Source organism: Sylvia atricapilla, chromosome Z (assembly GCF_009819655.1).
Source record: "Sylvia atricapilla isolate bSylAtr1 chromosome Z, bSylAtr1.pri, whole genome shotgun sequence".
NCBI classification, from domain to species: Eukaryota; Metazoa; Chordata; class Aves; order Passeriformes; family Sylviidae; genus Sylvia; species Sylvia atricapilla.
This window is the reverse complement of record NC_089174.1, coordinates 63,180,083-63,324,261: the sequence shown is the minus strand read 5'-3', so window position 1 is coordinate 63,324,261 and position 144,179 is coordinate 63,180,083. Positions and strand designations below refer to the sequence as shown.

The 144,179-nt window shown below is 38.4% G+C and overlaps 1 protein-coding gene and 1 long non-coding RNA gene across 6 annotated transcripts; one reads left to right on the top strand and one right to left on the bottom strand.

Moving 5' to 3' along the window:
- Nucleotides 1-31,444: 31,444 nt before the first annotated feature.
- LOC136373596 (uncharacterized) lies at nt 31,445-64,162 on the bottom strand. The gene is made up of 3 exons (XR_010745678.1): nt 64,019-64,162; nt 33,280-33,361; nt 31,445-31,521 (listed from the first exon to the last, which is right to left on the bottom strand). It is a non-coding gene; the product is annotated as an uncharacterized lncRNA (long non-coding RNA).
- Nucleotides 64,163-64,269: 107 nt separating this feature from the next.
- PIK3C3 (phosphatidylinositol 3-kinase catalytic subunit type 3) lies at nt 64,270-131,276 on the top strand. Of its 5 annotated transcripts, none has more exons than XM_066339380.1 (26): nt 64,270-64,384; nt 66,476-66,664; nt 67,173-67,316; nt 69,683-69,812; nt 71,608-71,694; nt 73,653-73,748; nt 79,631-79,702; nt 80,118-80,207; nt 80,767-80,871; nt 81,338-81,430; nt 81,617-81,802; nt 83,108-83,262; nt 84,483-84,570; nt 85,875-85,942; nt 88,974-89,079; nt 89,967-90,083; nt 91,640-91,771; nt 94,159-94,287; nt 94,652-94,721; nt 95,318-95,382; nt 98,084-98,168; nt 99,245-99,319; nt 108,146-108,314; nt 113,780-113,870; nt 126,602-126,727; nt 130,560-131,276. In XM_066339380.1, exons 1-26 carry the CDS (start codon nt 64,317-64,319, stop codon nt 130,572-130,574), a joined length of 2,751 nt encoding a protein of 916 aa, XP_066195477.1. In that variant the 5' UTR covers nt 64,270-64,316; the 3' UTR covers nt 130,575-131,276. The 5 variants fall into 5 exon arrangements, with proteins under 5 accessions (XP_066195477.1, XP_066195479.1, XP_066195478.1 ...); XM_066339383.1 differs by lacking the exon at nt 64,270-64,384 and adding an exon at nt 65,113-65,243; XM_066339384.1 differs by lacking the exon at nt 64,270-64,384 and adding an exon at nt 65,140-65,342.
- Nucleotides 131,277-144,179: the final 12,903 nt, after the last annotated feature.

The following is a 144,179-nucleotide window of genomic DNA, read 5'->3' as shown; positions in this document are numbered from 1 at the left end:
AGTAGTTGTTTCTGCTTGGGCTTGTACATTTTTGTAACACTTGCAAAATGCTGACTTATGCACGCAGTTACATTCAAAACACAATTACTCATATATAAATCTGCATTTGTGTTTAAATATCACTGGTAACAAGAACGCTTCTAGTAACAAATTTGTTTATCAAATATACATCAGAAAATGGCACATTAAATAAGAAAATGTTCAATAAAAGATATTCTCAGCATTTTTACACACAGTCTGTGCCTCGTCCAACAAACCCTGATGTAAAAAGAAATGCTATCATTAATGTCTAAGGATCTGGATTAAAACCCATAATGGGAAATTCTCAAATTCTTGCTTTCTTTACACTTTTCAAGTGCAGCTTTTCACTCCAGGATCTGACTGTACGCCTCTAAGTACTGAGATCACAGATTGAGGGCAGGAGGACTTATGTGCATTACAAGGGAGAAAGAAGAGTCTTCTGTTCAAAAACTGATAGCACTGCTGTCACTGTTTTTTTTTTCCTAAGAGGCCTCTGAAATTTACTGTTGTATTTAGATTTCATGGGGCTTATTAGTTTGATAGCAAGGAATGTTCAAGGATGACAAGGATGATCAAATTTGTGAAACGACTCATATTAAAGAACAGCAAAGAAGACTGGAGGTCAGCCGAGGAAATAGAAAAATTAAGTGATATATGCTTCCAGTCCTAAAACCAGGGCTGATGACCTGGCAAAGGTAAGCAGAGACAGATTTCTTTTTTTCTTTTTAAGGCTAGAATTGAGAAGTAGCAGGTGAGGCTACAAAATGGCTGGTAGAAAGTAAATAATAGTAGGGAAGAGTAAACCAGTTTTGGAGAAGCTTCTGTCTGTCCCCTAAGTGAAAAGGGAATCCAAATTCTGAATGCAGTTACTAAAGAAAGGTAATAACATTTGAAAAGCACTGTGACATCCATATGGAACCATACACACAAGACCTATAGAAGAGTAGTACCTCTCTGAACTGGCAGTGGAGGATGGAGGAGGACCCTGGAGCATTCCCAGTGATGCAGGAATTGGGCCCAAAGCTTTATGTGCTATAGTTTCTCTTGGTCTCGTAGAAAACCCAGGTGTGAATACCTTTGCACTCTTTCCCATGTCTGTGTGGCAAATCACTGTCCTTGAGTTGAGTCCCTTATTGAGGTACCCATTAAACCATTCTTTAATACTGGTAAGAAAAATAGGAAACAACAGGTGGATGCAGGGAATTTGGCAGCATGCAAAATCAGCACGTCTAGGAGATGATTTTACCTCTGTTTATAGCGCTGGTGAGATTGATATCAGAACACATTTGAAAAGATACTGAAAAATTGTCAAGGATGCAGTGAAGAACTAGCAAAAATATTAGAGTTCAGAGAAATGCCTTGCAGTGAGAGATTTAAGCAGCTCATTCTGTCTAGCATATCAAAGATGTATTTTAGTGTAACCTGAAAGTCAAAACTGAATGATTCAAAATGGTAAAGTCAAAAAGCAGCAGCTTTTCTAGGAGGCCTAACCCTCTGTCTTGATGTGGCAATGCATCTTAATACAATTACAATGATTTATTTGTAGTCTGGGACAAAGTTACATGGCCCTTTCCTAAATTTGAAGAGGTATACTTATATATTTATACATATGTGATGCCTAAGGAATTATAAACATGTAGTACTAGGTCGAAAGGAATAATTATTATTTTATAAAATGCTCAATTTAATGAGTTGTTAGGGTTGTTGTTTAACCCTAGCCAACAACCAAGCACCACACAGCTGCTTGCTCTCTTCCCTATGTCCCCAGTGGGATGTGGAGGAGAATTAGGAAAAGGTAAAACTCATGGATTGAGATAAGAACAGCCTAATTCTTGACATAAAATAAAACACAATAAATAATAACAACAACACTAACAGTAAAAATAACAATAATAATAATAATAATAATAAATAAGATGAAGAAAAGAGGGCAGAAAGTGAGAGAAATAAAACCCAAAAGAAACAAATGATGTACAAGAAAATTCCTCACAACTCGCTGACCAATGCCCAATCAGTGACCAGCCAACTTCCCCCACATTATATACAGGGCATTAGTTCTGTGATATGGAATATCCCTTTGTCCAGCTCTCCTGGCCATGCTGACCTTTGGCTTCATGTGTGCCTATCCATGGGTAGAGCTTTGGACACTGAAAAGTCCTTGATTGTGCACTGCTGAGCAGCAGCTAAAACATCAGAGTGTGATCAACATTATTCTCAGACTAGATCCAAAACACAGTGCTGTATAAGGAACTGAGGAGAAAATTAACTCTACCCCAGCCAAATCTAGAATAAAGGGATTTAACATAAATTCAAAGGCAATTTCTATTTCTTCACACAGAGAGAAAAAGAAAACAAAATCACATATTTGTTAAGGGATGTTGGTAAATTATTTTTCCTACAATCTTATAGACAGATAATGTATAGAATTTGGTTTCTGAGACCACAGGAACTGCCAGGGTTTTCTTCTCTCACCTGTATCTCTCCTTATGAAATTCACAAGGATAACAATTGTAAAAATTCTTTAAAAGCTCTACCAGTGTTATTTAAACTGATTCAAAATATTGAAAAGCTTTAATGTAACAGTAAGGAAAATATAGATAATTGTCTTTCTCTATTGCTCTCTGAGCCTTGCTCCTCCACAGCACCCCTGCAGTAGTTTAGTGCCTCTCTGGCTCATCCTCATCATCTGCTCATTATTCATTTATCAGCTGCATCTCCAGAGGCGGGGACCAGCAGCAAGAGCTGCCTGGTATGAATGGATCTCACAATATGTGAATCTGTCACTCCTCATTCTAAGATAGCACTGATGGGAGAGGGAGCCTCCAGCCACTTTGCCACCACAAACTCACATTGCAGCTTTTCGCCTTTTTGTAGAAAATGAAATTAAAACTACACCCACTGACTGTCTTCAAATGACTTGATACGAACCAGGCTCTGGCCTGGACAAGCACTACAGCCATGATAAAACAGTCTTTCCCAATCCATGAGCTCCTAGCAGATGATAGTGCTCAGTTCCACATGAAACACCGTCTGTCCAGCTTATTGAAATGAGTTTGTGTCTTCTTGCACCTAGATGCATAATAAATTTATTTGCTTATTTGGAAGTGTGTTGTACTTAAATGCAAGCTTCAAATAACCAACACACAATGTAGCTGGTATATAAATAGGAAGGTGGTTTGCACACAAATATAGCAGAACTATTAGAGGTGATCATTAGTTACTAACATAAGCAGTTATTTGAACATTAGCATACTGTTATTCATAGCAGAATTCATGATGCATTTAATAAGTAAGTAATAGCTTCTTTAATAAACTTACGAGCATAAATTTCCCTGTTCTATAGACTGTCAAAGATGGACAACATTAGTGATATTAAGATCTGAAATTTTTCAAGAGATTTTTCAAGAAATTTTTCAATCTGAAATTATTCATATATAGATTAAAAAAAAGAGGTATTTTTGATCTATTTTAAATAGATTTTTCCATTCATATTAAAAACTGTTGAAATTAAATAGAAAAGAAAATCAAAAGAATGGAAGAAATCATTAAAACTCTAAAGAAATGTTAACTATGTCCTCCCAAAGAGCAAAAGTAATTAATTTCCTATTACATATGCCTTAAAGGATTATATATTCATAAACTGACAATTCAGAAAGGACTATCCCATCAAGTTGGCAAACAAATCAACTATGTCAGAAATGTATATTTAAATCCCCCTTTACCCAAAACCAAGTGTGTGGCTCCACCAGTGAAAGTGGGCAAGGGGAGACTGTAAACCTTTCTGATTGCAGCCAACCTCAAAGCTTACTTCCATCTTTCCAGTGTCATGATATCTTCCTGTTCAATATTTCTCATCTCTGACTTTGTCAACACTTGTAAAAAAGAGCAAGCAGATGAGGTAGCTTGACAAAGCAGCAAGCAAAAGAATACCTTCTTGCCTAATGTTCCTTCCCAGACAATACCAAGGGCAGTTTTGCTCTTCAGTCACAGCTCTGTGTGATCCATATCATTGTGAATTAAATAGGGTTGGACACCAGTTAGACACTTCCAGGGATACAGCTGTGGGATCACTAAATTAGACATGGATCACTAAAGCTATATGAGATGCTGAAAGCCCAGGCCAAACTGGAGTCTCTTGAGAGGAGACAAATCTTTTTAGAGGTAATTTGCCGACACATAAACAAAACACATGGTATGTTCAACCATAGCCCAAGCCACCAACTTCATGGGCATTAGGAAATGTCAGCAAAAATAATTTGAAACTGTTTTAAGAAAACTCTCCTATGTGATTGTAAATATTGTTTAATTTATCTTCAATGTTTCCAATTAGATTCCAAATGATTTCAAGTATGGCAGCTAAAAAGAAAACAAGCTTGTTTGGGTTAATGCTGACAAATAATGAAGTTTAATTGTGATTTAAGATTCCTAATGTTCATTGATTAGTTAATTCAAAATACTCCTTGAATAACCTCTTTTAAATTACAGAGTTTAAGTAGTTTTCTTTCCTTTTCTAAGACGGCACTTAGGTCAGTCACCTCCAATAATTTCTATTGGTTTCTGGTTTTCTTTATCTACATTTTTATAAGATTCTTGCTCATCTATAAATCATCTTGGTTACACAAAATCCACTGAAACCAGAGCAAACTGGAGGGCAACATCAGACCACAGAATACAAAAGAACACCTGTAGGGATTTACAAAGTGTCAAGCCTCCTGGGCAGGGAGGATCACTAAAAAGGCCAATCAGTAAATCAGTAATATTGTGTCACCAAGAAAAGCTTGATTGTGCAGGAAAGTGAATCCAGGTAAAACATGAAGTTGGAGGTCAATAGTGACTTCTAAGTAGTTCCCTATCTTCTTAAGTATATGGTTCTATTTGATCCTATTAAAAATATAGGATCTAATAAATAGCACTAAAAACATATCCCAACCAAGAAAAAAAATCTCCCCAGCATAGATACACAAGAAGAAACCTTTGCAAAGGGAAAATTTAGTTAGTTGTTTGTTCTCTGGATTTTTGTTTTTTCTTGGGGGTTTCAGGGGGTGTGTTTGTTTTGGTTTGGGTTTTTTTTATTTGTTTTTGGTTTTATTTTGGTTTTGGGGGGTTTTTCTTGTTTGTTGGTTGGTTGGTTTTGTTTGGTTTTCTTGGTTGTTTTTGTCATTGTTTTGGGGTGTTATGGGGGAGTTTTGTTGGTTTGGTTTCTTTTTGGTTTTGGTTTCGTTTTGGGTTTAGTTTCTTTTTTGTTTGTTTATTTTTCATTTAGCTTTTCATTATCTTTCCTTAAATAAAAATTCAGTTCTCATTGTGAATTCCAGGCATCCAGTAATTCTCCTGCATTCCTTCCTTGCATCTTCCTGAAGACATATCGAAGGACACCATATACACAACACAGGGGAAATCATGCTTGAACAGCCTTTGTAGAAACAAGTTTGGGCCCCACCATCTTTTGTCACTTTAAAATCTCTGCTTTACAAATCATGAAGACAAGATTACTTGGCACTCCAGAGCTTTCTCCTATTACATTGCTAAAATGAAATGTTTCAATATTCTTGCAATGAAACATTCTGACATTATCAAAATGCAAGGAGAAGATTGAAATTATTCATTTGGACTTACTCCCATAAAAAATGTCACTGAAATCAGCACATTTTCACAACAAGATTTGATTTGGGCAAAGCAGCATATACTTTTTTTTTTGCCTTGGAAAATGTTTTAATTAAAAACAAATGACCAGCTTTAATTACAACTCACTGAGTTTTTGCTCCAAAAGTCAAAGCTATTAAAACAGAGCTTAGTCTGTATGTACAGGGAAACAGATTCCGTCTTACAAGTCACTATGAAAAATATCTCACTCCCCCTCAGAAGGGCTAGTATTTGATGTCCCCAGGACTGCGAACCAAATTTGTGTCTTGCCTTTAAGTGGCGTCCACAATTTGTAAGAAAAAATTCAAGAATTTAATAAACAGCCCAAAGGCATAAGGTAAAGGGTGCATCCCAGCCCTTTGAAGAAAATTACCATTGACTTTTGAGTTTAGTTCTGGAAATGGAAAGCAGGATCTACGAAGCTGTGTCTGCACAGCACTGGAGCCTGAGCAGAAATCTGAGACAGGACCAATTGAGTCATCTTCCGAGCCAGAGTCAATACAGCCATGGCAGAGCAGCACTCTGTCCAAACTGATTAGGCTACTGAAAAGCTGATTTTGTGACTTTGTCCAAGCTATTAAATTAAATGTGCCTTAGCCCATGGCATGGCACCAAGACCAGCTGGCATGCAACATCTCACATCAGTATTGAACCCTTTGTTGCCTTGCAGTGGGTGGTTGCAACCTGATTGCCCCTTGGGAAGGACCCCTGGCCAAAAAATTAACACCTAAAAGAAGTTCAGACATGGTTTGTGGGAATGTCTGCTTCCCTGAGATGAAAATGCACCAGCAATTTTCTTGCTACAATTGATTCATAGAGCTGTATTGCCCAATACTGCTTAATGTAGTAATAGAAACATGGCAAATTAATGTACCCATGTGACTGATTGTACCTTTAAATGAGTGAGCCCAGCCAGTCCAGGGTGAGGCACAAGGCGTCATTGCTGGGCCTGTGGCCCAAGAGAGACCTGTCTAATACTCATCTGAGTCTTCACCTTGTTACTGGGCTCCAGCATCAGACCTTGTTCCCAACCATCCTGCTGCAGCTCCAGGGACAAATGCTGACACACATTTCTCATACACCCTGGGCTGTGAGGGATTTATATTGTTTTCAAAATAGGTTTTCACTACATCATTGGCCCTTCAGAGGACTTCCTTTCTTTGGCAAGATTTGATGATGTCCTTGGTTGACAAGGACCATGAGTCCTAAGTTTTGGGGCAACCTCTGTCTGTGGGTCAGAGACAGAGATAATGTTAAGCTTAACTGGACTCTGCTTGGCTCATGCTCTCTCTCCTTCCCCATATTCTTCCCAGCATAGCAAATGCAGCCAGGGAGAGCAGGCACTAATCACCTCACAAGCTCCAGAGACGCACACCTGTAAATCAGTAATATTGTGTCACCAAGCAGAGCTTTGAATAAGACTCTAATTGTTGCATTTCTGTGGAAGAACCACTAAATGTGTAGCTGGGATGTTAAATAAAGTGGAGGTGATCAACATTAGGAAGTGCTTCTGGATAGGCGGGTTGAGGAGCATGTCTGGGTGAGTGAAAGGGAAAAAGCTGGAAAAGTAGTTGATAAAAGAAAAGTTGGTACGATACTAAGGAAAATTCTATGAGAAATTAAAGCCCACTCAAGGACGAAGATGAGTAAAGAGCTCCAGACATTCAGCAATGCTTCAGTTGGGCGTCTGGAGTCTTTGACAGGAGATGTGATTCATCAGCTCCCACACACACCATTTTTTAAATATGCATGCTCATTTCAACAAATGTAAAATTTCCAGGAAAAGCAAGAGCACAGCACACCCCCACAGCCCTGAACAGTCTGGCGTGGGCACACTGGTGCCATGACAGGGACACCAGCCAAGCGTGGCACAATCACCATGTCCTCTTCCCAAGGGGTGGGCAAGAGGGAACATTTCCCTCTTCTTCCCTCCTTTCCACTGCTTCCCTTGGGAAAGAGCAGGGTTGTCTCTTGTCTGGGTTGGGTGATTCATGTCTTGCAAGTATATGAGGGAAAAGAATTTAAAAATATATATCTATCTCCTGTGGGACAGCTAAGATATGAAGTTTGGTGAATAGATCAGTATGCCTGGAGATCCAGAAGGCCTTTGAAAACTCTCTGGGGAGTATTGAGAGCCTGCCACAATGCTGCAAAGTTGTCCTCTGCTATCCACAGTTTGTTTTTACACAAAAAACCAAAAACACACAAAATGTTTCAGAACTCATAACCAGGGGGGAAGAAACAGTCATGCAAAAACCTGATATGAAAAACATGTAGGATCAAATATAGTAACAGCTGCCTGAATTTTCAACAATCTCATACATCAGCTTCAGCAGGTGTGAATTTGGCACATCCATGATGACAGCTCAAAAAGCTAGCAACATCAGAAATATAAGTGTTAAAGTTTTTCTCTTTCAGAATATTTGACCAACATTGATATGATCACTGAACCCTCTCCTTCCTGTCACACCACTCAAAGTGTCATGATCCCTTAGAAAATACCAATTTCTCTATCTGTGTCCCTCATAAGGGACACTGGACCAGTATTTTAAATAAAACAAAAAACAAACCTTCTTATACTTAATAAGATAAGTAAATATAGTTAAATACTCAGTCACTTTTATACTGCTTTATTCATGTTTGTATAAATAATATAATAAAACTACTTTCAAAAATAACTGAATCCTCTCCAGAGTTTTCATCTTCTTGAACCTCATGCAAAATTTAGGGATCTTTGACTCAGAATTTATGTCTGGGTTGCCACTGGGTACCATCACCTCTGTTGGGGAGAACAGCCTGAGTTATCACTCTGGCTATGAATTGGACTACATGACCTCATAGGTCTTTTCCATCCTTGGTTCCTGAAACCCTATTAAAGGTCGCTGTCAAAATCCCACCTCAATGTAGATTGCTACGAGGGGAGCAGGCATTTCAGTTTGCTAACTGAATGGCAAAAAACGGAATATGTAAAATTAAATTTCTATCCTTCTTCCTATACCAGCTGATAGGGGTATGGACATAGATCAGAAAGAGAAAAAGTAATATTCTTGAAAATGCTCAAAATAACTTGGTGACTTAGACCCATTTTTTTTCAAAGAAAATGAGGTAGAGAGAAAAGTCAGAGGTTTTTTCCCGTCTGTTGCCAATCTGGTTTACACTGAGAGACTGAAAGCTGGATTATTATGTAGAAATACTTTCTTTCAATAAGAAAAATATATAAATTAGAAGAGATAATTGGTTTAAGTATCTATGTTGTAAACTCAGTATACTCACTGTGTACAAATTGTGTTGAGTGTGGCTGAGAGTTTGAAAGCTATGGACATGAGTAAGCTCACCCTAATTTCTGCCTCTTGGGATGGAGCACAAAGTCAATACTGCTTTTTTTATAAATCTGACAGGATTAAATGTCCTAAATACATACCTACAGTCAGACCAGTACTGGGTAATATTATCAGTATAATATACTAATATATGTAGGCAGCTATTTTTTCATGGAATCACAGAATCATAGAATGGCTTGTGTTGGAAGAGACCTTAGGGAACATCCAATCCCCGTCCCATGTCAGGGACACCTACATGAAAAATAAGAAGGCGAGAGGGAGGGAGGAAGGGAGGAAGGGAGGGAGGGAGGGAGGAAGGGAGGAAGGGAGGGAGGGAGGGAGGAAGGAAGGAAGGAAGGAAGGAAGGAAGGAAGGAAGGAAGGAAGGAAGGAAGGAAGGAAGGAAGGAAGGAAGGAAGGAAGGAAGGAAGGAAGGAAGGAAGGAAGGAAGGAAGGAAGGAAGGAAGGAAGGAAGGAAGGAAGGAAGGAAGGAAGGAAGGAAGGAAGGGAGGGAGGGAGGGAGGGAGGGAGGATACTCCTTGTGCTTTTTGAAATCAGAACACATAGTACTTTAAAAAATTGAGCAGGTGTTCCCACATGCCTTATAGACATCTGATGATTTATATCTGGAAACCTCCAACAAGACAGCAGCCAATGTACACTCATATTTCTGGGGATTTTACCAGTCAAAGCTATACAAGAATTAAACATTGCTGTGCATTATTTTAAGTTGCCTTGAAAAATGTCCAGGAAAAAATATAGGACAATGTGTTGCAAAAATAAACACTTAAAAAATATCTAAATGAAACTGAGAAACAATCCCATGTACATGATTACCATTTCAAACAGGGAAAGACTGACCCATTGGATACTCCTGAGAATGCTCCCCCATGGAAAGGTATTTATATTCATATATATCAGCATTTGTGAGATCCAGCACAACACTGGGGTCATTTTGTCTAAAATATACTGTGAACTCAGTAGGATATATCTGCTTTATCTTAGTCTTGTAGAAATACTATAAAGGGCTTTGGGGGGCCTTTTGTTTTTTTCTGTTTTTACTTGGTGGATAATTGGGATAAAACTGAACTTGTGTAAAAAAGAAAACAACTCATAGTAGAAATACGTTAGTATACTAAGAAGCCAAAAAGGAAATAGAAGTCTGAAAATTAATTAGGTAGTTTTAAGGAAATATTTACTAAAGTATCTCATGATATTTCAATATTCCTATTATCATTTTATTGCAGTACAGTGGGATTTTTTCTATTCTGGGAACATGAAAATTTATCTTTTGATACTTAATACAACCATGGCTCAGGTTCCAGATCAACTGATTGCCTAATGGGACTGAGTCAAGTCTGCTCACCTTGTACTGTCATTAAAACATGTACAAAGCTAGGGACTGGTTTAAACTGATCTGATTTGTGGCATCTTTCCTGCAATTTGTCATTCTCCTTGCACAGATGCAAATGACAGAGGAAGGGAGAATCAGGCCCTCTGTGCTGACAAAGGGCTCTTATCTTCAGTGTTTTGCTAGCTGATCTTACTGTTTCCTTGTCCTTTCATTTAAGGGTCATCAAGATAAAAGTGTTTGTTTGAATTCTTTTTTTCTATTTCTTGCTCCCAAGTCCTGTTATACATAATGTTCCTACTAAGGTTGTACTTTTGATCTCTAAATATGCTTCTGCATGGCTTCATGGGCTGCTCTGCTTTTATGGCTTTGCTTAATAAACAAATATTGTTAGGTCTCAAATAGAAAATAAAGTATGACAAGTATCTTAACCTCCATTCTCTCTTAACTCCTCCTTCAGCATCTTTCAAACCGATATAATTTGGGGGGATGTCCCCTTCTTTTACACCCTGTCCTCAGGTCCCCAGCCACAGCTCTGCTTTGAGACAGAGAAGGAAGTATTTATCTGAATAGGGTATTAAAGCCTCAGCATCAGCATCTCATACAACCTGAGATGAGGAGCTGCTACAGTCATCTGTTTACTTTCTTTCTCAAATAAAACAAGAGGGGGAAAATGTTCAAATGACATAGCTCCTGCTTATGTGAGCAATTCATGGGGAATAAAAATAAAAATCTATTTATCTTCAACACTTGCAATGAATTATGAATACAGAGGTGTTGCAAATTTGCATGGAGCATGTACACACAGCCCATTCTTGCTTAATCCTTTTGCTTGAGCTTTTTTTTTTTTTTTTTTTTTTTTATTATTATTATTAATTCAGGCACAGAAGGCAATTTCAGCACCTGAACTATTTAGAGAGGAGACTGATTGTGTTATTACGGAGAAAACTGTTTTTTTATCCATTTACTTGGCAAATTCAGGCTCAGACATTCTCCAGTTCCCTGGTCTCCCATTTTGGTTACTGTGACATCCCGCTCAACTTACTTTGATTCATATTTCCATAGCATCAGCCATTCAAAGCACAAGCAGCAAAGCACAAAAAGGAGCAATCATTAGTTTACCAGCAAGATTTCAGTTTCTGTTCCTTGCTTCTTTAAAACTGCTTCTGTTTGTACCCAAGACAACATTGACGCTGAGGAAAAGATGGGTTCAATGGAATGACATGCATCTCCTTCTGAGGGCAGAGATTATTTCAAGAGTCTCTCAAGTTAAGAAGGTTGGCAAAAAAAGTATTACTGAGGTTCCAAAGCTTCTTTGTAGAGAAATTGAAGGTTTCATCTTTGCATGTTTAGAGAGGAGTAGGCTGGGAGTGACCTCTCTGTTTGATCATCCCTGGTTCACTGGATTCATGACCTGAACTTTAGCTGGATACCATTGCCTTTGACTGCAGTGATGGCATACACATGTAACACAAGGATGCAGAAGAGAGAAGAGCTTAAAAATAAAACCCCAAAGCAACAGCAAAACCACCAAAAACACAGTATATGAAAACACAAGGGAAAAAATGGGAGCAGAAGAAATACAGATGGAGAATGGCCTGGAAAGTAGAGGGAAACAGCAAAAGTCAGGGATGGTGGGAACTGTCACTCGAATGAGGCCAAGAGAAGAGATGAGGAGGTGAAAAGAGACTGCAAGGTGCCAAACTATGAGCAGAAGAATTAGGAGTAAGATCCATAAAATGATACATATTGATCTACAATAAAATAAATCAATACATCAATACAACAGAAGCAGAGAAGGACTACATAGATGAAGAAAGCAAGAGAGATCAAGAAAATTGAGACCAGAGAAATCACTTTTTGATTTAGCTCAGGGCAGGAGGTCACTAATGGCTTTGGCCAGTTGGCTTTCAGCAGAGGGGAGGAATTGTAAGCCAGCACAGAGATGTTCAAAGCATATAGCAGGAGGAGCAGAACTTAAGGTAAAATGAGGCATGCTCTGGCATTTTGGAGAACAGGGAGGGAGGGACAGGAAAGTGGTGTGGGAGCTTAAGAGGCAAATGGAAGGTGCAGTGCATCAGGGCAGCACTGAGTGATGCTGGTGCAGAGCCATCCTGAGGCATTGCTGCCTGGGAACAGTTTTCTGTTCCTTTGTTTCTTTTCACATGCCCAAGACTTACCCTCATCAAGAAAAAAAGAAAAAAAGAAAAAAAAAAAAAAAAGAAAAAAAAAATGTCAAAAAAAGAGAAATTATAACTGGAAAATTAACGGCATCAAGCAGGAAAATTAATGGCATCAAGCACAGAAAAGCACTGTCATGGCCCAGAGCTCCATCCTGTAACAAGTGAGTGGCCCAGATGTCAAAAGGGTTAGGCATTCCCTGCTGACACAGACAGGCTCCTGAGAGGGAAAAACGTTTTGCCCTCATTTACAGCATGCTGGAATAGGAAAGGGGGAAAAGGAAACGAGGTGGAAGATAACTGAGAAGAAAATTGATTTACATTTTAATGTTATGTTTTTATTACTATTTTTCCCAGTCCACATGAAATCTCATCCTTTAAACTATACAAACCAGGGTAAACTATTTTTTATAGTATGAAAAAAAAATGATTGACATTCTAGGGTAATACTTTTTAAATTCCTCCAATTAAACAAAGGGAATTTAATTTTAAGTTTAATTAAAAGAAAATTTAATTAGAAAGAAGATTAAATTTTAATTAAATTTCTCCAAAATCCTTATCCTTGCCTTTACTGCTAATATTTCTCTCGGAACCAAATCCCTTTTTAATATTCTTAAATTCTATTCTAGTAAACTTCCTCTTTATATTAAAATTATATCTGCCTGGATGTACTTGCTACCAGGGGAAAAAAAAATCATTGCCCCTTTTAAAATACTTGAAGAGTACACCTGAGACACAGAGTAACTCAAGAGCGACCAGTGGAACATTTGGGTATGCTCTAAGTGCAACACCACTAAATTAACCTGCCTGCTGCTGAACACTCTGCAGGCAAGGAAGCATCTGTGTATCACCAGACGCTCCTTTCCTGCATGCAGCCCTCTGCTGCCCAGCACACCCATGATGTCTGTACTGCTCAGCATTTTCTGTGCTCTGCTTGTACATTCAGTTTTTTTCTGTTTTGCTGAGAGTTTTTTGGGTGGTTTTCATGCTTGTTTGGTTTTTTTGTTACATTATATTTGGGGTTTTTTCATAGAATGGTTTGGGTTAGAAGGGTCATTAATGATAATCCAGTTCCAATCCCCTCTGCCATAGGTGGGAACATCTTCCACTGTTTCAGGTTGCTTCAAGAGCCATCCAACCTTGGAGACTCCCAGGGATGGGGCAGCCACAGTTTCTCTGGGCAACCTGAGTCAGGGCCTCATCACCCTCACAGACAAGAATTTTCCCCAGTATCCCATATCTCCCTGCCATCTTTCAGTTTGGAGCTGTTCCACTATGTCCTGTCACTGAGGACGCTTATCAAAACTCTCTCTCCAGGTAACTTGAAGCCTCCTTCGACACTTGAAGGGGCTCTAAGGTCTCCCTTGAGCCTTCTATTCTTCAGGCTGAACAGCTCTCTCATCTGCTCTCTTTTGCATCTGCTCTAGGCTGCTGGAGAGGTTTGCCTCAGTCACAGCATCCATGATGGACTGAGTTGAAACTGTCTTTTCCTTACCTCACATTCCTGTGATATCAACTCCAGTCTCCATACAAGACAAACCTGTCTGGTGCCATAAGTGCTTCTGTAAAGACTTGCAAAGCTCTGCTTGCAGGAGGCAGTTAAAGCACCAATGAATCCACTTTGCCATCAGACTGATCCCCTGAATCTTTTAGGATGCCTCTCCTGTGCACAACCCCACTGCTCTTCAAGAGCAGGACTGGACACTGTCCAGCAGATGCAGACTGGAGGCAGCCATAATAGGGCAATGCTTGTCCTGAGCCATGCTTTCTCACTTCCAATTTTGCTGTTTTTCCAGCAAAGGCAACCATGTCCCATTGCAACAAACAGGTGAAAGGTGAGCTGGATATGCTGGGAAGTGGACAGGCAGGATGGCACTTAATGTGACTTTCCAGAGCATCCCTGTCAATCATCCCCTGATACCTAAGTGAGGCAAGCTGTCACAGCCTCTGTCCACCCCCACGATCCCACAGCCCAGCAGTCTGGTGGGTCCAGCTCAGGGTCACAGTGTGGAAAGTTGCTGTGAAACTCCATCAGCCTGAGCTTTGTGCTGGAGGCCAGCAGGTGGGAGGATGAGGAGGATGTCAGCCAGCACTGGCCCTTGAACTGTAATTAGCGTTTCTGTCCCTAGGACCTTCCACACTCATAACAAGTATGTGACCAATTGTCCCTGAAAACAGCCCATGTTTATTTTAGCACATTGCCATGATGACTAGTCTTGCCAATGGATAGTGACTTGCAAAGCATCATTATTTTTGTAGTTGCTCTTACAGGCAAAATCTCACCTGCTGGACTTGTATGCTGACTGCCCCAGCATCCATTCTTTAACATGAAGCAGGATCAAGCATTTTAGAAAGTCCCTAAGATTTCATTTACAAAACCCATAGCTATAGATGAGGCTTTGTCTACACAGAAAACTAGAAAGTCACAGGCTCACTTAAAAAAAAATACTGCAAATACCTATGCCCATAAAACTCAATTTTTTTTTTTTGTTTTTGTTTTTATTTTTGTTTTTGAAACAACAATCTGCATGAAATGCCGAGTGGTGCTGCAGAGTATTTACCAAACTTTTGAAGTTCCAGTCACAGAGAACATTTTGCAGGATTCCTAGAGCTCCAATTACTTTTCAAGGGAATCCAAATAAAATGCAACTTCCCTTCTGAAATTAAATCAGTTATACATTGCAATGTCATCCAAATAAGATGCAACATCCCTGCTGATATTCAAGAGGAGTTCCCAGGAGATGCTGTGTGTGCAAGGCCAGTCCCACTTGCCTCACTTGGATCAGAGATACCACACATACCACACTCCACATCTTTAAAAATACTCTAATGACTACCTGCCTACTTTGGCCACTCTTCTTCTCATAGTTAGCATTTCTATGGTCAGTCAGGTTGTTCCTGAACAGCAGTCTTGGGGTTTTTTGGGGGTATTTTTTTATTAAATAATCTTTCTATGTTCCCTTACTTTAAAGTAATCTATTTTGTCTGTGAGGGCATTGTACTCACCTACTGATCTTCATGCTCTCCATGTCTCTCCTGCACACTGCAAAAGTCAGCAGGAGCTGACCTTTCTCCTCACCAGCTGTCAGACCTGGCTGGGGTTTCTGAACAGAGGAATTATTGCCTTGTGGGGCTTTTCATTTTTTCTTCCCCATCTATCTTACAAATAAACATGGACCAAATGACAAAAATTCATACACTACTAGTCTGTGCTGCAGGCAGTTACACAGTTACAGTGATTGGAAACCACTGGGATTGATTAAAATATGGTGGGCCAATGGCATTATGCATCTTATCTCTTTCACAGATGTAATCCTAAAAGTATTCTTGAACAGGCTTGAGAACATGGTGATAATCTTTTATTTATAGTGATTGTTAACAGGAAAAAAAAAATTTATATTCTTGTTTCTGTGTGGTATTGCTCATTTCCAAATATCTCTTTTGGTTGGGAGATATTTTTATTGTTAGCTTCACTTACAATAGGATCAACACAGATGAAGTCTAATATGCAATGCTAAGATATAATAGGAATGGAAACAGGCAAATAAAATAACATTACCAAATTTTTAAGTGAGAACCTGAGGTAGAGAGAAATCAGCTGTGGGTACCAACTACCTGAAAATGTTCTCTGCAGTTATTTTAAAGAGTTACACAAAATTCCCCTGCAAAATATGCTGCAAAACAGTGAATTCAATCTTGATTTTCAGAGTCCTAGATTGCTACATCTAGAAAAAATAATTCAAAATTTTTAAAAGCATTCAAAAATTAAGAGATAAGGACATTTTTAGTGCCAATAGAAATACTTCTATAAATATGATATCATATAATGATGAAATATGACACTGTCTAGATATGTTGGATAAAATCATGACACTATGATTCAAAAATGCAGCAGAAAAAGAGAGCAAATGCTTATGCTTGTCACCTGATTGGATGTTGTTTCTGACATATGCTCTAGGACATGTTTTTAGCCAGGGGGTTTGTGACACTGAGCTGGAAACTCTTCACATGTTGGTGCTGTCATGGTAAGCTGTGCCTCATGATGGCTTGCAGTTTGTGAAGGTAAGACTGAAACAAATCACAAAACCAGACATGAAACTGAAAATAAAAACCCAAGAGCATAGTACCATCTCCATTTAGTGGAGTTGGACTTTTCCAGGTGATATACCCAACTTGCAGATCAGAATTTGCCTGCAGAGGAGAAGAGATACAAGCAGTGCTGGACTGCATGAAGTCAGTGGTCAATCTTACTCAGTATGTCACCTGACAGAGATCAAGAAGGCATCAGAAGAAGGTTCAAGGCATTTCTTTCATGAGAGAATTTTTCTGCTTTCCCACAGAAGGTTAAGGTCTTCTCAGTCCTGGCTGTACAAGGATTTATTTCCTTTCTCTTGCTCCTGTTGAAAGAAAACTGTTCTTTACCGTTTAGAGTATTCTGCAGACTATCTGGTGAATAAGGAGCTTTCATCACATAGACACAAAAATAGAGAGAGTTTTATGGGGTGTGTTTCATTCCCATTGGGTGCCCACCAGCCATGACTACTGCCCTTTGGGCCACACAATCAACCTCCTCACTCATGAAGATAAATGTCGTATCAGCCCTGCAGTAAGCCATCATCTATTCTTGAGAAACAAAGAGAGTATATAGCATGACCTTCCTTGAAATATTGGATCTATTTACACGGGTTTGCGTGGACCACATTACTTATGAGTCACCAAGGGGAAACTGAGCTCCTTGTAGATAAAGCGATCAGTGCAAACCACTGTAAATAAATCTGAAATTTCGATGAAGGTCGCACTGTGCCTGATTTATACTTCAGCACCCCATGAAATACTGTTGACCAGGTAAGTGGTTTTCAATTATTTTTTTTTTATTCACATAAGAAAAGGAAAAGAAATAATAATTTTAAAAATCTACCTTTTTTGTAGGATAAATGACGGCTCTATTTTAAAGTGCATCTGGTTAGAGATATGACACATGCCCAGGAAGTAAGTTCTTGTCTGGCATAAGGCTAAATGTTCCTAGACCTGATTCTGCCACCCTAACTAACCAGGATGACTATGCCAGAATGGGCATACAGGGTGGAGAAACCCAGCAGCAGATGATTCTTAGACAGTTTGAAGCTCTGTTTTCCTGATTAATTTGTTTTCATTATTAACCCTAGAATAGGTCAAGCCTGAGTGAAACTTTTGCATCATTAAAGTAGGAGCTATCATAAGCATAGGCTTTTGGTCTTGCAAGGTAAGAAAAGCTCCAGTGGCCATATTATCAGAGTGAAAGTCAGGAATATTGCTTCTATCATTAATCTGCTTTGTGACCAGCTTCACTTTCCCTTCCAGCTTTCTGACCTGCTTCTATCATTAATCTGCTTTCTGACCAGCAATAATATGAGGACTCCATTTTAGGTTCAGAGATATTGATAGGTTTTCTACTTGTTGTCCATAATATCAGTGGAAGGTAAAAATGGTATCTAGTAAGTGAACTTAATCCCCTTGTATATCCTTCTGAGGCCCAAAATGTACATTTTAGTGTTCTAAAGAGGGTGAAATAAAAATTATTTTAGAGCACCTAGACTTAGCACAGGAGGAAAAATATTTTGAGAATTACAACAGGTTGAACTTGCCTGGACTATTACTCATTCCCACAGAAATAAGTTTTACTTAACACAGTAGAAAGTCAATATTCAGGAAGACTGAGAGGGTCTTCAGAGATGCTAAGCAGCCTCAGTGATCACAGCAGATGAACTTCAAATCTGGTAAGGACAATGATGCTCTCTGGAAAAAGAGAAAAGTTGGAGTCACTTCATGACTCTTACATAATCTTAGGGAAACATACCTTCTTTAAAATTTCCGGGAAGATATGCCCAGTGCTCAAACTTCAGCCAAGTTTATAAAGTTCTTAATAAAATGGTCTGAGTTAGAAGCTGATCTGAACAACAGCCTTTTAGGGAGTCTGGCTAAATAAGGTTTTTCTAAACCAGACTGAGATTTTAAAAACAAATTGTTTAATTTAAACCTGACTGGGACCAGCCTTTTTCCAGCCTCAGCAGTTCTGCCACACCTCAGAACCTTTTATCAAATCTATGCTTCAGCAAATTTAAATGCTATTTTAACTGCTCTTGTTAGTTAAATGACAGTTAATTACATCCTTGCAGCTCAGATTAATCGCTTTAGCATATGAGTAGTTTACACACTGGACAGTAAATGTATCTGAAATGTCTCTGGGAAAGCTGAGTCAGAGCAGCAGATTCCCTTTCACTGTGAAATTATCTTTCTGCCCCACCAAGGGCAAACCTGAGCACTCACCAGCCCTCCAGTGCCATCCTCATGGACAGGAGGTGTCAGCTGGGCTGGTCACTGCCTTCTCAGGGAAACGACTGAGAACAGCCTTAGGCCACACTGGACTGGCAAAAGCAGGTTCCTTGAAGAGGTGGCGGATGGCACATCCCTTGAAATGTTCAAGGTTATGTTGGATGGGACTCCGAACAGCCTGATCTAGATGAAGATGTCCCTGATCATTGAAGAGGTGTCGGACTAGATAACCTCTCAAGGTTTCTTCCAACCCAAACAATGCTATGATTCTATAGGGTTGAAGACTAGAAAATTGTTAAAGTAGAACCACCACGTTATACAAGTGGGGTATTTTGCTCCTATTATTAGCACCATTATGATTGTGTCAGTTTTTCTCACAAGTACAGGAAGAAACCCCAAGTTGTCCCAGACCCTGTGCAAACTCCAATCCACATCTTAGAAAACTGCCACTTAAACTCTACAGTTAAATTACATCAAGTGATTGCTTTTTAATTTGAGTGTAATGGCTTTAGAGTAATTGCAGTGCAAAACCATCTATGAAAAATATTAAATCATATTTTTATTTATTTCAAGTGGCAGTTGTTTTTGCTGCCTTCTCTTCACCCAGTTTTATCAGTAGTCTGGCGACCCTCAAAGACCATTTAAGAAGTGATACAGCCTTGGCAAGAGCTAAATCCTAGTAGAAGACTCTGAGAAACTCAGTAGAAGACTCTGATAAACTCACTGTACAGGTCTCCCATTCTGTTGCTCCACAGACCCTGCTTCACCATCTGCCTTGTGAATTAGATTTTTTTGTTGCTGTATTTCACAGATTTAAAAATATGGCTATTATGATCCATAAACCAGCTTTCACAGAGATTATTAATTAAGTCCCAAATATTGTACCGACGTGCTTCATGAAATATATCTCCAACGTCAGAGCACTGCTGCTGTTATGACCCATCTGCATAATATTATCTCAGGGTGCTTAAAGGCCCCAAGTTTTACTGCAGAGGATGGGGGGGAGCTTTGTTTTGTTATCCCTCATAGCAGTTCAAGAGGTAAAACCTGGAGTCTTAAAGTCAGGTGGGTGAGATAAATTGAAACGGATCTTATTGCTCCCAAACACTCTCCTGGAAACAATGGCATCTTGACATTTTATCAGTCACTCATGCGGTCATTCTCAGCGGTATCAGCCAGAGCTTGAAGGATAGAGCCGTAAAGAAAGGATTGTCAGCCATAAACATTCCTCAAAACCATGAAAGCCACAAATGAAAGCTTAAGTAATGGAGGACGGAATACCCTTGATATTTCAACAATTACCTGCAACAACAGGCTTTGTTCAGAGCCCAGGAGATTTTTTTAAAAGAGCCTTTAGTTGTCACAGCCAGAATAGGATAGAGGGGGTGGGGTGGGGTGGTATGGAACTGGAAAAAGAAAAAGAAAGAATAAGAAGGAGAAAAAGAGAAGGATCAAAAGTTCTGCTGTAAAAAGATAATCTTGAGTGGCTGCATATATGAGGAAGTTTATGGAAAATTTTCATTTTTAAAAAAAGTCAAGATTTATTACCAGATATTAGAATTATTAGTCTAGAAACTAGATTTTTTTTCTTTTTCTCTGAGAGACCATTAGAAAGATATTCATGCTGCTGAGCTGTTACCTGTCTGGTCATTTCTGATGTCAAATTACAGAAGAAAAAGATTACCCTTGTAACCTCATGGCAGTTTGAAGGAACTTGAGTAACAGGCAGAAGAAAGCAAGTGGAAAAACAAAAGTGAATTCAACTTCACTACACTTTAGCAAAAACACTGTATTTATGTGCAGGATTAAAAAAAAAAAAAGGAACAAAAAAAAAGGGGGAAAAAATGAATCTAGTTTTAAGTAGTCTTTGTGTCAATATCTTAGCAATTTAGAGCTCATAGAAACAAAGTAAAATGTAGTGCTTGGTATCCAAGTCAACCTGAACTCTGGAGGCAGCAAACATGAAAGGTTAAATGCTCTAGAAATTGCATTTGTACAGTTTCTCAACTTAGGAGATTAATAGTTACTCAAAGGAATGGATAAATATTAGTAAAGAACCATTAGCAGGGAAAAACACATCAGTGAATCAGAGCTCTCCAGCTTATCAGATCAATTTTAAACAGGTTTATCTTGGAGTTTTCCAGCACCTTAATGAGGAACAAATTGGTTTTTTACCCCTTTTTGTTTCCTGAGATTTCGTTGATTTTTTGCTGTTTGGTATATCCAGCCATTAATACAAATGGGTCAGTGGTATAAGAGTGTTAATTCCCTCTCCTTGCAGGATACCTTGCAGGATACCTTCCTGAATACCACAATTTTATGAAAGTTCCCTTTTATTTTTCTGCTCATGGTCACCAAAAATTTAAAAACAAATGACTTACTATTGTTTAATATTTCCTACAAAGGAAGAAGAGACCAAGTAATGAATGTAAACAAACCCAGAAACACAAGACTAGCTTTTTTTGCCTTTTATGTCTATATACATGTATATACACAGACAACATTAGAAACACCTAAGCTGGAGCTTGTACTCTAGCATGAGTAAGCCTGTGGCTGGAAAAAAAAAAGAATCATACCCTCTGTTTGCAAGCAAATATTGAATGAGGCAATTGAATAGGAAGGTTCTGTTTTAGCTTTTAGATCTCTGGGAGGTTTTACAAAAAACAAAACAAAATTAAACCAAACCAAACAAACAGAAAACCACAAAAAGAAAAAAAGATAAAGAGAGTGATGCAGAGTGATATTTAAAATACAGTCCTTGCTAAAGCAACAGAATGCACTCATTATACTTTATTAATGGTAGAGCAGAGAGCACAGCAGGCGCTCTCTGTTTTAACTGCTCACTTGCTCATGTAGAAACCTAAGTTCAATCAAAACACTCCAGGACATGGCCACGGCCCCTCACTGTCATTCCAAAAAACTGCAGGTCCCCATAAATCCTAGACAATTTCTGACATGGTGATGTGGATCTCTTAAACACCCAAGATTGTCTCAGATGAATCAAAACACCCAGGAGAAAGAAAGTGGAATTCTGTTGGAGAGCTAAACCATCTAAGACATGAAGACATCTGCCTCTGGGCCAGGCATCTCGTTGACTATTGACTTCTGTGGGTTTCAAATGACATTTGGCACCCAAACACTTCTGCAGAGCTGACTACAGGATCTTTTTCCCTGAAGTACCTCTGTCTGGAGTTCATAACATTGCTCTGCAACCTAGGGGCTGGGTTTTGCTCCTGACCAGTTGAGTAAATCTTGATGATGCATTACCCACCTTTGCTTTCATTTGGTATTGTATGAGTTTGGTGTATTTAAATCGCTGCCTGAATTTCTCAATGCCACGGTAAACTGAGCCCAGATTCCTTTGCATACTGTCAAAGGCAGAGGTAACAGATTAGTTTCCCCAGCCTTTGAATAGTTTGTCAATTTCAAAGGATGCTGGAAGCTGTTTATGCCCTGAAGTGTCTGTGAGATGGAAAGTAGTTACCTTGTGGACCTGTAAAATCTCATGGGAGAAACTTGCCCTCACCTGCATCAGCACTTGTATGTCTCCCAGAGGAGGAACATCATGCAATCCCCTTCCATCCATGGACTTCACACAAGAAGGTAGGGATACCTTCTTGTTCTACTTGATCCTGCAAAAGTCTTAGTTTACATAAAACATAACTTTTCACCAAAAAATCCTAACACGCTCTGACATCAGCAGTTTGTTTTATACATTATTTTGACATAGAAGATCTAACAGGATAATTCAGGAATCTTTTTATACCAACTGCAGCTGACAAGCAGATGAAGCTGCTCTTATACTTTTTTTTTTTTATAATCAGCATTGTTCAGGTTCTGCAAAGAATGGTGTTAGGAAGTTTAGAATTTTTCTTAGAATATTTCTATCAGATTCATATATTCATCCCATTTTCATGACAAAAAAAAAAAAAAAAAGAAAAAGAAAAAAAAAGTTATTTTTGTGTGAATACTTCCTGTTTCTGTAGAAGAAAAACCAGAGTTACCATGAGGTTAAATGTTGCAGTAGAGGTCTGAGCAAGTTGAAATACAAAGCAACACTTCTACTTCCTCCAATGAAATATGCATTTCATCTTCCATGAAGACTTGTTTCTTGCTAGTCTCTGTCAGCAGGATCCATCAACATAACAGACTTTTGCTGACCTGTGAAAGAGCTTCTGGTAACCACTACTCAAGAGCTCCATTAGGATGGAATCATTTAAGCTGATTCTGTAACAATGTGAAACTTTTGTAAAATGAGGTTAGGAGGTTGATGCATTTTATATAACCAAATGCAACCATTTTGGGCCTGAACTTGTGAGCTGCTGAACAGTCTCGTCTTCCATTAATGTCACAGATATGCTCAGCATTTTATGAGATCAGTATCAATGAAATCTAAAATTTTAAGATAATGTTTTAGTTACAGTAATAGCAGTGAAAGTGCACAGGAATTTGAAGATATTTCCAAAATAAAAGAAACAAAATTCATGGCATGTTTACTTGTTATTGATCACAGTTTCTAGTTAAACCTTTGCTTTGTTTTGCCTTGCCCTGCCTTACCTTCCTTTCTCTGTAATCTGGACTACCTCCTAGAATACATAGTAAAGCTAATCCAATTCATGATTTAACATATTCTTGACACTGTTCCTTAACCAATCACCAAGTATATTAATTTGTCAATAATTACTTGGGCAGTTCTCGTTTTTAGTGAATACAGCCCACTAAAAGTAAAGGAAAGGGCCAGTAACTAATGTAGAGGGATCAGATCAGAAGCCTAGCCTGAAAAGAATCAAGTCCAGTTCCTGGGGTTTTGTCAGGAAAGTTTATAATTTAGTCACACATATAAATGTACTAAACACTGTTATTAACTCTGTTTAGTTCAGCTGCCTCTAACTGGAAGCAAGTTCCACAGCTGTATTCCTCTAACATATACAAATTTTATCACCTTTTTCAGGCTAAATATATTGATGTCTGGCTTATCCCGATTAAAAAGATTGCAGTCGTACCATTAATGCCTATCACACCTGAAGCCATAGAGGTTTTAAGATTTCTGGAAGATGTTCAAGATTGTCCGTTCCCACTGACTGCAGCAGGCCTAAACGGATCTCTGATCCAGGAAGATCAGAGCTAAGATATTTCCGAAAACTCCATCAGTGCAAGTAGAAACAGCACTGCTAAGAAGCAAGTAAAATTATAGTTTGTGAGAAGTTGTAAACCATTTCCCAAAAATATCCTTTCATCTTGAAACTTCTAGTACTTGAACACAGAGATCCCTTCTCCTTCTCAGACTATTTATCGTTTTTAGAGGATATAAATTATACACAACAAGCATCAATTTTATACACCAACAACCATAACAATGCAGTTCCAAAACAGAATACTCTGAAGGGTATGTTCCCCTTTCAAAAAGGATAAGGAAAAATAATAATCCAATGCCTAGGTCTGCAGCAACATTTTCTGTTCAAGGATCTCAAACTGTTTGTTATAAGGGAGCTAGTAATCTCATTAAACACCTCTGAGACAGGAATCTAGCCATTATCTTCACTGCTTTCCACAAGGAGGAAGAATGGGGAGAATATCCTAACATTTGTGCACCTTAAGGGTAAGTTTTACAAATGGTTTCCACTCTTGCTATGACTGTTTCAACTCCATCAGTTTTAAGCAAATTCAGGAGCAATATATTGATTGTTCTGAGCCAAGACAGATTACATGATATATAACATGCTGACAACAATGCTGGATAGATCAGGCTCCTAACACTAACCGACTGATTGTTGTTAGTATTGACATTAAGTTAATTCATTGGGAGGAAAAGTTGTACTACAAAAATCAAAAGTGCACATCACCACCTTCTCTCAAACCAGGGATTAACTGATGGAGTTTAGGATCTCCCATTGCCTGGAAAAGAGCATGATTGTCTCTTAGGACAGCTTGCCACAAACTGGAAGTAGGGAGTCACTTCAACCCCCTGCCAAGGGAGACATCCTGAGTGAAGAGGGCTGAGCAGCAAAGCCAGGCTGGCAGGATGCTGCACCTCTTTTCCTCCTAGATTGCTCTTAGCAGTTGCCATTTGGCTGAGTTCTGGATCACAGATCAGAGCTAAGCTCCCTCTAGTCACTGAAGAGTGACCATGGCCTGGGAAAGATCTAGGCTTTCACTCTTGTCTATCTGGAGAAGCCTAGAGCTGAGCTTGGCAGCCTGAGCTTTTATTATATTCAGCAGCAATTCAGTCAGCAGCATATGGAGCACCATTCAACCCACCCAAAAGTGGGTATTGCAGTCTGAATGTAGAGCTGAATCACATTCTGTTTTACATTGCTGCTGTCAGGCATCCATTTTTTCAGATACTGAGATGCCAGAGCTGGCTGTCTCAGTCTTTTCTCTGTGTATTTATAGTATGTGTGACATTTTGACTCCAGCTTTTGCTTTATTAACAGTATTTTTACAGAGTTTCCTTGAAAAACAGGCCTAGAGAGGCTCAGCTGCTGCCTTGGCATCATCAGCACAGAAACAGAATCGAAATAATTTGTATCTTCCACCCTCAGATCGCCAGGCATCACCTCCACATATGGAAAAGGTGTTTTCCACCAAGAGTTAGCTTATTTTCCAGAAAAAGTCTTATCTGAAATGTCTCCATGGTTGTCACCAGAGTCACATGGTCTCCATTGGAAAATCACTCAGCTCCATTCTGACACAGCTACTGCCACAGGGAGGTCTGCTATATTGCTGTATTGCTTATCTTACAACTTTGCCGCCTTTTCTCTTTTTAGTATTACATCTAGATTCTTAGAAGATTTCAGATGTTATATATTCACATAGAAATACATAAACTAATAAGACATTTCTTAGATGCCTGAACAACTAAGAAATTTCAAACAGTACTCAGAAGGAAATGCCCAATTTTTGCTTTGCTTCTTAACAATTATGAAGGTCAATCTTTTTTCACCCTTGTTACCAAGTATATTTCATGAAAAATGCCAAAATTGCAGCTTATGCAAGATGTCTTTTATTTTACTTTTTTCACCAGTTTTAGTTTGATAGACGAGGTAAGTATATTTAGGGAGTTTGAGGTTGAGGGATGTGAGACATCCCCAAACTCCAGCACAGACACTGTGGTAAGTGCTGAACATGCCATGAGTCAGAGCATCCCTGAAGTGCTGAACAGGCAAGTGAGACAAAAGATGACTAAGGAAATGTCCACAGAGGCACCAGGCCAAAGTCATGGGGGAGGTCAAGGGGAGAATGAAACATGGATCACAAAGATCTTGTCTTCTACTAAGTGCTCTTTCCCACAAGGTGAAAAAGACTTGTTAATTTACCCATTCTGTTTCAGCACCTGTCACCACATGATACTTTCCTATCTGTTTTCCAGACTAATTATATAGGTTTAAAATTGAGGTTTCATCTGGACTCTCAGAAATCAGAGTGAGATGCAAAACAAAACAAGTTATGAGAAGGAAAATCCAATTGCTTTACCCTGTCTGCACTGATGTTCACAGGAAACACATGCGTTATCTGATGATTTTCTGGGGAAGGCTAAATCGCCATTTTGTACTGTACTCTTAAACAAAAATCCTTCTCTCCTTCCCACCCTCAGAAGTGTGTAGTCTTATCTCTTTGTAAATATGCCTACCTGGAATATGAATTCAAGTTTGAGCATGTGCTTTGCTTGATCTGGAACTCACTTTGCCAAGAGGATGCAAACATTTACATATAAGTGCTGACAGTTCTCCAATGCCATTTCCAGAAATCCTCCTCCAGGGACAGTTAAATAATGAAACGACTGAATGGGAAACAACACTAAAGCATCTCAGCCTACAGAACCACAGGATATGCACCAGACACACTTGGGTGAATGCTGAAATGCTGAGAACATTTAGTAACACAGATAGGACTTTGGGAATCCTCATGCTTGTCTAGTCTAATTGAATCTGGAGTAAATGGAGCAACAGTGATGCAAAATGTCATAATAGATTGAGGAGAAGATTCAGAGATTCTACCATCTACCTACATAATAGGAAAAATCTTTGTCATCAAGGCATATTTATTGATATTTTTCTTGTGAATGCCTACTCTGCTGTTTCAGTGGTACAAAAATGGAAAATATTCACCTTACATTTCCCACAGCTGACTCCCATTCTGTTAATTCAGTTATGCAACGCTTGACCCAAATGATCCCTCTCTTGTTTGTTTGGGTTATCTTATTACCTTGCTGATATTGGTAGGCAGTCTTTATGTCCAAGGCTGTCAGTGAACTGAGTTTGATCAGGCAAATTTTTACTCCAAAGACCGTGCTGCTGAATTAGAACAGTAGAGTGTACTCTCTGTTAAGTGCATTAAGCAAAACAGCATAACAGCATGCAGCATTTTAAACTTGTAGCCTACAATTTCCCCTCCTGCCCATATGAGGGAGATCTATTATCCTGCAAGCAAAAGATTTTTCCATTCAGTGACCACTTTCTTTCCTATCCATTGCTACATGCTATTAATCATTTCAGCCACTGCTAGGAATTGAGATGATGTTTGCAGAGGTATCTAAAATGATTCAAAGACAGTCTTCCTGATACTGTTAAATATTTCCTAAACTTCTTTGTGGAATAGTGTGGGTTTTCCCTTATTTAGCAGGTAGATTTAGATCCCTCTAACTATAAGGGGACCATATAGCACTAGGAATCCATATATTAACTCTGGGACTTCTCAGACACATCAGGGTCTCCAAGCCTGAGAAATTAATGTTTCTAATTGAAAAGACCTACTTCAGCTTTCTCTGAGCAAAAGACAACTGAAGGACCTACAGTCTTGTGCTGCAGTCATTAGGCTGTGTCATCCTCCTCTCCCCACTTAAAAGCCCCTTGGTGTCTCCTCTCTTCTCAGCCAGAAAGGTGCTCTAATTCAAGACAATTACATCAGTGGCCCAATTTTCTACTGTGGGCTTTAGATATAACACATTTCTTTTAGTAACCCAGTTCTATCTTTTTGCTATCCAGCAAGCCAAAGTATTCTTTCTAATATGATACACATTCTATGGGAGGTTTTCTGATTTTACAAGAGACTGCCGACTTGGACCCACCTTTATCAAAACAAGAGGCAGGAGAGTGTATGGAGACTCTTAAAACCAACTTAAAAGTGAAATGCTTTTCATACAGCAGTTCTTCAGTTTTAAAATGGGTTTTGCTCATTTTGCTTTGGTCCTATTGATGCTGAATGCTCTCTTGCTATACCTCAGTGTGATATAGTAGAAGGAACACCATGTGGTAGTCTGCAGAAAAGTCGATTAAACTAGCAGACATAAAACTGCAAACAGCTTTTACGCGTCACTAATGGACTGGGACTGCTTGGCTTTCATGATAGCTCAGAAAACCTCACACACCTGAGGTGCTGTAAAAATGAGTAACAGTTAAAAACAGGAAGAAATGTAAAGGACAAGGTGCAAAGATAGAAGGCTTTTGGCATGAGCTGTTCAACAGTGTCAGACCATGGTCTGTTTACAGGTACAAACAAAATGAGCTCTTCTTCTCACAGGAGACCTGCCGTTATCCCAAACATACCCTGGAAACTTGGTGATCAAAAATTTGACTATTAGCAGAATCCCTTTCCATCTGTTAAAAAGAGGCAATGGCTTTGGTCAACAGGGACATTTAAATTGTGCATTCAGAGTTTGGCTAACTAAGGATGAGACTTGGGAGTTCTCTCAGATTTAGCAGAAACACTGGTAATAAAGTATTTCCCCACATCATGTTTGCCTCTGGCCAGTGTTGCCTGTCTTTCACTTTCAGACCCTCAAGGCTTTTTGCCTTGCCACCCTGCTGCCGCATGTAATGTCTACATGGTGCTGTCTCTCCTTTCAGGTCTTGGGACTTAGAAGGACAGAAGTTCTGCAAAATCCTTTTCTCCTCTCCTCAGCTGGCAGACACATGGGCTAATTCTCCAAGACAAACTTAACAAAGCAGTATCAGAGAAATGACAAATTTCTATAAACAATGCCGAATACTGCAAATGATATGCCTGAAAAATCATTTGATCATTAAACAAGAGAAGATGCCTTCTGTAAAATAAATAAACCATGAAAAGAGAAGGCAAACTGGCAATTTAATATTCACAAGGTCTGAACTGCTCAGGAAGATCTTGGCCAAATGTGAAGACACTCCATGTGTCATGCACTTTTGACAGATGCTGTCCCCAAAGAAAAGCTGAAGCCAAGTCTGACACCTGACTCATACCAAGAGGGAAGACAGAGAAATCTCCAATGCTGGCTCAACTAGGCAGGAGACAGCAGGGTTTTTTATGGCAAAATCTTTTGACTGTCATAAATTTTCATGCTCTGCACCTCAACATCATGATGAAATGCGATGGATTAGATCCATTTGTCATTATTAAGACCGTTGTTCATAGTTGGAGGAAAAAAGTTAACTTGCAGACAGTATAGCTCAATTAAGTGGAAACCACACATCCTAAAGAAAACCAACCCTAATTGTAGAGCTTTGACCTAAAATGAATCAAGTTTGGTCTTAACTGAGCAACGAAATGTATATTCTATTATTTTTTATCTTGCTGTGGTAATTAATGTGAGAAATGTTTCATGCCAAGTTAACTTTGCCTGTAATGTCCACAGATTAAAGAAATTGGAAATAGCATCTCTTTCAGAGTGGTTGCACAGTGTTCTCATCCCCTGAAGGAAACCAAAGGTCTGCTGATTAAAAAGACTTCAACGTTTGATCATGAGTTATTGGATATTGACCTATCATTCAGTCAGGGCTGCAGATTGACTGTCCTGAACTGAAAGGCTTGGAATCAGATCATATCCAAGGGGAACAGCTCTCCAAGCAAAACTTCTTTTTTATCTAAATCAAGTCTACAAATAGCAACTCACGTTTGTCAGACATTCATCAAATGTGGCATGCTCCATGTACCCAGGCCACAAAAACACAGGAACCTGTCATAATAGCCTCATGCAAGACAGTAGATGGTTCTGATGCTGCATGACATGCCAGGGAGTAGATATCATGCTTCCTGAGCAGGTGAAAGTAAAACTCAATCTTGTAGAAAGAGAAATTGTCACTCATAAATGCAGGGGGGCGTGGGGGGAGGGGGACAGGGGCAGGAAGACACTATCTGATCCAATTAATGTGTATATTGATTACAGTCAGGTTGCAGAACTGCTGACACACAAGGATTGATCCTGTTTGAAAATGGTGCATGAAGCAGCAAATCCCAAAACTGGGGGCTATTGGTCTTTCCAAACACACAAGAAGTAGCTGCTAAACCCAGGCACAAAAGTACTCCAGAGTTGGGTATCTCAGCCTATCTCTTAAAAACACAACTGGTTTGGGCAATGATTATCACTATTTTTGTCACTATTCAGTACAGAATGCTGCAATTTAGATTATCCTGCAGCAAAGAGCTGCCTGCAAGTCTCTAGGTTATGCAAGAAACACCAAAAGACAGCAGACAAGATATGATGAGAAAGACCAATCAGTGTCTGACCAAGCTAGCTTCAACAGGGAGCAGGACTGCATCAGGAAGTATCACGAGAGGAATATTTTGAAATATACCTGAAATCAACAATGCAAGAAAGTAAAGTAAAACAAAAAAAACTTCAAAAAAAGAGAGAAGCTTTTAACACAACTGCCTCCTTTTCAAAATTTGGGAGTGAGAGAAAGTAGGTTTAGATTGAAAGAAATTTCTGCATTGAGGGTGGTGAGGCCATGGCACAGGCTGCCCAGAGAAGCTGTGATTGTTCCATTCCTGAAGTCCACGGCCAGGTTGGATGGAGCTTGGAGCAACCTGGGATAGTGGAACTTCCATGGCAGGGGGTTGGAACAAGATGAGATTTAACATTCATTCCAAGCCATTTTGTGATTCTATGAAAACTCTTTTGACCCCTAATGATTTGTTCCTTCTGAAAATGTTCCCTTTTTAGGAGGACATTTTCTCCCGTCATCATTCTTATTTTATATATATCTTTCTATTTTCAACCTTCTACTATCCCATTTTTCCATAATGAAAGCAGAGCTAAAATTAGGAAAATAAAATTAGGGATTAACACTTTCAACAAAATTTTCACAATTAATATCTCAAATAAGCAAATATTAATCTGTTTTGGAAGGATAAATTAAAATTTTAAAAATCTTACTTAAACAGATTTACTGGGAAAATGCTATAGCCAGTAACAAATTCATTTATTTTCTTGTCCTAAAAGAAAAGAAAGATGGATAGGTTTGGTTCACCCAGTGAGTGGTTCAAGGGCCCATCGTATACAGTTGTGTCTCATCCAGACATATCCACAACACTCCCATGTGGATGTTTCAGTGCCAGAGACAGTATAAAATGATACCTACATTTATACTAGTAAAAATGTACCCTCTTAGGTTAAATTATATCAATTTTCCTTGTGTCAGTTTATTCGCTGTTATTAATTGTTAGAAGCCAATTCAAAATAAAAAGAATTTATTCAGCAATTTTTCCAAAATCGAAATTGAAAGGCCACAATAAAATTGGACAACATCAATCGAATGCTGGGTGGGCAGAGTAGCAAAGGTACCATCCAACAGTAGCAAAGGTACCATCCAACCTTGACAACATACACTGGGTCTTGGCATACAGTTTTTATACAGTTTATTTATCCTGAGGTTAAGTCCATTGAAAGTCCAAATATTCATGTATTCCTTTATTTCCAAGTGAGGGTTTGAAAGGGGTTCCTGTAAGTATGAAAAGATGATTCAGGAGTCTTCCCGAATTTCTCCTTTGAGGTGTTGATTTGATCATCCTCCGGATTCCCTACCAAGATTGATATCAGATGTCGGGCAGGCATGAAGTGGAGGCCCATCCTTGATGAATGGGGTATCTCCAGTCCGGCCATGTCATTTCTGTTGCAAATGTTTCACAGCTTGCACAACAGACCTTGGACTCTTGGAGATACCCTTGAGTAGCTTTTAATAGACCAAGCTTTTGATACAATATTATATACACGAATTTATCCATTACGTTTACCACATTCACCTTCAAAAAAGGAAATCATATGTCTTGTGAACACTTAAAAAATTCTATTTAATCCATTGACAAAATTATAGACAGAAAATATTAAAACACATGGACCTATCTATCTAATGTATTGATACATTTTTGATTAGTAGATGAAGTGATGCTCTACACCAGACAAATACTCCAGTTGAGTGCCTAGAAGAAACACAAAACTCAGTCTTCCCATGGAAGAAATCAGGACTGCTGAACTTCGACTTAAGTCCTTTAGAAAAATAGGTAATTGCTGAAGTAGGCAATAGCATATAGCTGATTTTCATGTAAAATAATAGTTTGCAGATAGAAATTCTTTCCCTTTTAATGGTCAAGTTCTAAATTACTGTGACAGACATTTCATTGACAGCCTGTGATGGTCAGAGCTGGGTAACTGCCCATCCAGTTTATGTAATGGATGTTGCTGTCTGTGAGTTTGAATTTACAAAAACCTCTCAAAACTGCAAGGCACCTTGGAGAAATCTGGAGAACTTCACACAGGCACAAGACTTAGAGATCTTTTATACTATGACAAATGATAAAAAACGCTCCCCTAGATGAGAGCTGAGAATTTGCAGCTGGAATGAGGTGCTTCATGATGAATGCCCTGTGAAGAGGATTCTATAAACAAAACACTATTTTGTATTGCAAATAAATGGGTCTGCTAAGTGCTGTCTAAATCCCCTCAGGTACCAGTGGTCAACAGCTCTGAGAAAAACGCATTTGCGGAGCACTAAGTGTCAAGAAAGCCAATCTCTTGGTGCCAAAGGGTTAAGAGTCTCTCCAAATCAGAGGATAAACTCATTAAAATGGGCCATTACTGGTGAAAGAAGCCCCAAGATTCCTTCCCCTCTTCTGTGCCAGGTTAGCAGGAGGAACCAAAGAGCATAATACAGGTTTGAATGCACATAAAACAATAGTAAGCTCCATAAGGAATGAAGATTCCAAAGTAAATAGAATAGTGAAAGTCAGCAGCAGCAAAAGTTAACCTAATATAGAACACTTGACTCTCAGGTAAGGCATTAGGATGCTGTTTTGGCAGCCAGAACTAATAGTAGGCTTGCTGAAAGGATATTGGCTTCAGAAAGAGGACAAATACAATCCTAATCCCTTTTTCCTGCCACACACTGGAGATGAGTGAAACCCAAGGGAGAAATTCTTATTACAGCAAATAGGTGCAAGTCCACAGGAAAAATTGAGTCAACTTGACAATTTACAAATTTCCTTTCAAGAGTGAAAGGTGGATGAAAACAGAAGGTTATTTTTAAATCCAAACCACAGTATTTTACATCTGTTAATATCATTGCTGAAGAATAAGGGACATAGGAAAAGAGTCCATAATGAACACAAGCTTCATTTCACTGGCACAAAGCCAGGACAAAATAACTTTAGTAAGACAAGTAGAATTAGAAAGTCAAATACCAGGAAGAGACATTTTTCCTTACCATCAGGGCAGTGAGACCTGGCAGTTCATCCACAGCTTTTCAGGTGAAGATGCAAACTAAGGTAAAATCTGCTTATCCCTGACTTTGCTGGTTAAGGAATATACAGCACAATATTCCTCAGTTATAAATAAATAGATAAATAAATAAATAAGTCCTTTACTGTGTGCTTCATGTTCCTTGTGATTTATTCCCCTGCAGACAAAAGAGGATTAGGAATAATCAAAGTTTGCCATCAGCATACCTGTTCCATTCCACAAATGACTGACCTTGAGCTTTGTGGAAAATACCCATACTGTTAGCTGAGCATCTGCTTAATTCTTACGGACCTTTAACATGTGTTTTGAAATGCTCAGGCATGCCAGGACCTAGCAGTATTAAATCTTGCTTTTGTAGGTGGAAAAAATTGCAATCCGTGCTCTGTTACAGTGAATTGACCGTACAGATCAAATTATATCCTACCCACTACATGGAGACAGATATGCTTCTGAATCTTGGGCTAAAATGCTCCAAACTCCCCTCTGGCATCCAGCATGCTGCACTTCCACTGTTCATTTTGGGGATGGAAAATAGATATCTCCTTCTCCAAATGCACTGTGGTTTGGGTGTACAGCAACACAGGCATGACAGAGTCAGTGAAGATTGTACCTGGGGCAAAAATAACTAGTTTGGGGCTGAAATGCTAAATGTTAAAATCACATCTTTCTTTGATGTTCCAAAAAGTGGTTTCTCGGCTTTTTTTTTTTTCCCCACTGTAGATCCAGATGTCACTTTCCTGTTGAACAAGGAAATCAAAGCAGACTACTCTGTCCAAATTGCTGTATGAGCTCCAAGACATGTGGCTGCTACAAAAACATGCTTGACAAGAAAAAAGGATCTGAGGAGTAGACAGATACTGGGGGAAAAGAAACTGCATCTCAGACACTTTTAGACCATAGAGAAGTCAAAGGGATGTGGCAGATGAGATGAGATGAGATAATCGATTTGGAAATTTCCTCTGTTGCTTCTCAAGAGGTCACATGGGTGGAGAAGTATGTCCAGTCCTAGGAGCAGTCTGTGAACTTAAGGCTGAAGCTGTGTAGAGATAATTCCCTGGAGAAAAGAACATCAATTAAAATTCTGAAATGGAGTACATCACACAATTCCATAAACAGACAATATTTAAATGTCGCTGTCAGCAGATACTCTGGATTATCACATGCTACCTCAAATAGCAACAGAATTTACAGCAAATAGATACAACAAAAATGCCCCATCACAACAAAATGTTAATTCTTTTTGTAATCCTGGTCTTTGACAGTACCTAATTAGAAGATTGTTTGCTGAGAGATCTATATGATTATCTGTATGCATATGTAAATATTCATATAAATAAACATATAAGTATCTATAAATGACTATATAAATATTTTTACATGGACACATTTAAGACAACATCAATATACATATTCTTTCCAGCAGTGTCAACAAACAAGATGCGGACTTCTGAAATTTCAGTTGGTTTGGATTTTAAGATTTTTTTGGTATAGATTCAATCCTCATTAATTTTATCTATTTGGTTATTTGCTGTAAGTTAGGTCTTGGTAACCCTTGTATTTCTCTAAAGTTGAAAGAGAGAAGGAAATTAAGATCTTCTTTGAGAAGGTGACTCTGCTCTTTTTCGGGTTGAATCACCTTCTGGAGGTGCCTATTTCATCCCTGCCTAAGCAGTCAATATAGGATTACTTCTTACTTAGCAAGCTGACGTAAAAATTTGAAACTGAATTTGGTGCCTAGTTCCAAATTCCTTGATCAGCCAAATAAAACATTTCCCCTTATTAGGGGCAGATGAGTAGAAAAGTGTTTGAAGACAATGAATTAAGCCTGGTTTGTTCAGTGGTTAACCTCATCTTGGGATAGGGATCTGGAACTGGTGATATCAATTCCAGAGGTGTCAGCCCAGCATGACTGACTGCACATGGTTATGTTAAAACTTTTTCATAGCTGAAGTCACATGAGGTGCTCCTCTTGTTCTTCTTTCTATAAATATAAGCATGTTTCTTCTCATCTAGGTGAATCTCAGATTTCCTTGAAAAATCATCTCTTAAAAGTCAAGCACAGCAAGGATGAACATAGTTTTTGGCTGGTTTTTTTTTCTCATACATCTCGTACAAGACTGTACCTATTATTTAGGATAGAAAATTATTTAAGTCTGAGCTAGACACCTGGGCTCCATCACAGATAATATAGAAAGAGGCAAACATGTTCAGAGGGCAATTAATGCCTAGGATTGGTCTTGATTTTGGTAAAGTGAAAGTCATTTTGGGGTGGGTATGAGAGGTAGGAGTGTCTTGCAACAGTGATAAATAAAAGGAGAGGTGTTATGAGGCAAGAAGTAGGTGAGTTATGGTGAGACGGTGTTTGAGACAAGAGAGGTGTTATGAGACAAGACAAGGCAACAGTACAGCTGCTAAACATCTGAGCTAGAGGTGTACATGGAATTCATCTCATCCAACTTCATCCACTTGAAAGACTAGTGTCAAAGTTAATTTAGGCTCTTTTCTAGTTGATGGAGGGAGCATGACCAGAGGGCCCATGTGGTATCTCCAATATTGGCAGCTGAAACACCCATGGCATGTGCCAGCGCTGGTCATCAACTTCAGCAAAACCTTGATAACAAGTTGCTGAGTAGCTTACTTTAAGTCAACTTCAATGAGGTGAGATGGATTCCATACCATATGGAGGATATCATACCTTTCTACGGAGGCAAAATCACTTTATTTATATGCTGAGACGAGAACAGGACAGAGTCCTCTGAAAAGTCTTCTGTGCTACTGGCTCCGGAAGTGTAAAGCCTGGAAGAAGAGTATTAGCTCACTTAGTCTAACCACTTGGATATTATCAGCTATTTACTTCCACAAAATTATAACTAAGCTCAGTGCTTTTGCTTAAACTTAATCTGTACTTGGCTACATTTACTTTTCGGTGTTAGACTGAAGACATCAAAAGCAGGAGAATTTCCCTCAGCCTTGTAGTTTGTTCAGAGAGTTCTCCACCTCAAATGTGCACCTTTTTTCCCCATTTGAATTTGTCTGGCTTCTAGCCACTGACTCTTGTTAAGACTTTATCTTCAAGATTCAAGATCCTTTTACAACCCAACATATTTCCCTTAGGAGCCAGCGTATGCACGGTCACAGAGGAAATATATAACAGAGCAAAGAATCAAACCTTACACTCTGAAATCTCAGGATAATGCTGAGATCATCAGCTCATCCATGCTGCTGACAGCACTTTGGAGAATGGGGATGGATAATGGTTATTAATGCAGCAGCCAGAAAGAGTTTTTACTGGTGAGACTGTGAGAAAGGACAGTGTTACCTCTGTCTTGTCCAGTGATACACATTGCATGTGGCAGCTGGGGCACCACAGAAGAGACCTGGTTATACAGTACAATAATGTCTCAGGAACTCAGCAATCTATGGCTCTGGCTTCTCATGAGACAGACTGTTTCCCACATTTCTGCTTCAACCGGTTTCTTACTTAATAGCAAATGTCTGTCTTGACTGTACTTTGACTTTCATGAACCAGACAATGCTCTCTGCAACGTTGCAACTATCAGGTGCCCCTGAGCCTGACATCCCTGATCCTCTTCCTCCAGCTTCTCCTCCTGGCACCCTGAGGTTATTCTGGCCAAGAAACATGAAAGGGCACAGAAGTTTTATGGGAAGTGGCAAAATTCATATATGAGAAAGCACCTTCTCCCTCCCTGGAGCTTCACCTTGCCATTTTGACTGAAGCTCTGCTTTCTGTCTGCTGCAGCCACACATAAAAAGAAAATTGTTTCTCATAAATTACTTCAGAAATGCACATTGCATGTTAATTGTAAAATAAACAGTTTAAATTCATTTCTTTGAGCACAACCAGAAAGAAAATGAGCCAACTGCAGTAGATTATTTTTGTTGGATAGGTTTCACTCATCTTTACTGATGCCCTTCATTCTTCTCCTGATTACCACCACTAAAAATCCCCATAGCAAATTTCATCTGAGTATCTAAAAATAGAGGTATTTATAACTTAGCTGGTTTTGTGTCACAGTTCTCCTCCCCATTTCTTCCTTGCATTTCTGATCAGATTTATTTCAGAAATATGTAAAACATCCATGCAATGACTATGTACAGAGAGGAATCTGGGGACATCAGCACCTTCTGTTTTATCTGTACCATAGCTAGCCAAAGGGGTAAGTTCAGCTTATTCCCATTTGCCCTGCCCAGTGTTGTCCTGTGAGACTTTTTTTTCTCAGTTGCTTATATGAACAGTGCCTGTTGACATTCAGATCCAGACAGGTTAGCAAAGAGTTCTTAATTAAACTGGTTAAACCGACCTAGTTTGCTTTCGCAAAAAAAAAAAAAAAAAAAAAAAAAAGAAAAAAAAAAAAAAAAGACAAAAATAGTCCATCCCACAGGCCAGCAGGAGCAAAAGGGAATAAATGGGGCAAGACAGAGAGCAGCATCTTCTTTAGCAAGTTACACTACATCTAGGAGATAAGTGATCAAGGCAAAAGTGCAAATTCTCATTTTGAATGAAAGACCCATTGCTCTATTTAGCTCACACCAAGGAGGAGTCAGCTGATAAGGTGGATGCAAAACCAGAAAGTTTCACAAGTTTCTGAGATGTATGTATGTCATCCTTCTGTATTTGATCTTTTCTTTGACATCCCAAAAATTAAGCAATTCATTTTGGAGTCAGAAGTCTACATGCTGAGTCTGCATGATCACTCTGTATGTTGCAAGTCATACCCTAAGGCACAAGATAACTTGAAGCTTAGCCCAGGCTTGCTTAAAATTCAGCTCAATTTCACAGAAGTACAAATCTCAGTTAACCCTGTGAACTTGGCTCAATTTTAGGGTTTGAACAGTCTTGGTCTAAACACATTTAAACCACTTTTTTCCAAAAGCAGCCTGGGCAACAACTGAAAGCCTTGGGAAAAGTTCCTCTGCACAGGAAAATAGCTAATGCATCAAGTTATGGTTTCTTAATGGCATTCAATTAACACATCACCATAGTTAGTTGATTAAAAATTAACTGTGAATATGCATTTAACATTTAGTACTTACAAATGTTCCTTAATTTATTAAAATTGTCAGGAGTTAAGGAGTCTTGGGATAAGACGGAATATTTTCTTTGCTTATTTTGGTAACTCTATAATGAAGCAAGCAGCTTTCAATTGAGAATTCAGACTTGTTGAAAACTTTTCTGTAAAGCACCTTATAAATCCTTCTTCAGATATTAAACACTCACTTTGCTCATTTCATGCTGTTTGTGAAAGCATGTATTGACTAGCTGCCATTGCACTGGAAGAAACCCCCCTACTTCAGAACTGCAAAAGAAGTTTTGGGAAAAATGCAGATGAGTTTCCTCTCATATCACGTCTGCCAACAGGAAACCTCCACATTCACTTTTAGGGTTCCAGTATGGCAAAAAATGCCACCATGGGCCTTTTGCTGCATGGTATCTCAGTGCCATTGCTACACCAACAAGGCAAGAAGTGATATCCTCAGTCTGTGGGTGGGAGTAAACAGATGGAAATCCATGCTGAGGAGAAGCAGAGCCAATGCTGGACATGATGTACATCCTCCACACAGAGAGTTTCCAGTGATGGGCAATCCCACACCACCTCTGATGTGACTTAGAGGGCCACTTCTGGCAGACCCATTGATACAGCTAGTCTGTGTTCCCTGTCATCTCACACCGGTGTAGTTCCTCTTATGTGGGATCTCCCTAAATTTGGACATGTCAGTACTGATGATGTATAGTGGGCTGGATCTGGCTGCATGTGCAGTTACTTCAATCATATGTTCAAATAGACATTTAAGCCTGTGAAGAAATATTTGTACTCTCAGATGTGGCTAATGTGTTTATTGAACCAGATCCCGGCAATGACAGGCATGAAGACACTGTGGAAATAGAAACAGTCCAACCAAGAAGCAGCAATAGCAGTGCAAAGAGCTCAACATTTCAGCTAAAAAAGCCAGAGAAAAGAGAGATTTCCTTCTACCTGAGCACTGACATTTCAGTTCTGCCTGCTTTAGTCCATGATCCTGCCTCTCTGATAAGCTGACATATGGTTGCAGATCACAAAAACAAGACCCCTACAATGTGAGCATTTGGTCACCCTGTTTGTGAGATGCTGACAAAAATCTCTTAAACACAGAAGCTTACTTCAAACACTAATTTTTTGTCTTTGCTCTTCCACATTGCTCTACCCCCAGTATAAAACAAATGAGGGGGGAAAAAAAGATATTCGAGAAATGAAAAAAAATGGAAAAATGAAGAAAAAAAAAAAGAAAAAAATTAAGAGAACAAAAATGAAAAAAAAAATTTAAAAAAAGGAAAAAAAAATGAAAAAAGCAAGCTCAGGAGTACTTTTTATCATGTAGCCCCCTGACTTGCTCCCAGAGAACACAGCAGTGTTTTTCCCTAGTTCTGAACCTAATGAAACTCTTGTCATGATGCAGAGGTTAATCTGATTATTTATTATTTGCATTAGGATGATACCATCTGCCCTTCCTCCCCTCTCTTCTCTTCCTCCCTGAGTCATTAGGGATCTGTTGTGTTGAGCAAGATGGGCACTGTGTGAAGAAAAGGCAGTTATCCCTGTTTCAAGGAAGGGAAGTGAGGTAGGGAGAATTTAGTAATTTAGCTGGGGTTTGCTGAAGCAGTGAAAAGCATCTTATCCATTTCTGTGAGCTGTGTATCAGGCCCTAACCATAAGCCTGTTCTGCATTAAACATCACCGTGAAATAGAGATTTACATTGACTTTGAAATAGTTGAATGTCTGCACTGCAGCATCACCACCTGAGAAGAGGCTAGTTCTGGCTGCTCAAGCAGACTGGTCATCCCAGCTTGGTGCTGGTAAACTGAAGCCCTACAGCCTACTCACTCAGAGCTGGCTCAATGTAGAGCACTCCAGGTGGTATCCAACACAAATGCCAAGCATAACGTCCCTCAACTAGTACAGAAGCAATAAAACGAGAAAATAATATTTTCAATCATAAGTACTTTAACACCATCCTGTCTCAAAGTGTATCTGCCATGCTGACAAAGCAGGGTTCAGAATGAATGGTAAATAGGAACATTTCTTTCAGATTTACCTGTTCTCAAGTATTCTGCTGTATTAATTGTGTCTCTTACCAGGTCTAAAATTCTAGTTTATGAGAGACACCTGAGAGAGGACCTCATCAGTGTCTTTCAGTGTCTGGAGGGACATGTCAGAGGATGGACCAGGCTTTGCACAGTGGTGCTCATCAATAAGACAAGGGACAATGGGCACAAACTGATGCACAGGAAGTTTCACCTGAACATGAGGAAGATCTTTAATCTAAGCATCCTTGAAAATCTGTGTCTTGTGTGCACTTTAAAATTGCCTATGCATATCTGGCACCCTTAACTGCGCAAGTATTTTGCTGCCATTACTTATAGTGAGTGATACCCTAACAAAAATCTAGCACCAGTAACAATCCTTTTTGCCCAGTGAGGATGCTGACTTTCACACGGTCAGAAGTCCATAAGCTAACAACCAGATTCCCACAGTCTTCCCAGACACACACTACTCTACTTCATGGACTGGTCTTGTCTTGTCAATTGCTTACATGAACCACATGTTTCTGTTACCAGAATTTAGTGCTTAAGTCTTGAGCCTGACATTCTTCAAGGAAATAATGGGAAAGGACTTACTTATGCCAGTGCTCTTCATATAACAAGTAAGAGCTTGTTATGAGCTTATATGGCTCAGAGACAAAGGAGGATCCACCTAGGCAACAAGAAAATTCTGTCAGAAAGCAGATATTTGTCAGGCTGTGAAATAAAAGGCTCATTTCCATGCATACAGAGAAGCTCAGAGCATAATGATGGTAAATAAAAGGCACCCAAATAACTTCAGGTAGGAAATGAGCCCCTGTCATGCCTCCTCCAAGGGGTGTCCATAAAGAGCATTACCTCACCCTGATGAATCACAAGAGCTGCTCTCTGGAGCACCCCAGGGACAGAGAGAGGTCTGTGCCTAGGGGTACATTATGAGGTGCACTAGAAAACTGCTCTTTTGAGTATATGGATATGACATGATATATGGATATGGATATGATGGAACTCATGGAATATTTGGGAGAAGTAAGAAAACTAAAAATGTGGGAAAGGGAGAATCAAAATGGTTTGGGACAACCAAATAGGGGGAAACTGAAGGAAAGGGGATAAACTGGTCAGTTTATGCGTGTGTAAATACAACTGACTAGTGATCTTGTCTGGATTCTGTGTGTGTGTGTGTGTGTGTGTTTGTGATGGTGCAGAGTGTCTGTACCACCCTGAGCTGCAGAGTCCTAGGTCCAGGTGCCAGCAACATAAGGGAGATTGGGATTCACACTGAGTGAGCCAAGCTACTGGTGGATCCACATTTTATCCGTGTGTGTATACTTTGCACAGACTTTCACCCTGACCATCCAGAGAGGTGACATGATGGTGCTGACTGTGTATGTGCAGAGTGTCTTTGAGGAGTGCAGATCTGGATGCATCTCTGTATAAAGATATGGATGTTTGTGTGCCTGCGTGCCTGCAGGGAATACACACTCTGTCTCCATACTCACGGGACCTCTGGTGTCTATATGTAGCAGTCTCAGCTCTCCCAAGCTGCTGAATTTGGTGTTTCCCTAGGAATATTTTCATGCCACTAGAAATGCAGGTGTGCCATATGCAACAAATTCAGCTATCTCAGAGTCAGACTTTGGAGGCTTGTACTTACTTTATTGTAATGCTCTCTTTGACAAGCTTTGCCAGCCAGATCTGAGAAAAGCAAGGAGAAAAGGAGTTACCTTTGGACAGTCCTGCCAAGGCAGATGGACTTGGGAAAAGCATGGGGAGCTTTTCTTTTCAGTTGAAAGATTCCAAGCACAATTGCAGGGAGCAGTTTATGGTGCAAAAGGAAAGATATTAAGAATACAATGTGGAGGAAATTTTCAGATTAACAACTGTCTTCTCACGCTCTCCACAGGCTGATATTGCATGGTGCTTTCATTTTCTGTTACCCTTTACATCCAAGCAGACTGTGATCTCTCTTGATTAAGGCACTGAGACAAAGAGCAGTTGGGTGCCTAAATATCTCTGAATATCTCTATGGACATAGCTCTGAAGACCCTGAGCATTCAAAATTCAAAATGGGGTTAGATTCCTCCAGCTGCAGAACAATAACTTTTATAGCCCTTTTCCCCAGACAGTCTCAAAGCCTAGAATTTGAGACTATAATGAGAAGTTTAGAGCAATTGAAGTCTCTTATTTCATATTAATCTGAATGAGGACAGCCTGGAACCTGGGATATCTCACTTTTTCGTTTAAATAGCTAGACCTTTTTATCTATGAAAGGGGCCTTGAGTAAAGTAAGGTCTTGTGTTGAACTTGAAGACATCAGGGATGGTTCACACTATACCTATCAGATTCAGAGCCTTCACTTTGCCTAATTCCTGGATCTCACTGAGATTTAGGCACGTGTTAGCCAACCCACTGTTCAAATTTAGGGGTGGCCAGGGTACGTTTCCAGGGTAACAGCATCGAGACCAAGAGATTTATAATTCCCATGGATTAAACAGTTGAAAAATGGTGTGGTTTAGATGACAATTAGAGAGTATCTTTGGGATCAAATTCCTTGTTTTAGAGTCTTCCTGAAATGAATTGATGAGCAACAGAGCAATGGGCTTTGCAGGCACTGTTTGCAATTGGAAAAGGTTTAATCTCACCTAGTTTTTCCCATTCCATCAGGCAGCACTGAACTTGGGGTCCTTCCAGTGACAGAAATAAACAGAAAGTACTCCTTCTTTTGCAAGCTATGCAGCATGAATTACTTTCTTCATGGATCTGTCTCTCCCTTTCCCCTTTAAGAAGGAAATTGGATATTAGTCTTAAAATAAGAACAAGGAAGAAAAGATAGACCTTTCCTGGTACCATACACTTTCTTCCCATAGCCCTGTCCTGTCTGTCACTGAGTTTAAACCATAGAAAACTCTGGGAAATGACCGTTCATTCCAAAATCTTATTCTATAGTTGGAAGATGTTCACTAGCATGATGCAGCTTGGTAATTATGAAACATTAAACATATTAGGCCCGATTCTGACATCTTGACGACGGTGGCAATCTTGTATACAAGATGTAAAAATTGGACCTTCTGTAATAAATCGGACAATTTGTGTAATGGGATCTACCCAAGGCTACAAGTGACTCTGTGAATCCAAATCTGACACCTAATATTTGTAACAAGATGTTAGATGACTCAGGGCTTTGGAACAAAACACAGAGCTTTTCAGCCTCCGGCTACCTGCTTTAATCTCACCACTGTCAACCGTGACAAAAAGTCAGCACCACATGACAGCTGTTCAGAGACATCCTAATGAGCGAGTGATGTTGGAGGTCCCGGTGGACATCACCCCTGGAAGCAGAGCTGTGCCACAGTCCCCACGCTGGCAGCCGCAGCGAAGGAGCGCTGGCCTCCAGGTCAGGGTCAGAGCATGTTGGATGGCACAAAGAAACCGGCACTACTGCCATCCTGTGGCATCTGCTCCAGGAGAAAGGCATGTCTCGGCACACCAAACACGGTGAGGACACTGCACCCCATCAGTATGCACAACCAAAAATAATCCCTCCCCCCCGCGACAACTTTGGCTCACCAATGAGGCCTAAACTATGCATTCTTCAGGGAGCACAGAAAAACCCAGAGACCATAATTAAAATATGTTAATCTACACTGGGCACTTACCCATGGATAAACACTTCCATTTGGCACAGTTTCCTGCAATCTTCTGAGATTTGTGACTGATCTCAGAACCCCACTCCTTCCCCTTTTGGCATTTTGGCTTTACATTTGAGCCAAAAACAAACAAACAAACAAATAAATAAATAAATACAATTTGAAGTGAAAGAGAGAGGGGAGAGAAAATTACACTTTTTTTTTCCTCATAAGCTTTGTAATTCCAGTTCGTTTTTACTGGGGGTGGGTGAATGCTGTCGCTAAGTTATGTGTTCATTACAGCCAGGGGGAAAAAAATGAGGTTGGCTCCCAGTTTTGCTTATGTTGTCAAAAAGAGCCTCTGAAGCTGCAGTTCTGGAACAGGTCTCCTCTTTCTTTGAAAGCATGCTGTTTGATAGACTGTCATTTGTCCCCTCCTTTCAGAAGAGCCAGCTGGCAGCTAAGTGCTAAAGCCAGTGACTTGCATGTGTTTTTCTGACATTTAACAAATGGGAACAGCTTGCAAATCTGCATTAACTAACTCTGTCTCACAAATAATCATCGGCTACGCAGTGTAGACATTCGAACATTAGCGCAAACACAAAAGGGAGCAGGAGTCTGTGGGAAAAACAAGTTGGCAAATAAAAGATGTTTCACTAAGGGACAGACAAAGCTTTTTGGTTCAGATGGAGGGTTTCTGAAGATGGGGGGGTGGGTGGAGGTATGAGAAGAGCATGGTGAAGGAAACTAATCCTCTCCCTTGATCCACAGGGTAAGTTATCGGATTTGCACCTGAAATTATGGTGTGTTTCCCCACCATTCACACGTGTTTATCACTGGAGCATTTTCATTCTGCAGCCTTCATCTGAGACAGTCTGAGGAAAATACAGAAAGTGCACCCAATGCCAAGCTGTTTCTTCATCAGTGTTCCTGTGTGGGAGTTTATGGATGTCCCTAGTTGTTTCTCTTTGCAAATTAACATAAGAGTCCATTATTAGCATGACAAATGCTATGGTATTGTTCAGGTAACAAAGGAACATGGATGAACTCAAAACACCATCAGTTCTGAGGCCAAAATATAACAAGCAAAACATTTACTTTCTAGGTTTATGTCACAGATTTGGACTTTTCACTTGGAAAAGAAATACATACTTAATTCCTTTAGCCTCTCTGAAAAGTATAGCCACAGCTTTCAGAGAGTGAAAGACAAATCCAATTGTTTCTTCATCTTAACATCTTTTTCCCCCTCCTGGTGGCTGAATAGGCTCATGCCCAAATAACAACGTAGATGTTTTGCCCCAGTCTAAGAACATCCCTTTTCTTTGTTGGTAAACACTCTTACAGGCAATGGGGACAAATGTAGCTCACATAAAATTGTGGGAGAACCTCACATATAGACAATATGAGTTTGTGGTGATCATCTTCCTTTGAAATAACACTGAAGCCAGGACTCCAGCATTTAGATCAAAACACCCCTCTCACTGAACTTAAGCCCTGTGCCTGGGAGACGTCACAGACTCGTGGCACCTGCAGGTACATCTCTTAAGGCTGTGAGTAGTGATCCCCTTCTTGGGCAAAAGAAAACCCCCACAGCAATGGCACAGTTACGAGTTCCAGAAAGTACCTGATGCATTTTAGTACAATTATAAATAATTTTGCCAGTGGAGTCAAAATACTGTTGGTAGCTGGAAAGGAAGCATGCCTTTGGCTGCCTCATCTAGCACACCAACATCTTAGACAATGTTTGTGTTCAGAAAAAGGGTGACTGCAATTGTATTTCTGACATAATTTAACCAAGACAATATAAATTTTATATTAGACCACTTTGTTCCTGAGGTCTCCTACCCCATGAGAGTTGCAGTTTAAAATATGGATTATATGCAAATCTTTTACTAATCTCACTAATGCTAAGGAAAAGAAGCTCAGGATCAAATCTTGTGACAGCTTGTCCACTAGGCAAAAGCTGGCAGCCTGTAAGAGACTGTGAGGACACAGCCCTTCTGGAACCTGCCTGGTCTGGAGGTAAAGTGTCACTCTGGACACTGTAGACAGCTGAACCCCTTCTCCACTGTGAGCAAAAGCAGCCCCATACTTTTCTGGGTGTGCAAAGTCTGTCCCAGAAAGAGTAGCAGAGCCAAAGGTGCTGGATGGCTGTGTCTCCCCTCACCTCAACATCCACAGACAAGTATTTTTGGGAGTTAAAGATTCAGTTTTCATTCAATCAGCAACCAGATCTAGTGGGTAGCATTCCTGCTTATGCCAGAAAATTTGGACTAGATACTATTTGAGGCCCTTTCCAATCCAAACAATTCTATGATTCTAGGCAAATAAACGATCATTATTTGTGCTTAGCTACGTTTCTCCTTTTCCCCCACTCCCTCCCAAGTATATGACCTACTAGTAAGAAATCCTCTGGTCATTCCAATCAGCTTCAAGACTGTGACTGATAAATTATATGCACCATCCCTAATTACTCTGTCATCTGTTTTTGCTCAGGTACTAGGCAATTTCAATGAAGCCTTAAGTGGGAACTAAAGTCATACTTCCTTGTCACAGATGCACTGTACTTTGTTTGCCTCATTGCCATTTTTCCTGTAGCATCCATATTTCTTCTCACTACTTCCCTCTACATCCTTCTCTCTCTCATTCCTTCTCTCTCTCACAACACTTGGCAAGTTTATTCCTGAAAAAATGTCCATCTGTAAAAAATAAACAGAACAATAACACCTTGTAGGCATGATGTAAGTGTTGCTTGGGTTTTATTTTTGCACTGATACTTACATATTTAATTAAACACAGTCCTGGCAGCTTTGTAATTGCTTAAGAATATTCTAACAAAAGCCTAACTGTTGAAGTGGGCAGAACTGCTTGTTCCTTCATTTTTCTTGCTCTCCTTTAGCACATTCTGTGCAGTGCAGCCGTGAGTGTATGATTTACTATTGTTGTGAAACAATCTCTGTAAAACCTTACTTCTGATTCCTCTCCCCTCCTCTGCCTGTTCATACACACATCTACAACACATTTTCTGTCTGGAGCAGTCCCAAGGGAAGATCTGATTTACCTTGTACAACTGAAGTCAGTGAAGTTTCACCATCATGGATGAGTTTGGCCCCTTCAAGCAAAGTTCTGTAGTGCGCACAAAATATATATGAAACAACTCAAAAGGTATTCTCTTCCAGATTATGAAACAGCAGGTCAGACAGACAGATGGAGCAGTAGGTAGACAGGAACAGATAGTATTTTCTCTCAGAAAAAGAAATGGCAAATACTTCCATGGCTGAGCTCAGAGCAGTGTAGCTTTGGAACAAATATTGGAAAGGAACTTCAGGGGCTTGGAGGCAAGTTGCAACTTAAAAAAAACAGATGTTGCCAACTGCAAGAAAGAGGAAAGAATTCTCAGGGAATTCTTAGGGAATGCTTGTGTCAGGTTCAGCTCCTTTACCATCTTGATGCTATAGGGCACAACTGGCCAACAGACAAAACCAGTGTGTGACTTCTGAAGATGCTGGGGTGTATCTTTATAAAACATCACATAACAAAAAAAAACTAACCATAAGTTTACTTCTAAGCAACCTTCATCCTAGAAAACAATTCCCAGACAACAGCTGATCAAAATCAGGAACTATAGAGCAATGCTCACATTCAAAAGTTTCACGCATGGACTCATCACCAAAGCCAAACTTTTTGGAGCAAAGCTATTATGCAAGAGCAAATCTAAGTGACGAGATCAATGCTAGAGTTATTACTGAAACTTTGTTTTTGTGAAAAATGTTCCTGCTCACAGCAGCTGCCATGGAACTAATGAATGGACTTTATCCTCCAGGAGAACTTGTCCTGTGCTCAAGGAGCTTTAGATCAGACCCAAAGTAGTTGGTTTTCTGTGATGAAGCTTACCGTGGAAAAGCAAAGAAATATGAAGCAGCAGACTGAGACTGACGTTTCTGGAAAAGTAGGTAACAAAGTAATTCGCTACTAACTCTCTGGATCATTTAACGCTTTATACATTTTTAGATGCACATTTCCAACCTTAATTGGAAATGGTTCATTCACAGTTATTTGTATAAAGATATCACAGGAGTGTTTGGGTTTGCTCTTGTTGATAGGGGTTTTGTTTGTTTGGGTGGTTTTTTTTGGTTGTTGTTGGATAATCAGAGACACCAAACAAATATTTGGAGGGTTTAGATCTCAATGACACAGAATACCTTAGAGACAAATAGTTTCAGATACTTTTAGAAAAGACCTGGCTTATATTTTCAGAGAATAAGAATCAGCCTAACCTTTTCATGTACATTGAGCAACAGCATCAATCCACAAACCTCAAGGGACAGCTTATAGGCAGAAGAGGTCAGGAAGAAATGCTCCCTATTGCACAGCAGGGTGTTCATCAGGAGGAACCATGGAGAGACATTTGCTATTCACGATTTCCTGGAAAATCTCACTGACCTCTCCCGTGCTCCTCTTGGCTGTAAAATATTTATGTGGAGAATGAAGCCAAACTAAAGCACCAGATTAAACTACTGAGCCTAGGACCAAATAGGAGAGATTACTCAGCACAAATAGAACAACAGGTTTGAGTTCATGCTAAAAAGTCAGACTGAAAGTCCAAAATCTGCAGCCAAGTACACTTTTACATTTCCAGGTAGGCCCTGCAATATCATTCTTAAAGATGGAAATTCCTCTTCTATTTACTTTTGGAAATAGATTGTTGTTTTTGGAAACTAGAATGGGGAAATGAGAGCTGCTGTATTTGAGCTGTGGCTTCTTTAGTCCTAATCCCTGTCTCTTCTAGCCTTTCCTCCAGAAAATGTAAAAATTGAAGAGGAAAAAATAAAAAGTAACATGCAGGCATTTGTGGCTGTGCAGGCATGTGTTTGCATGTATGTGAAAGAGACAGATGGAGAGAGGATTCCTGACCCAGAAGTGTGATTAAATCCACAGCAGGTTGATAAAGGATCTACTGTAGTAGGCTGTATTAAAAAAGAGAGTTATTGTATCTTCTGAACTGATCAAGGTGATAAAGTAACTGATCACACAGAAGAACTGCTGGAACTGCATCCAATTCTACTGTATGAGTAAACAGAGTCCTGTGGCTCATTCAAGAGGCTATAAATTTAAGCTTAGTATTTCAGGTCTATATCTAAAGAGTGACAGAACCTCATATCTCCTGATTCATCCAGAAAGAATGCATCATCTTTTTGTACCAATCTAATCAGAAACACTTTTGCCATGTCCATTTTTCTTTTCTAAGTCAGAAAAAGGCACAGAAGAGATTTAGTTTTGGGTTTTCTTCCCGCACCCCCGCCCCACCCTTCTTCCTGGATATGGAAAAAATAAAACCAACCTCGACTTTGCTAAGCCTGTAACACAGATACCTTTACTATACATCTCACAGCAGAGCAACTCATTCCAATCCTGTGCTTTAGCTACCATCTAGTGGTTAAAAACATACTTGCATTTCTGTTGTTGGAGAGTCTTTGAATTCAGATTTCTGCATCATTTAAGAGATTAACTAGCCTTATCATTTTCTGAAATAAAATAAAAATAAACACTCTTCTGTTTATTCTTTCTTTTTTGAAAGAAAATTTTAATGTCTTTTTACTTACATCGTCTCAGTTCCACTGCAATATTTAGCAACTCCAGAGAAAAGAGGGCTCAAAAAAAAAAAAAAAAAAAAAAAAAGTAAAGGTGTTGATTTTTTTTCTTTACAGAGAGGAAATAAGTGATCCTGCATTACTTTTATTTTTAACATTTTTCCATTAAGAGTTCAACACATATGTCTCTGAATATGCATTTGAGAATTGGCCTTCAATTTGAGCCATTTATTATTTCTGAAAATACTGCTCCATCTATCTGCCTATCTTATATTAATATCTCTCTTTGCATGTTTATTGCCTGCCATCTGTTACATGATCACTGAGAGATAAGCCTGGCTCGCTTGTTTGATTAGTAATCTTGCTTTCTATGTCAGTGGACATTGGTTAAATGTACCCATTGTGTTGCTCTCCTGATATCAGGAAAGTTACACAGTTAACAGGGAGAGGTGAGCTCCTCTTTCCACCAAATCTGTGTGATTCTCTTCTAGCACAAGGCTCCAAACATCATTGAAGTAATCCCATTGAGTCCCTTTAAACAATGGTTTGGGAGAAATTAGATTTTGTCTCATTCTAAAATAGACATTTATGACAGATTAAATGAAAATCTTTAAGACACCTATCTTCTCCCTGATTACAAAGGTTGTTCATCAATACAGGTCAGGTTCCATGCCATCGACCTCCACTGATGGTCAAGCTCCTCAAAACAGTGCCTTCAAGAGACTCTCCTCTGCCTGACTGGCAGCCCAGGGCAGGAGGATACCACAGCAGCTCAAAGGGCCTGAAATCAGGAAGGATGAGCAGAGTCATTGCATGCTTCAGCTCTACTGATGTGCTGAGAGCCATCAGTCAGTGCAGCTCATGGAGTGAGGGGATAATGAGTTGCAGGCTCCAAGACTGCTCCAGCAGCTCCCCAACAGCCACAGGTAGTGCTATGAGAACAGCCTAAACATCAACTTGGGCATAAATATCTCTAGGTTTCTAAATTCAAGTGTTTTATTTACAGACAATATCCCACTCAATACCTCAGTCAGCTAAAATTCAGCAGGACAAACTTCACCAGAGGTTACTAATTTCACCTTGTAAGTCTAACGGGCAAGTGATGTGAGAAAAATAAAGACAATCAAACATTTATCATATTCCTTCAGCATGGGTTATTAGCCTCTCTCTGTGTTTGTCCCCACAAACATTTGATTTGGTGTTTGTCACAAGTGATGGAGCAGGATCCCATAAAGAAGGTCCTGCTGCTGTTGCAAAAATGTTTCTCTCTCTGGTTCTGTCCCAGCTGCTTATGCCCTCTCCCCCACAAAGTAGATTTCCAGCCATATTTGCATACAGCCATAGTATAACCGGAGCAACCAAGAATATGTGCACAGGGAGAATTCTTAAATGACAGTTTAAATAGTTTGTTAACTTCCTAAGTGAGAAAAGCACCATTTAAATGCTTTCCATTTGAAAAAATTTAGAGATCCCCCCTTTTCCTGCTAGAATACTGCTCATGCTGCTGGCTTGTATCATACATCATAAACTGATGCCTAATGTTGAGCTGTGAATTTTCATCCTAGAAGTTCTGCTGGAGACATTTTGACATAAGCACAAGATTTATTCTTGGGCAGCCAGTAGATCTGACATCTGTGATGACAGATATTCTTTTTTCAAATGAATATAATGACACCGGAAAGAACAGGATCAAGCATAATGTCCCTGAAGTATTTTCCTGTGAGTTTCAGACGTACCTGCATGCAGATTTCTGAGGAATCCCCATTAGAAGCAGGGGCATCACGTACGGTTATGGGCGCAAGAATAATGTGCACATTTGTTTCCTCAGGCAAATGAATCTTGCCCGCAGTGGTGGGGAGGGCAGGATGGTGGAATGTGGAGACCTGGACTGCAGCTAATGGAGAGATCTTGCTCTTACTGGGAAAGATAGGGCACATCTGTGGGCTACAGCACATTTCTGTTACATTATCCAGAGTGAATAGTTTATTACGTATCATTACCTCCGAACAACAGATAATCAATTTGGATGTGTCCTTATTTACCTGGACAAACACTGAAAGGCTTTGCAATTTAATGGCCTAACTGTTTGTTAGAACAAATAGACCTATTCAATTCTGAGATCACAGTCAATCTGACGGTTTATAGCTGTTTGGTTTCTGCTTTTGAACTGTGAAACTCTGATTTGTTTTCAAGGTGTAAAATTAACAGTAACATTTTCACATGCTACCAGAGAAATCCCTTATTGAAACATATGACTGCAGAGTGAAAATAGCCTCACTCAAAAAACCACCACAAAGCCATGGCCTGCCTGAATTTCGAACAAGCCTTGAAGTGATACCAGGTGTGAACCAGCCCAGACACCAGCTGTCTGCTCAAGAGTAAATTTCAAGTATTAATTTCCAGGTTGGAGCATAAGGTTTTTCACTCATTATTAAATTATATTATTTGTATACAGCTCTGCAGAGTAGCAATGGAGTGCTTGAACCATGTATGGGAATTTAAAACAGTTATTCTCTAAAATTATTAGTCTTGGTAAACACCCTGAAAAGGGATGTTAAATCATCTTCTATTGGTTTAGTAATACATTCCACCTCGTAATCACACTAGTGTAAACAAGCACAAGGTTAAAAAATTAGGAAGTATCTGAACCTAAACCTCTGCCTGGAGATCTTTGAAGCCAAAGGAGTGAGAACACCATACAACGAAAGGAAAAGCAGCAAAAGGTGCAAATGCATTTTGCCTTCTTAAAGCATCAGTTGTTTTCTTCTGTTTAGTGGCATAGGCCAAATTAAATTCTCTGAATCAAGAGTGCCAAGATACATTTTGAAAATATCAAACTAGACTTCAGTGAGCTGAAGATGGAGAAAGGAAAAGTCTGGCAAATTAAACATCCTATAAATTTGGCCAGTGTGGAATGACTTGCTGTTTCCAGTACAAACACCGTGTTATCCAGCAATATCTCCACATTAATCTACTTGAGAGACCTCTGGAGTTCAGACTTATAAAAAAGACATCTTTGTGAAAATTCCAGGTCCAGAAAATTCTCAAAATCTTGTGCATGCAGGCCCAAATACAAAAAAAAGAATACAGGGTGCAATCTGAGAACTTGGAAAAGGCTTTCAAGTTTAGAGACCATAAAAAAAAAGAAAAAACAGAATTTGTAGTTCAGATAGAAACATATTAAACCAAGTAGCGGAAAATTTTAAGGTTTATAAATTTGTATTTAGAAGTAGTTACAGAAATAGTAAAAAAGTTTTAAAGTGTAGCGTTTAGTTTGTGTGTCACTATATAATTAGATAAGAAAGCCAGCATTGCGGCAAGACCTGTCAGACAGTTCAATTAACTATTGGTGTGAAGACATAAACATACTTTGTGGCAGTGGTTTATTGGCTAATTAACCTTTAAAAGACCTTGTAACTTGTGGTTTTGTGACCACTGACCACTGACTTTCAAGGTATGGTGAAGATATTCTCACCCTTCCATGAGACTGCAGCAATAAATAATGTTTTAAAATGTCTCGATGGGTCCTGTCTCTCTTACAGGCCTGACAGCACTGAAAAACATACATGGAGTGCATGTGATAAAGGAAATACTATAAATACGCAGTGATGTTCAAAGAGGATGCATCAGAATGGCAAGTGGGTGTTCCCAGCACTCTCTATCCAGAGGACAGTTGCATCCAGATATGCAACTTATCTGCACCTATTTACATTTTTCATTGTTTTTCCTTGATTGGAATGCCATTTGTTCCCACAAGTAAAGATAAATATAATCCAGTATTATTATTCCCCTGCCTTGCTCCTGCCCCTTTTATTTTAAAGTCCAGTCTCTTTTAAAGTCTCCATGTAAAATATATACAATATTCCCCTGTTAATTTTAATAGTCCTCTGCTGTAGCCACTTCGTTTTGGATTTGTCTTTTTGTAGCCATTAGTGCCTGTAAGTTCCTGTTAGATTTTTTTGTACTTGCCTTTCCTGTAGTTGCATCACAGAAATGATTCACAGACATCACACAACTTTTATGAAGCATAGGTTTTTTCCCCTTCCTCAATAATACCTGGTTACCTCTCTTTTTAAATCAGAAATGGCTAAGTTACAATTCCTCCTAAGCTCATGAATGATACCACAGAACTGGTTCAAAAGGAATCCTACCAGCAATCTGAAGGAAAGTCTATCTGATACAATATTTTCATTAAGTTCATTTACATTTTGGCTCTCTCATCCTTAGCTATGCTGAGATTGACTATTTTTTATTTAATAAATATTCCTTTAAATCCCACATAAATCATAGAAATTGAATAAAACAATTTTCTAAATTGTGTTACTTAACCACCAACCTGAAAAGAGCCTTATTGGATACGTTACAAGCATCTCAGAGGAGGTGAGGTTTGTGAGGAGTGAAACCACACACAACACACAGAACACAACTGCCCCAGTAGCTCTAACTTGTATTAGGACATGTCCATGGACACAGGGTGCTTCACTGCCATATTCAATTCCCAGTGATACCTTTAGCATCCGGTTTAAAGACCGGATCACCTAACAGAAAGCTAACACAACTGTCACTTAGATTTTCCCATCAAAAAGCTTCTAAGCCCTTAGATATTTTTGTTTCCAGCTCCTCATATAAGTGGTATTTTTCAATATTTTACTGCATTTTTAATTGAAAGTTCTCATAAAATCGAAGGAAAAAAAAAAAGACAGTGAATAATTTTCCTTATTACCATTAACAGAAATACTATCATTGTCATTATCTCATACAAAAGTGAGTTCTTTAGCTTTTTACTAAAGCTTCTTGCCTCTGTACATCTATGAATGACATAGGAAAGGCTTTTTTTGGATGTCCTGAGTAAACTTAGAGAAACATTTTTGGACCAGGGTGCTAGGAGCGGTGCTAGGAGCATTTATTCAGTGATTTCTAGGCATCCTCATTCAAATTAACCATGCCTTTATAGTACTAAAATTCTGCTTTTTCATTACTGACATAGCTTAATTGCTTCACAGTCAGGGGGGAAAAATTTGAAAAAAGAAGAAAGAAAAAAGAAAAGCAGAAAATACCTGTCTGACTTAACCACATTAAGCAGCATGGTGCAGAATACGACTTAACAGTCCAGTGAACTGTCAGTGGCAGAAGTAATTGGAAATTGGTGGGATAGTTCTGTATGTCATGGGGATAGGAGTTTTTCATGCCTGTTTTTAATCGGCAAATAGCTCTCAGGGCAGCTTCATATTCTGTCATTAATTTGTAAAGATCCTTTATAAAGTAGAAAAGTTAAGATAGGAAAAAAAATCCAATTACATGTTTAATGACTTGGCATTTGTGGTAATGCTATCTAGCACTAATTCACCTGTTAGAAAACAGTCTATCTTTTAGTCCCTGGGGTTAATAGAGTGCAAAAGCCTAGTCTTATCTGAGGGCGGGAGAAAAGTGAGTAATTTCTTCCTACCAATAAGAAAGAAAAGCAATGACAAAATTGATCATGAATTTTCAACTTGCTTTTTTGAGCTTAGCATATCTATTTATTATTAAACACTTTTTAAAAGGAAATAACAGGTTTTTAATTGTTGGTGTCTGACTGTTCCCCAGGATTTTGCAGAGGCATGTGGGACTTTCTTCCCTTGGTAGCCAACATGAGCACTCACTGGAGTGAGGCTTATATCCATATGATGTCATAGGGCTGCAAAGGTGATGCTGCAGAGCCTGCCCTTGAGATCAAGGCCTGTTTCACTTCCATATATAAACTGGATGCATAATAAACATGGTTTGATCACTCAATAGATGGATGGAAGGATTTATCCTGCCTTCAGCTGCATGCTCATAACTACAACTGAAATCAGCAGTGGATGCTTAAATGGGACTAAGAGCAGATTTTGCTCTATAGCAGCAAAGAAATACAGCTTATGCAAACATACATATTCATTTTCATTTCTCCCTTTATCAGTCAGTGCTTTATTTGCATCTCACCCTGAATAAAAGGTTAGAGAAGGCATTTGTAATGAACATTCTCATTTTTAAACATTTAAATAGTCAGCAGTATAAATTGCATATTCTAAATGACTGCTCTGGTGTGAATTTCTGGGTCCACAGAAAGGGAGGCAGCATTTGCTGTGTTTATGCAATAACTTCTTTGCTTAATACCAGATTTGTCTGTGTGACAACTAAACCAGGATTAGCAGCAGAAATGCTAAATTATATTAGAATTCACACACTTTGTCTAGCCCATGTAAAACATAGAAATACTGTAATGTCAAACAAACCAATCAACCAACCAACAAACAAAAACCCCAACTATCATCAGTCCAGTGTCTAAAACTAGGAGTTTAAGGATAAGTTCTGTCTAATGCTGGAACATGAGCCCTGAAATCAAGAGTTATCACCCCTGCTCCTAGTGCAGCTTGTGGTTCATCTGCCTGGAGATTGCTAATGAATATTAAGCAACCAGACTAATGAAGCCCAGTGAATTCCATAACCTTGGGTTTTCTGAGCAGAGACCTCCACAACTTGTACCTGAACACTTTAGGGTCAGTTATGATTTTGTCCTTAATACTGGTTGGAGAAGAAAACATTGAGCTTCATATTCCCAGTTTCTAAGTACCTCTCCTATGCAGCACAGATGAAAAATCCAAAACACCCTGAAAAATTTGTACATGTTTGGTTCATCCAGTGTGCCCTTCAGCTATGTGGACGTTACAGACAAAATACATAAATTTCAGCTAAAAGAGGGGATTCACCCCGTTTTAATATTAGCTTATAAATGCAGAGTTTAATACAAGTAGTCATCTAGGTTCCCTTGCAATCTCTCTGAGAAAAACAGGACTGCAAATGGTGGAACATCCTGACCTCACAAAACTACTGAAGGTGAGTGTGACTGTATTGCTCCTGAATATTACTGTCTCCTTCCCTTGATTCTAATCCAAGCAGAGACTAGATCAGACTAGGGAAAGTTATGTATCCCAACCAAACAATTTAAAAGAAAATAATAAACTTTTGTTTATGGCTTGAATCCTTATTTCTATTTGGATGCTATGAAAATGGGAGTCTTCTGTAATTGAATGGATGGATGGATGGATGGATGGATGGATGGATGGATGAGTGGATGGATGGATGGAGGAATGGAAGAACTTAATATTTCTTTACTGTATGGGCAAAACCTATGTTTGTGGGTTCTATGACTGTTATTTTTTAAAAATTCTAAAAGAGATGTTCAGCTACTTTGGGGAAGCATAGGGTGCAGACTCAAACTTGTTTACCCTAAGTTAGTTGAAAGTAATGTGCCCTCATTCCCATGGCAAAGAACATTTCCTTTCGCAGCTGACAAGTTTTTCAGGGTGTTTCTGCACATCCTGTATGGAAAGCAAATTGTCATCAAAATTGAAAATTCAGAATATGGTGGGGTTTTTTTCCCCTGAAGGTCCTTAGGGCTCTTGAAATGCTAAGTAGAAAACTGAGCTCAATGCATATGGAGGAGATTTTCATATTTTAAAAGTCAGACAGAGTGTCAGCTGGCAGACGCAGCAACTCCAAGAATCTTCAAAAAGGCAGAAGCAGAAAAGTTTACTGCTTGTTTGGCGGACACATTATTTTAGCCTGTGTTCTGCAGATCGAGAAGCAGATTGCCTAGGGTCAGAGGGTGACCCTGCCCTGCAGCATGAGTATTATTCCTTCTTCATTTTTTTTAAGTGAAAATTTACATTTGGCTGCAATCTGCTTCCTTAATGATGGATCAGCCTTTTGTGCAGGTATAAGCTCTGATTGATGGGAGACAGGGATAGGAGAGGAGAATGGAGAAAACAAGTTTATAAATTTGACATTAGATTTGAATCGCAGCAGGAACTCTGCCAGTCTTCTTAGGCATAAAATTGGACTGGCTAGAGAGAAGTACTGCATGTGTAATATTTCAACACTTATTGCTTTCATTATATCTTTACTTACTCAGTTAACAGACTACTGAATTTGCAAAGTGTAGCAGACTGGGTTTGGTTTTTTGGGGTTTTTTTGTGGGTTTTTTTTAAATTATTATTATTATGGGGGCAGGGGAGAAAGAACTCAAAACCATAAAATTACATAACTACATGGTCGGACTTGATTGGAGTTAATTGAATACAATTTACTTGATTTCATTGAACTTAATTTATACTGAATTTCTCTAGGTGATTACCTGACTCAGTATTCTGGTTTGGTTGTAGTTTTTTTGTTTGGTTGGTTGGTTTGGTTTTGTGTGTGTGTGTGTGTGTTTTCGTTTGTTTGGTTTGGTTTTGGTTTTGGTTTTGTTTGTTTGTTTGGGTTTTGCTTTGGTTTTATTTTTGTTGTTTTTTTTTTTTCCTTTCTGAATTGGCTGTGTTGACATTTCATGTTTCCTATTACTATTATTATTCCTTCCTCTCCTTTGTTTTGGGAATTATACGGCTTATTGACTAAACAGTATTAGAAAACTACAGTTAATGGGCCAAACTCTTCCCTAGCACAACTTCATTGAGTTCAAGTTATACAGAATGAGTTCAGGGACTCCTCCAAAGAGAGTTATTTCAGAGGCTTACTCTACAATAAAAGGGAAATCCACAGCTTTATTGTCATTTCAATGGAAATTAAATATTTAAAGTCGTCCAGTGCTTCATATTCAGCTGATGCGATGAAACCTGAGGGTTCTGGGTACAAAAAGGTAAAATCATACCTCATTTTAATAGATTAGAACAAATGTTTCACTATTATCAAGAATTCACTTAATAATACTCTTGTTCACGTCTACCTATTCCTTGAGATTGGGCTCAGAGAAAACAGACCCCTATGGCTGTGTCAAAATTAAAAAGGTTGTTACTTACCAGGAGTTAGCACACTCATCTCATGGTCTTAGTGGAGCTTGTAAAATGGAACTTGCTGAGACAGACTTAACAGCTGGTGCTGGTAACAGCAAAGCATAGGACTGAGTGGGTGAAGAGATAAGAGATGCTGTCCAGTCCTGGATTCATTTGAGCACAAGGAATGATTTTGGAGAGAAGGCTGAGGAAACAAGAACTTAGAGTTTGTTTACTCATAGGGTCACGAGAATAGGCTTAGCATACAGTAGACAGTATTACTTTGCCATAGAAAAAGAGAAAAATATAAAAGCAGGTGGAAAGTGAACCTTGTTAGATAAAATTCCACAAATCAAAGCAATTGGTGCTCTGAGTCTTCAATTAGAACTGTATGCATTGCTTTGTGCTTTCTGGATCAGAATCCATTGGGCGATCTTTGTGAGAGCTTCAGCTTTCTGCAAGGGTACATACTGCTGGCTGAACACTGGTAGACCTTAGACTTCTATTCCCTGCTCTCTGTCATCCCCTTCACCTGCATTTTTCTGAGCACATTACAAGGACAGCTTTGTTCCAAGGCTAGAACTGTGAGAAGAATCAGTTTTTGAACCCAAGTAGTAAAACAAGGCGTGAATTTAACTAAAAAATAAGTGTTTCTTATAGACACTTAAAATCATTCAGCACCTACAGTATAAGAATCAATGAGATTTTAATGCACTTACAAAGAAATGCAAAACACAGGGAGGGGGAGAGTGAGAGGGGAAGGGGGAAGGGGGAAGGGGGAGGGGGGAAGGGGGAAGGGGGCAGGGCAGGGCAGGGCAGGGCAGGGCAGGGCAGGGCAGGGAAGGGAAGGGCAGGGCAGGGCAGGGCAGGGAAGGGAAGGGAAGGGAAGGGAAGGGAAGGGAAGGGAAGGGAAGGGAAGGGAAGGGAAGGGAAGGGAAGGGAAGGGAAGGGAAGGGAAGGGAAGGGAAGGGAAGAGGGAAGGGAAGAGGGAAGGGAAGCAGGAAGGGGGTGTTCTTTTCTAAAACTCCACTCTTATCCATTTTTAAAGGAAATACAATAACCATGAGCTAACCACCCATCCACTGTGGTTCTGAAAACCTGACCACCACTGTGGTATTTGAATAGCAGAAACTCTCTGCTGTACATCCAGCATGTAAAGTCTTTCTGAGGATGTTACTAGAGGGAAAAAGACAGTTGCCAAGTCAATTTTGTTCCAGTTCATTAGTGAGTGAAAGTCATTATCGTTTGACAGATGCACTAAGGGTTATGTATAGTTCCTAGCTGTCTCAGTCCAGTGTTTAGTGGGCAGATGTCCACATACAGGAAAGATAAAACAAGTCTGACAACACTGACAGCTACTTTCAATAACTTTGCTGAAAGTCTTTACAAGCAATGTGGGGCATGTCTGGACATCTGATCAGTCCTCTTCCCTATTGTGGTAGTCCCACCAGCAGAAAATAGATGGTGTACGAGGAATCAGTGTTATCCACTGGAAGATGGCATATATTTCTTGGTGGGATTGAGAGGTTACATATTTCTCTGTGGCTATCAGTTGAACGTGAACTGCAAGCTACACTTCTGCTTCAAAACAAGAAAAATAGCTCCATTCCCTCCAAAAAGAATTGTGTCAGCAGCAGACCTCTCTATTGCTCCCACTGTTTTCTCAATGCTTCACCTCATCAGACTTCTGGGAGCTGACAAGCTATCAGGCTGAAAAACAGAAGAGGGGTAGGGGAGATTCTAATGCATGAGCAGAGCAATGAAGAGTGCAATCTCATGCTTGCTATATTTTTTCCAATGACAAGAATGGCGTAATATCAGCAAGTAACTAAATCTAGGTGTAGCTAGCCAGTTACTTATAGTCTTCATAAGAAAAAAAAAATCTCTTGGTATACTTTTTTCCAAAGAAATTTTAAACAGTTACATATGCTAAGTTAAATTGGTGTTTCATGATCAAACATTCAGGTAAATGTTGGTGCACTACAAGAACATGTTCCTGGGTGGTCCTGGGGCAGAAAGCCAGGGGCTTTTCCACTGCATCCACCAGAAAGAAGGCAAGACTTGCAGTGCACCAGGCACCTCTGTGGGGGTGGAACATTAGTCTAAGAGTGGGAATTGGCTCAGTGGAGTCCATGGCTGGGTCAGGCAGGGCTATGGTGGAGCAGGACACTGATTTCTATGACACTGCTTGGACACAGAACTCCCTGAAATGGGGTGATGGGCCATAAGCAAGAGGGACTGGCCACCAGCAAGTCCTAATAGTCCCTCATGTCACTCAGCTTCACCCCAAGCCTAGAAAGGATGGATGCCCCTTCTTTGGCACAATGAAAGTCAGAATTTGCTTCACAATGCACTTGGAGCTTCACGAATCTTGACACTCTGGTTTGCTTCCAGAACATATTCCTGATATTAACATGTATGTAATCACATACTAGTTCACTTCTGGGCTCCCCTGTGGCATATATTAGTCTCCTTAAGGAAGAAACCCAGGCAGAGTTGCCAGGAGAATTTGCTTATCAGCAAATCAACAACAGGAGAACAGATGTGCCTTGTTTGAAATGCAACACTTGGAATTATCCTGCCCTACTTCAAAAGGCCAAAACCAGAAGTATGCAGCCACGACAAAGTGCTCTCATGGCATGCCCTAGGTGTCACACTACAAAAAGCTTCATGCAAGCAGTAAAACAACCCTTACATCATATGATCATAGACACACAGAATGGTTTGGATTGGAAGGGATCTTAAGGATCCTCTAGTTCCAACCTCCTCCTCCTCTGCTATGGGCAGGGACACCTTCCACTAGATCAGGTTGCTTCATGCTCTATCCAACTTGGCCTTGAACATTTCCAGGGGTATGTCAACCAAAACTTCTCTGGGTAACCGGAGCCAGCACAGTCTGCTACTACGTCAGGGACTTTGAGCTGGAAAACACACACATAAATAATCATATCTTTTGGCCACAGGACTGGTCACTGAAGCTTAGAAGAGAGGAGATGGACCAGTTGAGTTATGGATGGGCCATATTTGCAGGTGCCAGATCAAGAGATCTGTGAGTCAAATGAACTACTTGACTTACATGGCAACAGCCCATGGTGGTTGCTTTTATCTTTTAGTACAGATGCTGCCACAAATGTCAAGTGCCCTGAAGGACACATAGAAGTGGGCAGCAGAAAGTAAAGCAGGAAATTGTCCTTATCTAGCTCTGCATCTGCTCTACAGGGAAAGGCCCCATTCAGCTTTACTGGCTGTAGGTTCATAACAGTACAGACACGCATCACCTCCAGCTAGAACTGAGTCAGAGCACAAGCAATGGCCCTGGATGTTTATCACTGCCTCTTCCAAGTGCTTCAGAATCCTTCAAGCTGAAAAATACTCTTCATCTCTGCCTCTGTGGCAGTATCTGAGAACCTAGAAAAGTAAGGTTATTAATATGAGAAAGTGGTATAAAGTGACATTTCTGATTGAAATAGCATCTTTCTTCAATTTTATTGTCAAAAATGTCTCTCCCAAACATTTTTCTCTTCTTTTGCCTCATCTAATTTACCTATCTAGTTAGACACATTGGAATCTGAAAAAGTTGGGAGATAAACTACTTCAAAAAGTTTTTTTAATGTCCTTTTCAGAGGCCTCCTGCAATTTTTTCTCCTTAGCTTTTTTCTTTTCTTTTTGTTTTTTTTGACAAAGCTTCAAGAATTACCTAAAAATGTCTGCAGTGGTGCAATAGACTGCAAGATTATTAAACTGATACCACTAATTTCATTAACTGAGAAACAATCTAGTTTTTCCTGACAAAAAAATCATACCAAAACAGGTACACATCTATAAATGTACTTATTGTTTGTGCATAGAGACATACATTGCTTAGTTTAAAACAGTGAGATTTACTTGTCTTTTAATTTTTTGCAGGTTTATGTTTTACTTTTTCTTCACACCCAAGGAGAAAAATATGTTTGCTTATTCCTGTTACAAAAAGCAGAGATTTTACATAAAAACCTCAGGTATAGAACCAAAATAACAAACAAACAGAAACCATCAAAAATTTTGAGGCAGGCAACAAACAAATGGCAGCTGCCAGGACTGCTGAAACTGTAAATGTGACAAGAAAGTGGAGAATTCAGATAAAAAAGATGGATAAAAGATCATCTTTATTGGGCTGAGAAATTTGTTAATCTAATTATACTTAAGTTACGTTTTACACTCATGATACATCCTAGCGTGGTAGTGCTGGAAAGCAAAGACTTCATTTTAGTGATGTAGGTTCTGGGTTATGGACTTCTCTAATTTCTTATTTGTTTTGGAGAAAAAGGAAGGGAAAACCTTCTGGTCACAGAACTTGGTTGAGGGGGGGGGAGTATTGAGGTGAGGAAGTCCTTCTTCTCTTAAAAGAAGCATTGCTCCTCTGCTTTGGCATTTTCCCTTATAGCTGCTGACCTGCAGAAGAAGAGGACTAGTTGAGATGTCCTTCCACATTCACCTGTTAACCCTGTCTTGCTATGAAAATGCAAGAGAAAATACTGTTTCCAGGTGACAATTATCTTTTTTTTTTCCTAGTCTGAGCTGTGCTGTGAGGGACCACCTGTCTGAATGCTTCCTCAGGACCAACAATGTTCTAAGGACAGTGAGCTAGAGCAAAATAGCACTTTTTATACTTTTACAATATAAAAAGCAGTCCTGAGAAGTTCAGCAGTTCTGCAGGATCATAAAACACAAAATCTGTTTGTCAGTGCTGGCAGCTTTGCCTAAGAGAATAAGTGTAGGATAGTAATGACTATATCCAAATGGTCCCTGTATTTTTGTCACTGAAAGGTGCTCACAATCTGTGTTAATTCTCAAACCATTGATTTTTAAATTTTTTTAATCATGTGTTAATTTACAGTATTTTAGTTGTGGGTTGTTTCTGGCTGGCTGTGTCAGATGTAGAATCATTCTGTGACTCCTGCCCTGGTGAAGACCCTTTCTTTAAGCTAAGATTATTGAACTTGTATGAAAACTACTTAATTAATCATAATGGAGGGGCTTTGGTGGAAAAGTTATTAACTCTGAATTTCTGTGTATACATAATGGTGTAGTTAGATGAGGGTCTGAGCTCTGGGGGGAGCCCTGGTGTAGAGAAAGGTGTCCCTGCCCATGGCAGGAGGTTGGACATTCAGGAGCTTGAAGTTCCCTTACAAGCCAAAATGTTTTTTGAGGGTCCAAAGGAGGCCACAAGAATGGTGAAACGTCTGGAGGTGAAGCCTTAAGAGCAGTAGCAGAGGTCATTTGGTTTGTTAGGCCTGGAGGAGACTGAGGGGACACCCCACTGTGGTTTTCAAGATCCTCATGGGGGGTATCGATCTCTTCACTCTTGCAACCAGCACTAGGATCTGAAGGAATCGCATGAAGCTGAGTCAGGGGATGGTTAAGTTGGATTTCAGGAAAAGGTTTTTCTCCCAGAGGGTGGCTGCGCACTAGAACAGACTGCCAGAGATGTGATCACAGGACCAAGCCTGTATGAGTTCAAGAAGCCTTTGGGCAATGCTCTCAGTCACAGGGTTCCTACCACGTATTTGGGACATCTTGTGCAGGGCCAGGAGCTGGGCTCAATGATCCTTGTGGGTCCCTTCAAAATCAGGATACTCTGCGATTCTGTGAGGCTGTTGCCATGCTCCATCCCTCTCCGCCCACAGGCGCCACAGAAGCAATCTCGCCGCTGAGCGCTGTCCCCGCCACGTTGCGCCGCGTACCCATGGCGCGGGCGGGGCGCTGGACGAGCGGGCGGCTGCGGTTAGGGAGCCATTTTGGTCAAGGGCCGGCACCGCTCCTTCCTCCCTTACTCAAGATGGCGGTTGCGGCGCATGCTCGGAGCGTGGCCGGCGAGATCGGCGCTGCTGGCCGCGGGTGCTGAGGGGGCGGGCGCGGAACAGAGGCGGCGGCCATGGGCGAGACGGAGAGACTTTATTATGTGTACAGCTGCGACCTGGATATCAACGTGCAGCTGAAGATGTGAGTGAGCGACGTCGGGGCTCAATGGGAAGCGGTCGCTGCCGCCCTGGGGGCGTACCGGGCCGCCCGTCGGCGGGGTGCGCTGGTGCCGCAGCCCGGCGGTGCCCTAGACAGGCGGGGCTGGCTCAGCTCCGAGTCCTGCGTCCCTGCCAGCGTCCCGGCCCGCGCGGAGGCGACGGGACGGGGCGGGCGAGAGGCCGGGCTGGATCCGTGCTGCGAACGCAGATGTGCCATGTCCCTAGGTGCTCCAAGGCGACGATTGTCAGTGCAGGCTCCCGTAGCTTCTCGCCTGCCATAGAATCACAGATTGGTTTGCGTTACAAGGGACCTTTAAAGCCTTTCCTGTTAGACCCCCTGCGATAGGCAGGGTCAGATTCTACTATGCCAGGTTGGTCCCAGCCCCGTCCAGCCTAGCCTTTAACGCTCCCAGGGATGGGGCAGCCACAGCCTCTCTGAATAACCTGTGCAAGTGCCTCACCACTCTCATAGTAAACGTGTTTACGTGTTTTTTTCTTTAGCTACCCTGTCTGATGCCATCCACATCCCCTTGCCCCCCCCCCCCCCCCCCCCCCCCCAACCCCCCTCCGGCCCTGTCACTACATCCTTTTGAAAATAGTCTCGCCCATTATTTTCTGTAAGCTCCCTTCAGGAACTGGAGGGGCATCACTGTCACAGCTCACTCCTGAACGTTAAGGGAAGAAGATAAACTGATGACACTCTTCCTGTTTGTTTCCATGCTGCTGTGAAAGCACGGTGGGGTTTTTTACTGTAGGAGGATCCAGATGCTGCAGCATGTAAATTATTTCTGCCTGAGCATGTGGAAGCACTTTCGTTGAAGCTGGCATTACCGCACAGTAATGTAATTTTGGGTTTGCTTTTTAAGTTACCTTTTTTCATTACAGCAATCAGAAGTGTGGCTGATTCTCAAATGTAGTGTACCCAATGGTGGTATATTAAAGTACGTTCCACTGTTCTGGCAAACTAACGTGGAGGAGCTTATTAAGGGTTGTTTGACTTCCAGATGATGGTAGTGGAAGGTGGCCCTGCTCATAACAAGGGTTGGAACTGGATGATCTTTAAGATCCCTGCCAGCCTACACTATTCAGTGCCATCAGGAGTCAGATTCATGTGACCTCTTCGACAGTTCATTCCACAGAACAAAATTAAAATTAGCTTTGTTTGTTTGTTTTAGCATACAGAGGTGTATGTTATCTTTAGAATGTGCAGTGCCAGTTTCATGCAAGTAATGTATTCACTTAACTCTGAGATGATATTGTGGAAACAAATAGATCTATAGATCTTTGTTTGGTGGAGGATTGATCTTACGTGTTTTCCTATCACCACCACCTCCTCAATTTTTTTTTCTTTTTGTTTTGTTTTGTTTGTTTTATTCAACTTGTGTGTCCACAGACAGATATCCAATGTACATGGCTGTTTTTGTTGTGGTATAGCTGAAGCCTGAGAAATTCCATCAACTCCTCTTAACAATAACATTGTTCAGAGTGCTGTAAGGATTTAACCAAATTTTATTTGAACGGTATGCTTAAGTGAACTTTATTTTGTTGTGGATTTGAGAGATGATTGACTTCCAAAACCAGTCATACACTTCATAGATCTTAAAAATTAACATTTGCTTACCATAGTTGTTTTGGGGTTTATTTTTCTAAATAGTATTTGGAGCACATGTAATCTGGTGTTTGTTTTGTCTTTTTTAATAATAGCAGCATAAGTCTTCTCAGTTATTGTTGCCCTACTTAGAGTCTGTCTGAGAATACACAGATTGTACTAGAAGAAGTTACCTCCATTTAAGAGACAAACAAGTAATTCTTGCCTTCCCTGCTCTTCCCCCCAGCCCTGCCTAAATCAGTAGAGCAATACATGCCGTGTTTGCTCAGCATTTCACATCCTGAGTTCCTCTCTGGTGTTTGGGTTTCACTACAAGCAACTAATGCAGAGTGAGAATAGCCTCAGACTGTGTAATCTAAATATAAGCTACAGAAATGCAGTAGGATTTCTACTACAGATAGAATAAATTCTGGTTTATTTATGTTTTCTCCTTTTCCTGTTTTCTCCCTGCTCGCTCCCCCATAGAGGAAGTCTGGAAGGGAAAAGAGAACAGAAAAGCTACAAAGCGCTCTTAGAAGATCCGATGCTGAAGTTCTCAGGACTGTACCAAGAGACTTGTTCTGACTTGTATGTAACTTGTCAGGTGTTTGCAGAAGGGAAGCCTCTTGCTCTTCCAGTTAGAACTTCCTACAAGGCATTTAGCACTAGATGGAAGTAAGTGGCTTGCCTTTCATTTCATATTCCTCATAGTGGGGTGTCAGATATTTGTTTCTGTTATTCTGTCAGAAAGGTTTGTTTTCTGTTGTCTTCTTCAAAATGGCTTATGTTTCCCTATATATGTTTCCCTTTCAAGTGTCCCTTTGGTTAGTGTTATCTAGCCCGCACAAACCCGACCTTTTTCTGTAGAGGGGAAGTGATAAAATTGTTATTTCTGTGCTTGTCTTGCTACTTAAGTAACTTCTGGTGCCTGGAGTGATAGATTTTCATGCTGTTCACTGACAGTCTGATCCTTGCTACTCAGTCATCAAGCTAGAATATGTTTTTCTTTTGGCCTGTATACTTCTAGTCATGCTTCAGACAGGTTTTTGAATGATTAAAGCCCACAGGAAAATAGTCCATCTGCCCTAAGAAATTTTTATTCTGAGGAGAATCTGGGTTGTGTAAACTAATAAGAGAGTAACTTGAATTGTGAAGCTTTTTGACTAATAGTGTTTCTCTGCAGCTGGAACGAGTGGCTGAAACTGCCTGTGAAGTATCCAGACTTGCCTCGAAATGCTCAGGTGGCTCTGACCATCTGGGATGTGTATGGACCTGGTAAAGCTGTTCCTGTGGGAGGAACAACGGTCTCGCTCTTCGGAAAATATGGGTATACTTCTTTTTCTTTTCTTTCTCACGCTTTCTTCAGCACATCTGAAGCTCACCTGTGAATAGTAACATAGCACAAGTTATGAGAGATAAGTATTTAAATATTTTCTAAACTAGGTTAACAGTTCCGTGTTTGAAAAATCGGATATGTGGTGATTTGCTCCACTTCCTCCTGACTGTAATTTTGCACTTCCTGCAGTGTTGTATAAAAGGACTCTTCTGTATAACCTTTTTTTTTTGTGATCTACAAGCTTGGATTTTAAGACAGCAAGTGTTGAACTAAATAATTGAAAATTATTTAATTGGCTTGCAGTTAGGCTGTGAATGTACTGTTATTTATAGGGAGTAAAATGTCACTCAGTAAATCAGCAGTTTTCAAAATTGTTATGCTAAGATCCTATGGAATGCATTCAGTTTTGTGGATGGTAAGACTAGGGTTGGAAGAATTACAAGTGTGCCGGAAGGATCTTATCTAAGTGCAGAGGAGACTGAAAACATGGGTTGTGGTCTAAGGAAGATTATGAAGCACAGGTACTTTTTTGCAACTGATTGTTATCACCTACAGAGTGGAAAGCAGCTGCCCAGGAAAACAGAAGAACAGACTTGTAATTTAGAGTGAATCTTAAATTTTGTATGGTCCTGCATTGTGGTGCTCTTGTAAAATGTGCAAACAACATTGACTGCATAAGTGGTTTACAAGTATGCGCATCAGAGAAACTGCTGTAAGCTTTTGCTTTCCTTTACTTATCCTTTCCTTTTCACTCAACTGGAGTGTGTTCTATTCTTTCCAACCAACTTCAGTCAAATTTCTGTCAATACTGGGCATCTGTGTCATTGAGTGTCTAACAAATAGGTGTGATGGAGGAAGTGTTATGTCTAGTCAGGCTGAAAATAGAATGTAGGAACATTTTTCTCATGTGCACATACTGATGGAAATTGGGGAGAAATAGCCTGTTTAGTCTTGCCAGTGGATGAGAAGTAATAAGGTTAAACTGAAGTGCAAGAGAAGATTAGATTATCATTGGGAAAGCTGCTCTGATGATGCTTGAATGCAGAAAGTGACTGTTGAGAGAGGTTGTATCTCTCTTACTGAGGATACTGCTTTAACAAAAAAGAATGACATTGCCTTAAGGCAAAAAAATGAACCTGATCAATTGGACTGTGCCCCAAAGACTGCTAATAGCGGTTAAAGCATTAAAGCACAGTACTTAGAAAAAGATAAAAATTTAAAGATAAAAATAAAAGTAAGTCTTATTTCCAGCATGTAGAACTTGGATGAAGTAGATGGAGAGAAACCAACAAAAAATTTTTGAATTTTGTAGTTTTTAAATTAAAACCCTTGTAGTAGTATGCCACAAATTGATGTGTAAATTCAAGGCCAAATGGTCTTTCTAGTTGTTATTTCTCATTTTTAATGGTTCACTTTTTAAAATATTCCTGTCAGTTGTATTTACCTGAAGTTTTTACAGTTAAGTGAACAGCTCATACTGGCAAAAGTAATGCACTTGATTTCTTAGGACATCTTTTATGGCTGGACCAGCACAAATATGCAAGGTTAGCAGGGTTTTGCAGAGAAAAGATGTGGTCAGTTACCCTGCAAATTTCTGTTCACTTTCAATTATCAATTCAATTTCAAGCATTGATGGAGAAAATGGTGTGTGGAGAGTTGTGGCATTTTTTGCTTGGTGTTTTTTTCGGGTTTTTTGGGGTTTGTTTTGGTTTTTTGTTTTGGTTTTTGGTTTCTGTTTTTGGTTTTTTGTTTGGGTTTTTGTTTGTTTGGTTTTGGTTTTGTTTGGGGGGGGTCTGTGGGTTTGGTTTTTTTGTTTTGTTGGTTTTTGGGGGGGTTTTTTGGGTTTTTTTGGTTTTTTTTGTTTTGGTTTTGTTTCAGTTTGTTTTAATTTGGCAGCTCAGAAGGCTGCTTTATGTTCGTTGACTTTCAAATGCAACCTAGGTAAGTTTTTTAGTTGTTTTTTTTTTTTATACTGGCAGACCTAAGGTTACTGTTATAATTTGCAAGTCAAGAGGAATGTCTTCTGCTTCATTACAAATAAAACTATGAAAGTCGAGTTTTCTTATCAGTTTGTGTTTATACCACCCCACTGACTTTATGAACTACCCATTTTTCTTCCACTTGCTGAATAAGTTGTCTCTGATTTCACCATTTTCTTCTAAACCCCATGTGCCAGTAAAATAAAGGCTGTAGAGAACACAAGGTGCAAGGCACTTTTGCAGTAGAGTTCAATTATGCAATTTTGTAGTTTTGGCAGAGGAAGCCACTTCATTTTCTTGCAGCCATTGCTGAACTTTGATTTCGAACAGCTGTATTATTTTAAATTTACTGAAGCGATTCTGCATTTTTCCCTGCAGTATGTTTCGACAAGGAATGCATGACTTGAAAGTCTGGCCCAATGTAGAAGCTGATGGCTCCGAGCCCACCAAAACTCCTGGGAGAACCAGCAGTACAGTCTCTGAAGATCAAATGAGCCGCTTGGCAAAGGTAATGGAATAGCAAGTAACCTTTAAAATGTATGTAACTAGCATGCACTTCACTTAAGGGAAATGAAGACAGCTTCCTGTGCTGTTTTCTCATGTGAAAGCTCTCTTGCTTTGGTTATTGAGATGTTTCACAGTATTTATACAAAGCAGATCATAGTTAATTGCTTCTGAAGTGTTTTTTTTTTTTTTTTAGAAAACCTTCCAATACACATAGCATTCTGTTGGAGCAACTTAAGATCTAAATTCTTTTATTCTAAAGAATGCAAACATGAATATGCCTTGAGGATGCTTAAAGCCAAAATTCCGTCGGGTTTAATAAAAGCATCTTGTAACAATGACTTGTGGCGACAGTCTTGTTTCTTTCAGAAGCCATCCGTTAGCTTTGAGGCTGTGTGGTGTAGTGTTCAGAAGTGTGTGACATACCTCTACATTAGAAAGAGCTTGAGTAGAATTGCAAAAATTAACTCAAGTTTCATTCATTTACACTCATGAATATATATATAAGTATTTTTGCCTCCAAGCTTTTGATGGCAGCATATATATTCATGCCATCAAAACTACTGGAATTGATCAGCTGTTTTACTGGCTGATCTCTGATTATTCAGGAAAGCTTACCCCGAGCTTTCCAAACTGCTCAGTCCGCTTACTCAGTGAGCTTTCTTCTTTATCTTGGTCTCCCAGGTTTTATGCAGACCTTTGTGGGACTCCCAATGAAAGATAGAACCATCTAGAGATTTATGACAGTGATAAAGTAACTTTCATTTGAGGGACTAAGTTTAATTAGTGCAGTTTGCACCGAATTTATAATGGAAGACTCATTAAAGCCAGTGGTGCCCCATTTCTTGATCACAGCAGAATAAATGCCTGCTGGCCTAAGGAATCTCTGTAGTGAGACACTAAATATCAAGTCTGATTTCCAGTTCTTGACATGGTTAAATGATGGATGCAGTGAGTTTCTGAGAGTATAGACTATCCCTTTCATGTTAGTTCTGATATTCAAACCTTGCCGTTAATTCTCTAGCTCAGCTCTCTCTAGAGTTGCAGTTAATGGCTAATAGAAAGCTAATAACATCACTGCCCCCATTCTTTTCTGAAAGCTGTTTTGAGAGATGCTCATTGCTGACAAAGGCATGTTTTCACTGATATTAGTTGTGGTGGTTTTATAAAACCATTTTACCATCAGATGTTAGGGAAATTAGTACCATTTCTAGGTAGTGTGTCTATGGGAACTTTCACTTGCTATTGCTACAGCAATTTGTAAACATAGGAATAAAACTTGAGCTACTTACTTATCAGGTGACCGAGAGAATGAGCAAGTTTCTCTAAGTCTTCAGTTGATCCAGTTATAGTCCCAATCTGGAAACTGTTTAGGTAATTCTGACTCAAGCAGAATTATTCAGTATAGATAGTTTTTTAAATACTTTATTTTTGTTTGGCTTGGTGAGTTTTACTATATGAAACATAATAATACAAAAACTGGGATGTCTGTTTACGTGACTTTAGTTAAGAATAGGTTCCTGTTATTGCTATGTTAAAAATGGAAAGGTGATGTGCTTGGATAATTATTATGCCCTTTGCTGGGATTGGTATTTTAGATAGTAGACTTGTTTTTATGGCATAGTTCAGCTGTTTACAAGGTATGTACCATGTTACTATGTGTATGCTGTACAAAGTGATGTTTTCTTCAGTTCCTTTATTCTTTTCCTCTGATTTCATATTAGTATCTCTGTTATAACTGTGGTGGTCTTATTCTTGCACTCAATTTAAATGTTATCACTGTGGTTCTTTTCATGCAGCTCACCAAATCACATCGGCAAGGTCACATGGTGAAAGTGGATTGGCTGGACAGACTCACCTTTCGAGAAATAGAGATGATCAATGAAGTAAGTCATTGTACATCAGGTTTGGAATTTTGGGAGGTTGTATCATGCCAATATGAACCTTCATTTGTTTAGGAGACTTAACCTTCACTGGTTGGGTTTTTTTTCTTCAACTGCCAGTGCATATGGTAAAGGAAAAAGTAATTCTTTGGAAGATGTAAGTTGATTTTACTCTAGCAGTAACGAGAATCGCAGAATAGATTGGTTTGGAGGGGATCTTTGAAGGCCATCTAGTCCAACTCTTCTGTAATAAGCACAGATATCTTCAGCTGGATCAGGATGCTCTGATCCATTCAAAGTCAAGGCTGACTTTGAATGTTTTTGGGAGTGAGGTTTCTACCATCTCTCTGGACAGCCTGTGCCAGTGCCTCAGCACTCTCACAGTAAAGTCCTCTTTACTCCTTGTCTAAACCTCTCCAGCTCTCCAGCACTGGAAGGGGCCTCTAAAGGCCCTGGAGCCTCCTCTTCTCTGAGCTAAACAAACCCAGTTCTCCAGCCTGTCTCCAGAGCAGAGGTAGTCCAGCACTTGGGACATCCTCCTGGACTCCTTCCATCAGGACCACATCTGTTTTGTGTTGAGGTCCCAGAGGTGGATGCAGCTCTGCAGGTGGGGGTCTCACAGCACAGAAGGGCAGAGGCCCCTCCCGTGACCTGCTGCCCACCCTGCTGAGGAGTATCTCAACACAGAATTGGTTTTGGGGCGGCCACTGCACTTTCCAGGTTATGTCCAGTGTTTCATCCACCGTGGTACACAGCTGTGTAAGACTTTATTAATAATTTGGAACAGCTTGGAACAAACACGGTTAAGCATTAATAACTTAGCTCTAGGATTTAGATTTTGATGGAATACCTTTTAGACATTTGGGCTGTTCCTTGGCTTCAGACCTGTTCAACTTTATTTTTTTAAAGTTGGGTGCTGAGAAAAGACATTTGTAAGTTTTGAGCGAGTATTTTTAAAAAAGAGAATAATCTGGTAATTTAATGCCTAAATGAGATTTTAACCCTCGCTGAGGAAAATCAGCTCAAACTGTTTAATTTGTTATACATGTCTTGCACCAAAGAACTCTGTTTTTTCCTGTGCCCTGAGATTTTTCTTGTCTAATTGGAAACTAAAGCTTTGAAGGTCAGATTATTTTTTTAATTAAAATCCGTATTTTTATAAGCCTCTAGAAATATTTTGATGTTTTTTAGAAATTAGCCTATCATCTTCTTTATCCTCTTTTTTTTCTTTAATTTTTTCCTCTTCATTGACACTGAAAGTGCAATGACATAAAAGTTTCTAGACCCGTGCTTTTAACAGAGAACCACTTTGTTTGTGGTGGAAAGTTAAGCCATTTTGAATGCATTAAATGAACTGAAATTACTTGTTAAGACTTCTTTCTTGTTTCCCACCCAGATTTTAAAGTTCTCAGCACTTTTTTTCTAGGTAAAGCATTTAAAAATTGCATACATGAGCAAGTCTTCCATGGAGGATGAATAAGCTGCAAATCTAATCTTGTATTCCAAGTTATTTTGTCTCTTTTATGGTGTTAGTTTAAAGAAATGATTTGTTTTTTCTGTATCTTTTGTTTTTTTGATTTGATATGCATAATTATAGGTAATTAGAAAAAAAAGCAAACATCAACTACCCGAAGATCATTTTGCATTGCATCATCTGCTTATTTTGCATTGCATTTTTTTATACATTTATCCCAGAGCTGGAAGCTGCTGATGAAAACAGGTTTTCATCTGTTAAGTTTGAATGTGTATTATGAAGTGGGAATGTGAGGTAGTAAGAATGTCAGGAAGGAGGTGATATAGTCTAAAGTAGTTCTATTAAATGATTAACTAAATAATTGTTGCAACAGCTGATAACTTAATCAGTTACAGCACAAAGGAAGTAGGGTAATTGCTGTACTGAGAATGCTGAAGACTGATGCCCTGCAATAAATGATACACATCTGTGCTGACTCTTTCCTCAGAGGGAAAAACGAAGCTCCAATTTTATGTACCTGATGATTGAATTCCGTTGCGTCAAGTGCGATGATAAAGAATATGGAATAGTTTACTACGAAAAGGTACGTGCCCTGCAGGCTTTATGGTTGTCTTTAAAAAACAGCATATGCACCTAAAATGAATGGGTTTTTCTGCTGAGATGAAATATTCTGCAGCAGTAGAGCAGCAGACAGCTGTCTGTGGAAACTGTTAATGTACATATAAATCAAATAGTATAGATGCAACAAGATTGCAGATGTCAGTCATTTGTGCAATAGAGTTCAAGATTACAGAATTTAACAAGTGTGAGTGATTAAAAATTTTCTGATTTATAGTTTCTTGAGTCATCCAGCAGTGCTTTGCAAGTAGCTGTATGTAAAATTATGACATAGACCTGGAGGAAATGTACCTGTATTGAGTGGTAACTTTATATAAGATGAGTTATTAAAACTTTGCACTGAGCTCTGCTGATGAACATTTTCTGTAAAATAAACAGATTTAGAAGTTTAGTCTTCCGTACTGAAAATGCTGTAGAGTAATTAAGTAGAATACTTCTGGATTGGAATGTCTTGCATCTTTTTGTGCTGTTTATGGAACAGATCTGCAAAGCAACGCCTTCATATTTTTCTAAAGTTAAAATTTAATGAGATGAAGGATTAACAGTGAGCTTGACAGACATCATCTGGTATTGGAAGGCATTATCACTCTTAAGGTCCTATATATTGTGGAAAGACCCAGAGAGATGGAAAAAGCAATGTATGTATAATCTGGTTTCAAATAAAATTGTTTCTTAGATTTTTCATAGTGTTTAGATTCATAAGCAGTCAGAAAGTTACTGAATAATGTAGCATTACTGGAAAGAGAAAGAAGGTAGAAGAAGAAACTGGAGTGCTCTTGAGACCAGAGGCACTAACTTTAAGCAACACTTATTCTGAGAATTTTAAAAAGCTTAGTTCAGTAAACAAGATGTTAACATCATGGAAAAGGGATTGCAAGTATTTCTGTGTAACTGACTATTACTGGTTGACCTGGACAAAGAGAACTGTGATCTACCTAGAAATTCTTGAATAAGTCAGTGAAAAAATAGAGTAATAAATAGCAAAAAGCAGAATTAAAAAAAAAAAAAAAAAAAAAAAAAAGAGAGAGAGAGAGAAAACAGAATCTGCTTCAACTATTTGATATATTGCAAGTTAAGACTTGGGATTTACTGGCTTTCAGGATTGTTTTGTGAGGGTACTGTTTGGTTGGAGCTTTTTTGTGGGTTTAGTGGGTGGAGACAGTTGATTTTCTTTTTGTGACTTTGTTTTTCTTTTACTTTAGTTTCTTGGTGAACCTTGGTAATATGGGTAAAAGTGTGTCATAGGCAGCTGTATCTAAGTTAGCTGTTTAGCATTTCTTTTTGAGGACTGTAGTTGACAGTGAGACCTCTCCACACATTTCAAATAATTTTGGCTTTAGGACAGCTTTTTTCAGAGCGTTTCTGTACTTATCCTAGAAACAGCAATTGTAGAGGACTATGTGCTGTTGCAGAACTTTTTGTATTACAAATCGTAATGAAACCTACAATGTGTCAGATTTCACCATGAATAAAATAAAGTTAGTTACTTCTGTGGAAATAAAGGAAATACTTTATTGGATTATATGTATGGAGAGCATAACAGAATATGATCAAAGCACTGAAGCTTTTACTAACAGCTAGCTCTTCACATGAGAATATGCTATACCTTTCACAGGTGCAAGATATATGAGCATGTGGCTTTGTGTCCTCTTGGCTCTTTTCTTCTTATAAATGAACATGGCATTCCTAAAAATGACTTTTCTCCCATACCTCAAGCAACCTGCCATTATAGATAAATTGTTCCTGATTTACACACCTGGCTTTTTTTTTTTCCATCACTGTGGTTTTATAGATGTCCACGACGCAGGAAAGATTCAGACTCTGAGCATGCATCTTTCTTTTAACAGATGTTTCTGAAGCATATTAAAAGTACATGGAACAGGATAGCTATGAATTGACTGCTCTTGCAGAAGTGAAGTAATTGAAAGTAATTGAATGTGTAATAGTACATATTAGAGCTATAACTAACTGCAGTTTTAGGGATTTATTGTTACAAAGTAGCTTTCCAACAAGTTCTTGACCCTTTTCTGACAGGAGTAGGAAATGGTACATAAATTAGTGGCCGTTTTCTCAGTTTTGTCATGCTTCCATTTACGGTCTGCAGTCTATGTATCGGGCATCGCCAATCCAGTGCACTGAGCATAATGAAAGAAGGTTCTGTTGTCACCTGCCTGTGACCAATAGTCAAAGTGGAGATTACTTGTCACAGTTTTGTTGCTATATTTGTTTTCAAGTGTTTAGGAAAAGCTAGCCTGTTAAACAGCGACTGATAGGATTTGAGGTTCTTTGACTCGACATTCAGTTAAAAAGAAGTGAGGTGGCAGTGTCTCTTGCCATGTTCTGTGCTGACTTCATTTAAATACAGTATTCAAGATGTGAGGGATAGGGTCTGCTAGTAATGACAGCATCACTTTTGGTTCTCCATTTAGACAGAAATTCTGTGTGACTTACCAAGTACAAATAACTCCAGCATTTATCACTAATGTATTTTTTGCAGGTTTCAAGTGAAACATGTCTTTGAGTAAATGATTGCACTGCTGCATCCAGCTTATTAAAAATGATAAATAAATTTGATTATCAGAGACCTTACCATGGGCTTAAAGAAAGAAGTGGTGTCTTCATCACTGGTTGTCTGTCCATTTTTGTTTTGTTTTGTTTTGTTTTGTTTTGTTTTGTTTTGTTTTGTTTGGGGCGGGGGGGAGATGTTGGTTCTCCTTTGTGTTACTTTAAATGGTGTTTTGGTTAAAGAATAAGGTAAATAGAACCTCCTTACTTATGCTCTGAAACTGATTTTCAGGCAAGTACACAGCAATGTTGCTGGTTTGGAAAATTCTGTAAATTTTGTGGACTGTCTTAAATGGACTCTAATATTTGTATAAAGTCACACACACTGACCTTATTGTAGTAAAATATCTGTAGAGCTCTGTAATACAGCAGTTTAAGAAAGCATTGCAGCCAAGACGAGCAGAAGCACTGAGGGAGGAGGCTGCTGAAGGCCCAGTGTCTGCACCATGTTCTTGTGATCTGGTCTGTCTTTCATCACAGCCATGTGATCGCAACTGGCAGTTAGAGGATGCCAGGGATTTTGGAGATTTCCACAGCATGAACTAAAGCTGTCTACGTGGGCATGACCAGGAAAGACTTGAAAAGGATGCATTTGGTCAAATTCAAGTACAAATGTAGGCCCTGGTTTGGTTTACTAGATTTGTATAGTTAGGGTTGTGGTGCTGCACATGTTGCTTTCAAGGTATAATGGAGACTTACAGAAGGGTAGTTAAGCAGCTGACATCCTTCACAGGACAGCTAGTGTCATTGTGCCTTCTTGAGTATTTCATTAAACAGTCTATTGCAAAACGTTCACTCCTGACACCATAACTTGCCTCACAAATGCTTGGAAAAACTTGATTCCATGGCAAGTTTTTGTTGAGCTTAAGGCTTTATTCTGTCATGCAGTGAAACACTGGGAATGGTTTTCCTGGTGCTTGAACTGAATAGCTAGAACTTGTCAGCTTCAATCTACAGCATGATCTGACTGCATTCAAAGACTTTAAAATAAAGAGTCATATCATGATTCTTCTGAAATGTGTCATAGAGAGTTGCCAGCAATGAGTGTACAAATCATTATTCTAACATTAGTCTTGGAAAAAACCCTCAACCTTCATTTTGACATGACACACTGGAAGGCGCTGCCTGTTTTTTTTGGTTTTTGTTGTGGTGGGGTTTTTTTTGTTTGTTTGTTTTTTAAGTTTTTTTAAGTTTTTTTTAAGTTTTGTAAGTAAGCGAACTTTAGACAATGGTGCTTTTGTCATTCTCATCCGAATAAGTTTTAAATTTCTAGTATCTGTCACAGACTTCCAGCTGGGGGGTAAGTCCTCCACTTTCAGCAGTCTGAAACCTTTCCTTTTCCAGTTAATATATCTGATTTTTTTTTTTTTCACTGAGGGAAAGATACAGCAATGTGTTTTACTGCTTCTTATCGCTAGAGAATCCTCACGGGATGTGGATACTGTAAAGAGTTTGAATGCTTGTTAATAGCAAGTTAGTAGCTTGTTGCTACTGAATCCCCTCCTGTGTCAAGTTTTTCTTACAGGGTTTTCATGTGGAGGTTCTAAACAGTGGAAACTTGTCACTGGGACATTGGAATCCTCAGTTTTTATAAAGGAAAAGTCAGATTGAAGCCTTATAGTTTAGAATTGGAAGATAGAGTATTGGTAGATAGATAAATCGGTCTGTCATCAGATATGTTTATGAAAAGAAAAGATTTCTCCCACGTGCAACGATTTCATTGCTTTTTTTATACAATTTGACTCTATGAAACTTCTGTGACATGATCTGAGCATTCTGCCTGGTGAGATGGCAGAGGCTTAGTACAATGTGATTGCTGATCTGTCACTGTGACTCCAGCCCTGTTCAGTCTACTGTTAGTGATGCAAATTATTTTGTTATTATGGAAATATTTTGATGCTGTTATTTCTGTGCAGTGAGGTCAGAGCTAAGTTCATTATTTAGTCAGTATGCTTTTAGAGCAGAGATACTGTAAGCAAATGTCATCTGTGCTTCTGCAATGTTTGCATGCATGCTTTCTTTAAAAGACTAATGAGAAGAGCAACCAGCTTATGTTCTGGAACCATCACAGGCAGACTGCATGTTTATTTCCCTTAACTAGGAAGAGTATGTGTGTTCTTACTGCTTTGACTTCTGTTAAAATGGTTACTTCAGAAAGGCATAGGACACTAATAAATGCAATCAAAAGTATATTTCTGAAGAAGCATTTTGATAATAAGAGACATTTTACTGTAGCCAGCAACATGAAATTTACATAATAGGAAAAAAGGGGTTTCTCCTGGGAGGCTAATGGCAATTTTAACTCATGTATCTTGTTAGTGACGAATGATTCTCCTCCTTGAAACAACACCTCCTTTGAAAGTTACCTCTGAAAAGTATAAAAGTAAAGCTATCTCAAAGGGCACATGTGATTGGAAAATTAGGAATAAAAAGAGGGTGGGGCAGAAAGAAACCTGAGCAAGTTGCCTCAAAACTTAGTTACTCAGAAAAATGTTGGTATGTCAAAAAAAATTTATTCTGATCTCAAAATTACAGCAAAATAATTGAAAACAGACTAAGTATAAATAAAGCAGAGCACATATTATGCTGAGCTTGTTTTGTTCTGAGTTTCACTGTTTTATTCTCTATTTTAAATTAATGCCCTTTCATAGCTTTTATTAATGCTTAGATACCCTCCAGGGATCATGAAGCACAAGACCACACTGCTGTGTGTCTGGAAGACAGAGTTGCAACTCTGTAATGTTGTAGCAGGCTTTTAATTTTTTTCTTTTTCTTGTGTCTGGTTCAAACATGAATCTTTTAGCTTCTCCCTTCCTTATGTAGGCAGCACACATTAGACTCTAACCATGTAAAATCTCTGATAGATAGGGTTACTTATATCTTTCTGTATTTGTCTGTTTTGAACTTTTAGGAGGTATTTTCTGCAGCCTGGTGGTTTTTTTTCTAGAAAACTGTTTGGGTTTGGTGAAAATACAGGGCCTGGTTTTGTTTATCTTCATGTTTCCAGATGACACGTGATGATAGTGGCAAATTTCTCCACTCACCTGTGTGTCAGCATAGTAGTGAGATGTCAGGCTGTATCTCCTCTAGTGAACATAGTTTTTCATCTGGGAAAAAGACAAATAAGAAAAATAATCTATTTATTATTTTATTTTTTCCCCTTAAAACTGTCAGCAGTTGAATCATTCTTCTGCTGGAGTGGAGTTCACAATGCATTAATAGGATATATTTTCTTGCTAAAACTTGAGATGTTTAATATGCCTTCAACTTTTTGTCATTCAGGATGGTGATGAGTCATCTCCAATTTTAACAAGTCCTGAAATTGTTAAGATTCCAGATCCCCAGATGTCTATGGTAAGCATGCTCTATGTTATGCCAGCTGTATTGCTCTTATTGTTGAACTTTTCATAAATGTAGATGAAAGTTTGCCATCTTTAATATTTTAAAATTCTGGTAGAAAGATATATTTAACAAGTTGAGAAATATCAGTGGGTTTGATTTTTTTTCTATTTCTGCTGCTGCTAGATTGAAATACAAGGATTTATTTAATGCTTATGTTCACCTCCTCCTTTCCATGCCTAATGTGCTTGTTTCTGAGGTGTAAGAAAGCAGACAAGGGGATTGTTGGCAAAAGCAGTCAGAGGGTGGGAAGATAAGAGGGAGCTGAAGAAGAGGAATGTAGAATTTAGACTGGTGCAGTAATTCTTGGTCACTTCCTCTGTTAAAATATTTTCTCCCTACACTCTCTTGTATGTTGTCTTCCATGTAGACAGTGCCTAAGTACAGTTCTAGAAAAGATTTCCATTATTATGGATGCCAATTCAGTGGGACTGGTATTGGCAGCTTTGGGAACCTTAATGTAAGTGGGCTTGTACTGGCAACACTGTTTGAGCACCGTGTAATCTAACACTGCAATAGCAAGTCTGACAATGCTGGAAACTGCCTTGGCTGCTGAAAACTTGTTGGCACTGTGGCTCCTACTGTTGCTAACATGGTATTAACAGTGGGACAGGTTTTTAGATGTTTTTTCTTGCATACAAAGCTTTATGCAGCAAACATCATCCTTAAGAAAGTGTTTATGAAGTGCCTAGCACGTTTGAGTGCTGTCAATCATGGATGTGTTGACTGAAATGCTTACATTTTGCAGCAATTCACTGAAAGTCAAGGTAGGGTTTGCTAAGTCATAAACTGAAACAGACCCTCAAAACTCCCAACAACCCTCCACATATTATTAAAGGAGACTTTTTTGTAAAATAAGGAAACAAAAAAAGCCAGAAGATGCTATACTTTCAGATTTGAATTTTCATTGCCATGCATTTTTCAAGAGACTGGTGAGTCTTTGCAGAATGGTTTTGTTTCAATAGTAATTTTCTCTGAAATTTAGTATTCATAAATACTGACTTACCCTCTGCATTTAGGAGAACTTAGTAGAAAGTAAACATCACAAACTTGCTCGAAGTTTAAGAAGTGGACCTTCTGATCATGACCTGAAGCCAAACGCAACTACACGAGACCAGCTTAATGTAAGTCAGTCATATGATGTTTAAGTTCAATTTTATTAGGTAGGTTGCTAATAATATATGGTGATAGTTTAAGAAACATACAGTTAATTTCAGTTTATAGAAAATCATGAATGAAATATTTCAGAGTGCTCAGTTAGAAGGGCCCAACTCAGAAAGGAACACAAGGTGCTTGTTCAGGTTTTTTTGAACCATTTAGGGAAGTTAAGAATGTGTATTTTTTGCATGCCATGTAGGTGTGAATGGTACACTTAAAACAACTGTGTTTGCCTGCACTGTCAATTCAAGCAAGCATGTAACTGAGGAGCATCACCATGATGCCACAGCTTTGTGTTGTTGGAAAGCTGTTTTTTTTTCTCTAGCTATTTCTGTTTTGTCAGTGTTGTGCTTTCTCGCAGTATACTTTGTTAACTTGTTGATTATGCCTGTTTACCTTTTTAAACTCACTTCTTGACTGTGTATCAAATAGATCATAGTGAGTTATCCACCAACAAAGCAACTAACGTATGAGGAACAGGATTTGGTGTGGAAATTTCGATATTACCTTACTCATCAGGAGAAGGTAAGTTCAGTTGTTGAATAGTTTGGACCGGAAGGGACTTTGTTACTTACATCAGTAAGCTTTTCCATATCTATGCTTATGTAAATATAATCTGAATCTAGTTCTACCTTTGTGTGAGACATTAATTTTTTAAATAATTTCTTTTGGCTAGCTTTTTACTGATGAATTGTCCAATCTCCTATTTAGGCCTTGACAAAGTTCCTGAAGTGTGTCAACTGGGATCTACCACAAGAGGCAAAGCAGGCGCTGGAGCTGCTGGGCAGATGGAAGCCCATGGATGTGGAAGACTCTCTGGAACTTCTGTCATCTCACTTCACCAACCCAACGGTGCGGCGCTATGCTGTCGCCAGGCTTCAGCAGGCTGATGATGAGGTATTCACTGGTCTGTGGATACATGGAAAAGTCAGCTGATCTCAGGATTTTTACTCTCATTGAGTCCTTGAAACTTTTTCTACTTTTTGCAACATTTTAGTGAATATTGGTAAAAGAAAACAAAATATAATTCACTGTGTTGCTATTTATTGTAAGGTTTTTGGGGAGCAGTCTTCACATTATTAAGTGTCACATACTGATAATTGTCTTAGCCAATAGTAGCTGGTTTTGTTAAACAAAGAAAAACAGCCGTATACTCTCACCGAAAACCAGTGATCAGTTTTGAGTGTTAACCTGCAGAAGTGCTCTGAACTTAAATAGTCAATGGAAGGATTTTCAGCAAATTTATCTGGTGAATTGAGGCAGTATATCATAATACTCTTTTGCTAAAGAAAATTAGTAGAAAATTATCTGTGGAAATGAAGTCTTTCTTATTTTATACTGATTAGAATGTGATGAGCTGTGGTTATGAATAGATCTCACTTAATGTGTAAATAGTGTGTAAATATCAGTTATTTATATATTTTATTTTGAGAGTTAAAAAACCCCAAACAAACCCAGGTTTGAATGTATTATCATAACTCTTGAATCTTTGGCAATCAATAGAATTTAAAATAGGGAACATAAATATATAATATTTTTTCTAGCCTACTTCAGTAGCCTAGGTCATACTTCTTTGACATTAAAAATGTATCTTTTGCAAAGTACTGGAAGGTAACTAAATAGAAAGTTGAACAGTAAAGGCAAGTTGATTTTAAACAGTGAGGTTAAAATTCTGTTCTTCAATGTAAAACAGATTAGATACATGTTTTTTCTTTTAGATTTCCAGCTACCCAAAGAATAAAAAAAGTCCATAAGAGAAGAGAGAATCTCCATTCTTGATACCATAGTCCAGATTTTATGCTTGAATTTTCAGTTTTCTTCCTGTGAGACAGAAATTGAAAGCTTTATTCTGGATGCTGGAAGCAATTAGGGCAGCTTCACTGAAGAGAATTATAAAGTAGTAATTTGCACTTGAATATTCACTAAATTAGAATTTACTGTGTTTGAGTAACAATGAATAGTATAATCAGTATTCAGTACCTTTTGGGAGTCAAACTGCATCCAACACCAGTGTTGCTGTGGTATATTGCTTGTTCAGGGAGACCTCAGTTTCTGAGGTTCTCAGTTCTGTGTTGTTAGATAGAGGTCACTAAATCCTGACTAAGTTTATCTGTAAATTAGAATTGTGTAAACAGTAAAAGTTCTAGTTTGCTTTGACTGACACCCTTGTTTGACTTGGATTTTTTTTTTTTTCTCCATAAGGATTTGCTGATGTACCTACTACAGTTAGTCCAAGCACTGAAATACGAAAACTTTGATGACATAAAGAATGGCCTGGAGCCTAGCAAGAGGGACAGTCAAGGTTCCATGTCAGAAACTATGACAACATCTGGATCTAATGCTCCAGAAATAGACAGGTAAGATTTTGAGCAGAAAGGCAGAAACATGCAAATTCTAAGCCATTAATTTTTTTTCTCTTTGTAGGGGAGCATTGCATATTCAACATGTTATTTTATAATCTGAACATTTAAAAAAATTCCAAGAATAAAACAAACCAAACAAATCATGAACAGTTAGGAAATGTGTTTCCTGATTACACATAGTTTACAGAGCAGACAATGTTAAAGTTGTGTCCTTTGATCTTACTGCACAAAAGAAAAGTTCTGTAGTGTAGAGCAGAAAAACACTGCCATTGCTTCCTTCTGTATTTGCAAAAGTTGTCTTCACTGAAGTTATATGAGGTTCAACTTCCTGTTTTCATCAGAGAGTGTGGATCTAAAGTCTGATCAATTTGAAATGGAAAGAAATTTCATCCTGCTTCTGCAAAAGACGGTGCAGGGGAAGACTTCTGAAAGCATACTTCTTATACTAGCAGAAATCCAAAGAAAGTCTGAGGTAGCTAATAAAGTATTCAGCAAAGTGCAAACGACCTTAGTAACCAAACTCTTCTGTGAATGTTTTTACAGATTTTCAGGATTTTCAGTTTTAAGCTTCTAATGACTTGTAGCACGAAGGGTGTACTTTCTGTGTTACTGTTCTACAGCTTTTCATTGATCTTTCTGCAAAGCTGTAAAAGTGGGTGTGATGGGTGGAATGGTGTATTTTGAGGCTGCTATGATACTTAGATCTTAGGAGAGCTATTTAGTTACTTCATTTCAGGTAAGTTTACCATCTGAAAACTTCGCCTTTTGAATAAGCGTTTGTCTACTCTGTTGTGTGTAGTTGCATTCCAAAGACTAGTGCTTACAGGTGTTGTATATTGGCAGTTTTATCTTAGAACATTTGAGAAAGCTCCTGAAAATGCAGATTTCTCTAATTCTTGTCTATGTCTGCTTATTTTATATGGAAGATGTAATAAAATGCAAAGTTTGTTTAAGTCAATGTCCTTCACAGGCATAAACTGTATAGCTCTTCAGGCACAGATTTTTGCTGTTTTCAGGAACTGCAGCTGTCAAAGTTGCTGTTCATGCAGTTGTTTTGAAACAGTGTTGGGATGCTACCTTCAAAGATACTTCTCTTCCAGTTTTCTGAATATATTAAACTGTGGAAGTGAAATTCATTGTGATTTCCCTGTATGCTCCCTGGCCCCTAAGCAAGAACTTCGAATCATGCCAATTACGTGCTTTCCTTTCTGCAGTTCCCAGATTATGAGTCCTGTTCCACCTGTTTCCTCTCCACCTCTTACTTCTAAGACAAAAGAGCTTGCAGAAAATGAAAACCTTGATGTAAGTCACACAATTTACTTTGTATTTATTGTACTTTTCCAGTGACATAGTACTGTTTCTTGCTATTGTTTGTGAATATTTGGATCCTTTGGGTGTATCTTACTGAATATTTAAAGTGCCCAAAGAATATAGATTTAAAATAACTGCTAAGAAAATAGCAAGAGCTTGACTGAGGTTTTTTTTACAAGGTGTCTATTTATGTACATGATCATGGTATCCAAAACTGAGGGACTGGAAATTGAATTATTCGTGAAATTAAAGTACTCTTCTGTAAAGGAGAAGAAAATTGTTATGTGGTAGCAAAGGCTATCACATATTGATTAGATACTGACAACTATATATGTGTTCGAGGTGTTCTAAAACAGTCTTTTAAGAGAAATAGTTATCCAAATATTTCAGTCTCTGCAAGCTGTTCTTTCTGTAGCCGTATTCTTTGGCACATCATCTTTTTTGAACCTAAGTAAGACACTGTGTTGATTTACTTCTGCCAAGGGCTATATTCAGTTTATGGCAGAAGTAGACAAGTAATAGGAATGGGATTGGAGGAGGGGAAGGATAGAAGATAAAGACATTTTGAAGGAATCTGATTTTAATCTGATATGTGGATTAATTGGTCTTTGAACTAAAGATCCTTGTTGCAAATTGTCCTATTTGAATCTTAATACTGCACAGAAAATAAGCCTCAAATTGAGCATATCAGTAAAGATACACAGATTTCTTGCTATTAAACCTGAAAGCAGCAGCTAAATCCTATGTAGCCCATGCAAATTTTTTCTTGAAAAGTAGAACGTCTTCAAGACATTAGCTCTGGGTACAAAATGGAGTGGGAAATCTCTTTGGGGGTTGAATGTTATGGCATTTACAGCAAGATATAAATCCATAGGAGGAAAGAGTAACATAATATAAATAGAAATTATATTAAAAATTTATTTTTGGAGAACATCATGTGCTTTTTATATGTTGGTAAATATATTACTAGAGTAGCAGACCTTTCACTTTTTGTGGTGTTGCTGGATTTAAAGGAATATTTAAATTAATCTGATTTAAATATTAGATTGGATTCAGATTGTAGAAAGGAATGTATCTCTCACAACTCCTATATTTAATTGATGTTTTTCCTTAACTTTGCCTCTATCTCAGATGCTTAGATTTCTTTGTAACTTTATTGTTGGTTGGTTTGTTTGTTTGTTTATTTGGTTTTTGGTTTGTTTTGTTTGTTGTTGTTGTTTGTTTTTTTTTGTTTGGGTTTTGTTTTTTGGTGTTTTTGTTTTTGTTTTTGTTTTCTCTTCCTGAATCCCTTCCAGCAAGACCTTTGCACTTTCTTGATATCACGGGCATGCAAGAACTCCACATTGGCAAACTACTTGTACTGGTATGTTAGAAACTGTTTATTTATACTGTATCAACATGTAATTGAAATCAAAGCTATGATTCCCAGCAGGATGCTCACCAAAAGATGACCTGTCTTGAGAGCTTCAGAATCTCAGTTTTTCTCTGAGTAAAGTAGTAGATTTTAAAACAATATGCATTTGAACATAGTAATTCATAAACGGAGGCTTATAAAATGCAGAAATGTGCTTTTAATGTTAGACAAAAGAAGATGATGTCTAGGACATTAGGTATAGTGTCACAAAAAGCAGCCTAACTATGTTAAAAGTTGTCATTCAAGTTATTTATGGCATTGGAGAGGAGATTTAAGATTTGCTCTGCTTTGCTGTCTGTGTGGTTGTAATTTTTGTGCTTATAATGTTTTACAGTGTTGGCTGGAATATTGAAGTTACTCACTTAATCAAAGGTGTATGTTATTAAGATTCATAAAGCAGTATTTTTTGATGTAACCTAATTTTAGTTGTATTCTACTTATGGTTATGAGCACCAACAAAATGTCATTGCAGATATGTGTGTTCTTAAGGGGGAACTTTAGTTATAAATATTAGTTCATCTATACCTTAGAGAGATAGGATTGCTTAGCTTAGGATCTTGTCTCAGTTCAGTGGCTTAAGAGTAAAATTAGATGCCTAAAATAATTATCTGCAAGCTTTCTGAACAAGCATTTCCAGGTAGGAATTTTCTCACTTGAAGCAAGCTGAGATGAGTAGAGCTGTGTGAAAGTGTGTATGTATTGTGTGTATTAATATACAAACATCTGCATACTCTCAACACTCACAGCTATTTACTTGTATATATACGCGTATTTTAAAAGCAAGACCTTAGGGGCCTTTTACATGGCTAAACCTAAGTCATATGATTCTCATTTGTAACCTTTGTAGCTTCATCAAATAACTGAAAATACTAATGTATATGATCATATTTTAGTGTGCTGAGCATTAGCCAGAGGTAAGTTGTGAATCGAGAACTAAGTGTGATATGTGATGTAAACTTAGCAAATTTTTTTTAATAAAATTCTTACAAGAAATGTATAAACTATGCTGAGAGATTCCATTTATAACTTCCTAAGTTTTATTGTGTGATTATTTTTAGTAGGTTGAATTTTAAGATACTTAACTGATTGACTTATGCACATTTGCAAGCAGTAATTACTTCTGTTGCAGCAGCCAAAGATAATGATCGGCTTCATTAAAATTTAGTATTAAATGTAAATAATTAAGATAATTGCAGGCTGAATTGGTTTGACTAGAAACCAAGTGCTTGACCTAATCAAATATTCTTCATTAAGATAAGTAGCTTAGCTTATTTTTATCAGGTTGATAGAAACTGTTCTCTTACATTTCAGCAACATCTCAGACACTCTGTCTACAGAAGGTTCAAATGTCCATAACTCTGTGAAGTTTTTGACTTACGACTTACAAAAAATAAATTCAACAAAACAAATAAAAAAGTCCACCCAGCCAAAAACCCTAGTCAGTTTATTCTTTGTTTTCTTTCCAGACATCTTAATTTCTCTTTGACAAAATACAAATGTTGCAGCCACTGTTTGAGCTGACGTAGCCATAAATCCTCATGGCTGCTGATCAATTGTATGTTTCAACTATCCAGACACAGCATGCAGCTGAAATAATCAATGGAAAAAGTACAATAACCCTTAAAAATGAAACCTTCTGCTCAGTCACTTGTCATTGTAAAGCTCTGCTGTCCTTTAGCAATGGCCTAAGAAGTTAGTGCTACTGCTTTTTCTGTCTCCCCCTTGGACAGATGAGACACCTGCCCAATAAGAAGCATTACTCTTACTCTTTGTTTCAAGGCAGCGTTGAGAAACTATCCAGGACTTTTTAACAAATGGAAAATAGCATGTTTCAATTCATTATTTCCCCTTTTCCTTCAAGTTTAGTTGCACAGACTTTGGACTTTTATACAGACATTCATGAGAGAACAAACTATAACGCTGCATTAGCAAGGCACTAGAGGGAATCTTTAGTTACAGATTTCATTTGTGTTATATGCATTAATAAGTTACATATGTCTTATTCTAATGGTTGTAATATATTGTGCATTTATAAATAAGACTGCTTAATTCTGATCAGCTGCAAGTAACAGACCTCTAGTCTTGTGTCAGAATTACTCTGTCATAAAGAGATTCTGCCCAAGTACATAAGGAAGGTGTAATTCTTGCTGACAGTGTAATGTCCAAGAGAATGTCTTGAATTAGTCACTTTTGAATCCAAATGCAGTGTTTGAAAATTTACTGAGATGCTAATTTCTTCCGGTTTTTTAATAACGTTTATTGTATGTTTTCACTTTCTTGTGTGTTTATTGCACATTTTTGCTGGGTAGTACTGGGAGATACACTGACCAACAGAAAGAAAATAAATAAATAGCTTTCAATAAATACCTACTTTTTGCTTGTCAGTGCTGCAAGTAGAAATTTAGACAAAAGCATTCCAAATGACTGCTTAACATAAAAATAAATTTTCAGTGTATGTGTTCCAGATTGTGCTATTAAGTTTTGTATCTGATTCATAATTTTAGAAATGGAAACTCTGGCATGTAGACTCTGTGGAGATGCTTTAGGACCAATACTTTTCCTTCCACCATTTCTAATAGTAAAATAGGGAGCAGGTAAGGTGAGATTCTCCTTGTATTGTGGGTGGTCTTGAACAGCAAGTTTACAGCAACTAAATTATGTAGCAGGTGGTACCACAGTGGAAAACATGCTTGGTTGTACTTCTTGGCCAGAGTGTTCATATGATTTGGACTTCACTTGTGTCCTCTTTGAATGACAACTCCTTTCCATAAGTGAAAACCCACAGACATTTTGATAGACTCTCCTGATCCGAATGGAATTGGGGGCTATGAAATTTTAAGAGTTCGGCTGTTGGCTGGCTAAAGACCTCAAAGATCATCTTCATTTTTAGTTCCAAGTCTGTAATACAGGGCTACTGTGTTTCACTCAAATCATGCAGCTCCAAGAGTATGGTATAACTTGGGTTGTTTTTATGATGCAGGTATGTAATAGTGGAATGTGAAGACCAAGACACTCAGCAGAGGGACCCAAAAACTCATGAAATGTACTTGAATGTGATGAGAAGATTCAGTCAGGCTTTGCTGAAGGTAATGGCTCTGTGTGACGAAGTCCATAATGGTTTGGGATAATCCTTCCTTAAAAAAGGTGCAGGTGTCTAAGAGGATGAGTTGGAGTTCTTTTGTGTATGTATGTCACGTGCATTAAAATTTTATAAAAGCTTCCACTTCTGCTTGAATTTTGAATTTGTAGTAAGTTGAAGAAACTGCCAAAAAGGAAAAGAACATACAGAGAAAACTCATTCTTCTCTTTTGTTGCTGGCTCCCATTAGTAACATACTGATTCTAAAATACTCTGCCTTACACTGGGTCTAAAACCTTCTAAAAGCCTTGTGTAATCAATATGGCTTATTTACTATTTATTTATTTTAAACTCTTGTTGAAGTGCAAGTGGAGAGACTGATCTGGAACTCTGAAACAGCACTTGCTGATCCATGTGTCGACAGCAGAGGGTGCTGGATCAGCAGGGAAAAAAAACCTGAAACCGTCGAAAAAACGTCTGTGAATTGGAAGTATAGCAGATGTATGCAGCCTTTCTGGATTTTCATGTATCTCAGACTTAATATTATTTCCAATTTTAGTGTGGAGTTACTTGAATCTGACTCTTGTGCTTTGTAAGAGTGTTTTGCCATTTTCCTTACTAACTTACTTTGGCTGTGTGAATCAGTTTGTCATGCATGACTGTTCACCACTGAAATTGTTGAAGCAAATTGAAGTGCACTGTTAGGTCAGATAATTGATTGCCAGCTACAGAGACTGTGATTGTGTTTTACAGAAAACACCTTTTGAATTGATGGGAAATTGATCATTATTCACTTAACCTCTTAAAAGCCCATAGGTCGAAGAACAAAGGAATAATTTCTAGATAAAATAACTACAGAATGAGGAATTAATTCTGTTTCTTTTCATTCTCTTAGGGTGATAAGTCTGTCAGAGTTATGCGCTCGCTTTTGGCAGCCCAGCAGACATTTGTAGATCGGTTGGTTCATGTAATGAAGGCAGTGCAGCGTGAAAGTGGGAATCGTAAGAAAAAGGTAACTAAGGGATTGGAAAGCCTGTCTGTGGCTTAAATTTGACAGTGGGTAGGAGTGGTAGCCTTTCATTAAAGTCTGTAGCACTAAGATCTGTAACAGTTCTCCATCCTTCTGTAATAATTTTGGTTAACTGTGAACAAACTTTGGAAAGGTTTTGATAGTTCAAAGTTCCAAAGTGTGTTCAAAGTTTGTAGCTAGAAAACAGAAGAGGCCCTTGAGAACACTCATGAGGTGTTTTGACCAAAAAAAGATGTAAGAATAATTAAATAGTTGATGATATAACTGAATATGTTGTGGGGTATGTTGGAGAGTATCAGGTTATTGTCATGTGAGTAATATGCCAGGATAGATAGTGAAAATCATTTAGCAGAGAGGTTTCATTTGTTCCGAGAGCAACAAAGCTATTCTTCTATAAGGGATGTGTTTATCAGAACTCTGCTTTCTGTTGGGTCTTGAGGAAAAGGCTTTCTATTATATGTTTTAAGAATCTTTTTCCTTCTTAGCTGAGGTGTTTAAAATCTACCTGACAGGCAGCTATGGGAAAGAAAGTGGAAATGGCACAGGGATTTCTGTTTGTGTATAATCTTTCCCTTTGACACACATCAGTATATTTAAACATGTTTTCTTCAGTGTGATGGTTTCTTTAGATGCATGGGGTATATCTATGCAGAAGAGTAAAGCACTTATTCACAAAAAGTTAGGAAAAAACAGAAGGAAACTTTTGTATACCAGTAATAAAGGCTAAAAGACGAGGAGAATTTTTCAATTTGTAAGATTCTATTTCCCGCTTGTTCACTGGTAGTGTTCAGTTGTATATTCTTTTAGGAAATTTCTGTAAAACTAAGAAACACACTAAGAAGAAGCTTTTACTTTTAGATTGCAATCTAGCTAAGCAGCAATTAACCACTAGAAATAACCATTTCTAACAGTTGTGGGCCTCCTTGGTGTCTGTGTCTGTTATATTCAGCAAGGGAAAAGGCTAGAGACTTCAATGTCAAATGACCATTACTCTGTGGTACCCCAAGTGTAAAGTACTCAAAAATTAATGAGTTTTGTGTTTCTGATAACTACAGATGTAGGAAAGTAAGTCTGGAAATCAGATCAGGGCAAGCTATTGGCCTGTATTTGGTTCCTTGGTGGTAGGGAAGTCCATGATGGAATTGAGAGATAGAAAGTTTCTGAGTTGGATTTGAATCAATTTCTGAAACATAACTAAAATTTAATTTTGGTATGGAAAACAAATCTTCCTGTGCTTTGCGCAGGTAATTTAAAAATTCGGTTTTTAAGACTATATTGTATTTGGAAAATTAGAAAATTGCTTGACTGTACTAACACTAGGTGGAATATCTCCTTTGTTATTCAAATTACTGCAGATAGAGACTTTTTATTTCCCTATATTATATGAGTGAAACCACGATGCTTTGTATGGATAAAGAACTGAATAAATTGGATATTTGTTAGTAATGCATCCTTTGTTTATTAACTTCATATGTACCTAGTATGTATTTTATGTTTTGTGGGATTCTTTTTCTTAAACAAATTTTTATTTTTTTTAGAATGAGAGACTTCAGGCATTATTAGCTGATAATGAAAAGATGAATTTAGCAGATATGGAACTTATTCCACTTCCTCTGGAACCTCAGGTGAAAATTAAAGGAATAATCCCTGAAAAAGCCACACTCTTCAAGGTAAATGAGAGCTTCTGAATAGCTGAAATACAAAAAAATCTTGAGAGTCCTAAGCTTAGAAACATCAGATGAAAGATTTAAAGAGACATACATAGTCAAAGCAAAATGCAACTGTAGCATGCTCTTAAAGTGGTTAAACAACTCCTTATTTTTTTTTTATTTTTCAACCTAAAATTTTAAACTTTAAAGCAGCTTTTATTAGAGTGATACAGATTATGAAATTGCAAATTTTCCAAAATTTTGTTCCTGTATTCAACAGGAGTATCACTTTAAGGTCAAAAACATGCAAATGAATGCAGGTGTTCTGTGTCTTGTATATATATATATGTGGGTCTATTCCATTGCTTAATAAAGCTTAATTCATAGAGAGTGGAAAGCACTGTGGTGGTCCATTTCATGCAGTTGCAGTCAGCTGACAGGTAAATCCCATATCCCTGTGGTTGGTAATTCCTGAAACCAAACTGTAGCACCTGTTTGTGACCATAAACCAGCCGATGTACGGTTGAAAGGGCTGGGGTTATTTTGCTTATTTTACTGTTTGAAATGTAAGTTAATTTTTGTAGTGTAAGTTATTACCTGTGCTCAGTGGTGTTGGACCATTTTATAAATTTGCATTCAGTTCCTCTAGGTGACTGGAATGTAATTTTAGGATGACCAAAATTTGCTGTACAAGTCAGGCCTATGTCCAAGGAGGCCTTTGTCTGCCAGTGAAAAAATTCATGCAGGCTGCTGTGACAGCCAGTGTTAAATCTGTCATCTCAAATAGGTCCTAGACTTACTATCCATGGTAGTTTCATCAGACTCCTTGTTTACTGTGTTGTAATTTGAGTTTACTTAAAATCAGAAGCTAATAAGTTTTGCATAGTTTTCTACTAATTTTAACTTGCTCCTTTCTATATCAAGTTAGTTCCCTTGAAGAATAGGTTTCTGCAGTTGCATGCTCATGCACCTTTGGTAGGAGGAAACATTGAAAAGATTTTGTCAGTAAAGCAAACTTTTGCAAACTCAAACCATCATTTTGTGTGAGTATAATTTTAGCATTGGGGGTGTCGCTAGATGGACATGAAAGAAGAGCACTCATGCAGTCAGGTTGTCAGAGCAAATAGCGAGTATTTTTTTCCTTGGGTTTTTATAGATTTTGGACAATGACCAGGGATTGGGCACTGAGGTTGACACCTCTCCAGCCACACTGGTCAAACTAGAAGTCTATCAATTGTCCTTCCTCCAGAGAGGTATGTAAACATCAAGAACAGTTTCCAAAACGAGAAGGACAGTTGCCATAGCATCACTTAAAAGTCTGTGAGAAACTCTGGTACAAAAATGAAGACATCAGAAGCCTGAAAAAGATCAGGGCAACATTGGGGAAAGAATGTGGAGAAGATTGCTGGAACACGAACTAAATGTTTCCTGTCAATAATAATATGTGAAGTTCTTCAGGACAACCTCAAGGCAGTTTTTACATATTGATCTTCTGTAGCTATGAAAAAATGTAGGACCAAGAATGTGACATGTAACTTGTTTCAAAATCAGAGATTTTTTTTTTCCCTTCTCCTAATTATGACAGCTTACATATTTCCATTTAATATCTCATTCTGGTCTGTGGAATAAAAAACCAAATGTACTTAAAAAGGGAAGAATTACTAATTTTTGATGCCTTTGGACATCAGATTAGTTTTTATAGGACTATGTAAAGAATAATTTAGCCTTTACTTGTGTAACTTAACAATTTTGCAATACTTATTTGAAAATCTAATCTAGCTACTCAAGATTATTTTGCTCCATTATTTTTGTTTGGTTTTCTGTGGAGGGAAGTGACTTGGTCAGTTGCAATAGATTATATCATTCATATAGGTAATTGATCCCGTTTGACCCATTTTACATGGAAAAAATTGCAAACAATTAAATGAGCTTTCTCAAACAATAATGTAAAAAGGCACTTTTGCTTTTGCTAAATAGATCAAGAAAGCAGTTAATTGTTTAAGATGACTTGCCCCTAGGAATTCTCTGTTGCTTATTCTATAATTGTGTCACTTTTTGATCTAATCAGTTTAAATTTGTTTTGCTGTGACCTTTTGCATAGTGCTTCCTTGTTAATTGGAATTACATGCACACAGAAAAAAAACCTGAATACTTCTGTCCATTCCTCTTCTGCTGCTTGGGGGGGTGCAGAGAGGGAGAATGTATCCTTGATAAAAAAAGGAGGAAAGCATTAAGGTATTTTTCTTTTTAAAATACAGTTAACACTTTTGGTAATTGGAAGTGGTACACTCTAAACCATTGGGGCAATGCAACTATAATGCAAAGATTGTATTTCTAAGCTCTATTATAGCAATGTGGTAATACGGGTACTGCTGTGAACCAGTTTAGTAGAATATTTCCTTTTCCAGAGTGCCTTAATGCCTGCTCAGTTATTCTTCAAGACAGAAGATGGAGGCAAATATCCTGTAATTTTTAAGCATGGCGATGATTTACGTCAAGATCAACTTATTCTTCAGATTATTTCACTGATGGATAAGGTGAGAATTATTAATCTACATCCTTGTCTTTCTGTTTTCTTGATTTTCCTTGTCAGAAGCAAGACTGTTAAACACTGTTAATGCAGCTTATATTGCTGATAATCCCAGAGTTCTCAGATTTCTAGGTGGCCTTTTTTCTTTTCTATACAGACATGTAATTACCCCATGTAGATTAAGGGGGAAAAAAAGAAAAAAAAAAAAAAGAAAAAAATGAAAAAAAAAAAAATTGCCAAACAGGCTTTTTACTTATTATCGTCTTCAGTGAAGAACGGTGGAGATTGATGTCCAATACACATCCTTTTAGTAATAGAATCTACCTTTCTGTTGCATTCATCTTTGCTTTTGTATATTGTTTTTTTTCCAGCTGTTAAGGAAAGAGAATCTGGATTTGAAGCTGACACCCTATAAAGTGCTGGCAACTAGTACAAAACATGGTATGAGTATATTTATTTCCTATAAATACAGTATGGAGAAGAATCTCCTCCCTGTGTTCTTAGTGTGTAAGTCTTGTTAGAGTGTTTAATTCCATGACTTACAATCTGAAGTGTTTCGCAGGTGACTCAAATACCTTCATAAAAGAAGCCTGGTCTGGATTTAGGAGTATGTGAAAATCAGCAGTTACCAATCTTTGCTGCTGGCCATCAGTTAGCAGTGTGATCATGAATAAATAACTTAACACTCCTATTTAGAGATCTTTGCATGAAATTGAGGAGATAACAAAACACTTTAGATACATTCTGGATAATTAGCCATCATCTGATGCGTAGCCATCAACGTAGTTTCTCTCGTCTTGAAAACTTGTAAAAACACACCTTTTGTAGGTTAATTTTGTGTTGATGATAAGTTGTTTTGAAAGTATTGAAGGCAGGAGATTGGAAAATGGGACAAAAAAAAGTGTGGGGTTTTTTTCCCTATGAGAAGCAGTTGAATGACTGTATATTATTTCTGTCTGTTCATAAACATTTACTACAGAGTAGCTTAAAAGTTCTGTGCATTGGAGATCTTCTCTTTTGGCTGTTTTCTGTCTTAGGCTTCATGCAGTTTATTCCATCAGTACCAGTTGCAGAAGTTCTTGCTACTGAGGAAACTATCCAGGTACGTGATGGGGGAGTTGTAAATTGTTTTCTGATCAAACAGTGTAAGCTGAAGGCTTAGATCTTGTGCAAAATTCTCTTAGTGTCTCAGCTGTCAATTTTTTTAATTAGTTCTCTTTTTTTTTTTTATGAGACAAGTAAATAATTTGTTCATATAATTCCTGAAGCCTATTTCCCCTCAATGGTGGATGTATAGGTACTGTAACTTGGTTTTGTTAGCAGATTGTCTTAATTCTCATGGATTTGAGTGGGGACATGCAACTGAATAGGTGCACACGACTCATACTAGTTTCAAGCATGACAGGTAGCAGAACTCACCTGGTTGAGATAAATATAGCTGGATAAAAACATATTGCTATATGAAGTGAGTAGCTAATAGGTTTTTTAAATGAAAATGGAGCGTATTTATTTGGATTTGATTTGTCATGGTAACTTTTTTCCTTTTTTGTAGATGAAACTGAAGTTTGCAATTTTTGTAGCTCAGTAACTGTGGATCAAAGCAAACTAGGTCTCATCTATAATTTACATGTGTTAAAAATAAGAAGATTTAAATTGTTTATCATTTTTCATTATCATTTGCTTAACAAATCAGCTTACCAAATACTTACCACATATAAAAAATGCTTATCACTAATCAGTGACCAGCATCAAGTTACATAGGTTGGTTTTTTTGCCTTTCCATTCAACAGATGTTATGATAAGGAACATCTGCACAGTCAGTAATTTTACAGATTATAAAGTGCTTTCTTGACAATCCTTTGTAATCTTGGAAGTGTACTATTCATAATTTAGTTCATCACATGTTTTATAAAATAATATATTTAGAATGCCTGTGAAATTTTTATTTTTCAATTACTTACAGCATCATATTATGACTGGAAATAGGTGCCCTATTGTTTCAATTGCTGTGCCTACATAAGGAGCAATTATTCCTGTGAATAAATAGTGCGTCAAAAGAGTGAAATTTCCTGTGCTGAGACATGATAAAATAGCTGGGCATCATAGGCCAGTGAATGTAGGCGAATCCGCGGATGGCTGGGACAAGGAATTCTGCCAACCCGTATATTCTAGAACGTGGGTTTTATTGCAAAGGTCGTGGGTAAAAGGGCCTTGCCTTCAGCCACCAGCCTCGGCTGAAGGGAAGTCCCAAAGAGAGAGGGAGAAAGAACAGGAGGGTGTGGGCTAAGTGAGAAGGGAGCGAGAGAGCAAAGTGGCAGGGGGAAGAGTGCAGCGAGAGAGAGCAAGAGTAGGGGGAAGAGGGAGGGTAAGAGAATTAAGAGAGTTAAGACTAGCGGGAAGGAGAGGAGGAAGAGGTAAGAGTAAGAGTTAAGAGGTAAGAGAGTTATGAGAGGGAGGTCTTTGTTACGATACATTATATCTCCTTTTGTGATGAATATTCTGATTTTCAGTGACCAACCAATACAAGGCACAAAATCCTATAGAATCTACATACAGCCTATAAGAACTACTATGTTACCATACTGTGTTATATTTTAAACTCTAAAAATTACTCTTTAAACTTCTGTTTTGCTACATTGACCTTTGGATCCCTTAGCCAGCAGAAAGGGTTGTTTTCAGGTTATATAGTAACTAAGACTCAGTATCTTACAACTCAAAGTAAGCTTTCATTTCTATCCCGATTATAGGTTTCATATTTTCAGAATATTTTGCTAAGCAATTATATTTATAAGGTTTCCCTGATTCATCTTCCCCAACAAGTGAAAAGTAACTGAATACTTTTAAGTGTTGTGGAAGTTTGGTTTACTCTTTTTGGAAATGTTCATTTTGGATTTCACAGCTGTTCTAGTAAAGATGAGCACTGTATAGAACTACTACTTTAACTACTGAAAATTAAAAGGCAGTAAATTGGTGGTGTTTTGTTTTGTTTTGTTTTGTTTTGTTTTCCCCAACAAACCTGCAGGAAAGAAAAGGTGTTTTGGTGTTTCAGTGTTACTAACCTTCTATCAACAACCTTAAAATTACAGTTCATGTTTTAGAAGTTCATTTTATAAGTATCTTAGTTTTTCATTATGATTTTAGTAACTTGTATGCCATCCAGGGGACTACCACTCTTCCTTTTTCAGTGCTTCTTTAGATTGTACTTACTGGAAGAAACTTTGCTTAGGTTTGGATATAAATGAGTTTTCTCTTACTCAAGAAGATTAAGAGTTTTCTTCTGGCTGACAGAAGTATTGTTTGGCCCTGTCCACACTTGACAGGAAATCTGCATTTTCCATTTGATGACTTAGGCTTATTTTCTTTTTAAACTCAATAGCAGCAGTTGGTTTTATTGAGGAACAGGGAGACATGTAAGGATGATAAACTCTGTAAGAGCATTTCTAAATGTATTTATAAAGCAGGACTATTAATCCTGTTTTAGTTTTTGTGGTATGACCTAAACAGTTTGCATTGGAAGTATTGTCATTCATAGGTAGCTTTTGAGGGTATTGTTAATTTTCTGAAACATTTAATAAAGGAAACTGCTTTTCAATTTCTGTGTCTAGTGTAAGAATGTTTTGATTGAAATAGAATATAAATAAAGTGATATTAAATTAGATCTTATGAGATGTTTTAGGGAAGTTGGTAGTTTACCTGATTGTAATAATGGCCATGTGTGGTCTTGACTAAAATATCTTTTTTTCCTAAAGACCCAGTTTCATATCATGTGGAATAGCTAAATATCTTCATGGCATTCTTTCTAGAACTTCTTCAGAAAACATGCCCCTAGTGAGACTGGCCCTCATGGAATCAGTGCAGAGGTGATGGACACATATGTTAAGAGCTGTGGTGAGTTACAGTCTAACAGCTGTTGACTTCTTAGGTGAAGTCTGAAATGTGCAGTGAATCAGGTATTAAGATATTTCAGTTTAGGTGGCTTGAAACAGGGCACTGTGCATGTACTTTGCTGTCAGAAATGTGATGAAAAGAGTAATTTTAAGCCTGACATGTCACACACATCTGTTCTTGGTGGTTCTTAAAGGAGAATATGAGTTAAATACTCTGTCCAGCAATAGTGTTATCTCTGGCCTCTCTGTATTTTAAGTTGGGGCCTTCATAATGCAGGAATATGTATTTATATAATGATAAATCATCTGTATCAAAATTCTAATTGGTTTTGAAAACATTAGGCATTTGGGGGGCTGTAGTTACATTTGTATGAAAAAAAAAGTGGTAGTCTAGTTCATTTTCAGTAAACAAATGACTGTGTTAAAATACCACATTGGTTGTCCATAAAGTTAAAAAAATTGCTTCATTCTAGCAAATGAAAAACTAAACAAAGCAAAACCAGGCATTTAGGTATGACTCTCCAGTGTCTTCTCTTTTGCTTTTCTCTTTCTGATGGTGCAGTCTTTAGAACTGCTTCAACCTGTTCTAGTTAATGGGTGAAAGCAACAATTAAAACAGTTTGCTATTTATCACTGCTGATCTTGTGAATGCTGCTGACATGGATATCCAGGCTCATATCAATGCTCAGTACTTGGTTGCAGTGGCCTTAAAATAGCTTCAGTTCAAACCATGTACATTCACTTTGCTCAAAATATTTCAGCTTCTTTTGAAGTACATGCATCCCAGTAATTGAACTAATTTAGTTCTTTAGGGTTAGGCGTGTAACTGTACAGTGAGAAATTAAAATCTCAACAGTATTGATTAAGTTCCAGAGTTTTAGTACTTCAAACGTTCTTCATAGTGCTGATAATCTTGATTATTCTTCACCAGCACCACTCCTGCCCCAAGTCTCTGTGGTATATTTATTGCTAGTAAACTAGAGCTAAGATAATGTAATGCTCTGTTGTTAATTGTGTGGAACTTGTTGCTCTCCAGGAAAGGTGCTCATACTGATGTTTACAATTTACTTGTTACAGCTGGTTATTGTGTGATTACTTACATCCTTGGAGTTGGAGATAGACATCTGGATAATCTGTTGCTAACAAAAACAGGTAATTCTTTTTAGCAGTATAATTTTATAGCAACAGTTGTTTAATTTCTAATGTGTTGGTACTTTTTCATTTCATTTTCCTTGTGAATATAACCCTCTGAGTATTGCAGAGTAGATTATATTTTAAAATGTAAATTATATTGTCTCATTTAAGATAATATTTATTCCAGTGTATAATAAGAAGATGATTTCTTCACTGGAGAAAATGAAGGATTTGAAAATAAAGCTACTTCAACTATTACAATCACTGCTTTGGGATAGAGGGAATTTAAATTTTTTTCATTTGAAAGTGAGTTCGTGTATAGCTGTATGAGCTTCACAAAGCTTTGACAAATAACATTTTATATAGGGGAATGTTTTTCTGAATTTTTGTTTGGTTGATTTTTGCTTGCTTACTTACTTTCGAAATAGAGCTTCCCTAGGAGTCTGATTGCTTGGATACTTCATTGCATAGTGGTGGAGAATTAAGAATTGTGGTTAAGTGTTTATTATGAAGTGAAACTTTCATTGCATGATAAAGTTTAGAAAAATATTTATTCGGAAAACGAGGCCCATACATGTGGAAGACTTGTTAGTTACAGGTAATGCTGAAGCATATACTGCTTTTAACCATGGTAGTCTGTCTGAAAGAGTAGAAAATTAACAATTGGCTTTGATAAGGGTAAAAGGTCTTGCTCTAAATTCAAGGGGGAATGATTAAACCAAGTGTATTTTACCTTATCTGTTTGAAAATATACAAACAACCATTTAAAGATCTGTCTTGAGAGGTCTCTCATTTATTTACGGGGTTGGTTATAAATCTTTCCATAGCAGGCTCTGCTTGCATGCCGAGACTAGTAATAGTTCAGTGTTTTGATTTGGGGTAAAGTGCATCTTACCTGTCTGTCTGCGTTAAGAAGTAGAGCACAGTGGCTTTACTGGAAGAATTTGGGGAGTACAGCAGAGGGCAGTGCACATCCATCGTATATTCTGAGTTTGAAAACCCATGGTCTGCCACAAACTGAGCTTTTGTGAGCTGTCAAGAGAAATAATTATGTTCCACATGTTCTAAGTACAACAGAGACTTGTTACCAAGGCTTGTTTATTGGTACTGAGAATTGCTTAGCCTTAAGTTGGGAACACTTGAAGAATGCATGCTCCAAGTACCTCCTTCAAAATCATGTGACTCTATATGCATCTTTATTTGATGATACTTATTTAAAGAATTGAAGGTTTCCAGTAGGATAAGAAAGCTGGGTACCAGCTATGTGTTCACATATTTCTTATATATATCATTACTTTTTTTTTTTTTTGCAAAACCTTTCAATGTAGTGAATGTAGCCACATCTGTTAGTCTCCTTCCAGTAGAATTGGTGCATCATCTTGTAGCACATAGATGTCTGTGATTATACAGTATGACTTTAAATATTAAACACTAGATACAGAAGTTCATAAAAACATACTGTTTTTACACATTAGAAATGCGTTTTTTGGGTGATAAAATAACTTCTGTTTCTTTCATGACTCTTTTTTCCCTATAGTTCTAGAAATAGACTGGGGGTTTTTTTGTAGTAGTGGTCTTGAACAAGATATCTGGAATTTCAGTTTTTAAGTGCTGTATCATTGTACTTCCAGGACAGCTGTAGAAATGTGATTGGAAGGAGATGTGGGGAACCTTCATCAAAACATCTTTATCTGTCACTAATGTCAAAAATTGCAAAAAGGCTTGCATCAGTTTCATAAATGTGTCTTGGCTGGTAACCCAAAGGTGACATTATATACTCAGTATTTCATGACAGAGATATTTATTTTCTCCGAAAACAGAACTTTTTACTTCTCATGGAGCCAAAATGCATTTTTCAATTGCTCTATGTTTTAACATCTTGTTTCTAAAGCTGTAGCAGATACTACTGTGATTTGTAGATAATAAGACACTGTTTTTCAGCTATATGCTGTGGGTTATACCCACACTTCTGAGGGCAGAAACGTGGCTAATATTAACTAGCAAGATGGCACGATCAAGTGAGTCTTGAAAAATCAAAAAGGTTTTAATAAAGAAGAAAAATTCTCACAGCTGTCTGTGTAGCCCGGCTCGGCCAGCCCTCGCACCACGGCAACTCTGGTGGTTCTTGGCTGACCAAAAGCAGGGACATGGCGAAGGCAAGAGATAAAAGGCGGGACTCTTCGGAGACAGGGCTACAGAGTTTATTGGATCAGGGGGATCCTCACCCCAGGGCTCTGTGTCAGAAGAGACCCTGAGAACATGAGGGGAGGAACTTATAAAGGGGGGTGGGTCTCAGGGATGGGTACAGGTATTGGGTGACAAACCAATAACAGAAAAGTAAGGAGTGACTCTTAGCATGACATACAGGTGCAACATCAAATCATAACCAAATGGGAGGGGACCCCCTTGGTTCTGCCCAATCACTAGACACCTCTCGTGGAATTTTCTGGACGCAGGGAGAGGCTCCAGAGTGACTGACAGAACCAGAGGGTTATGTGACTAATGATTGACACTTAACAATATCTGACAAACAACTTGGGGATGAACCAAGGGAAAGGAAGAGGAGGGGGGTACAAAGAACAAACCATTTACATTAAACTTTCTGGAAATAACTCATAGAACAAGCAAAGTAAAATCCAAAACATGCACCACCACAGAAAATAATACAAAAAACAAAACCAAAGCCGAGTGCAGCACAGAGACAAGTCTCCTACTTGCTACACCACCTCAAAAAGCGTGGAGTTTCTTTGTTCTGTCTCTTTAGTACTTAACATCTTAGGTGGGATTTTTGGCCCTTGGCCCAATGAGATGAACAGCAGACTTGGAGTTGCATTCTCGGAGTCCAGTCCACACTTCTGTGCTGGCTCCGAGCCAATTACAGTGAGAAACCCACAGAGCTTTCCAGCTAATTCCCTGACATGTCTAAAGGTAAACTGAGACTCTTTCCCTATTTGGAAGCACCTGCTGGAGGTGTAGGGATTGCATCACCACAGTATGCCCAGGTTTAGGCAAAACCAGTGCCTCCGTTTAGGGTTACAGACTGATTTATATATTGAAGCTGGCATCTAATATAACAGCCAATGTTCCTTTTGTTGCCTTAGAAGGAAGATTTGGGTGGTTGTAAAGCTGGATTATGATATACAAGGTGTACCACGTTCAGTTAACCTCTGTGGAATATGCATTAGGCCAGTATATTGCAATTATGCCATGTCTTCCCCCAAGAACACTTTGTTCTGCAGTTCTTACACTCTCTGAATTGATTGTAGTCAGGATCTAGGTACTAATAAAATATCCAGACATAGATGTTTTTATATATGCAAGGCAGTCAGTATAGTCATAAGGAGAGTTAGAAAGTATTTCATCTTTCATAAACAAGTGAAGTCTCCTTTCCCATTAGAGGTATCTTAGAAATTTCGACTTGATTTATAGATAAGCAGAGGTTTCACAAAGGTCCAGGCTGTGTGTAGATACTGTAGGATAACCTAGGCATTGAAATGGCTTTCTTGCTATCACTGCTTATGTGTGTGTCTGACCAACTTATTTTCACCCTCCTGATGGCCATCTTATCTTTCAGTGACCTCTGGTCACATGCATGAAATTGTGAGTTCTCAGTATGAGTTCCCAAAGTACAGGGGCTTTGATCATACACTTGAAATTGCTCTGTAGCAGGAGGGAAAATTGCTACGTGGATAAAATTAGGTTATTAATATATAAGAGCAGGTCAAACACTGGGTGCTCAGAACCTGAAAACCAAATTTGCTTCTGGCATCATGTGTAAATAGGTAAAAGAACTGAGCTGTCTTCTCATTTAATGCTTAGAGGTAGAACTGCAGTCATCAACTGACACTACACTTATTCTTCAGTCTTGGTTAGAAAGGGCTGCCAGGGAAAGACAGCCAAGACCTGAACAGATTCATATATGAAATGACCTCCTATGTTTTTCAGTCAGAAAAATCTATCCCAGAGCAGGTCTGAGATGGTAGAAATGGAAAACCTGCAGGAATCAAACATTTACTCTGTATCAGTACCTAGACAAGTACATTGCATTTATTAACGTTGCAAAATACTATAGTATGTAAATTTTAAAAGATGTTTTTAAATCTTATTGGTCTTGATAGAGGGACATCCTTATTGAAAAAACCACAAAACAAAGCTAATGCATACTTTTGTGCTTTAGGTTTCTCTCTGGAACTCCATTTTCTGTGGTGCTTATTGCAAAAATAACATTATCTTTTAGCTTTTGATCTGCTAAAACATTTTCTTTTCTAGGTACCTTGAACAGCATTTGTCATCTAGTTATAAATATCAGACCTAATTTTTTTCTTATAATATGCCTGTATGGAATGTATTTTGAGAATGGACAGCTTGGGGGAGGGAGGTGAGTTATAATGCTTAAGACAAGCTGGGCTCTTACCATGGGTGACAATGTTAAACTTTACCTCCATCTGTTGCTGCATCTGACTTCAAAACCTGCATCCTGAATAAGTTCTTAAAAATTCACATTACTTTCACTGTTGTGTAGTCCTGGAAAAGCTGTAAGATGCTGCTGATGACAATTACTACAATAAATCAGGCATTCTGATTTTTTCATCATGGCAGTGGTCTGTTAGCAGAAGAGAAGTTTTGGCAGTAACACCAGAATTTACTGGGAAAGCCTCTAAAACACCCTGTCCATCCAGTCATATTAATCAGAGGCATTTTTATCCTATTGCTTCAAATTTAAAATAGGAATTCAGCTAGCATAATCACTAAATTGTACATTTTTTATATGGGCCAAGTGAAAATAATAGTGGTGCTTGAGAGTTACAAAGAAATAATGAAAATTTGGGGTGTTTTGGTTGGTTGTTGTTTTTTTTTTTTGTTCTTCCCAAACAATGCAAACAGAGTAGTTTGAAGTAATTTGCATTTTTACTGTTAAGAGACAATTGCCATCAGACTTACCTCATTTCAGTAATTGCATCTTAATTGCTCTGTCCTCTGCCTTTTGTTTAGGGTTTTCAGAGTTCTGTCTGGTTTTCAGTGGTTTTTCCTAGCAAAAGGAAACAATTTCTGTGCTACCCCATAGGAACTTTCTCCTCTATTAAAATCTAGGTATTAGCAGTGAAAGTGATGGGCAGATCACCCTCTCCAGCTGCAGTCAGGTGTTACTGGCTATTGCAAGCACCAGGTATCAATTTTTATTCTCTACAGGTCCATCCTTGACTTAATCATAGATCACTCTCAAGGCTGAAAGGAAGTCATATGGACTTTGAAATTCCTGTTGCCCTGACTGGTAGTCAGGGTAACTTCCATGTTTTGTGCCATATCCTTGAAGTGTCCAGTGGCCTGTACTCTTTATTCCATATGTTAGAATACCAGGTATTGAGTGGAAAAAGGTAGTCAAACTCATAAAATAAAAAAAAAATTAAAAATAAAGCTCAAAAGTACCAAACAGTATCAGCTTTTAGATTTTGAATTAAATGATTTTGTATGTGCATGCTGCTTACTCCTGGAAGCTTCTTATCTTCTTCCAGTCAGTAAATGCCTTGTGTCTTGCTTTTTCTACAGTAAAATAAATGGAGGGGGCTGGGTGATTTCTAGTGCACTAGTTTCAAAGGATGAGATCTGTTTCACCTGCTGTCTTAAGTAACTCCTGGTTTTAGTTTAAGTCATGACTGAAACAAACAAACAAACAAACAAAACCTCACCTTTATGCTTTAGCACTCATTTGGGAAGGGTAGTAAACCAAAGTAGAGGTCCAGTTTTGTCTGTAATTTATAGGCCTGTCTAAAGATTAGGACCCTTTAAATTAAGACATAGTAAATCAGAAGAAGTTGGATCATGGTAAAACGTGGTGTAAGATATAGAAGTGTATGTGTTGTGACACACTGTATATTGAAGGAAGGACATGTAATTGTTTGTACAACATGGTAGTTCAAAGTGTTCAGAAAAAGTAGTGTTGCATAAAGTTCACATGAAGGCTGGATTACTAGGAGGATAGGTGATTACTGTGTATAAATATCGTGATATGAGCTGTATGAACTGTTACAGGGAAATGAGTGATACAGGTTGTAGAGAGACCAGCCCTGGGGATACTCAGAAACTGTCTGGACATGGCCCTGGCACCTGGTACTGGGTGCACCTGGTACTCTGTTCAACCAGAGAGTTGGACTAGATGTCCTCCAGAGGTCCCCTTATTCTTGCAATTGGAGTTATGCTGAGTGGAAATTGTCACATTCATTAATATAATGGAAGTGGAATATTCAGTGTAACACCCTGATACAAATGGCACTTGGGGTGATCACTTGAGATAGTTGCAACCCTTTTATCTAGGTATTAAAAGACTTGAAATCATTGAGTTTATTAACTTGATAAATTTATTATTTATTAGCATAAATAAGAATATAAACATCACCTGCTTTCTGTATTAAGTATATAGCAAATTTAATTTGGCCAAAGCAGGCTTGTTCTTCACTTGTTCAGTTGTTAAGTCCTGAAGTGTAGCACAGTCAGTTTCCACTGTAGAAATCTCCAGACCTTCTGTGCTCCCTTATGCTGCTCCAGGTGTAGCATCTTTGTGCAGGCACCAGGGAGAGTCTTTTGTCCGTGTTCTGTAACATGGGGTGCTGGTTTAATTGATCTTGCAGAAGCCGAATTAAAATTAGTCAAGTCTATGTTTAGTACACAGGTTTGAAAGGTTGTAAATATATTTATTTAAATGTGATCTTGTACATACATTTTAAGTCAGTTTAAAAATCAGCTGAATGTTGAAGTACAGCTAGAAAACCTATAATGTTAGTGGTGGATGGCCTCATCTCACTTTCTAATTGTCTGTCACTTAATTATTGAAATATTTTTGGATGCTTTAGATGTCTTTGTTACCAGTGTAAATTATTAATTATCATCTTTTATTCCTTATCTACAGGGCAAACTGAAAAAAAAATGCTGCTTCAAAAGTTACTGTTTTATTCAAAATGTTGTCTCTTGACTCTTCAAGGTGGCAGGTTTGAATAAATGAACAGAAAACAGGTCCCCAAAACTATTTAGTTAAATATTTTTTCTAGCTTAATGGTTGAAGGATTCTTTAAGTGGTTGCTTCACAAATCTGATGTACAAAAGTAAGCTCTAAAAGAATCTCCTGTACCAGCCCAGAAAGAATGTATTAAAGGCAGGCTTTTTTAATAGCACAATTAGTTATGCAAAATGTAATGGTTGTGGCATTTATCAGTCAGCAAACACTTTGCCCCTAATTCAGGTTACTTGTGATCTCTCTTTGAAATTGCACTGTCATGGAATTTGTTTCTTGGATTGAAGAAAAAATGATTATGACAAATCTCAAGAAGCCTTTTCTATTGATACTACATTATTATGCAGTGAAGCAGTCAAAGACAGGTGGTTAACTGAAAAATATGACTGCTCCATTTTTTTCCAAATCTTAAGACATTTAAAATGAGTACAGATTCTGAAAGTTAAAATACCCCATAGCAAATGCACCCCTGTATGTAATGCTGCTCAGTTCTGTAATTCTGAAACAAGACTTATCTTCTGTGCTGTCTGTATTTGTCTGTATAACAATCATGCTAATAATTTCTACCTTCCTGTTTAAAAGATCTTCTATCTTATATCTGTATGCACATCTGCAATCTCACCATCTTTTTGTAATGTAGCTGTGATATGGCTCAAGTCATTGCTTAAATTACACATTCCAGATTGAAAATACATTTGCAGAACACAATCAGAGACATTTTTTTGCTTACCATGGACAGTATTTAACTGAGTCAAGATTATTCCTAAAAAAATGGCTACCAAAAAATTACTAATTATTTTATTTCTATTAACATAATTTTTGTGTATTTATTAAATATTTGTTCTTCAGTTAATCTAAATATTTTAGGTTTTTTGAAGTTGCTAGTAAACTGAAGTTTACCAAGGGAAGTTCAGCTATTCATTTTGCCACCAATAACATCTCATGCATAGTTCAGTAATATTGGAAGGGAACACTGAATTCTGCCCCCAGTAATGTGTGAGCATTATGGTGAGCACAGCAGGCTCTTGATAGGAAGGGCAGTTGCCTTGTGCATTTGAAGAGAGGAGGCATATACAAGTTTTTATTGAGTTAATGCTGCAGAAGTGTTCTAAATGCAGTCAGTTAAACTGAGAAGGGAAGGTAGTGATCAAGTGATGCAATGCATTTTAGTACTGAAAAAGGATATGACAGACTTCTTGATGGATTTGAAATCCAGTTTCAAATTCGAAGTTGAAGTGATGTTTCTTCAATGTAATTCAAAACCATTGATAATTTTTGACCCTACTTGAACAACTCAAAAGATTTTTGAAACAGTATTGAACTCTTCTTTGTTGATCAATGGCTTTAAAAGGTTGTTTATAGGATTATGAGTCTTACTTTCTTTTTTTTTTTATATGAGCTGTATGTTAAATTTACCATATGTCATGCCAACAACCAAGTGCAAAACACACATTGCACATGTATTTAAGTATTTATATTTAAATTTGCTAACAAATTATGAAGAAGGTCCAAAGAATTAGTAGTATCTATTATGTAAACTACATTTTTAATCTACTGACCAGTTTCAGTATTGGTTCAGTCTTTGTGAATATACTCCACATGTTTGCAACTCAAAAAAAGCAGGGAAACTGATCCTGTTCATACTCTTAATGAATATGAAATCAGCTTTGCTTCTTTAAAACCATCAATTCCAGTTAACAGCTGAAGATAAAGAACATACTGTTATAAACCTTACAGAAAACTTCTGGGGGCCTTCTTACTATCTTCATAATGATTCCATTTTTCTAAGTTTTACACCAAGAACTTATGTGCAGTGTTTGCCTTTCCTTCTTCTACAGGTAAACTGTTTCACATTGACTTTGGTTATATTTTGGGCCGGGACCCCAAGCCCCTTCCTCCCCCAATGAAGCTGAACAAGGAGATGGTGGAAGGCATGGGAGGTACTCAGAGTGAGCAGTACCAGGAGTTCCGTAAGCAGTGCTACACAGCCTTTCTCCACCTTCGCAGGTAACAGCGCTGGATTTATGCCAAAACTCATTAGAACCACTCTAAAGCCACTCTGAAGAGTAAATGAATTGCTGATATGTTTCTGCTGAAAATTTAAAGCTTGTTTAAATGTGAACACAAGAATTTGTATGAAACAAGGAATGAAAACATTCCTTTGTTGGTGTAATGTGGAGAGTGAATATAGTTGTTCAAGTTCAAGCCCCCAATTTTGCTTGTTTAATAACTTAAATAGCTTCATTTCATAACTCAAGTGGGTTGTTAAGTTATATTTCTTTTGGGGTATGTTTTTGCCCTTAAGCTTCTTTTCCTCTGATTATTGATGATCAAGGAACTGTCATTTTAATTTAAGTCATTACTCATTTGCTGCTTTATCCTCCTCCAGTTTAAATTAATGATGATCAAATTCTTTGGCTTGAAGATGACATGCACATATGCTTAGTTCAGTTCAGCTCCTGTGGGACAAAAATTAGCAACTTGTAGTGACAATCAAGCATGTTAGAAATTTCTTTAAATACCCAGAATTGTGGCAGCTAAAAACTCTTTAGATGCTGGTGTCTGTGAACCAACAGACCTTTCTTGTAAATTTGGAATCAGCTTCATTCTTTTGCAATGACTGTACTACTTACCCATCAGCTTTCTGAACAAAGTGGCTTATTTTTTTGAACAGAGCACGGGTAAACACTCCTGGTCTGTCCAGGGATCTGATTTGGCATGTATTCACTGAAGCTAAGTGAAGGAAAGATTTTCATTTTAATATCAAAGATTACCCAATAGAAACCTTCGAAAATGTGTAAGAAATGGTAATATGGTAAGCTTATGTGAAAAGTACCTGGAATATGGAAAGCAGCCAATGATCAGAAATAAAATGTTGCACTGTAGTTCTTCAGTTGATAAAAGGAGGAAGACTAAGGAGTTGGTCTAGGAGCTGACCTTATTAATGGGTTAAAAAGGCATTCAGCAATTTCAAAAAACCGTGGCATGTTACTAGCCAGCGATATTCATAACTTCAGAGAACAGTTTAACTTCTGAACTTTGTTTTGCTTAAATAAGTATTTCTTATTTCTCGTATACTTGACATATACTTGTTTTTATTGTTTAAATCTAGCTGTTTCAGTGGAAAGGACTGTTGTGTCAGTGAAAGATTATTAATTGAATTAATTTATGTAATGATTTGCTACAAAGACCATCATTAAATCTGTAGTATAGTGGTAATTTGGGTATACAACTAAACTGTAAATCAGGATGGTTTCATTTTTAATGTCTGGAATTGTAGTTGTAATTATAGTATCGCCAGTATTTGCCCACTTTATTGGAAAATATTTTTAAACGATTGGGGATAAATATCCTTAACGTTTTCAACAGCAATACTGTATGATAATATTAGAATTATTCTATTACTTTAAGCAGCTAGAACTAAAAATAATTAAGATTACTTGTTAAAAAAGAATAACTGGATGTGGAACACTTTAGTTCTAACAGTTCTGCATATTGACAGAAACCCAAAGACACATCTTCCAGCCAAGCAGTGTGAAATCATAACCTCTGATAGTGTAGAACAAAATGCAAACTCTTATCTCCATCAGATTGTGCTTTATTTTAGTTGTTTCTTTCCCTGGGAATAACTGGGAACAACCAGTTCTCTACCTATTTCAAGTACTGTATCTTGGTGTATCAGAATTCGTGGTGGAATGGATGTTACATAGTGAAAAAATGTAACAATTTTAAAGTTACACGTGAAAGAATAGTTTTGTCCATTGTTTCTGATTGTAAACAGTTTAGTATATAATCATTATTGTATTTTCTTTAGTTAGTTTGGGGGATTTTCTGGGGTGGGGTAGGAATAAGGAGATACTTTCTACTTTTTTGAGCAACAGTAATCAGTTGTGTGTGTATGTCAGCAGTGCTGTAGTGAAGGAGCAGCTGCTGCCTTCTGAATGTGTTGCAGGGCAAACTGTGGCTGTCAGCAGGACTTGCATCTTCACTAGAGCTGTAGCAGTCTTTTATGCTTTCGTTATACGCGTTGAGCCTGTTTCAAGATGTTTAAATCCTACTATGTGTCAGCATTTCCTTTCCACAGAGTATTTCCTGCTTACATATCTTCAGCAGATTAGCTAGTATCACAAAATGGATCATTTGTCCCACATCCTTGCTCAAGGAGAGTCATTCCAGAGCACATGGCACAGGGTTATGTTCAGAATGTTCTGGAATATCTTCTATACACCCTCTCTGTACAATCTGTGGCAGCAAAGAATCCAGTCAGAGCATTTCAGAATTTTCTTCCAGAGTGAGGGTCTAGATTGTTTTGTTCCTTCCAAGTAAGGGTTTCCCCTGCATTAGTCCTGTGAGAAGCTTGTGCTGTTCAGTTTAGGCATAGGTAACGGCGAAGGAGTAGGAGGTAAGTAGGAGTAGGGACAGAAGCTGTAGTTTGGGCTGAGATTTTTTTTCTCTGTGTGGGTGAGGTTGTCCAGCTGGCCGGTGCAGTTTCTTCCCCAGTCTGTTCTAAATTTAGTGACTGAGGTTGCTGTCCAGATCTGAATGGAAATACTGTGTGCAACAAGTGGAAAGCTGTGATGGCGCTTGGGAAGTGCTGCTGCTTTGGAAAGGTGGTAGCTAGGCAGTGCAGGGTCTGGATAGTGTTCTAAAAGCTGGGAGTAGATGGTGAAGAGAGAAGAGCAAAAGTGAAGCTGGGTGGGATCAGGTCCATATTCACTGAGTTTGGACTGTGAGAAGATACTTTGGGAAGAATAAATGCTGTAATTTATAACAGCTAACCGTGACATTGCAATGATTAGGGAGTATTCAAGCTCTTGAGAAGAGAATTGAGTTGTGGAGGATCCCATGTTCCACTGAAAGAAGGACAGGATTCTTAAGGCATTTTAAACTTAGAAATTTTGAGTTGGACCAGGTGAGCAGGGCCTTAGTTTGGGACTGCAGATTACTGTATATCTTCCTGTCCTTGTCTTTATAGTGGATGTTTGTAGCTTCAAATTTGGTAGAGTGTTGGAAAGTCCACACCCTAAACATTTGATTGGTTTAGGATATCTGTATGCAAAGAGTCTGGTAAATACTGAAAAAATAAATAAAGGAATGCTTAAGATCAAGCAGGTATTTGAGATTAACTGCTTGAAAACAAAACTTTCTGTTCTCAGAAAACAGCAATGAGAATTTGACCTTTTGTCTGATGTGGTTTTCTTTCTTGATATATGAGACCTCTTCTATGTAGAAGTAGTGCTTTTTTGTTGAATTTCTTTAACAGTACTTCGTGTTCAAACCAGAAGTTAATCAACATTCAGTGCAGCTGACTCCTCATTTATTTTGTAAGTTAATATGTACTGAGTTTGAAGAAAGCAAAGAATGATGAGAGAAGGATTTCGGTTTTGGTTTAGGTACTCCTTTAAATCTCCTAAAAACCAGGAAAACCTGGCTTAAAGTTTGTTCTGGCTGTGGATGGATGTCACCCATTTCAGAGGCTTTTCTAATGTAGATGTCAATGATGAGTAATAGTCCTTGCTTGGCAAAGGTGTTTGATTTTTTACAAGTCAAGCTTCTAACTCAGGTGATTCAGCAAAGTCTCCCCTTAGATGAGTTTGCCAAAGATGCTGCCTGTAATAAGGACGGCAGTGGATTACTGAGTTAATAGAAATGTTGTGATGGGCAGAAGACAGACCTGCAGATAGTATAGTGAGAAATTCTTCCTTAATTTTAGGGTTTTTTCTACTCCACACTTCCCCCAGATTACCTTTCCTTGGTTTTTTTCCCCCCCAAGTGAGTTTCTTCAGGTAATCTTATTCATCAAGAATCAGAAGACTTCATTGTACAGAACAGAACCATCTCTTAACTGGCATCTAACAATGATGCCTAGACCTTTAAAATCTTTTTTTCACAAGCCTCCATCACATAAATAGCTCCAATAACCTGTAGTGCTTACAAGCTTTTATCCTCTGTACAGTTGAAGAGCAAAAGGGACTCCGAGACTCTGGATTCTGTATCAGTTTGAAGAGAAAACTACTGAAGGTACCAGTAGCCTAGGAAGGGACTTGAGAGCACGTATCTGTAACATTTAAGCATGTTTAAAAAGAAATTTGCTAGTAGAAGAAAAAATTAGAAGGCAAGTAGAAAAAAAAATAATTAAAATCTGTAGTGTCTGTTCCTAGCAGCAGAGCAACCTGACTGCCAGATTCCTTAGCCAGACTTGAAACAAAATGGTAGAGTTAACTTTTCTTCTTTTCCTTTAATTTGTCATAGAAGTAATCTTCCTGACTTCAGCCCCTGGGGAACTGAAGTAAAACTGCTGAAAAAAATAAAGTGCTGAAGATTTCTAGCCAAACAGTAGTTTTTAATGCTGTTCTTATAATGTTTTAAAACTTATATTGGAATGTGTTAGGTAGTGTTAATTCCAGATAATAATAAAGTGTCAAGAGTTTTTGTTGGAATTAAGTTTTTCTAGAGAGATGTCTTTTTGCGCAATATCTACTTTGTAAAATGCAGCTATGAAGTAGACCTTTTGTTTAGTTGAAATACTTTGTACTGCTTGCAGTTGTCAGCTGATATATATTCAGCAGCTTCCTAATAAACAAGTTTTGCTGCTAAAAATTCATTTTCTATCATCTGTGAAGCTCCTGGTTCTCTTGGCAAAGCAGTATTTCAAATTGTGAAGTCAGTAAACATATTTTATATTTTAAAGGGAACTAGATCTTTTTGCAGACAGAATTTTGGTTTGCATTGAACAGCTTGAAAATTATCCTTTCATAAAGAAACTGACACTTAATTTTTTGCAAGGGCAAAATGGTGTTCTTTAAAAAATTGTCATGAGTGCTTCCAATACTATTTTAAAGCTGAAAAGTTTTGTCTCTTAATGGCTTAAAACTTTTATATCTTTTAATGGTTGTAGCTGACATTTGTACTTCCTAAGTGTACTGGCTACCATTATTACTGGAACTTAACTGAGCAACTGAAGATTTGGATCTGGTTATATATTTAACTAATTATATAAAAAACTTTTGCAGTGATTGGAAAAATAATTTTTTGTACTTATGGAGACTTCATCTCTTTGAATATGTATCTTGCCGCGTATCACTTCTTAATAAAAAATAACCTTTGAATCAATATTCTAGAATATGTTTATCCTACCAGAGGTAGAAAATGGCATTAAAACTTGTTTATATTTGATGTGTCTCTGAGTAAATGTTCTGACAATTTTAGAAAGTTGTAACAAAATCAGAGCATTTTATTCAGCTTTGGCAGTTTGAGAGATTTTGAAGGGTAAACTTTGATAGTTAATGTCAGTATCTTGTTTTCTTTAACACAGATACTTTCAAATAGTATGAAAAATGGATCTCTGAAGCATTAACAGTTCTCTGTAAGATTATGATGATAAGTTCTTAAATTGTTTAAAAAGCGTCTTTTGTATCGTTTACAGTGGTAAAATTGTTGTATTGTTTTATCTAATTTGCTCTTCTGCTTAGGTATTCCAACTTGATCTTGAATTTATTTTCCCTTATGGTGGATGCCAACATTCCAGATATTGCTCTTGAACCTGACAAGACTGTAAAAAAGGTAATCATGAAGCTTTCATTGTCTTTCAGTAACCCAGGATATCTCATTATGAATTTTTCAGTCACTTGTGATGATGACTGATTTTTGTCTCACCTGAAAATAATTGCTCCTGTTTCATAAGCTTTGAGCAATATCTAGAAACACTGAAGTTAAAGATAGGAGAACGTACTTGGAGAACACTTTGCGCATGTGCCCATGAATACAGAATGGCTTTTTATCATCCATGCAATGCTACATACTCTGCTCTAGTACTCTATTCTACTGGATATTTTAGCTAAAAACAGTGTTTCCACCTTATCAAAAGTGGAAAAGTAAAGCAGTCAACACTGACTGTCGTTAAAGATTGTCCTATCTGGTCTAGAAACCTTTAAGTCATGGATGGGTTTATAAAACTAGTCTTCTAGTTATAAAACCAGTCTACTGAAAGATTTAAATCTTCAATCTACTGAAGATTTAAAACAAGTAGGCTGGCATATCTTCATTAACAAGAAATTTTTGTTTATTGTGAAGGCAGCCTTGTGTCCTATAATTCTAACTTTGTCCTTTTATACCAGCTTAAGTCATTCTTCTCCATTTGGTGTTTGCACAATAGTTGACATGAAAAATACTGGATACATCTCGGTCTAGATTTCATTAGACTTACATTTTAGACAAATGTTGGGGATTTATAACCTGATTTATTGTGAAGGGCTATCTGTTTTAATTACCCAAAAGACTTTGTGGAGCCTATGTATCCAATGGAAATTAGTTTAGTGTAATTTTTGTTCAAGCGGTGGATTGTCTCTCAGATGGGCTGTTTTTCACTGTTTTCAGTAAGCTATGATAGCAGAGATTCAGAATCTTCAAATAAGTATTTCATGTTCTAATACAATTTCCTTAAAGAAAACTAAATTGTGACTTGCACAAATGTTTCCTTTTCTCTTCAAGGATTCAAGCATTTCTATTTAGAGTTTCTTGGTTTCAAATCAATACAGAGTTCTTGCAGCTGTTCAGTTCCATATCCAGGAAGCTATGCGAGTCACAAGTGCTGTGTTTTGTGGTAGAGATGACAATTTTCCCTCCACTCTACTGTTTTTCTGAGAAAATGACAGCAAATTATTTCTTTTTATCAATACTTGAACCTCACCTCTGTCCCTAAATGCCCTATAGATTGAGCAGGTTACTTACATAGAGCATAGGAGATTAAAACCTAAAGTAGGCAACTGAAATGGTTCAGTACCTGCCAAGTTAGTGAAGTAACTACACTTTCATGGAGACATCTTCTTTTCAAGGAAAAGACCTTCCCAACAGTATGCAAGTCCTATCTTAAGAATTTCGACTTTATAAAGAAGACATTTGGCTCTGCTTACTCATTGGAAACATGAGTGATACAGTAAGGAAGGGGAAGATCTTTTAGACTGCAAAGACTGCACCATAAATCCTAGTAAAATTTGAAGTAGGCATCAACAGGTAGAGCAGGGGTTAATTTGGGGCAAGTTTATGCTTGACTGTAACAGTCATCAGGAGCTCAAACCAGTGGTTTCATTGAACTTCAGAAGGGCTCGTTCTTCAGTGTTTGCACCAATAAGTTTGAGACTTATGATGCATTTTAATCTTACTCATTATTAGTCCAGGGTTCCCTGTCATTTGATCACAGCATCCCAGAATGGCTTGGGCTGGAAGAGATATTAAAGATGATGTCATTCCACCCCCCTGCCATGGGCCACTTCCACTAGGGCAGGACATGCTTATGTGACAGTGTTGTTCATCCTTGCCTTGAATGTGTTCTTGTGAGCTCTGATATTTTTTACCAAGTCTTCTGATACTTACTGCTCATTATATGCAATATCCTTGTTTCTTATTCGTATCTTGGCAGTCCATTTTATGGTGGAAAATTCTCTAGAAATGCTGTTAGAGGGTATATGCTTTCAGTAATTAATGATAGTAGGATGTTGAGTTCTGTAAAGTACTTGTAAAGGATAGTTTTAATATAGGAATAGTTGGGAATTTCAGACACTTCTAATATTCTTTTACTGTATGTAAATTTCCAGTATAATTTTATTGACTTAACAGATCAAGATACATAATTGAAAGCCAGAAAGTTGTACAGCTGAGAGTTATGTTACAGCTCAGTTATGTTCAATAGTTAAAAATCAAAATTATGTAAAGCATGATGGTACTGCATAAATTTGGAGATCATGAAAGGCAGCAAAATCTATAAGGAAATTTCAGAATCGGAGCATTTTCTGAGTTGAAAAGGATGCACAAGGATCATCAGGTCCGATTCTTAAGTGAGTGGCCCATGTTGGATTAAATCCACAACTGTGGCGTTACCAGCCCATGCTCTGACCACCTGAACTGTGAATTAGATCCATGTGGTTGCTTCTAAATTCCATTACAAAGTAGAAATAACAGTGTTTTCATTGCATGAAAAGTATACAAGCTTAGTTGTTACATGACAGATCACTATTAGATCAAATACAGAAATTAGTTATTGGGATCCTGAGCTCTCACAGTGCTGCAGCTTGGTAAACTATGACTTTTATCCTCTAAAAGTCCATTATCCTCTATCCATTCACAGAGGCTTTAAAATGTCAAAGCACACAGAACTGAAGCAGTAAGGCAAGTGTTTCTGATAAGGAATGCAAATCACCCTCAGAGGGAAAGATCCTACTTCCCCAGATTTTTTTAAGTTAATTTGGAGTTTGCTTGTTCCTTTAAAAAGCAAAACAAAATCCACACAATAGGGTATTGTCAGGAAGATAGCCAAATTATTCAGCTCTCTTAAGTTTTGTTATCTCATATAAACTTTTTTTTTCCCCTGACAGCTCAGTGTTCTGACCCCTGTTGAAAATTTGGTCTTTTTGGTTCAAAGTTATCCTTTAAATATACTCCTTAAATCTGTGCAAAAATAATACATCATCCTGGGATCCCTAAAGAGTGCGTAAGCAGAGGAGTCTTCTATAAAGCAGCTGTTGATATTATGATCTGCTGGATGCTTATGACAATGTTCAAAGCTCCTGTGAAAGTAGTTGCTTTCTTTAGCTTTTGATTTTTCATTTTACTATCTTAATTCTAAAAAATAAAACAGAAAATAGCTTTAAATGGGCTAGGATCAGAATCATCTTAACCTGTTATAGAACGGTGAATAGGTCATTGTTGTTTGGGTTTGTTTTGGGTTTTTTTTTTTAATAACGTGCTAGAAAATTTGTTTGGGGTATTAAATACCCATTAGCCCGTCTGAAATCAGTTATAAGCTTTGTTAGAGCTAATAAAAAAAAGGAACAAGGGGCCTTGCCTCTCTTGGGGTGAGTGGCAAGTTGATGCAGTCATTTAACAAGATAATACTGTACCTTGTTGTAGAAAAATTGAATAAATGCTTTCAGCATCTCAATTGATTTTTATTTTTTTCCTTAAAGCTTTAACAAAAAATCCATATATATTTCAACAGACTCAAATTAGGTAAAGATCCATTTTGGACTGACCCGCAAAATTAAATTACCTTTTATATGTGAGACCAGTCAATAGCCATTTCAACCAGGGTATCACTTTCACAAAGAACAAAGGTGGAAATTTACAAATGTTCCTTTATCTAAGAAGGTGTCCTGGTGAAGAGTAGAGGTGAAGTTCATAGTTAGCATTTTCCTCATTGGTGCTGTAGTGGCAGCACTCCTGCTCACTTTTATGTAGGGCCCTTCTTTTGCATTAGGGGCCTGAAGCCACTCAGGCTCTGGGCTTACAGGGAACAAGATAGGTTACCTTTATCTCAATTTGGAAATTACTGAGAATACTAGTTTGATGATTAAACTGCAAGGAGAGTAATTTCCTTTTTTGTAAAACAAAGGAATGCTTACTGAAGTAGTACATATATATATATATATATATATATATATCTTACAATGCCTATTGAAATATTACACTGTAATTATTTACACTGTAATTATTTTGTCAACCAATTTGTTTGGCATAAAGATCTTTGATACTGGAACTTTTCAGTAGGCATAGCTATACTGCTGTAGGCATGAATTATTCTAAAGGTTATTGCTAAAGAAAGACTTTTCTTTAATGGCCACAGTTTTGCTTTCTCAAAGTGAAAGTGTCGTTAGATGTATGAAAGAATTGTTAGATGGTAGCTGAACTCCCAGTCTAATCTTTGTCTTCAACAAAACCAGTAAGCAGGAAGGTGCTTTGCAGGAAGTGTCTGCTTGCTGGTCACAGAAAGGTGTAAAAACTGCATTGAGAAATAATTTTCATGTTCTCATTTTCTAAACTTCCAGCAAATAATCTACTGTGGTCTTAGAGCCAGAATGAAGGTTTGATTTTAGTAATCGTACAAATATTCTAAATAAAACTAAAATTTTCATCTACCATATAATATTCTACCATGGGCTAGAATAAAATAAATTGAAATAAAATAAAGAACACTACTTTGATTTTCCATGTCTTGATTTGTTGTATTGTATCTTGTCATTTCCTGTATAGGTATTTAGTGTATAGGTATTTGATAATGGGATGCTCACTAATTAGAGTAGTTAAGAGAAGATGTTGGAAGGACTTTCTTACTTTTAGTCATAGAAGGAAACCAAGTAAGATCATCAAGAAACTTCAGTAAAACATATCCTCTTCTGTGAGGCTTTGGATGATTTGAGTTATGATTACTTTTTTTTAAGCATTTCATAGTGATAAGTTAAATGAAACCTTTTAGAAAAATCTGAAAATATTCTTTAAGACTATAACTACTAACCTGCGGAACAAAGGCAGATTGGTTGTTTTGGGGTTTTTTTTTCCCAAATTATTCTGTACAATCTAGTAACAGTGAGACATCTCAGGGAGCTCACTGACAGAATGCAGTTGTATAACCAAGCTTAAAATCTAATGGAAGGCATATTGTCCAAGTGTTGTTTCTGTCCAGAAGTTATGAAATGCCTTGGGAGAAACAGATCAAGTAAATGCAAAATTGGAACAGTAGCTTATGTAATGTATAATGTTCTGTGAAATAAATATAGATTGCACCGCTTTGAAACGGTTTATTGGCACATGCTAGTCTAAACACATCTGGGTGCTCTGTTCCTGTCCTCCCTGAAGGAGCTTTCACAATCATCTTGTTCAAACGAGAGCAAACTACTCAAACCAATTTTCTTACCAGAGCAAGATAGCAATGGACATCATTTTTTCCTGCTAGCCAGAAAAGAAACAGAAACTCACTATGGCTTCAACTGAAGATACAGGTTTAAAGCACATCAGAATTTGGCAGTACCTTCTTACTTGCTTTGCATAGCATTTGTTTTCAGAAATTAAATCAGTGCTGACCTAAACCATGTATTCTCACAGCTAGAATTGGACTGAAAGTAAGGGAATAAGCATTTATCAGAAAACAAACAAAGCTCTGTTTGAAGTTTCACAATTATTCTTGAAAAGTATATGGAAAACCAGTTTCTGAACCAGCTCTTTGCTTGCAGTGGATATACATGGTATCACTCACTGAGTTTACCCAGTATTTGTGAAAAAATAGGCTAGTACTTTCCCAGGAAAACAAGAAAATCTTGTTGTTCTGCTCACTTGCATCACTCCATTTTTGAACATCCATTCATTTATATTCCCTGTAAGAAAACTTGGAAAATGGGGATTACCAACTGCACAGAATTGTCTCCATCCTCAAACCTGGAGAAACCCTTTTCAGATTCCTGGTGTTTAGTTTTACAGTAAAAAGCTTGTCAGTTTTTGACCAAGAAAAAGTAACTGCAAAGCTTAAAATTAGTTTTCTTTTTGATCTTTTCATGTCCTTTTGTCCTCTCCATACTATTTATAAAGAAAGCTGTCAGTATAGTGTGCTTCATCACACAGTTCATGACACCATCTCCTACTGTCACTCTCTGATTTAGGCTTTTCTGAAAACTGGTTCAAAAATGTCACAAAATGGAATTAAATTGAAAAGTAGCAGAGGATTCTCCTCAGTGTGTGTTTCCCTTTCTTTGGCCTCTGAGATAATTGCCCTTTAATTTTCCACTCTTCACATATGCTTTTCCATTTCTCAGACTTCAGAAGAAAGACTGGGCTGAAATAGTTTTATTGACTTGTCAATTCATAACTGATAATACAATGAAGATATTGCTACACTCACTTTTTTCCTGCCATTGCTCCTTGCTTTTCCATTTCCAGCACAGCTGTAGTGCTAATTGCTGGGCTTTGTAAAATTACTCAATGCTATAAATTCTGAGTAGTAATGACTAAAATCTGGAGTCAATTATGTAGCCAGTTCTGCATTAAGGAAGAGGTGCACCATCACTCTTCAGATGCAGCTAATGGATTCAGCGTTGTCACCTCCTAACAAAAAAGCTTTTTTATTTCTCTACAGGAAAGCCAGATGGCTTCTATCTGTCCTTCATAGCAGATTTGACCTTTAAATGAGAAATCTTCAGGGACCGGTGATTCATTGGCAGACAAAGGATTCGGCAGGCATTGAAGGACAGTGTCCTAATTGACTGAGCTCTGTTTCAGATGCCTGTTGATTAAAGAAGGTGCTGCAAAGATGCTGTGTTGCAGGCAAGGTTATTGTAAGCACAGACAGCACAAATATGTGCCTCCCACAAGCAGGAGTTTAACTACTGCTTGTGAAAGTAGTCCCATTCATTTTGGTACCACCTTTGGATAGACACAAAAAAGGATAAAATCAAACTGTCCAGGAGAGAGGAAAGTCATCTGACTGTGGGCTGTAACACTGAGAGCACTATCAATAACGGGGGCATCATTGATAAGAAAATTACCAGTGTAACTGTTTGGAAACTAGCAATAAGAAAGAGCAAATTTTTTTTTTTTTATTTTTTTAAACATGAAATATGCCAAAGTAAAATTGTCTTTATTCTACAGCTATAAGTGGTGAAGCAGAGATGTGACTGGAGGTACAGAAAGCTGCTCTGCTACCTTGTTTCTAAACCTGAGCTTATTTTTCCAGGCTTGTAGTGAAACTCAAACTGCTTTCCCACTCCCCTGTGCTCCCCAGTCAGCCAAAGGATAATTGAGACTTGAGTTCCCATGTTAGTGAAATGGACTTTCTAAGTTGGAACTTGATAAGCCTTTTTTAGGCAGTGGATGTCTGTCACTTTTCAGCTGACCAAAAATAGCAGTATTTGTTAAAAGGTGGTGCTGCGAAATCTTCCTGAGATTTATTAATGTCAGTAGGAAATTTACAACAGAAGTAAAGTCACTTCTGCTGGATTAGAGTCTGTTCGTTCTGGTAGTATTTTCTTGCTGCTCCAGGGAGGTTTATGCTTCGTACAAGTGTCACATTGCCATGGAGCTTATTTTGCTTCAACAGACGTTCATCTCTCTGTCCATTTGGGTAATGACGCTGCAGCTGCACACTCAGCGTTTTTGTTTCTAGGCTGTTGATTTTTCATGCATATTAATTCATTTCAAAATACTGAAAAAATACAGAAGTTGGAGTAAACACCAAAACATGAACCAGGTGTGAGAAGACTCTTGTACTCATGTTTTACATCACAGTCTCTAGTTGATTTTGAGGTTTTGGCCAGTATGATGAAATTCTGAGCTGGAATAGTGTCATCTTTGAGTACCGTAGTGGCTGATTCTCACACCGATTCTCCCAGGAATTCGTTTTAGAGATGCTCACTAACATCTTTGTTGTCTTCTATTAAAAAAAAATAATAATAATCAGAGAAGCCTACAAGGGCTTGTTTAGAAACCACTTTCTGTTCAAACTGAGACCGTTGTCAGAATAGTCTCTCAAATGAAGTTGTTCATGCAAATAAAGCATCTGAATAGTTTTTGGTGTGAATTGTTTGGACTGCAAGCAACTGGGATAGCAGGAAACTATTTACTGAAAAAGATTAAATGTGATAAGGATTAAGCCAAACACTTAAGGCCAATTTCTGCCACATGGATATTGGATGCTGACTACTGTAATAATTACAAGGCAAAACAGTAAAAACAATCATGAAAAAATACCAGGTTTTTTTCTTTTTTTTTGCTGTTAATTGATCTTTGTCTTGTTTCAGTAGTGCTTACGTCCAGTGTATATTGTAATCCGCTGGAAAAAGACACTGATATTTCTCTTTAAAGCAGCTAAAATTTCAATGAGCAATCCTGTATTAGTGTGATAAAATTGTATAAAACATAAGTAGTGTTGCTTAATGTTGCTGAAAGAATAAATACTAAAGCACCCACCAGTCTTCAGAATGTCTGACTTGCAATTTGTCTGAAAACTAAACAGGATTAACTGTCATATCTTACATGTCACCTTAAAATTCATAACTACAATCACTAATTCTGAAAAACAGAGCTACAAGTGTCCATAAAATTTGGATTTGGAGGCTTCCCTGAAGATTATAAAAGTTTCCACAGAATTTCCAAAGTTTGTCATAACCTTGAGTGTTAAGTACCTAATCCATTCCAGGTGATGTTTTACAAGTGAAAAGATGCTTGCTAGTGAAAAAATTCCTAAGTTTAATATGGTAACTGTGGTCCATATTGTACAGTAGGTCTGATTAGAGGACAAAAGTCTATGCAAATACGCTCTTTGGTGGAAGGGAGGGGGCAGTCATGTGCTTTGGGAACAAAAGGCCCAAGTGAAAATCTTGGAACTCTGCAGGGAAGTGCACTTACCCACAGTAGTACTACTCCGAACTGTGTTTTCATATGATTTCTCAATCCTAAACGTGTCACACTTCCAAAAATACAAAATAGCCAAAGACAGAAAGTTGAACTTGAAGATTCACTCAACTGAATACAGACACTGGCCTGTCCATTTTCTCAGATCTTTTAATTACCATTCTTAATAAATTGGTTAGTGTTTTATTGAATATTTAATCTCTTTTTGTCATCCTTTTTTTTTTTTCCTACTTTACAAAGCTTTGTGGGGCATACTGTGAGTTTTCTGAGTTTTCTATGAAATCAGCTTCATAGGACATCTTTGCCATTTTCCAGACAGTACTCATTTCAGTTCTTCTTGAAGACACTTCAAGGAAAAGAATGGAGTCTGAGCTTACCATCAATTAACATTGATACTAATTCTGGTAGATGTTGTGCTCTTCCCCTCTTAGTTAGATTTTTGGAATAATCACAGTGTGAAGTATTGTTTCTTTATTTTAGTTCCTGTAAAATATTTTTTCCCCTTCTTTGACTTGTTACTTTGCTACATTCCCATCTTCTGTGTGATTGTGCTGCAGGTGATCATCATCAGGTTGGTTTTTTTTTCATCATCAACAGTTAAGCCACAAGTAAATTACGCTTAAATGCTTGTGTATTTCCTTCTGAACTGTCCGTGATGTTCTTGTATCCTTTTATTTTTTGTTTTGAAAAACAGAAGAGTATCAGGGTAACTGAGAGAACTTCCTTACAAAGTGCTTTAAATTTAACTGAAGTATAGCAGAATTTCTAGTCAGACAGTTTCACACAACTCTTCAGTCCTCTTGTTGTACACTTTGATACTAAATTACGTTCTGTTCAGGAGGGTAGGAAGTGGACTATTTTAATTTAGTTTCAAGGTGAATGTCAGCATCTTCATAGACTATTCTTAGTTATTCAACCTCTTTATCCTTGGAACATTCAAATTCTGCTGTTGAGATTTAATGTTTCAAAAGAGTATTTGTATATTGAATGGGTTTAATGTTTCCTTTTCTGGAAACAAAGCAGAAGTTCTTCTAGATCACCAAGTTTATTTTTTCTCTGTTTTACAAATCCTGAGCTATAACAATACACTTAGATTTAGGTATCAAAGCAGGAGAGCTAAGTCTTCCAGTGTCATTGATCCCTTTATCGTGGTCATTCATGAGTTGTTGGTTTATCCCTGAGATAAGCTGAGATAATTGTATATCTCATTAGGATTTCACCCTCCAAATTCACCTCTATTTTTAACACCATGCAAAAATCTCTTCCTGTTCTCATCTGTGAGAAACTATCAGCTTTTAGAACTCATCCCACACTGGAACTCAAGATATTTCAAATAAGAAATACTATTTCTTTCCTACAGGAACTGTAAGTCAGTGTGTATTAATCTTCTTGCTGCTGTTGCAGCTCAAGAAGTAATTTGTAATTTTACCTTGTTTCTTCTCATCTAGGTTTCAGAAATCAGTTTTAATGCAGGGCTGAAAAAGTTTCATGCAAAGGTCTAATATTGGGCATCATTTCATCTTTCTGTTAATTGTGATTGCAAGATCTAACCATGGGTGAATTTCTTTTCACGTGTATCAGTGTGCCCAGTGTGTTTTGTGAGAAGTGGATTTAGTTAGTCATTAATTCCATAGAATGAAGCTGCATCTTAATATAACTAACTGCAAAAATTCTGAGGTCCTCTGTGAACAAATTAGATGATTGTCAAAGTGTTTGATTGCTAAAGTTGTGTAAAAGAGTGATTTTTTTTCTTTTTTTTTTAAACTGGAGTTAGTGATTTTGCTGAATTCTCATTAACATCACCTTTTCTGTGAGCACTAAAATAGATCTGAAAGAAATCTCTGCTGTAATTTGCTGTAATTGCAAGCATGTGAGTAGTCCATTAATTTCCATTGGATTCTACTGTGTGCATCATTCACTGTTTAAAACTTCTGATATGGGAGTTAAACTTCTTTCTCATCCTGTTTGTTATGAAGATGAAAGTTCTTCATGACAAGAACTTCTTGGAATAATCTGCTGAATCTCTCACTGGTAACATGCTTCATTGAAAGTTTGAACTTTTTTGGCTTAATTTATTCTTTCATATTGATCAAATGTTTTTTTGAGAGAAAACTGAGGAAAAAACTCACTTTATGCTTCCTTCAAGCATATCAGCAACAGAGTTTTAATGATTGTTTTGAATTAAGAAACTTTATGATTGTAGAACTCTTTTCCAACCTAAAGGATTTGATAATTCTGTGATCTTTCCATACTCTGCTGGCTATCTTAGGCTTTTTATTGCAGTGCTAATAAAAGCCTAAGGACACAGAAGGGCACTATTTTGAAATATGTTGCCTTTGAAAGTAATGCAGAGTTATACTAAACTGAAATCAGTTAATGCTCAGCTGAAATCTTGGAGCATTTTTGCTGTCATTAAAGAGGGTGCTTGAGTATGTGATATCCTTGGTGCATAGAAAGCATACAAAATAGGACATGAAGGTAGGATCATCTCACAAATTCAACCTTGTTGTGAAAATTGTTGAAATAACTTGTCTCAGATTTTTGTCAATGGCTAAAAAATAGTGAATTAGTGGAAAAGATTCAGCAAATACTTGACTCTGTCTTACAGTCACAGCCACAAGAAGGTTAAGAAACAAATAGTTTAATATTTGCCTACATGAGAGAGATTTCTGATTGACAGCTCTTCAATATAAAAAGTTTTAATGAGCTCAACTGTTTGAGATGGAAATTGGACAAATTCAGGTAGCAGATAAGTCACAGTTGTTAAACAGGTCAATTAGTGATTGAAACAATTTACCTCAGTTGTGAAACCTTCTGACTTGACATAAGGATAGGGTAAAAAGAGGTCGTTTGATACCATTTTACCTAGTTCATTATGGAAATGGCTGAAATACTTGAATATGATGGTCTCCAGAAGAGCTTGAATTGTTTGAGATTTATCTTTATGACAATAAAGCATGTGACTATATGGCAGCAATAAATCTTCTACAACTAATGTGAATTTGCTGCGCAATTTACATACTGTTACCAGCACTACTTTGCAAGGTAACTAGTACTTTAAAATTATGGCCATAGTATTGCTTAGACTGTGCTAGGATCTAGGCTCATCAGAAGAGATTTCAAGGGGGAAAAGGCTAAAACCAGGCTCAGTGGAGTTAGGGCTGGGCTCCACTATGTTGTTAGGGAAATTTGCCATCTGGATCAGTTCTGAACGATTTTCTTGGAATTAGTTGGAAGTCACAGAAAGGCATTTACTGCCCCTTCATAAATGTTCTTGGCATTGCCAAGATGGAAATAGGAAAAGTAGGTATTTTCCTAAACAGGTATTGCTATATTCTTAATTATTGTGCATTCAGCTTTTAACTCATGTACAGGTTGCAAGTACTAAGCAGAATGTGCTACTGTTACAATGTTGCTATCAAAAGAAGAAAAACATGTAAGAGGTAGTAGCCCTGTCTCCGAGCAAGTGTTCATGGACGGTGGATACAATCAAAGTTAATGAACTTTATGCTCACACATACCATACAAAGGTCAGTTTTGACAGAGTTGATTTGCTCACACTTCCCTTTTCTTTACTTAAGTGCCTTACAGTTTCTGAAAGACAAATGTTACCTGAAAGTAGGTTTAGAGTAGTGAAGTCTACATCCTTTCCAAGATTATTAGGATCATCCAGACTCTCTCCTAAATTTGTATTTAATATGCAAAGTTCTCTGGGTTTTTTTGGTTTTGTTGTTTTGTTGTTTTTTTTTTTTTTTTTTTTTTCTCAAATGGCATTTAATTTGCTAGTGAATATTGAATGTTATCTCTTTTTCTCATAGGATTTCAGTTCTGCTTAAACTTATATTTCCAAGTGCTTCTCTTGACTTTTTCACTTTGAGCATTGAAATTACTAGTTTGACTTAGGGGACTGTTTCTAGCTTATTTAAACACTATGTTTTTTTAAAGAACTTGAAATAAGGTGTTTTAAATCACATTGTACATTTCCAACAATCTGCTGTAGCAAAGAAGTACGAGAGAGACTCTCCACCAAACAGCCAAAATCACTCTGCTTCTGTACACATTGATAGAATAATGCATGTTTTGAATGGCTGAACTAATTTTAGCGATTTCTGCTCCCATTCCAGGTGCAGGACAAGTTTCGTTTGGACCTGTCTGATGAAGAAGCTGTTCATTATATGCAGAGTCTAATTGATGAAAGTGTCCATGCTCTTTTTGCAGCTGTTGTGGAGCAGATACACAAGTTTGCACAGGTGAGGTATTTTCTTCTCAGTCGATGGAGACCAGCTGCGATAGCTGAGTAAAGCAAGAGGTTGTGAGTGGTAGGTTTAAGGCCTAACTTCACTGTGTGATGTTTTAGTTCATTCTACTACAAGATGAAACTCTGTTTTAGTTGTAAGAACTGGAGAACAAGCTTGCAGAGGTCCTATAAAAATTTTTGAAGCACCTTAGCAATCATGCAAGGTCTGGCATCAGAGACAAGGCAACTTCCGATACCCATCCAGGCTGGGGAATGAACAGACCAAGAGCAGCCATGATGACAAGGACTTGGGGGTGCTGGTGGGTGAGAGGCTAGACATGCCCCGGCCATGACACTCACAGCACAGAGAGCCAAACGTGTCCTGGGCTGCATCCAGAGCCCCGTGGGCAGCAGGGGAGGGAGGGGATTCTGCCCCTCTGCTCTGGTGACACCCACCTGGAGCACTGCATCAGGTGCTGGGGTCTCAGAACAGGAAGGACAGAGAGCAGTTGGAGCAAGTCCAGAGGGCTCCAAAGGGGCAGCACGTCTGCTAGGGAGACAGTCTGAGAGAGCTAGCTGGGATTATTCAGACTGAAGAAAGCTCCAGGAAGACCTTTACAGCAGCCTTCTTGCTGATGATCTGGGTTGACAACAATTGCCTCTGTTATTTTTGTTATTACAATATACCCCGTATGAAAAATGAAGTCATCTTACTCTGTACTGTCTTACTACAGTACACAGTAAGAAAAGAAAATACTTGATTCCCATGTTAAATAAAACTGTGTCCACAAAAGCATTTCTGCTTTGAATTTCCAATGTTTTGGGTTTTTTTCATTAAAACTGTTTGACATTTGGTTTGTGTTTATCAGGGATTTAAGATATTACACTACCTTAAGTATTACCTTAGACCATGACAAGACATGGAATCAAGAGGAAAAATTAAACTGCTCTGATAAACTCAGTCATTATCCTGGTTTTTAACTGATTATTTCTTCAAAAGGCTAGTCAAATTCTGATAAGAACTAAGGTGAACTATTGTTATGGCCATCCATTCTGCTAAAAAGCATCTTTTCTTCAAACTTAGTTTTTATTTTGAAGAATTGCAATGTGATGCAGGATGAGAAGAAATAATGTCTATCTATATATTTAATAAAGGTAATGTTTTATGAGATGTGAAAAAAAGAAAGTGTAAGTATTTGTATTATTGTCATTCACTATGGATTACTTTGAACTTCGGATGGAGGATGGTAATTTCATAAAAAAAAAAGTGAAAAATACCTGGTGTCTGCCTTAAGATTCAAATAAAAAAAAAGCTATTAGAAATTTTCAAGAAGTTTATGTTTGTCTAGGATATGTGTAGACCTTTATTTTCATCACATACTGACAATCACTTTTTTAAAAATGTGTCTTTTTAACTTCATTGGCCTTAGGTGACTGCCACACTCTAACAGGTAATTGTTACTGTGTTTGTGAAGTGTATTAGTAAGTCAGAATTTACAGGTTTGATTCAGGTGACCTTTTCTTTTTCCATTCAGGCTTGGTTTTGCTTGATCTTTCTTCATTTTTAACCCTGCTTTTAAAATCACACGACAGATTTGTTCAGAATATTTAAAAGTACCCAAGAACATTACTCCAGGTTTTCTCTCCAGGTGGCTTTGAGCAACCTGGGCTAGTGGAGGGTGTCCCTGCCTATGGCAGAGGGGTTGGGATTAGTTTATATTTAAGTCCCTTTCAACTAAACTATTTTGTGATTCTGGCTCTCAGGAATGGTATTCTAAGCAAAAAGCTGATACACATTCCAGCAGGCACTGACTGCATCTTCCATTCATATTTTTGGGAGTTTATATGCAAGCCCACTGGTATATAACACTTTGGATACCGAATAAGCAGATGCAGCCACTAGTGTAGGCCTGATATAGTTACCTTATTCTGGGATTTTTATCTTTCCATCTGACCCATGCTGAATTTCAGCACAGAGCCTTTTTCCTGAGGCTCTGTGCAGTCTCTGTGCACTGCTGCAGATTATGCAATCTGCATGCTTTCAGCTTTCCTTTCTGCTTGGGCATCTGGTGCTTAGAATGAAAAACAAGTGTCCTGATTTTTAAGTGCTTGATGCATCTCATGACTTCATGTGATGCTAATTTTGGAGTTCCAGTTACTGCCTTTATTCATACTCTAAAAAATTTAGCCTTGCAGGCTTCCTCCTGCAAAGATACTGGATTGAAAGTGTGATAAGAATGCAAAAAGAACGGACACAGATTAATCAGCAGTTGACAAGTCTTAAGAATCTGTGCTCTTTTAATGTATTTCAAAAAAACCCAAAACTTAAAAAAACCCCCACTAAAAGTAAGTGCAATTAATGTCTATTCTCTTTATATTATGGGTGAAATAGGCTGCTTCTTAGCAATATTTATTACTTCATCAGTCAAAATCATTATCCTTCCTCTTGGTCTGAGGCAGTCTTAAGAATTTGCTGCTGTAGTCTTCATGGAGTCTGCAAATCATTAAACAAACAATTAATGGGTCTTGAATTTGCCGTAAAGCGGTCATCTTACTCAATGGATAATTGAAGCTTTCAATTTGTTAATCTATAATTCTGCATTGAGCTGCCAGTGGCCTTGTCTTCATAGTATTATAAGTTGTCTGGAAAAAAAAACAGCAATACAGAGGTGTTATGACACAAGTAAATAGCAAATTTGGCCTAATGCCACACAATACTTCATTTAAAATGCTGTTCAACACATTTTCTGTTTATCAGTAGGTATTTATTCTCTTACTGCCTCCAAAATAGGCCTGTTAGAAATCTGTGCCATCCACTGCAGCACTTAAAAGCTTTTTAACAAGGTTGGTTATTATAGTAACCATGGTGTTTCAGTATTCTGTATGTCACTCAGTAAGTAAAGCTCTTGCATAAAGTACTCTGGATGTCTTGGAATCAGCTCAGTGTTGTTATTTTATAACAATATTCTAAACTGTACTCAGTTTACAGCTGTATTATGAAGCCTTTAGTTTCTAATGTGTCTCTAATCTGTTATTTTATCAGATATTTTACAGACACTTTCATGCAATGCCTGTGTCCTTAATGGTTATCAAAAAAAGTTGTCCCGAAAGTAAATAAATTCACCATTTAAAACAAGCTAATCAGGTTGTTCAATAGTTCTCAAGAGGAGGAAAAGGAGCATACTAATTTTAGTTGATACTAATGAAGACTGGATAGCCATTTGTCCCTGGAGATCAATTGTCATTTTAGCAGCATTATTTATTTCTGTAGAGGAAGAAGAAAATCTACAGTCGAAGTGTCTAATTTCATGTTTTATTTCCCTTGTGAATTTACAAATCAAGTCAGTTGCATTCAGGGCTGAAATGGTAATCAGTGATTAGAAAAGTGAAAGCTTGTGGGATGTGGCGTGTCTCACCTAAAGTGTAGCTGTACAGTTTTGGGAGTTTATTAATGCTTGGCTGATATCTGTTTAGGAGCAAACTCAGTTTCCGCTGTAGGAGTTGCATGGATTTAAAATATCTCCAGGCTGTAACCCCAGTGTTTCTGCATTACAGAATGTAGACACCTCAGCACAGGGCTTCTGTTTTATTTCATACTGGATGCCAAAGTAAGATAGAGAATGTCTACCAGCAGAACTGTGTGTATTGGATGAAATAATTTGTCAAAGGGCATGGAGTTGGCTTCCATTCTGCTTTTTCCCTTGAAAGATTGTGAAAATCATCTACCTGTAAGAATTTCGCCATGTTTTTAAACACAGAGTTCAAGTTGTGCATAGCATTTGTTCTCTGAGAATAAACCAGATTGAGTAATCTCTGTGCTGTTGTGTTTTTTTTCTTTCCTTTAGTATTGGAGAAAATAAGCTTTATGCCTGCTCATGGTGGAAACAAGCAAATGCTCAAAACAGAGACTTTCTCAAGCCATTGTCGACTTCACCAAACAGCTTTGGAAGGCAAAAGCTGCAGATTTAATATTGTGAAGAACTGAGAATTCAGAAGGTAGAGAAGCTTTTTGAGTCTCTGTTCATTAAAGGTTTAAAACCAACCGTTTTTAAAGGAAGATGATTGTTTGTACCATCCTTGGGAGCCTCAAAGGTTGAAGTAAGCAACTTCCTCTCAAGCCAAAGATAACTGGAAGAGGCTGGATTTAATGGTGAATTCTTGTACATGTTAATATATTTTCTTATTTAAAATAGAAGTAGATGAAAAGCTGAAGCAGGAAGGCTACAGTTTCTCAGTGCAGAAAAACCCCTCACAAAACCATGGCAATCCCCTCCCCACCCACTTTGTTCCTTGAGTAAGTTTTACATTTAATTCATATGATCATTTATTTCCACCTTGGGCAATGTTATCTTTTAGAAAGGACAATCATTTCTTGCCTGCTTACAAAAGTGTTTTTAAGTGCTGGTAAGTTAGCCCAGCTGTAGGCAGCCAATTAAATGATCACTAACAAGCTCGGCAATGGGAATGCACAGAGAGCAGTTCAGTATTTCATGCTTTAAATGTTTTCTGTACAGTGATTATGTATTCTTCACTCTAATAAAAACCTTTGTTGCAGTCTTAAAGTGTTCTGTTTTGTCTTTTTAATCTTACCTGCTGAGACATAGCACACTAGAGGATTATGTTTGTAACTACTGCCTTTTTGCAAAGATTTTTACTTCTCAGTTTACTTGATGCACTCATGAAATAACTTCTGTGTCACATGTTGAGTTCCTAATGGATCTAGTTTGTATGATCAAAAAGATAATTAGCGCTTCATAAATGTGTCGCTCTCTTCAAAGGGTGCACTAATAGTATTTTTTTAAGTAACGTTTTAAATCAGGAAGAAATCCATCCCAATTACAAATATAAGAGGGACTCATTTGATTGTGAATCTGACTGGTATTTGTGAGTCAATTTTGCTTTGTGCTTTTCTTCCTTTTTTCCCCTGTATATGTGACTTAAGAACTGCATTACCCTAGTTGTTTAGTGCTCATGTTGTCTGGGGATACAAAAGTGCCACAGACGAGCCACAGTATTACCTCTCTTGTCTTTCGCTCACTCTTCTATGGAAAAGTAGTAATTATAATTTTCTTGTGTTTTGTTTTTGGGTTTGTTTTTTTTTTGTTTGTTTGTTTGGTTGGTTTTTCTGTCAGACTTACATATTCTTCTGCTGCCTCTGTTTTGCATGAACTTGTTCTGCATACAGTGCTTTGTGGAATCTTCCAAGTATTATTCTGAGAGTTCGACTTCTCAGATGTTCAGAGAGAATTCTGCCAAAGAAAAGGTCTTTTTTGTTCTTTTTAATATGTTTTGAATGTGCATCTTACGTGCTCAGATAATTTTTAATCTTTATGAAGGAACCACACTTTATTTGACTTGAGGTCTTGTCTTTGACCCCCCCCAGCCCTTTCAACTGTACATACTGTGGAATTTTTTTATCTATTTCTTTTGAAGAAAACTTCTTGTTCCTCCTGTTTAAGTCCAATTATGAAGGATATGGGCATGACCCACTGTGTACCAGTTGACTAGACAAACCAAGGTTGTCTCTTTATTAAAACCCAAAAGACATCATCAACTTGATCCTACAACACATTTCACTTTGCAGAGATATTGACCTTTATAAACACATTATGTATTAATGCATGGTTGTTCACTATGTCTTGTGTTTTAGAATTATCCTGTTCATATGCTGGACTATGCAACAGCCTATTAAAACTGTACTCTTAAGTTATAAATGTTAGCATGTGAACCCAAGCAGAATGTGATTACAGTAGGTAAGGCTTTGGAAGAGCCAGACTTCACTGTAGTTCACTGTCCACTTTTTAAATGGAGAATAACAGACACAGAAGCAGAAAAGCTTGCCTGAACCAGTGGAAAATAGTCCAGCCAGTGTGTTCATCTGTGTTTCTGCATGTTGGGTGATTCTGCATAAGTTTTCAGTGTATTTGCTGAAGAATTTTGTAAAAGAGTGAGCACTGACAAACAAACTAACTGGCTATGTCTCTCATCCAGCTAGTGGCTTTTTTTAAGCTGGTGTGCATATTCTGTTCCTAGCTCTTACGAACCCTTACAGAGTGAAGAACAGGACAGCACTGAGGCTGCTACAACATTCTAGATGTAAGTAGATTCATACTTTAAGCCTTGTCTTCTAAATACCAAGTATTGTTGAAAATTGAAAAACATTAATAGGTTTATTTTTTTAATAGTCTTATACAGAGTTCTGACTTTGTTTTGTAAAATCTCATGGGTCTTAGCAATTCTTGTGGCATCATTTATTTAAAGTAAAACAAGCAGTTGAAGAAAAAACAAGCTGGGTTGCTGAGGGGAAATAAGTTACTTTGTTTTAAATGAAAGATTTTAGTGAAATCTTTGACTTACTGGAGTTATTACATATAATAGGTTATTTATCATGACTTGATATCACTGTGTAATCTCATGACTGTATTATATGTCTGTTGTCTCTAATATATCCTGAATTCCTTGAATAACTATATAAAATTCTGTCTTTAGGAGTACATTTCTTAAAGGTGAAATTCTTGTGTTTTCTTGTGAATTTCACATAGGTAGAACCTCAGTCAGATGAAGGCCCCCACAGAAATGTCAGACAGGAGTTTTACCCTGCACTTCTGTTTGTGTGAGTGCATAAGCAGGGGATAAAAAGACACACTCACAGCTCTGGGTGGAGTGAGGCAGAGAGCTCCATCATGTGTATTGGAGCATGGTATAATGTATGGTAGGAAAGCAGGCTGTACCAATTGTGTCACAGAGTAACTTGTCAAAATTCACCCTGTTAAATCTATCCAGGAAGCATTAACAGAGCAAAAGAAATAAAAGTCAGTAATTTTGCCATGGACTTATTTTGACCAGCAGTTGTATTTTATATAACTAGAGATAAAAAGTACAATAAAACTACCTTGTGGATGCTTTATTTGCCTTTCAGGATTCATTCTGGTCTCATACTTTTCTTTTTTTTTCTTACAGAATCTGTAGTGATTCTTTGGGATTACGGGTGGGAGAAGCAAGTAAAATAATTTCATTTTTTCTTCTCTGCTGCATACTGTCATTGGTTGTTTTCAACTGCCAGTGCATCACGAGCAGAAAATGCCAGAGTAGGCTTTTCTTTTGGGGGTAAAGAAGCAATAACTACCAAAGTAGTACTTTGGGTAAAGGCAGGGTATGGGTAGGGGAATGAGAAAGATGTGTATGTGCTCTGTGCTTTTAATACAAAAGGCCTTCATCCTTTTGGCAAGAAATATCCCTGTTCTTATAGACAGTTACCTGGTTTTGTTGTTCTTATGAGCAATTTAAAGTAAAACGTGCTTTTGTGAGGCTTTACAGGAGTGACGATTTTGGGAAAGGGAAGAAAGAACAGCAAATGGGAATCTTAACACCCGCTTGCAGAGTGGGGATAGCAGAAAGAGAGGTAGTCTAAATGGCCTGCCTTTTGTAGTCAGGAGAGGTTTTACTCACAAGACCTGTATCATCAGCAGATGGTAAAATACTGTGGTTATTATGAAGTATCTGAAGCGCCTACATTTAAGGAGTCTTAAGGGAGTAACTGAAAACAGATTGCAGGTGGATTGTGTTAAAATAGATTTTTGCAACCTCTTCAGCTGATGTGATGATTCTTTATAATAGTGAGGCAATTTGAAGTGTGATACTGGTGTCCTCCTGTTCTTCCATCATTTAGACTGGACCCTGCAAGGGGGAAAGAAAAGAAACTTCATTTTGGAAGATAAAAATCCCAGCCCCAGTTGCCTTCTGAGCAGTAATAGTGAAGTGGTTCACCTAACCATGTTCAAACCAGAAACAGCAAGAACACTGCTTGGGGAAGAATTCATAGCTTGATGCCATGCTGGAGTCTAGGGCTAGCTCTCTGCCACTCCAGCACTGGTGCCAGAGGGACACTATTCCCCAGCAGGCTGTTGGGAGCAGCAGCTTAGAGCTGTTGCTCTACAGCACCTGAGATGGTTAATAGACGCGGGCCAGAGCCAAAAACCAAGAGGAGATACTCCTGCTTGTGTAATCCGAAGGGTTTATTTGGAGAAAAAACTGTCAAAGGGACAGGGCAGAAGAGAGCCGAAACTTTAGGGTACACCGACTAATAAACAGGAGAGGACCAACGCGTGGAAACTTGAACACAACCAATCATGGAAAGGAGTGGGAGGATTTCACCATAGAATGACACAGTTGAGGAGCCAGTGGGGAGGACAGGGGGAGGAGAAGAGGTGACATGGTCAAACGGCATCCTGGTTTAGGGAAATTCCCAGGAGGGGTTTAGATAAGAGTTGGCCCATACGGCAGACTGACAGAGAACAGTCTGGAAAAACAGGGCAGGGCAAGGACAGATGGACAACTCGAGGGAGGGTACATCTTCCACGATAAACCAACTTCAAAATATGAACAGGGGTACAGAAACTAGAACAGAGGGGTACAGAACTCATAACCATTAATTATTTTAAAAACTTAAATGCACCACCACATCAACTCATCTACAAACAGGCATTAATCACTTCAGCTGTGTGTGGAACAGTCCTTTCCAAATGGAATTACGCTATACCCCAGGGAGGTACTTAAATTCCAAATAAAACACCTCTGCAATTAGAAGTTGTGCAAAATTCAACAGAACCATTTGGAATTCCTTCCTTTGGTAAAAGTGTTGTGTTTATCTGTAGTGGGAAATCAGAAGGTGGCAGTTTATGAGGGTCAATATTCATAACCTGCAGTGTAGGAAAAATTATGTGAAGGTCTGGCTGAACCAATGCGGGCACTCTGGGCAGCTCTGGAATCCTTTCTTCCATGGTCAGGCAATTCACTTTGGTCCAGTCTGTAGTTCTCACAGTGACAGTAAGATAATTTCACTTTCCATGTCTTGCTCTCTGTTTAGATGTTGTTTGGATTATGTAACTAGTAAATCATACAGACACACATCCCAAAGTGACAAACAGACTGCTTTGTTTCTACCTCATCTATAAAGTGGGAAGATAATTCACCACAGTCCTTTTTTTTTGGTGTGTCTTCTTTCACTGGGCACCAGAATTTAAAGGTAATTGTAACCAAAGGATTTTCTCTCTCACATTTAATTTAACATCTCTCACTGATTACTGACTGAAAAACTCGTGATGAACAAAAATTACACAATTCTGATTTATGAAAGTTAAAGACTAGTTATAAAGTTATGTTGTCTGATAAAAAGAGTCATAATGTTGTTTATTACTTGTTATAATGGTTTGTACCAACCCTGTACCCTCAAAACTCTCCATCCCCTCTCCCCAAAAGGAAAACCCTCTTACCTTCTCTGTCATTCCCACGTTGGGTTAGGCCACTGCTGCTCCTCACCTCTTCTGCACCACGCCTCCTAGTCTGCTCTCCACCCTGCTGCTCTACGACTATCTGTCAAAAGCCCCGGCTATGCCCACTCTCCACCTCTGCTGCTTCTCGCTCATCATTCAACTCATAGCACCACCTAATATTAAGATAGAAAAACTCCCATAATGCAACACTCTGAAAAAACCGCAATCAGCGTTAATTACTCCACAAAGCAACAAGCCAGAAAAGAGCCAATATCTACAGTATTACAAGAGGAACATAGTTCACACCTGCTTCGACAAAACTCTGCTCTGCTGTCTCTCTCTCGCCGTAACATCAAAAGTACTCCAAAAGAGGGTCAGCCCTAGACCGTGAAATTAATAAAATGTAAGAGGTTCCCATTTTTGACACAGTCTGTCATTGGTTAAGAAAGTTATGCTGTTTAAAATGTTATGCCAGTTGTACCCTGCCTGTTAAGAAAGTTATGCTGTTTGTACCAAAATTTGTACCCTCAAAACCTTATTCCAAGTTGTATACCCCCTCTAAAACCCCGGGTTCCCTTCCCCTTCCGTCGGGCTAGACTGTCGCTGTTCCCCGCCAGCTCCTCGAACTGCCGGCCCCGCCTAATAGGAAAATCCAAGGACTTCCATGGTGCACCGCTCCAAACCGAAGTGCAGTTGCCAGCAAACAGACCCAAAAGACGTGACCCAGCACAAAATCCAGATAAAAGACACTACAACAAGAAGAAGACCCTCAGCTACCTAGGGACTGAATTCTGCTTCTGCCGCCTCGCCATGACCAGAAGGAGACTGGGAAACAGTGACGCCCCTAAACCACACGAGCCCAGTTGAGTTCCTGGGGATTCCCTCGGGGCTGGAACTCCTGACACCTCCTCCTCAGTGGCGGCCCGAGCAGGACTGGCGAGAAGGGCGAGAAGGGCGAGAACGGCGATAGGAGCGGCGACGGCACAGGCGACCCCTCTAGTTCCCCCTTGAAAGAGCTGACTAATAAAGGCCTTTCAAAGGAGCAGGTCTCCTGGCCCATTTTTAACAAACTGCATGAGCCAAGTGAGTTCCCAGGAACCCCCGTGAGGAAGGGACCCCGACTCTACAGCGTGAGTAGCAGATTCACCTTGTACCTCCTCCTCAGTGGTGACCAGAAGGAGCAGCAGTGGCGTGTGCCACCCCTCAGCCACTCCTCGAGACCCCCATAGAAGAGCTGATCTCTTTAATAAAGGCATTCAAGGAGCTAACAATTGTCTCCTGCCCTGATTATTTATTACAACATCACAAAAAAAATTTTTTTTTTTTAAAAAGTAAGTTTATTTTCTTGCGCAGACATATATGAACAGTTTTCTAGCTGAGAAGATTTGAAGTAACTAGGTGGAATCTCTGCTTTTAACAAACCATCCACAAACTTCTTCCCTGCGAAGTTCAGGTGGGGTAACATAAGTTCCATATCTGGGTGCATGTATAGAAAGATGGCTGTGCATCTTGCCTACCTGATGGCGAAACATCTTGTCCTGTGTCCTCAGGGCAGGGACAGAGCTTTTTTTTCTTTTCCAATAAATACTAGATTGTTTTTTTCCCCTTATGGTGATGTCAGTTGTACTTATTCTGTGCATTCAGCTGTTCTGTCATTTTTCTAATGCTGTATTTTCATTAACTGGCATACAAGTGAGAGATTTCTGATGAAAACACAGTGGTCTAGTAGCAGTGTCTACTCCCTGAAGTAGACAGCTTCTATTTCAGCTTAAACTTGGAAATTTTCTCCCTTTGTCTATCCCTGCTGGGAGCCATTCTTATGTAGATAACTTCTTTGATCCTGCAGTGACAGACTCACATGCTGAGTTTTCTGACCCCAGGGCAGGGAAGGGGAGATACTGGTGGGGTGATGGTTGTCTGAGTCATTCACCGACCTCAGGGAGGAGGACATCGATGGCATGGCAGGAAGCTCTTTAAACGAATGATTCACCTGTGGTTTCTGGTGAGGTTCTGTTTTTCTAAGGGAAAGAACAGCTGCAAACTTTGGGACAATGAATGAGGTCGTTTTAAAAAGAAACTGTAGTGGTGCATGTTTGGATTTTACCTTATTTGTTCCTGCTGTATGAATTTGTCTCCAGAAGGTTCTTTGTAAAATGGTTTGTTCTCTGTAACCCCCTCCTGTTCTTCTCCCTTGGTTCATCCCTAAGTTGTTTACCAGGCAGTTGTCCCTGTCAATCTTTTGCCAGTCAGTTTGCCCCTGCAGCTGTTAAGTGCCAATCATTTGTTATACAGCCCTTTGGTCCTGTCTGTCACTCCGGGGCCTCTTCCTGTGTCCAGAAGGTTCCAGGAGAGGTATCGAGTGATTGGGCAGGATCCAGGTGGTCCCCTCCCAATTTCCTATGATTTGTCTCTTCATTATGCTGAGAGCCACTCCCTACTTTTCTGTTATTGGATTGTTGCTGTACCCATCCCTGAGGTCCAGCCCCCCTATATAAGTTGCTCTCCTCAGGTGCTTGGGGTCTCTCCTGAGACAGACCCCTGAGGTGAGGATCTCTTAACTCTGTTTTCCCTGTCTCAGAGGAGTCCCATGTTTTCTCTCCTGCCTTTGCTGCATTGCTGCTCCCGGTCAGCCAAGAACTCCCGTGTTGTCATGGTGCCAGGGCTGGCCGAGCTGGGTGACACATGCACTACGACAGCAAACTGCATAGCAGAGACCTGGCTATGGAGACCTGTAAGACCTGTATTTGTTGAAATCCTCAATATGGGAAAATATGGGGTTATACAGTTCAGAAGTATTCTGCATAGTTAATCCACAAAATTCACTAAAACCTGTAGGGTGATATGTTTTCAAAGATATTGGGCCATATTGCACTTACCTTTTCCAAGTTGTAGGGTACCAGTAACAAGGTGCTATGTGGCATCTTACTCTGCAAACAAGGAGATGACAGGTCACAGCTCCTGTTCTGCTTCTAACTTGACAAATGCTACTTTTGAAACGAAAACTGAGAGCCTCTGTGCTGCAGTCATGGCATGTTGTCCATTGGCCTTGAAGATTTTTTTGCTTCTTGAACTTTCATTTTTTCCTCCAGCACTGTTAACTCACTGGTGCAAACCCATTTATAACTTGTCTCATACAGAAAGTACCACAGCTTGGGGCTTTAATTTGAGATGGATCTGGGAAGTGCCATTATAACTTGCCAAATACCAGTGTGTTTTGATTGGACTTTGTGTTCAGACTTGGTTCATTGGCTTTTGTTTGTTCCATACCTTAGAGCTCAAAGATGCCTGAAGAAATGTATTAGCTGGAACCCTTGTTCCTGTCAAACAGTATTCTGGCAGTCCTTACCACCCATCTGTCTTAGAAAGCTCTAGTTAAAATAGGGAAGATTAATATGTTTCTGTGCTTTCATTAATTAATTAATCCTACAGTTCTGTACCTGGACTGAAATACAGCAGTTTTTCAGCTTAAGCAAGCAATAGCCGCAAGAGACATTGTCAGGCCTTTTCATTAGTGTCCATGTTTCCTGCATCTGTGTCATCTGGCTTAGGGTGTACCTGATCCTGATTTAATATGTTATAATAGATAAATGATTTTATTCAGTGAAGAGATAGAGCCAGAAGGATAGCTAAAAGCTGTATGATTTTGTTTCTGCTTTATCACCACATGAGATGCAAATGGGGCTGTACAAGAACAACTGAGAATTACGAGTCTCAAGGATTATTTTCTTGTTCACAGTTTCAAACATATAAATGAACAAGAACAACTCATTTAAAACTTGGAAATCAGCATAAATCAGGAAGCCTAGAGCTCAGTCTTACATCTCTATTATGTGTGTATACAGAAGGCTTGTTTAGCATATCCTTTCCCACTATTTCATTATTTGGTTGTCCATGTTTATATCCCTGATCATGTACCTACTAAAGTTCCCCAATAGTTTTAGTTTTAAGTCATCTTTTCAGTCATAAAGGTTGTTGGTTTTGTTGCTTATACTGGGTTCTGTTGTAGCCATTGACGTTTTTCAGCCCTGGTATTTATTGGTACTGGGGCAAAGGCAGGCACAGCTGTAGTGGCCAGGTTACCAGCTGTCCTGAGTTTTGTGACTGCAGTGTCAGTCTTGGATTAGACTCTCTGAAGATGCAGTCACTGGTTAATGCTTGAATTAATTTTGCACAAAATACTGTAATGCAGGAGCATGAAGAAGGAATCTGGGGCCATTGCAGTTGCTACTACATTGACACAGATTTGGGGCAATTGCCCCTATTTTAATTATACTTAATTAAAGCTGCCAGTTGTATGCATATTCTGATCCTGTATATTTCAGTATCTACAGGATGCTGTTCAGTTCTTCACTACCCTTGGATAGCTGCTCAAGATCTCTCCTTTCCATTTGCCTTGCCAGACAAGCAGGTAAGGATCACCAACTTTAGTTTTTTATTTTGATCATGGATTAGGATTTCTAAAGGAGATTTCTTCAAAGTAGGTCCTTGATTTAACCACTGTCCCTCCTGGAGTCTTAAGTAGTGCTCTACAGGAGCATGGATTACCCATATTTTCCATGTTGTTTTTGTCACCCTGCCATGGCAGTCTTGGCTACCTTGGGCCGTTTCAAATGGCACTGTGTGCTTCATTTTAGCCAAATTGGATCAAGGCTCATGTGTCTGCTTTAGTACGAGCTGATTCTGAAATTACTAAATTCCACTGACCATGCTGAATAGATTTCTGTGCACCATGCTGAGAACTTGAGGCAGGTATTGCTATGAAGCAAAAATACACATGACAGTTCTGCTTTCCCGTACTGGCATGTTCCTTGCGAGAACCACAGAGAGTATTCCTAACTGTGTGTCCCCAGCCATGGGAGCTTTGGACAATTTTAAGGAGTCAGGTCCTCCTAGTTGTCAGCAGAGGGGTTCAAAGCACTGGGCCATTTCCTGTGGGAGTTGGCCAAACTGAAGCAGCTATAAACCTAAGGCTGTGGAAACCCCTTTCTAATTGTCGTGAGTAGTAAAGGTTCATGGGAGTTTGCATGTTAATGCAAATTTGGAGTAATGAAGTTACTCCAAATAAGGTCATGTTATTACGATTAGTCAGTTACATTTTACAAATATGGTTACGTTCCCAGTTCAGGTTTCTGATTGGACCCTTACCCTCAGACCTACCATATATATTGTCATGTTTTGCTCTGTTTTGGGTCTCTGAAGGAGCCCTCTAAGTACACATATTTCCTTGTTTTGCTATTAAAGTCTTTGCTTTTTAGGCTTTCTTCATCATTCCCGCTTCTTAACTGTCGATGTTAATGACTCCTGCTGGCAGGAACGTCCTAGCCCTTGTCTCCCAAGGAGACAGACAAGGATCTATTGCCGCTCCCCGCAGCAAGACACAGGCGGTAGCAATCTCCACCTCTAAGAGGAGGTCATAGCCATGAGCGTGCAGACTCTGAGCAGTGGAATTCACTGTGAGGTGTGGATTGGGTGTGCTTTTTTAAAGCCTAAATTTAGGCTTTAATTTTTTTTGACTCTCTAGTCACACACTTTCTTTCCAAGAGGAGTCATAAGTACAGGAATTTTCAGGGAAAGGGTTAATCCTATCACATCTTCATCCAGCTTGTTACTTTTGTTTTCATGAGCCCAAAAGATCTTTGTTTTCATGGGCCCATCTTCACCAGAAACTGAGACCTTCACATACAATAATGGAGTACAAGCCCCATCACTGAGCACTGTGATACTTTTCCTGTACTCAAATGCCTATGGATGGGGCTTGGAGCATGCTGAGCTAGTGAAAGATGTCCCTGCCCATGGCAGGGGTTTGAAAAAGAGATGGTCTTTAAGGCTTCTTCCAACCCAAATCATTCTGAGATCTGTGATAGCTATAATGAACATTCTCCCCCCACAACCATGGGAGATGGTGGTGTCTCAAGAAGACAGACTGTTTTTCCCTGAATTTATTAATGGATGATGTTGCAGCAAAGAGCACCACATTCTAAAAATGCTAACTTCTCAGAAGCTGAAGCAGACTCAAGTGTATTTCACACAAGTGGGCACATCAACCAAGCTTAAGTCACAGAGGAGATAATTACATAGCCCCAGGAAATTACACAGCCTCAAGTAGCTGTTTTCTTATGCCCAGCTTGGGCTCTGAATCTTCCCATAGCATCCAGTTGCCACGATAGCTGTGCTTTCTCTGATCTCTCTTATTTACCTGCTTTCAGGTGTTTTGTGAAGCCTAAAATTGCAAATGTGTTCAGTTCCTGGTAGTGGAAAGACGCTAGAGGAGGCATAAATTATTAACTTTTCTAATGCAGACATTTGCATGAATTAAACATTAATTTCTACTCATAAAGTGCAGTACATATATTGCAGTTTTCAAATGTCTCTTGAGGATTTTATTGGTTATTCCTTTCATATTTTGTTTAATTCTATGAAATCCACCATGATTGAGGATGAGAAGGAGGATTTTTTTTTCTTATTAATATTTATTTGAATAATTGAAGAAGTTAGGTTACTTGAATTTGAAATAATTACAGTGAATTCCTGCTAGCACAAGAAAGGACAGATGTCATCCCAATACTCCATGGATATCATGCTAGCTGTTTCCCATTTCACACGTATGAAGAGTTTGCCAGTCTCCTTTAAATCCTATCCATCTGGCATCAGGTATCCAACTGATTCTTATTTCATCTCTTGCATCCATCGGTGTTTATGCCAGCTGGTGGATGGGGTCCGCCGCTTGGGACCCAGAGAGCCACAGCCACCCCAAAGGATGTCTCGCTAGAAACTGCTCCTCGGGGGGTCAGGGCGCTCCTCAGCTGGCAGAGGGGCTTCTCAGCATCGGGCAGAGCAGTGATTTTTCAGCTCAGTGATTTCAGCTTTCAGTGATTTCAGCCCATGCTCTTAGCTCATGCCCTTGTGAGTTAGCCCCTCTTTTAGCCGGCCGTGGTGAGAGAGAGAGAGGTCTCGTATGGAATTTCCGCAGGTGGTACTTTATTGAGAGGGTACCAGCAAAAGGGGTCCAGGGACGAGGAACCTCTCCTGACCAGAGGAAACTCAGGGGTTTTTATGGGACACCAGGGTGGGAGGAAAAGGGTACAGAACCAATCAATTGTAACAGATCTACGTAAAATCCCGAGGGGGCTTGTGGGTCTCCAGCCAGGTCGCCGTGGCTAGGAGGTTTGTCTTTGTCTTAGGTGCTCTGGCTGAAGTTGCGAAATTCTTCCTTGACTCCTCAGCTTGGCTCCCTCCAGGGCAGAGCAGCCGGGGCTCCGCCCACCTCCACAACTCCTCCTTTTATATTTAGTAAAAAAGCCTCACCAGCCGTTCTTTTAAAGCAGCGTAGGAGGCATGAAAACATAAGCAATACGATAACAATCACAGTGAAAATCCATAAAACACTTTTAACCAAGGAGGCCACCCACCCTGTCAATCCCCACTGTCCAAAAAGGTTGTCGATCCAGTCCAGAGACTTTTCTGGTTTTATGTCTTTTACTAATCCTTCTAGTTTCTGTATGTTTGCATGGATGGATGTTGAGTGTGAAGAAAGGTAACAGGGATGGGGCTTCTGAGAGGGAATATGAGCAAGAGTGATTAGCTCTGTGGTGAGAGGGGGAGGGAGGTTTGGCAGGGGTTGAGGGAAGGGAATAATTTGGGGTGACAAAAAGGGGTGTTAAACACGTAAACTGAGGATCAACTTTTGGTCAGACTATTTCTGGCCTATGGCTTGGGTTTTTATTTCTGGGCATCTTGCTCGGCTCTGTCTCGTCTGCTGTCGGGTGACGGGACGGTTTCTTTTCTGGTCTGGGGTCATCCGGTGACGTCTCCTTCTCCAAGCCGAGCTGGTCTGGTTCTGAGGAGGTTTTGTGATTGACTCGGGAGGATTTTTGTCTGTGTTTGTGGGAGCATTATTAGCAGGGCTCAGGTATGGTTTAATGTTCTTTCCTGGAAACCATTTTGGGCCATAAGGCAGTTGGACACAGGCATAGCCTCTCCCCCAGGTAATCAATTTGAAAGGGCCCAAGATCGGGTGTGTTTCAGGATCCTTTACCAGCACTGGTGGTTTTTCTGTGAGCTTAGCTTGGGATGAATTTGAGAAGTGGCGGAGTATTGGAGGGTCAGGCTCTGATGATGTACAGTTTAGGAAGTTGATGACATAGAGAGCCTTACAGAGTCTTTCTACGGGCGACAGAATTTCTGTGTCTCTCC

Coding starts and splice junctions, on each gene's coding strand:
- PIK3C3 (XM_066339380.1), top strand. CDS start 64,317: ATGGGCGAGACGGAGAGACTTTATTATGTGTACAGCTGCGACCTGGAT. Junction 71,695..73,652: donor AAATAGAGATGATCAATGAA/GTAAGTCATTGT, acceptor CTCTTTCCTCAG/AGGGAAAAACGAAGCTCCAA. Junction 108,315..113,779: donor GCCTTTCTCCACCTTCGCAG/GTAACAGCGCTG, acceptor TCTTCTGCTTAG/GTATTCCAACTTGATCTTGA.